The 142,461-nt window shown below is 45.5% G+C and overlaps 5 protein-coding genes across 6 annotated transcripts; 2 read left to right on the top strand and 3 right to left on the bottom strand.

Annotated features, from left to right (window-relative positions):
• Positions 1 to 9,359: 9,359 nt before the first annotated feature.
• Positions 9,360 to 18,621, top strand: EPHB6 (EPH receptor B6). Of its 2 annotated transcripts, XM_063099673.1 has the most exons (18): positions 9,360 to 9,490; positions 11,011 to 11,108; positions 11,414 to 11,614; positions 11,907 to 11,971; positions 12,212 to 12,989; positions 13,677 to 13,832; positions 14,148 to 14,498; positions 14,649 to 14,773; positions 14,954 to 15,116; positions 15,376 to 15,490; positions 15,676 to 15,728; positions 15,890 to 16,009; positions 16,162 to 16,409; positions 16,657 to 16,830; positions 17,355 to 17,504; positions 17,732 to 17,925; positions 18,048 to 18,203; positions 18,341 to 18,621. In XM_063099673.1, exons 3-18 carry the CDS (start codon positions 11,515 to 11,517, stop codon positions 18,447 to 18,449), a joined length of 3,057 nt encoding a protein of 1,018 aa, XP_062955743.1. In that variant the 5' UTR covers positions 9,360 to 9,490; positions 11,011 to 11,108; positions 11,414 to 11,514; the 3' UTR covers positions 18,450 to 18,621. The 2 variants fall into 2 exon arrangements, with proteins under 2 accessions (XP_062955743.1, XP_062955744.1); XM_063099674.1 differs by lacking the exon at positions 11,011 to 11,108.
• Positions 18,622 to 19,287: 666 nt separating this feature from the next.
• TRPV6 (transient receptor potential cation channel subfamily V member 6) lies at positions 19,288 to 35,382 on the bottom strand. The gene is made up of 16 exons (XM_063100995.1): positions 35,293 to 35,382; positions 33,812 to 34,059; positions 25,740 to 25,837; positions 25,488 to 25,610; positions 24,990 to 25,127; positions 24,586 to 24,684; positions 24,282 to 24,457; positions 23,619 to 23,765; positions 23,327 to 23,539; positions 22,753 to 22,839; positions 22,576 to 22,652; positions 22,167 to 22,332; positions 21,791 to 21,857; positions 21,137 to 21,405; positions 19,950 to 20,056; positions 19,288 to 19,567 (listed from the first exon to the last, which is right to left on the bottom strand). Exons 1-16 carry the CDS (start codon positions 35,380 to 35,382, stop codon positions 19,288 to 19,290), a joined length of 2,385 nt encoding a protein of 794 aa, XP_062957065.1.
• Positions 35,383 to 53,027: 17,645 nt separating this feature from the next.
• Positions 53,028 to 83,586, bottom strand: TRPV5 (transient receptor potential cation channel subfamily V member 5). Its single transcript, XM_063100776.1, has 15 exons — positions 83,459 to 83,586; positions 81,158 to 81,255; positions 80,860 to 80,982; positions 80,241 to 80,378; positions 79,845 to 79,943; positions 79,543 to 79,718; positions 79,001 to 79,147; positions 71,120 to 71,332; positions 61,694 to 61,780; positions 61,523 to 61,599; positions 61,095 to 61,260; positions 60,845 to 60,911; positions 58,714 to 58,982; positions 54,023 to 54,129; positions 53,028 to 53,322 (listed from the first exon to the last, which is right to left on the bottom strand). Exons 1-15 carry the CDS (start codon positions 83,584 to 83,586, stop codon positions 53,028 to 53,030), a joined length of 2,190 nt encoding a protein of 729 aa, XP_062956846.1.
• Positions 83,587 to 87,945: 4,359 nt separating this feature from the next.
• On the top strand, positions 87,946 to 88,844 carry LLCFC1 (LLLL and CFNLAS motif containing 1). The gene is made up of 2 exons (XM_063098631.1): positions 87,946 to 88,078; positions 88,666 to 88,844. Exons 1-2 carry the CDS (start codon positions 87,946 to 87,948, stop codon positions 88,842 to 88,844), a joined length of 312 nt encoding a protein of 103 aa, XP_062954701.1.
• Positions 88,845 to 89,584: 740 nt separating this feature from the next.
• Positions 89,585 to 109,215, bottom strand: KEL (Kell metallo-endopeptidase (Kell blood group)). The gene is given in 21 exon segments (XM_063100994.1): positions 89,585 to 89,746; positions 90,448 to 90,543; positions 90,907 to 91,076; positions 91,301 to 91,368; positions 91,510 to 91,620; positions 91,779 to 91,879; positions 92,313 to 92,390; positions 92,602 to 92,700; positions 93,826 to 93,936; positions 99,760 to 99,889; positions 101,075 to 101,223; positions 101,466 to 101,654; positions 101,747 to 101,809; positions 104,855 to 105,001; positions 105,333 to 105,457; positions 107,104 to 107,280; positions 107,550 to 107,691; positions 107,965 to 107,999; positions 108,002 to 108,069; positions 108,292 to 108,418; positions 109,194 to 109,215. Coding segments are annotated over 21 exon segments (2,370 nt in total).
• Between the last annotated feature and the right edge of the window lie 33,246 nt (positions 109,216 to 142,461).

Raw genomic sequence — 142,461 nt, 5'->3', positions numbered from 1 at the left:
AGATAATTGTGATCATTTTATCTCAGTTGTGGCAGAGGCTTTTGGTTGCTTATCCAATATATATATTTTTTATTTTATCTTCCTTTCTTTCTAACAGAGCTTAAATTTTATTTGGTGCAGCATGTATTTCCCAGTTTCTTGCAGGTAGGGGTGGTCATGTGAGACAGTCCTGGCGAATAATACATAAGAATTCACTGGGTAGAACTTCCAGGAGGTTCTTTAAACAGCGCTAACTCAGCTGGATGTATCTCTTTAATACTGTTTCCTTCTTTTTCTGTCCTGAAATTCACAGACATTATAACTGAAGCTCTGGCTAACATGTTGAGAACCTGAGCATAAGGTCTCACCCTAAAGATGGAGTTTTGTTGACCTAGGGCCTTCAGAGCACTCCTGGGTTATCTAATTTGCTTAAACCACTGTTGTACAACATTTCTGTTACATGCAGCTAAAGTCAATCCCTAACTGAGAGAAGAATCATTCTCTTTCTAGAATGCATTAATGTCTCTGAATACGTTTTTATTACTGCTTGGTTAAAGTAAGATCAAAGTGTAAGACTATGATGGGTAAACTTTGAAGATCACCAGCCAGGGGATCAATCACCATTGGTCTACAGATCAGTTGAAAGCTAGGTTTGTTTTTCAAACAAACCAGTACCATAGGAGTACCCTAGAACCCTCTAGAAGCTTCTGAACAGAAAATAAATAAATAAATACATACATACATACATAATACATAAATAAATAAACAAATACATAAATAAATAAATAAAAGGTTTAGTTGTATAAGTGGCCATTTGACACTTTTATTGACAAATGTTTGGAGAGACCAGACCAGATTCCAGCTTTGGGGAAATAGGACTGAACCTAGAGGTCAAGAGGGCTCAGGACAGTCTGTGAAGGGTCTGGGCCCCTGTGAGGTGTAACTAATGTCCTGAGATAATAGATCTGGGGGCTCAGGGATTGGCTTTATTGCTCTTTACTACAATTTTTATCACTGAAATAACTTGTAAAGCTCTTTGTTTATAACGACATCAGGTTGCATTAGTCATTCTAAGGAGAAACAAGGAAGAAGAAAATTGCACATCCTTGGAGAGTGACCATTTTAAAGAGAGAAAAGCCCAAGAAGGAGGCAAAAACTCAGGGAAAAAAAAAAAAAAAAAAAAGGAGGCAGAACCAATCAAGGAGTCATTTCATCCCAGCTGGAGTTTTCTACTCAGGAGATTTTTTTGGCTCCAAATTTACATCATAGATTATTGTGTGCTGGAAATAATGAATTCTGTGAGCCAAAAACCTTATTAGGTCCTGCCCTTCAGCACAGAACAAGTTTAAGTATTATTATTTTTTTAATTCACTCATTCTAAAACACTTCTAAGCACCTAATGTATGCCAGGCATTAAAGTAAACAAATTACAGCAAAGATTTTTGTTCATCTTTAAAAAGGAGTTCATAACTTTGCTTTTAATAGCTGCAGATTACAACATAATTTAACTATGCATTCTGTGCGTTCCACTTACCATTAAAACTTGATTTGATAACACGTAAGAGATTATGATAGAAGGCCAATTGCAGTCACAAATTTAAACCTCTTCGCATCCTGAGTAGAATGCAGCTTTGAAAACTGGATGCCATTCAAATTTTATTAACAAGAGAAAAATTACTAATTACATAAGCCTTGAATACAATAATACATTAAACTTACAAATAAAAAAGAAGAACAGAAGTGTGGTTATTAGAGGTGGGAAAGGGGGAGGGGGAAGAGGGTTGGCGAGAAACTAGTTAAGGGTCACAAAAACTGATTACATTTGGTAAACACCAATACACTAATTATCCTGATTTGATCGCCACATATTGCACACACGTATTGATATTCGATTCTGTACTCTGCAAATATACATAACCAATAAAAAAATAAAATTAACAAAAATAAATAAATAAATAAATAAATAACGCTTAATTTTATATTATAGACATCTGATATGTGTCAAACAATAGAAAGGAATACAGATATTTTTATTACAATGTCAATACATGGTACATTGCAAATTACTATTGGAATTTCTGGTTTTTATGAAATAACAATTACATTTTGGTTTTGTTGATACTTTTAACATAATTTAGTTACATGCTTTTTTTTTTTTTTCCAATTTAGGTTTCCAACATACCCATAGATTTCTAGCAATCAGGCATGTTGTTAATATACCTAATACCACATGCAATGTAAATTCAGTTTTCTTCACAGAAGTCTTTGAAGGCCTTGGAAGTAACTCATTAGGAAATGAAGGCAGCCCTCTACCACTGAGTTTCAGAGAAAAGGGAATAAATAAGATGTAGTTAGACCCACCGGTGCAAGTGTAGTTATTAATGAGGTCCAAATGCAGAATCATAAAACATCATTAAGCTTATTAATTGACTTCGGATATTTCGTGAACAACCCCCTGGCCCAATGGGGACTAGTTCAGTAGCTCTTATCTTTCTATCACTCATTCGGGCAATTTATTAAAGCCTGTTTGTCTCTCCCAGGTGCCTCCTAATGAGTTTCATTGTTTTGTTTATGGTGCTTGTTGGCTCATAGATCTCTTTCACAATTTTCATTGGTTTCTGAATGCTCCTTGAGTACCAGTTTTGATCAGCCCATTTACAGCTAGTACTTTAATAACCACGTATTTGAATAAATGAAAGGAGGAGGAAAATAAGATGGGACAGGGTGATGGGGGAGAAAAAAGGGCCAGCGGGATTTGCACCAGGTGCCTGTGTTCCCTGAAAGAACCAGCAGGTGGAAGCAACACTTCGCGGGAAAGCCCCAGCCCAGCTCTGCAGGGCTTGAAACAATAGACCCCCAATCCAGTCCTTGGTCTGAGACGAGGTTGCGGTGGACGAAAACACTTTTCCTCTGGGCCCCCTCTTGCTTCCTCAACCCTGCCTCCAGACCCCAGCTGAGATCCCTTCTACCGCTTCTCATCACTGTGGGGAGGTGCTGACTGGACAGCGGGCCCGGGAGGGGGCACCCAGAGGTGCTGTGACTTGCCCCAGCAACGTCACAGAGCCAGGCACCCACATCAGGACTTCCCCTTTCCAACCCCAGCCTTCCCTGCCCCTTGGGGCGGGTGGAGGGAGGGCGGTTCGAGTCACAAACGCAAGGCTGAGCAGGATCCAGACACGAAAAGGGAGAAGAGTGTAAGGCTGGGACAGGGATGCCACCCGTCTCCCGCTGCCCCCCCCCACCCCTCGCCCTCTCCTCCCAGGTGGCTCGGTCTGTCTTTCCCTCCACCCCTTTCTTTTTCTTTTTTCCAGCTCACGCCCACCCGAGTTCAAACCTGAGTAGGGGCCCCCTGTGTTAGTTCCTGGAGGTAAAGCCGAGAAGCGGGGCAGGCGCGAGGGTGTCGTGCTCGGGCTTCTGCCCTGACCGCTGCCGCGCGCCACTCGGCGGGGGTCCGGGCCCGAGGGGCTCCGAGTGACCTCCCAGCCGCTTGCCCTTCCCGCCAGCCCCCGTCGCGGCCGCCCCTCCCCGGCGCACAGGCGGGGCCCGGGCGCGCCCCGCGTCTCCCCCGCGCTTCGGGGGCCGAACAGCGGGCGCCGCACACTCGCCGCCGAGGCCGGGAGGGCGGGCTCGGCTCCCCGGAACCGGGGAGAGGGAGGGGGCAGCAGGGGCCGAGCGGGGCGGGCCGGGCTGGGAGGGGACGCGGAGGGGGCGGGCCGGGCTGCGCTCGCTCCAGCCGCGGCTCCAGAGCAGCGGGCGGCGGGACCCGCGACCGAGCCCGGCGACGGCGATCGCGACGCTGGCCCCGCACGATCCCCCGGCGCCCCGCCTCCGGAGCAGCCCCTGCCGCCAGATCCCCGGTCCGCCCCGAATCCCAGAGACTCGCCGCGCCCAGCGGAGTCGGGCCGCGAGGGAGCGGGGTCCCCGGACCCGAGAGGACGCAGGCGGCGCCGGGCGAGCTCGGGGAGCCGCGGAGCTCCACCGCCGGGCCTCGGGGGGCGCAGACCTGCGGAGCCTGCGGCCGGCGGGAAGGTGAGCCCGGGGACAGCAGGCAGCGTTGGGGGGTCGGGGGACAGGGTGCCTAGGGACAGAGGAATTAAGGTTTGCAAAAGTAGAGGGGCCCTCCAGGCAGGGCCTCTGCAGATCCGAGGGGGTCTCCTGGGGGAGTACTGAGTTTCCCTCCCCAAGGCAAAAGCAGGGTTCTTGAGGGGTGAGCAACTGGCCAACTTGGCTCCCCTACTTCCCCCTCTGGCCAGCCATCTTTGACACCCACTACCGTTGCTGTTAGGATCCCCTCACTGTGTTCTTCTGGCTCTGGCCTGGGGGTCCTCATCTAGAGAGGTGGTCCCCGCAGAGGCCAGGCTCTCAGCTTTCTGAGGAGGATTGCCCATTCCTGACTCCAGTGGCATCTCTCCAATCCCCTTGGAGCTGGGAGGAGCCAGGAGGCTGAGCCTACATCAGGCCCCCAGCTCCCCACAGCATACCCTGCCCCCTGCCCCCTGCCCCCATCACCACCACGTTTAAGCCTTGGAGGTGGAGGGAAGGCTTGGTTCCTGCTCCCCAGCCACAACCCCCAAGTCGCAACCAAATTCTCCTGCTTGCTGCTGCTTCAGCTCCACCCCCTCTCTACATTTAGGTGCTTGGCCCTGGCTGCCCCACATCCCCACCCACCGGTCTTGGCCGTCTGTCACCCGCTCTCCTCCCATCCCTGGGGGAGCTGGCGCTGGCCCAGCATAGCTGATGTTGTAATGTCCCTGGCAGTGCCCATGGAGAGGAGCGGCTGGGCCTGTTCCCAATCAGTTAACCCAGGCCCTTCACCTGCCAGGGGAATTTGACTCAGGTTCTAGAAGGGGAGGCGATGGTTATGAGCTGAAAGACAAGTGGGAAGGAACTGTGGGGCTGTCTGAAGTCCAGGGAAAATGCCTAAGCAATGGGGCGTTGGGGGACTGAGGCTTGCCAAGTGCTGCTCAGTGGGGCCATTTGGCTTTCTCAGGCTAATGGACCTTTTTTCTCGAAGGAAGATAGGGGTTAGGGTCCCTGTGAACCCACCTAGTGGCCTAGGGAGGAGGTCCACTCAACGTGCAAGAAGATGCCTGGCAATGACCACTGAGTTACCAGAACGCTGGGGAGAAACAGACCAGGATGGGCTGAGCATAGGAAAGGCAGGCTCCTGGGACAGCTGCTGTCCCAGCTCATCACCATCTCCTGCACCTGGGTGCTAGGACCTGTGTTCCCTCTCCACGGCCCCATGCACTACACCCCACTCTAGGTGGAAGGGGGATGGCAGGGTCAGGAGGGCTTGGGAAGCCTCAGGTTTCCCTTTCTCTGCTCGCTTGCTTGGCTCCCTCTCCCTGCCCTGGTGTTTCTGCAGAAGCACCTCCTGGGGCAGAGAGCAGCTGGCAACCAGACTAGGGGTGGAGCCGGGGCCCAGGTGGGGGAGAAGGGTTCACAGGACCACTCTGGAACTGATCTGCATGCTGACACACACAGGCACCTGTCAGCATGCACCGCCGCTGCTCCAGCCCACCTCACCTCATACACATGCCCTTAAACACTCTGCCACATAGACGCGTCCTCAGGCATCCCCGGGTATGGGTACTGCTCCTGGCACTCAGGGGCTTTCTTCCACAACCTTTCACTTACTCATCTCTCATACACATTTGCCAGCTGCCTCAACACTCTCCTTATGCTCTTTTCCAGAGCCACACATGTCCCCGGTCAGTGCACAGTCAGAGTGGCTTATTCTAAGTGGCTGTCTGGCTAGACCCAGATACTGACTGCATCTTAAAAACCTCTCCCAGCTCCACAGCCTGGGAGTGGGAGGCACATTTGTCTGAGTCAGTGTTCTCTGGGGGACATTCTCAGAGGCTGGGGGCCTTATGGGACACAGGTCTGTCCTCTGCTAGGTAATCCACAAATTGGCTTCTCCAGCCAGGGCAGCAGGGGACAGAAGAGCTAGAGGACAACCACCTCCTCACTGTCTGCTCTGGATGTCACTGTAAAGCCTGCTGGGATCCTTTTCGAGGCAGGAGGCCAGAGCACGAAGAGAGAGCTACCAAGAAGATATCCAAGGTGGAGATTAAAGGGTAGAGGCTGCAGCATTAAGCTGAGCAAGGATTATACTGGAATTTCCTGGGTGTTTAACAGCTGCAGAACAGGACGGAGGACAGGGCCTATGGTGTAACCCCTCCCACAGTGACCTTGTGGCTAACAGGTGTGAGGACCAGCCCAGCAACCACATCAGACATAAAACCATTGGCCCCTTTGCCTTTGGGACCTTCCCTCTCTCCCTGGACTCTGTGGCCTGTTTTGCCTGTCTGGGCTCACTTTGCAACGATGCCTCTTATTATGTGTTCCAAGTGTACAGTCCCCACTGTTCCCCTGTTTCTCTTCGTAGTCCTAGTCCTTTGCTTGACATAGTGGAAAGGAAGCATGATGTTATCATCATGGGGACATTAGTGGAACATTTTGAACTTCCTGGGAGAGAAGCTTAAAGAACATCAAGGGATAAAAGTTATTTTGCTTTTATTGTTGACATTATTTTGCTCATTCGTTCTAGCTTCTACTGTCTTTCCATCTTTGTTTTTGTAGATGAAAATTTCTACGTAATTTGAAAACTAGAGAGAAAGTGGGGGGGATAAAATGTAAACATATGTTATATTTGTCCACGTTTTAAAATATTTTCCTTTTTTGTTTAGTTTTTAATTATGAGATTTTGTTTTAATTGTAAAAATAAGCTATGATTATTGGAACAAGAAAAACAACTAAAATACTCATAAGACAAAGTTAATCTCCCCACCTACAATCCTCCATTTCTACCTCCTACAGTAGCCAATTTTAATGGCCCAATATATCTTCTGCAGTACCTTCCTCCAAGCTTATTTGGCTTACATTATTTAATTTTTTAAAATTCATTTTGTGGACTGAGGTGCATACACTATATTAAGTAAGCTTGGTTTATTCATAAAAGTATTGTATTTGGCATTTAATTTGAGCACAGTTAATTTTTAAAAATTCTTACAGATTCTCTAAATCAATCTGCCTTTAAATCTTTCATGTTTATAGACAGATGACAGAATTCTTTCTAAGCTAAGAATCTACAAATCTTTAATTTTTGCCAGTTTCTGAAAACAAAATACAACCTCTATGCCTAAGAAACTGTCTTATTTTCATAAACCAAAGAAATGTAGCAGGCTTGCGGATCTAGTGTCTGCATGGTATCAAAAAGATATTAAGTGATATATCCAGAAAAGGAGCTGAGGAATGAATATGAATTTATAGATGCAATCTTTGTCACATGAAACTTTGTCTAATCAGTCTCATTTTCTGAGCTATCATTTTATGTTCACATTTCTGCTGCTTCTGGTGTTTTGTATTTTTAAAGCCTCATCCGCATCTGAAAGTTGAATGTTTTTCTGATTGAGATAAGCCTTCTGCGCTTTCATGTGTTAGGGGATTTCTAAACTCTGATCGGTTCCTTTCATGAGCTGGAAAAGACAGAGGAATCTCAAGCAGTCTGCGGGGAAGAGGAGCAAGGGGCCTGGCCTCGTGGACACCTCTTCCTGTCTGTGTGGCAGTGGGGATGTGCTTTCAGGTTGCTCTCCAGGACCAAATGCAGACGATGTTCTATGTCCACGACCATTGAAGGCACCTTTGAAAATCGAGTTCTAAATCCTGCTTCATTGGTATTCCACACACTGGAATAGTCACATTCTTGTCATTTATATCTCTGCCTTCGAAACTTGCTTCAAAAGAATCTGCAGCAGATGAATTACTTGACAGCAATTTATTTTATATCTTAATAAAGTTTCCTCTTTCCTTATTTTATTCTTGCATTACAGATACAGTTGGATTCTTTTATATATTAAAAAATGTGGTTTGTTTGATAAGCAAGGACTGACCTAACTTCCTAGCTTGACTCAGCACCAATTTTTTTTCAGAGGGAATTTGTTTATAACCTTCAGTCTCTGGATCTGAATTTAAAAGAGGTCCTCATCAAACATTAAAAGTACACTTCTGGGTAATTTAAGATCCTCAACCATTTCTTTTTAGTGAATATCTTTTGTTCTTAGTAAAATTTCAAGAAATTACTGAAGTGGCAATACACACAGTGTCTGCATTTTATCATCTTCTTTCTGATGGTTCTTGATGACAGAAGTAGAGTGGCTTTAACAAGCAAGTTTCATAATTGCTTTTGCTCTTTTCTGGATCTTCTGGAAAGAGGCCAGCTTCATGTTGTCATTAAGATGTATGCTAAGGCTATACAAACGTGCCTTACTGCAGCCACAAGCAACTGGCTACTTGTATTATGGGTCATCAAAGCAAATACCTTGCCATTCTTCCTCTTCTAGAATGTTCTCTATTGTACAGCTGACATTATCTGCAGTGCATCTTTTCTGTCTTGTTTGGCAGTCTTTCAAAAAAAATTCATTGAGATGTTTCCGAAATATCTATCATTCCTTCTCCATGATTATTTGTCTAGTTGTAAGTTTAGGAGGACACAGTGCTTATTGTTTCTTCTTTGTACAGATTACAGAATCCATCCATGTTCTGACTGAAAGAGACTATTTTAAAGCATATCTTCTGGGCAAATGGTAGGATAGTCTTTATTGTTAAAGAACTTGCTGCTGGCATTTTCTATTCTCGATAGCAGCTTTCCTAAAGACTCTAGGGTACTGGGTAGAATCTGGTTTGCTTTGGTGTGTCAAGCTTGTCTCCAATTTAAGCCATTGAAAGTTTGGGGGATGCGCCTACAGCATGAATTACTTCGGGATATTAATTCAACAGTTGTTGCTGATGGTGCCAGTGTTACAGAAGTTAAGAGCTACATATGCTTTTTACTTCATGATCTCCATGTTCTCTGAAGCATTTATTTAGTCTGTGAATGATCCTAGTAGCATTGGGGACAGTATTTGCAAAGGAACAATTTACCATGTGGATAAACTTGCTTGCCTCCATAGTCTATAAATTGAACTCTCTGTTTCACAAATAGGATGATAGAGGTATGAAAGGTAAAGTTTCAGGGGCTAGTGGCAGATGCCCACAACACCTCACATATGTATGTAGAAATTGTGTCTCTCCGTGATAACACTGAAGGCTTCATCTTACAGCACAGCCAGCATTATCAGAAAAAAATTATGTTAGTAGGAATCAAATTATGATTTTTATATCTATCTAAGTTAAATATAGGCTTGTAGTTTGATTTCAGTTTTATTGTGAAATGGGCAGTTTTCAATACCACTATGGCTCATAAGGCCACATATATGCAGGAGAAAATGGGTCACAACTTCCCATCCAACTGGCTTTTTTCACTCTCAGTCCTGTCTCTTGAGCAATCTGGGCAACATGTCTCTTGTTTTGCTTCTCAACAGAAATAAAGGGATTATTCTGCTCTTATCCACATGACCCACTGACTTGTGAGACTCAATCACGAGGAGAGATAGACCACCACCAATCCCTAGATCAACAAGCAAAGGAGGCGCAGAGACTGTTTGTCTTTCTCGTCACCCTGGAGGTAGCCATTTGTCCTGTTCGGATGCTCGGGAGCATAGTGGGGTGCCTTCTAAAGGCTAGGGAAGGTTTATTAGAAGAGGTAGCTTGTTACATAGTTGCAAGAAATAATTTTGAGAGCATGAACTCTATTTTGATTTATTTTACTGAGCAGTTATTATTTGCAGTTTTCAAATGAAATTTTAATTAATGATTTAGTTGAAAAGGTAATACATATGCAAGATTTTTAAAATGCAAAAACTAGAGGGAATATAGTGAAAGCACATCTCCCTTGCACCGCCCCTTCCCCTAGTTCTCTTCCTTTGCTTTTCTTTTGTGTATTCTTCCATAATATCCTTCCATACATATGTATATGCATGTCCTTCTTAAGTTAACAAATGGGAACTTTCTTTACGTTGTTCTGTACTGTACTACATTCATTTGGAAATTATTTTCATATCAGTCCATTAACAGTAGCCCATATTCCTTTTTAAGGATGTGCCATAATTTTTTAAACATTTTCCTATTGATAGACAGTTCGTTTACAGTCTTTTCCCTTATCAACAATTCACAATGAATATTTTTGTTCAGACATCTGTGCAAACTGATACAAGTTAACAGTACCTAAAGGACAAATCCTCAGAAATGAAGCTGCTGAATAGATATTGCCCAATTGTCCTCCCGAGAGACAGTGGTCCAGTTTGAACTCCTAAGCACAGAGTATGTAAGAGAACCTATTTCCCATACCCTCTCCAGCACAATCTCAGAGGTAAAAATGGTGTCTTAGTCAATTGGGGCTTCTATAACAGAGTGCCATAGACTGGGCTGTTTATAAACAATAGAAATTTATTTCTCACAGTTCTAGAGGCTGAAGTCCAAGATCGGGGTGCCAGCATGGTGGGTTCTGCTGAGGGCCCTGTTCCGGGCTTCAGGCTGCCTTTTTCCTTTATCTTCACAAGGCATGACAGACAGAGGGATAGAAAGCCCTTTGAGGTGTCCTTTATAAGGGCACTAATCCCATTCCTGAGGGCTCCCGGCTCATGACCTAATTACCTCCCAAAGGTCCCACCTCCTAATACCATCACCTTGGGGTTAGGATTTTAACATACAAAAGGGAGGGATGGGCGCAAATATTCATTCTATAACAAATGGCACGTCACCGTGGTTTTAATATGGCTTCCTTTAAATGTGAGCAAGCAAGCAACTTTTCATATGTTTCAGTCTTACTTTTATTTTTGTGTAAGCTATACCAGAAAATGAACCCCTTGGGGGTAGAGAACCTTTGCTCACAGAGTGTATGCCAGACCTGCATGGCTCTGTCCCTTCCCTCCACTGCTGTTTATCACACAGAATCTTTATGCCTGTGTTCTTTCTGCATCTGTTCTCTTACCTTCCCCCCGTCCTACCCCACAGCCATCCTTCTTTCTGTGTCCCTCCCACTTCAGTGACTCTCTGAAACGTCTGCAGTATCCAGGTCTGACGGGGGCGGGGTGGGGGTGGTGGTGGGGGTGATGGAACAGCTTCTTACCCACCTGCCTTTAATAGGAAGAGTCTTCCAACTTCCAGCACAGGGTGGCTCTTGGAGGAAGGGAGGAGAGTAAAGGAAGAGAAAGAACTGCTACAATTCCTTCTGGAAGAAAAGAGTAAGATTGGCTCATAACTCTCCTATGCTCCACCTTGAAGAGGGTGGGCCATGCTAACACATGGAGATAGGGTCGCACGGGGAGGAGGGAGGGGCGTCCCAGCACGTGGCCCTCCAAGACAGTCCAGTTTGCACAGATTTACGGTAGACAGTAAGCAACCTGCCGGCTCCCAGTCCCACGGTGGGTGCTGGGGTAGTTGGAGAGCTGTGAGAGGAGACACAGGGACAGGTTTTAGAGTCTGGGCTGTATGTGAAGAAATGCAGCTTCCTCCCACCTGCCTCTTCTGGTCCTATGTGTCTCCCTAGAAAGCAAGCTTGGCTGCAGACTCCCAGTCTTGCAAAAGCCACAGCCCCATCTGGGAGCAGGATGGTGGCTGGGGCCATGGTGGGAGCCCTGAAGATGCCCCATGGCTACTGAGGGAGCTGCCTGGTCAGGGAGCAGAGTGGCGGGCATGGTGTGCAGCCTGTGGGTCCTGCTCCTGGTGTCCTCAGTTCTGGCTTTGGAAGGTAAGAGGGAGAGGAAACAGGAGAACGCTTGCCTGCCAGTAAAGACCCAGAGCAGGTGGGAAATGGGAAAGATTCAGAAAAGGGTGAGGACATCAAAAGAGGAGAAAAAATGAGAGGGTAACCAGGGCCTATATCAGGTTTTTCAGAGAAAAGATCCTTACAGCTGTGCTCCTGCTGGCAAAGTAAATGGACCAGGGAGGGAAATTATTTTGTTCCCAGAAGGAATGGAGTGGGGGGGTAGCAGTGCTGGCTGGAAGTGTGGCCACGGTGTGCCCTTGTTCTCTCTGGGCAGAGGTATTGCTGGACACCACAGGAGAGACCTCTGAGATCGGCTGGCTCACCTACCCACCAGGTGGGGTGAGTGCCACGCTAATTCTGAACCCATTTTCCCTGCCCTTCCCTCCCTGTGGAATTCAGAAAGGAAACCCTGGGTAAAGATGGGTAGGACAAGACTTCCTCCCTCCAGAGGAACAGGGTGTCCTCTCCCTGCTTTGTTTGTCATTGATTGTAAGTCTCAATGGAAGAGCCGTCCCCCCCTCCCTGGACCCTCTCCCCCAAACCCCGAGCAGCTGATGCTTATCTTGGCCTTCCCCACAGTGGGACGAGGTGAGCGTTCTGGATGACCAGCGGCGCCTGACCCGGACCTTCGAAGCGTGTCACGTGGCAGGGGCCCCCCCAGGCACTGGACAGGACAATTGGCTGCAGACACACTTTGTGGAGCGGCGCGGGACCCAGAGGGTGCACATCCGACTCCACTTCTCTGTGCGGGCCTGCTCCAGCCTGGGCGTGAGCGGGGGCACCTGCCGGGAGACCTTCACCCTTTACTACCGCCAGGCCGAGGAGCCCGACGACCCCGACAGCGTTCCGGCATGGCACCTCAAACGCTGGACCAAGGTGGACACAATTGCAGCAGACGAGAGCTTCCCCGTCTCCTCGTCCTCCTCCTCCTCCTCCTCCTCAGCGTGGGCTGTGGGACCCCACGGGGCTGGGCAGCGGGCCGGGCTGCAGCTGAACATCAAGGAGCGGAGCTTCGGCCCCCTCACCCAGCGTGGCTTCTATGTGGCCTTCCAGGACACAGGGGCCTGCCTGGCCCTCGTGGCGGTCAAGCTCTTCTCCTACACCTGCCCGACTGTGCTCCGGGCCTTCGCCTCCTTTCCTGAGACACAGGCCAGTGGGGCTGGGGGGGCCTCCCTAGTGGCAGCTGTAGGCACCTGTGTGGCTCATGCAGAGCCGGAAGAGGATGGAGTAGGGGGCCAGGCAGGGGGCAGCCCCCCCAGGTTGCACTGCAATGGGGAGGGCAGGTGGATGGTAGCCGTCGGGGGCTGCCGCTGCCAGCCTGGACACCAGCCCACGCGTGGAGACAAGGCCTGCCAAGGTGAGAGCCCTTCCCCTTGCCCTGGCCCAAGACCTCCCACCTGCCCCCAGCCTGTGGGCTCCTCTCCTGAATAGCCCAAACTTCATTTTGTCCTTGAAAGGTCAGGAATAAGCCTTCGTTGGAAAGGACCCTTGTTTTTCTCAATTTTATTTCCCAAAGCACACAAACCTGCTCTCATCCACTCATCTGAAACTTCTGGAACCTCCTGGAGTCTTCCTCAGCAATTGCTGATAATCCTAGGACTCCAGGTGTAAGAGCTGATGAGACCAAAAGGAGTCAGACTCCTGGGTTTCTTTGGGATGGTTACCATCTAGTTGGGAGAGGTCACCGCAAGGCTGGTGACCAGGATGCAGGTGGAAGAGGCAGTGGACACCTGCTAAGGAGAGTGATTCTGCAGCAGGAGGCCTCCGCAGAGGGAGCTTATGCAACCAAGCCAGAAACACCTAGCTCTGGTGCTCTGCCTGCCTGTAGCCCCCAGCACACCTCACTTTTTCCATCAACGGAGATGATTCTGTCCCAGCAAATGGCAGAAGAAATCTCTGCCTGAGGGAAGAGTGGGTAGAGGTTAGGTCTCAGGAGGAAAGGAGAATCAGCTCTGGGGAATGGAAGGCTGCCAGGACACCTGTGTAGGTATGCTGGTAGGTCAGGCAGGGTCTCTGATGCCCCACTCTCCTCTCTGCCCCTCAGCCTGTCCCAGGGGCTTCTACAAGGCCTCAGCTGGCAATGCCCCCTGCTCACCGTGCCCTGCCCGCAGCCACGCGCCCAACCCTGCAGCCCCCGTGTGTCCCTGCCTCCAGGGCTTCTACCGGGCCAGTTCTGACCTGCCAGAGGCCCCCTGCACAGGTGAGTGCCCCCCGCTCCCTACCTAGCAATGAAAAAGAGATGGGAGTGGGGCCAGAAGTGGGGGAACCTGCAGGCAGCAGTGGGGGGGTCCTTTGCATTTGGAGTGATTTCTCTTTCTTTCTCTTGTTTCCTTGGTTTCCTCCCCACCCTGCCCTGCACCCTCCTCTCCCTGTCCCCATCCTCACCTGGCCCTCTTCTGCCTCTCTCCTCCCACCTGCCTTCTCTGCTGTCATCTCCCCTCTGCACCCTTCCTGCCTCCTTCCTACAACTCCCACCTTCTTGGCCCTTTTTCTTCCACACCCTCCGGGCCCCCAGGCCCTCCATCGGCTCCCCAGGAGCTTTGGTTCGAGGTGCAAGGCTCGGCGCTCATGCTGCACTGGCGGCTGCCTCAGGAGCTGGGGGGGCGAGGGGATCTGCTCTTCAACGTTGTGTGCAAGGAGTGTGGAGGCCACCAGGAGCCCAGCAGCGGGAGTGCTTGTCGCCGCTGCAGGGATGAGGTGCACTTCGACCCCCGCCAGAGGGGCCTGACTGAGAGCCGAGTGTTAGTGGGGGGGCTCCGAGCACACATACCCTACATCTTGGAGGTGCAGGCTGTCAACGGGGTGTCTGAGCTCAGCCCCGACCCTCCCCAGGCTGCAGCCATCAATGTCAGCACCAGCTACGAAGGTGAGCCCATCTCCCTGCCTCAAGGAGCCTTGCCTCAGCACTTGAGAAGCCCCTTCCCCATTCCTGTTCTCCAGCCCGCCCCCAACCGGGGATGCTCCTGCTCCCAGGAACTCTTACCCCCCCCTCACACCCCCTCCCCCCACACCCCAGTCCCCTCTGCAGTCCCTGTGGTGCACCAGGTGAGCCGAGCATCCAACAGCATCACGGTGTCTTGGCCGCAGCCCGAACAGACCAATGGAAACATCCTGGACTATCAGCTCCGCTACTATGACCAGGTGGGCAGGAGGACTGGGGCACTGCGGCAGAGCTGGTGGGTGCCTGCAGTCCCCACAGTGGGGCAAAGAGGCCCCACGGGGACTGAGTCTGAGTCCCGTCCAATGGCGAGGGTGGGTAGGGGCCTTGGGGCATGAGGGGCAATGGGGGCTGGGCAAGGAGTGAGTGGCTATCACCCCCAGGCAGAAGACGAATCTCACTCCTTCACCCTGACCAGCGAGACCAACACTGCCACTGTGACGCAGCTGAGCCCTGGCCACATCTATGGTTTCCAGGTGCGGGCGCGGACTGCAGTGGGCCATGGCCCCTATGGGGGCAAGGTCTACTTCCAGACGCTGCCTCAAGGTGAGGGGAGGCCTGGATAGGCAGGGGGAGATCTCAGGGGCTAGTGAGGAGTTTGAGCACTGTCCAGGCTTCAAACGCTGCCCCAGCATGCTCCAGACCAGGGGCTGTGTGGAGAGGAAGACGGAGGAGAGTGTTTGCGGCTGAGCAGCGGACCTCAGCGGCTTTTGGGGTGTTGGGGTGTGGGGGCGCCTGAGGGCTTGAGGGGTGTGCAAATGCATATGGGGGGCCTGGCCACCCTGACCTGGCTCTGGTCCCTCAGGCGAGCTGTCCTCCCAGCTTCCAGAGAGACTGTCCTTGGTAATCGGCTCCATCCTGGGGGTCTTGGCCTTCCTTCTGCTGGCGGCCATCACTGTGCTGGCTGTCGTTTTCCAGCGGTGAGAACCCCTTCCTGCTGCGCCTGCTGCACCCCGCCCCAGCAAAATTCACTCGACAGCCCCACCCAGAGTCCTGGCAGAGTAGGGAAGGAATGGCCTGGCGGGCGTCCCCTCCCTCGACAGATCCCTAGTGGGGTGGGGGCAGCAAAGGGTACGTCATTCCAGGTCTCTGGTTTGTCCTTCAGGAAGCGGCGTGGGACAGGCTACACGGAGCAACTGCAGCAGTACAGCAGCCCAGGTAGGGAGTGGGGAGGCGCTGGGCGCAGGGCAGGCGAGGCTGGGCTTCTCCAAGGTCGAGGGAGCTCCTTGGCACCACCTTGGAAGTGAGAGGGTGTGTCCAGGGTGTGTGGGCAGCCCCACCTGGCACCACACCCCATCCTGTTCCTCATACCCTTACAGGGCTGGGGGTGAAGTATTACATCGACCCCTCCACGTATGAGGACCCCTGCCAGGCCATCCGAGAACTTGCCCGGGAGGTCGATCCTGCATATATCAAGATCGAAGAGGTCATTGGGGCAGGTACTGCAGGTGCAAGGAGGGGCTGGGTGGACTGGGGCTCCCTTGTGAGCCTCCCCTGCCCAGGATCCCTTCCAAATATGGCAGGATACCCACCAGGAGCCCTCCATCGGTTCTCCCTTGACCCCACCCCCAGCCTGCACCTGTTCTCCCAGGCTCCTTTGGAGAAGTGCGCCGGGGCCGATTGCAGCCCCGAGGACGGCGGGAGCAGACTGTGGCCATCCAGGCCCTGTGGGCTGGGGGCACTGAGAGCCTGCAGATGACCTTCCTGGGCCGGGCTGCAGTGCTGGGCCAGTTCCAGCACCCCAACATCCTTAGGCTGGAGGGCGTGGTCACCAAGAGCCGGCCACTCATGGTGCTGACGGAGTTCATGGAGCTCGGTCCCCTGGACAGCTTCCTCAGGGTCAGTCCAGCTGGGGTGGAGGAGGAGGGTCCTGGGGCCCAGGAAAGCTTGGGCTTCTCAGCTCTTCCCAGAGACAGAGCCCTATACCTTTGTTCCCTTCCGCCCCACCCCCACAGTCTCCATCCTTTCCTAAGCCTCTTTCTGATTCACAAATCTCAGCCCTCCCCGCCCCTGCCACACCAATGTCCACTGTGCAGTGTGTGAAGGTTCCTCACCCTGCCGCTGACCTCTGTCCCTTGCCCCTCAGCAGCGGGAGGGCCAGTTCAGCAGCCTGCAGCTGGTGGCCATGCAGCGGGGAGTGGCCGCTGCCATGCAGTACCTGGCCAGCTTTGCCTTTGTGCACCGTGCGCTCTCTGCCCACAGCGTGCTGGTGAATAGCCACCTGGTGTGCAAGGTGGCCCGTCTTGGCCACAGTCCTCAGGTGAGAGCACAGCCTTGAAACTCAGCATCCTTCAGCAGTTGCTGGAGGATGAGCTGGAACCTGGGGTGGGCACCTCAGGTGGGATATCATAGTGTCTGCAGTGATGGAGGCTCCCCTTTGTGATGGGGAGATAGAAGCCTGGATGAGGGGGAATTGAGGGCTTTCAGGGACCAAGACAAAGGAAGGGGACTGGGGAGGGCAGCAGACCAGCAGAAGTCTAGAACCACCTCCTGCCCTCCCCCTAATGTGGAGGCTACACAGACTCCGGTGTCAGCACAGCTGGGTACAAATCCTGAACACCCCACTCTCCAGCTTTGTGACCTAGGACAAGTTCATATTCCCTATGCCTCACCTTCTGCATCTGTAAAATGGAGATAATATCATCCACCCTACAGTGTTGTTATGAGGATTAAGTGAGATGCTTGATGTGAATCCCTTCACTCTGTGTCTGAGCACAGAGTTGCACAGTCAGTGTGACTATCACTGGGATTAGGGCTATTGTTGCTCTTGGCTCCACCCCTCAGGGCCCAAGTTCTTTGCTTCGCTGGTCAGCCCCAGAGGTCATTGCACACGGAAAGCATACAACATCCAGTGATGTCTGGAGCTTTGGGATAGTCATGTGGGAAGTGATGAGTTATGGAGAACGGCCCTACTGGGACATGAGCGAGCAGGAGGTGAGCACTTGACCTGGGTGTCGCTGATCCCCACCTCTGGCTCCCCCAGGCTCACACATTCTAATTCACAGTCTCACATCTCATGGCTCTAGTATTCCATACCTTCGAGTTCTTTCCCCACTCCAATCTCATGCTCTGCCCGATTCCAGCCCACCTTCTTACCTAACAATATACCCCCCTCTACTAGCAGTTGCTTCCCATCATCATATTCTTTCTCTGACCCTCAGGTACTGAATGCAATACAGCAGGAGTTCCGGCTGCCCCCACCTCCAGGCTGTCCTCCTGGACTACATCTGCTTATGCTGGACACTTGGCAGAAGGACCGTACCCAGCGGCCTCACTTTGACCAGCTGGTGGCTGCATTTGACAAGATGATCCGCAAGCCAGACACCCTACAGGCTGGGGGGAGCCCTGGGGACAGGTCTGGAGCTTGGGGCTGGAGCCCGGGGAATCCAGGGAGGGTAGATGCAAACCAAAAAGGAAACTGAGAAGAGGGGGCTAAGATGAAGAGGAGACCTTGACCTGCTTGTCCCTCCCCCTTAGACCTTCCCAGGCCCTTCTGAACCCTGTAGCCCTGGACTTCCCTTGTCTGGACTCACCCCAGGCCTGGCTTTCGGCCATTGGACTGGAGTGCTACCAGGACAACTTCTCCAAGTTTGGCCTCTGCACCTTCAGTGATGTGGCTCAGCTCAGCCTGGAGTAAGCAGGGAGAGGTGGGATGGGGGACGGATGCTCTGGGCCTCAAGCCAAGGGTCGTGTCGGGGATCTTGGAGAAGCTTTGATTTGATCTTGGAGAAGCTTTGTGGCCCACATTTGATCCACTCCCTCCCCACCAGAGACCTGCCTGCCCTGGGTATCACCCTGGCTGGCCACCAGAAGAAACTGCTCCACAACGTCCAGCTCCTTCAGCAGCACCTGAGGCAGCCGGGCTCAGTGGAGGTCTGAGGCCCGGGCAGGAAGCTGTGAACTGATGATGCCCGTGGCTCATCCCTGGATGCAGGTCCGAGGAGGGACCTGTGAGGTGTGGACCGGGCTGCATCTCGGCTTCTGGGAGAGGCATCCACCACACTAAGCCCAACCATCTGGACACTGCAATCCCCAGTCCTCCACCCCTCCACTAGCCTTCCCGCATTAAAGGGAAAGAAGGGAACTGGCAAGTTCGGGTGTGGTGAGGCTTCAGTCTGCAAGGAAGAGCTAGGGAGGCCTCTGAGGAGGAGCAGAGGGGTCGGAGCGGGCAGGTGGTACTGCCAGACGCAGAAGGGGAGCGGGGCAGGGAGCAGGAAACAACTTTATTGGGAGGTTCAAGGTGGCGAGAACCAACCCATCCTTACCCCACCCTAGAGCAGTGCCTGTCTCCCTCCTTCACACACCTGTCTGTAAGCCCAGCGCCTCCCCCTACACCTGCCTGGAGCATCCCGGTAAGGGCTCTCCTTTTCCTGTTATGACACTGGGGTGCAGACTGTGCACCTGAGAAGGCAAGGCTGCCCTTAAAGTGCTCAGACGTGCAGTGGGACTTCCACGAGGGGGTGAGGGATTGCAGCAGCCAGGCTGCCCATGCGAGCCTTAGCCCTGTGCTTGGGGTGGGGCATGCCCCACAGCATCAGTTTCCATGTGCTCTGGAGCTGGAGGTGGAGTGGCCACCTGAAGCAGTGATTCCCAGCGTGCACTCCTGGACCTGGGAGGTTAGACTTCTAGGTTTCTGTTGTTTTTGTTTTGTCTTGTTTTGTTTTTGATGCTCCCAGGAAAGTGAGAGCAACTTGTATGCCCAAGCGAGCGTAAGCGCTCAGATCTGATATTCCCAGCCCTCCCCATCTTCCAGACCCCTGTTGATCAGCCCTCGCAGGTCTCTCCTTAGGGTCCCTTGCCGAAGCCTTTCCCAGTTGGTGCTACTACGGGAGGTACTTCGAGAAACCGAGGGTGTAGGAAGGGACTGGTGGACGCCAAAGGGGCAGCCCAGCTCCAGTTTTTCCAATGAGTCTTTGTCTAAGTCAGATCCCGGGTTGTGGAAGGCTTGTGCATAGCGCTGGATCCGCTGCCGGTTGAGATCTTGCCTGTCTTCCACCCTGTGGGGGCAGGAGGACTTGAGAGATGGCCAGAAATTGAAGAGGGGATCCAAGACCAATACTTGACTCCTATTCTTTCTCTATCCCCCATCCCCACCATTAGTGGTCTTTCCCTTCTCTGCAACTGGTGTGGGCATAGGGCATCCCAGCCCCATGGTAGCCAGGCCTCAGGAAGCAGCAGGCTCTGGTCCACCAGCTCTGTAGGTGCTTTGAAGGTGCAAGCTAATGGGTCCTCTTCCCCAGCAGCTCAGTCAGTGGGCATGGAGACTAGGGAGTGCACAGGCTTCCATAGGGCCTCTGGGTGCAGGAGGTTGTCTGAGCAAAGGGACACCCCTACAAATGAGGTTGCTCATGGGATGCCCAGCCCCGCATCATCACTCACCGCAGGAACCAGCGGTCCCCCAGGCCATACTCGCGCCCGCAAATCCCGGAGCGAGGCCACATGCAGCGGGGCAGCTTCCGCTCCAGCATCACCGTGGTGGCCACGACCTGTGTGTGGGGACAGAAGGGGAAGTCAGAGAAGAGGCTGGGTGCTGACTGAAAAATGAGAAATGCTGACTGAGGAGATGGGTGGAAGGAGCGGACACCAGGCGGAGGGAGGACAGTGTTGCAACAGTGGGGGAGCTCGGGAACTCATGGTGTCCCAGAGGTGACAAACAGCCCCTGTCTGAGATAGTGGTGTGAGCTTTGCTGACCCTCTCCTGCAGGAGAGAGTTGATGGACTTGGGCCACACAATTCTCTGCCCAATGTGGTGACATCCATGGGGAAGCCGGGTGGGATGCTGGGACTGAGAGACCTTGTTCCAAGAAGAGGGATGGGAGCAAAGGCATATAAAGGGGTCTTAAGGGCTTCATGACATTTTGGCCCTACACACATAAAGTCCACTTATAAACATTCTAGTTGGAAACTTAATATCAGTATATTTTCATGGAGAAAATATTTTCCTGAGCAAATCCCATCCAACCAAGCTTAGCTTTTTACTGTTTTCTACACAGCACAATTCAATGCTTTCCCATTTAGGGAATTTCCATTTTTATTTTGCTGACAATTTTTTTGTTGAGATAAATTATTTTCCAAGTATATTTTTTTAATGAGGGTCTGATTCATCTAATGGCCTTTTATCCCCATCGTGGTGATCTGACTGAAGATAGCTTATGTTACTACAGGAAGTTTCTGTGGCATTATTTTTAACGCATCTAATTTGTCTGGGTCAAATTTTTCAGACTTAAATATTGTCAAGAAAATTTGATACTCCAGTTTTTGTCTGGGAACAAATCTTACTGGATGCAATTTTAGCCACTGTTAGTTTTATTCTTGATTTATTTCTTGTCAACGATTCTAGAAAAAAAACAGGTTTTAATTATTGAGAAAACTGAGAGGCATTATTTTCAGGTCTTCTTGTATTGCTAATCCAATTCTTTGGTACACTTTGCATTATTTTTCTTACTGTTCAATAACTGTCCAAACATATGTAGGGTCAAAATATTCTGCTTCTCTCTGGGTGTGGCCAGTCCCTTGACAGGAAGGAGGTGACATGCACTAACCCTCCCAGCCACCAGGGGGCTCACCTGGGCCCTCCAGAGCTCATCCCGCTCATGGGCCACCCGCCAGTGCGTGTCACCCATCATGGCAATGAGGAGGTTGAGCATGAGCAGCCCTGCGATGATGGCGAAGGCAGCGTAGGTGATGCTGTACATGAAGGGCAGATTCACGTTGTAGTTGGCAGGGGCATCGATGATCATGAGGAACAGCTCAAAGGTACTAAACAGTGCCATGGGGTAATCATAGAAGTGGCCCAGCTCCTCAGGGTCCTCTGTCTGGAAGATGATATAGAAGGCTGCTCCAACCAAGGGGGGAGAGTTACCATGGCAACCGTACCGATGACGATGACTCCCCACAGCAGGCTCTTGGCTGCCAATTTCAGTCCTGTCCCCTTCATCTCCAGTAACACCATCCCAGACCCCCAGTGCTCCACACTTTGGCTTCTTTTGTTCCCTTATTTTCTACAAGGCTCATCCTCCTGACCTCAAGAGCCATCTCTCCCCAACACTCCCGATTTTCTCTCACCTCTGGGTTATGTCCTATCCTCAGACATTGTATGGCCTTCTGTCACCTCTGCCTTCCCTCCCTCCCTTCTCCAAGTTTAGTCAGAGGCATTCTGTGCTCTCTAGTTTCCTCCAGCCTCTCCCCTCTACGATCCCCATCCTGGACAGATGATTTACCTGAGGCAAAGCCCAGGATGACCACAGCCATCAGCCAGCAGAATCTCATCAGGTCACCAAAAATCATCTAAAGGGAGGAGAAGGCAGAGAGAACATCTCCACACATCCCCCAGGCAATCGCCCCATCCACCCTCTAACCCCGACAAGTCTGACAGCTCCACCCTCCAGGACAGGGATGGGCAAACTATGGCCTTTAGGCCGAATCTGTCTGGCTTGATTTGCTAATATTTTTAAAGGACTGTTAAAAAGGAGATTAGGCAACAAGATGATATGTGGTTGCAAAGCCTGAAATATTTACCATTTGGCCCTTTACAGAAATGTCTGCTGACCCCTGCTTTGGGACCTTTCTTTAGGAGGCTTGTGGGGAGGCACCAACCTTCTGGATCATGATGGTGAAGGGGCCCAGCATCTGGAATCCTCGGGCAAAGTACATGACGTTGCACCAGCCCAGCACCAGGGCAAAGGACATGGGCACCACCTCCCCGTTGGTGTTGGTGAGCCGCATCACCATGGTCACCAACACCATGAAGGCATAGGTGATGCTAGGGAGAGAAGCCAGGGGGAGTAAGAGGAAGGCTGGGATCATCCTGGGGACCCAACAACAGGAGTGTCGCTGGGACAGTACACACAATCTCAGACTCAGCCTTCACAATTTCAGTACATAGGATCACACACACATCGCTAGATAGGGACTTCTGCAGTTGAGGTTCTCTGGAAGTCAGGAATACAGGGAATAGAAGTGGAGCCCTACTGAGGGAAAGGGTTGGGGGTGAGGAAGGACTCACATGATGACGTGGAATGGCCCACCAAGGATGGTGTGTCCAAAGAAGCGAGCAACCCCCACCCTGAAGATGTCTGGAATCTGGAGAGAAATCAGGAAGACACAAAGGCACGTGAAGACCAGAACTCGGGCTGGATCCCTGGGGCAGACAACCTCACCCTGGATCCCATCCACACCTCACCTCTACCAGCAGGATGATCACAGCCCCAATGACAGTCACCACCTCCCCCACCAGCCGGATGTCATCCTTGGGGGTCACGTAGGCTTCCTGAGGGGGGATGGGGGTGGTCAAAGCACTCAGGGCATCTCTGCATCTGCTCTGCCTGTCTGGTGCCTAGGGCCACCAGCCGGCCAGATTCCTTTTAACCTGTTAGGTTCAGCTATTCTCAAACTCCACGCTTCGAGTAAGAGCGCGTAAGTTGAGTACTCCTTATACAAAATGCCTGAGACCAGTAGTGTTTCAGATTCCAGATTTTTTCAGATTTTGGAGTATTTACAGATACTTAACCAATGGAGCATCCCTGACTTGAAAATCTGAAATCTGAAATCCTCCAGTGTGCATTTCCTTTGAGGTTCATGTTGGTGCTTGAAAACTTTTGGATTTTGGAGCATTTTGGAATTCAGAGTTTTGGACTAAGGATGCTCAACCTGTATGTGAGGGGAGAAATGAGGGTGTGAGGACAGGAGGATGGTACCAGTCTGAGAAAGAACAGAGACCTGAGTCCTGCCCTGATCTGTTCCTCCTGGGGTATCACCTGAAGTAGCTTCTGCTGTAAGAGGCTGTTGTCCCGGGGGTTGGTGCGGTTAGTGGTCCTGGGCTTCAGGGGGCGGTGGACACAGCACATGGTGAAGCAGACGATGTAGAGCAGGTATATGGCACCCAGCACACAGAAGTACGGCTGCCCATACCTTTTCCACTTGAGGCTCACCAGCTCTTTCACTGGCGTCTGGTCCAGGATCTGACGAGCCTGCAGCAGAAAGCAAGCTGAGCAGGCAGCTCAGGGACCCTGCCACCCCTCCCCACCGCACCCTGACCCAGACCCGTACCTCCCGCTTCTTGGTGGTGACGATAAGCTCCAGCAGGGATTGCTCATCCCCTGAGGAGTCAATCTCCGTGAGGTCGTAGAGCGTGGAGGTCAGTGGACCGTATGTCCACTGGATGTGCTTCCGCTTCTGCATCAGGTGCTGGAACATCTGAGAGAGTGTGGAGAGGAGTTAGGAACAGCAAGCACAGGGGACAGTCACCGAGTGTGCTTGGGAGGCATGTCAAGGAGGAAAGCCCCACTGGAGAGGCTGGTTGCACTTCACGGAATGACCACAGTCTTTGGAGGCCAGAAGAACCCACATTCATGCCGACCTTCTAGTTTCCTCTCCCTCCCCCATGACTCCATGTATGGCTTGGGGAGGGGAGATGAGAAGCAGGAGGGCTGATGCGCTGGGACCTGCAAGGGCAGATAATCCCAGCATGTGATCTAGACTCTGTAAGTCCTGAACACCTTGGGAGAGAGAAGTAGGCAAGAAAGGGAAGAGGGGACAAGAGAGATAGGGGCTGAGAGAGAAATCCCAATCTGAACTAAGAATGGGACCTAACTGTCAGGGCTGTATGCTCACATGTATTTTCTCCCAGGGTATGTTCACACCTATTTTATCCCAGTGGGTAGGATGAGGGTCATTAGAAAGATGCACTGGGGTGGGGGGAGTTGCCCTCACCACAGTGTTGCCCTCCACTCCAGCCAGCTTGAAGGGGGTGAGGCCCTGGTGATTGGGCATGAGGTCCAGGGACTGCAGGTGGCCCCCACGTCCATCGTAAGACAGCAGCAAATTGTACATCTGGCAGGCGAAGGTTTTGTTGGGCTGGAGGGTGAGGATGTGCAGCACTGTGTTTCCTGGGGGAGGACATGGGGTGTCAGGTGGGCATAGGCCCAAAGTCCCTGGTGTTCCCATTCCCACCCTGGAGTCAGCCTGAGGGCTGTCCCAGCTCCTCCCTCACCCCCCTGCACATCCCAGCTCTTACCCAGGGAGTCCCGAGCCCGGATGTCTGCTCCATACTCAATGAGCAGCCGCACGATCTCCTTGTTGCCCACACAGGCAGCAAAGGACAAAGGGTGCTCCCCTGGGGACACAGATGGGTATGTGGCAGGAGAGTGCAGGATCATAATATGGGATGGGCAGTTTCCCCAAACAGATGCCTCCTTCTCCCCCACGTCTCACAGCTCGGGGGTTGGGGAGGCTTGTCTAGCAGAGCCAGTGGAAGGGACAGTGCAGAGGAGGGTCATGGGGAGATTGGGTCTCTGGCCTAATTAAGCCCTCTAAGGGCGGCCCCTCCCAGCTTCAGGCAGGCCCTCCTTGGCCCACTCTCCCCTTGCCCTTGCCCACCTCTCCACCTGTCCTTCCTCCCAGCCTGGCCCTGGATCTCACCATAGTAGATGAGGTTGTGGGGACTGCGGCGGAAGGCAGTGCCTGTGGCTCTAGCAGAGACGCTGGCCCCGTGGGCTAGCAGGGCTCGCACCAGGTTCACATTCTGGTTCACGACAGCAATGTGCAAGGCAGTCTGACCTGGCTCGGAGACAGCCATCAGTCAGGGGTCTGTCCCCAGGATCTTGCAGGGGGTACCTCCCATGTGCACGCAAGGTCTTCTTCCCCAGGGTAGTCTGGGACAGAGGGCAGGGAGTCCTGGGGTGTTCAGGGTTCCCAGGGGTTCTCTTCCCCTTCTCTGGGCCCCTGGCATTTCAAGGTCAGGTTGTTCAAATGATGTGCAATTGGGGTTCACAAGGAAGAAGGGAGACAGAGAAGAGAATAAAGAGTAGGGAGGCTCAGAATTCCTCTTTGGTCTCCCCAAATTATCCACCACAGATACTGACTTGAACTATCCCACAGGGCACCCCTACTCTCCACCCTGGCCCCTGGGCCTCTCACCATCATAAAGCTCAGATGTCATGGGTTCAAAGACCAGCTCCGGGGCTACCTCCATCAGCACCAGGGCGGCCTCCAGGTTGTCGTATAGGGCTGCCACATGCAGTGCCGTCTCCCCCAGTGCTCCTGGCATTCATGGAGAGAACAGTCATATGGCCTCTGTGGGGCAGGGGAATCAGGACAATACTCAGGGGCCCACAGCACAAGGCCTTGGGCTCTCCCAGGAAGCCTCATGTGTGGGGCCCTGCTCCTCACCTCTCTGATGCACTTCACAGGCCTCATACTTGAGCAGCTTGTTCAGAGCATGGACGTCATTCTCTTTGGCAGCCAGAAGGAGAGGAGACTCCCAGATCCTACAGGGAAATGACATGAGAAAGGCGGATACAGTGACCACGCCCACATGAGGAACGAGGGGCAAGGGCCTTGCTCCCTCCCATGTGGACATGTGCCTCGGCAGCAGTAAAGCTCCAGGTCCTCGATCCAGGCAGATGGGGCACTGGAGTGCAAGGTCAACCGCTGTCTTTTCTCTTGACGGTCAGTTAACACAAAGCAACTTTTTGCCATTTGGCTTGTGTGGGAGACTGTCAGTGACTCATTCCCTTCCCCCCAGGTGCTGGGGCTAGAATGTTCGGAGTGTGAATGTCTTATCTGTGCATTTCAAGGTAAGGAGGGAGGGATTTTACTCAAGCACGCATTCACCTCCTGACCAGTTTACCTTGGAAGTGGAACTGTTTTAGCCTCACCAGGTGCCCAGAGATTGCCCTCCCGGATAAGCTTTGTTTTGCAGGCATGAGGGGTACAAGGAGTTCCTCTCTCATGTTTGCGGAAGAAGGCAATATGCAGAGGGTTTTCTCCTGTTGCCTGAAGCTCTGCATACTTGACCTTCTCAACAAAACCCTTTGATCCTGCTGCTTTTCTCCCTACAATAGCATCTTCAGGACTCAATCCCAAAGTAACAGTGGCCCCTAAGAAAAAAAGCCTGGCTCTAGGATTCCCTTTCTCCTGGGTGCTCATTTATTCAATCACTCATGTTCTCTCTCTCTCTCTCTCTCTCTCTCTCTCTCTCTCTCTCTCTCTCTTTCGTATCCCATGTTAATCTCTGAAGCCTTCCTTCTTAAAGTGGACCTCTGCATCATCAGCATCACATGAGTGCTTATGAGACAGGTAGCTCTTGGGCCCACCCTTTGCCCTAGTAACTCAGAATCTACAGTCTAAGAAGATCCCCAGCCGACTCCCATGCACATTGAAGTTCGAGAAGAATTGCTGCCCCACTAGTTGTTTGAGCGCGGCCCCTGCATGTGAAACACCTGTGGTGATAATACATCAGCGGCAAGCTCAGGAATGTCCATTTTCTAACAGTGCACATTACAGTTTGGAAAGCAATGGTCTCCATTATTCTCAGACCAGCTATCTATAGGACCTCAGGCACTACTTTATTTTCTCTATTAGTACATATGAAGAGGTAAAATATGACCAACAATGACAGATGCAGAGAAACTAGAGAGTCCAGTTTGGAAGATTCATTGAATTTCATGTGGATCTGAATGTTCTCATTCTGCCCTCTGACCCTTCTCTGGTTTACCCAATTTTGGTTTCATGGACTTTTTTTCTGGTCCCTAAGTCAGATTATAGTCTCTCCTTGACTTATCATGGCTTCTCACTTGTTTTAGGCAAAATCATCTTCTCTGACTCCCCAGATCATCTCTCAAGTCTTATTTCTGAAAATAACTAAAATTCTATTTTAAAATCAGAACTTACCCCAGCTAATACACATGAATCCCTTTTATTCAATTTTCTTTCTGCTTGGGGCCATTTGGTCTTTCTATGGGAGGGAATAAAATAACCCCATTTATCCATAGATGGCCACTTACGTGACATACAAAAAGACATAGGCAGGAGCTCACGTCCTCAAGTGCTAGCAGTGGTAAGAAATCTGCTCCAAGAGCTGGGTGTGGGAGGGCGATCAGGAAAGGAGAAATGAGCTCACACAGCTCTTCTACCCAAAGCCCCTGGTCTCCCCACTTGGCACGTGGCAGCCTCCAGGTCCTGTCAGTCAACATTGAAAGTTCTCTCTATATCAGTTTCTACTAACCCTCATTCATTCATGTCCTCATCTCCAGCCTAAGGTTAGCAAACTATTCTCCTAATTAGTTTCCCTGCACCTTATCTACCCCCAATCCATCCTTCTCAGTACTGCCAAGATGATCTTTCTAAATGGCAAATGCAAGTACAGCTTGCAAAAGTTGATTGGTCCTGAAATGCATGATGATAGGGATCAGGGAGGCCCTTTACGCTCCTTGTGCAACCACTTTTCCACCCTCTGTCCTTTCCGCTCATTCCTCATACCCAACATTTTGGTCTCACCACGTGCCTCAGCACTTCATTTTTTTTTTTTTTTTTTTTTTTTTTTGTCATTTTTGTGACCGTCCGCACCGCGCTCAGCCAGTGAGCGCACCGGCCATCCTTATATAGGATCCAAACCCGCGACGGGAGCACTGCTGCGCTCTCAGTGCCGCACTCTCCAGAGTGGGCCACGGGGTCGGCCCCGTGCCTCAGCAGTTCAGAGCACACCATTTTCCTGATGCCTGCAGTCTAGGAGGGCTCCTTCCTCCGAGAACCCAGCAACCCCACCCATCGATTGTTGGTTGTCTATTATGTCCTCCCTGTGCCTGGGAATATGCCTAGCATGGAGCAGATGCTCACTAACACTATGTGCAGAATAAATGATCCTGTAGCAATGGCAAAAGGTGGTTTGGCTTTCCTGCCCCTCCTAGTGTCGCCATCAGCTACCCTCTAAGCCAACCCTAAGCAAACATATCATCCCAGTGGAAAATAGTATGCTTGGTATGCAAACACAGCTGCAAAACAAGTTTTCTACACTCCTTTTACCAACACCATCCAACAATTCATCTAAACCCCTCTTCCATGGATATTTTAGAGCCAGCACTAAAACGGGGGAAAAAATAAAGAACGTTTTCCCCAGCACCACACACACACACACACCCTCCCCCAGGAGGTTTTCCACTCTCTCCTTTGGCCTTACTTTTATTTCAGCATCTTTTAGTGTGTGTTGTGATGAGTGGTTGTCTCTCCCTTTTACACTCGGGGTCCAAGGGCAGAGATCAGCCACTTACTCATCTTTGTATCTCTTCCCTGCTCCCTGCCCTCCTCCAATTCACTCCTGGTTTTGTGCCCCATTTTGACCAAATGTGTGAAAGGTTAACTGCAGAGCTAGAAATGGATCCCAGGGGGTGCCTCACCCAGGTCCAGAGCTCTGCTTCCTGCTCCCTAAGATATGAGTGGGGGTGTTGTCAGCAGCAGGCCCAGAGACTTCCCTTTTGGTCTGTATGCATTTCTGAAGTCTCTAAGTGTCACCCACAAAACTCCATTCCCTTTCTGTTCCTTTTCTTGCCTCTGTGGTTGCCTTAGTGGGCTTGGGGAGGACAAGGAACTACTGTCAGACCTAGGGGTGCCATACATACCAAATAAAAATACAGGATGCTTAATTAAATCGAATTTTAGACACACAACCATTTTATTTATTTATTTATTTATTTATTTATTTATTTATTTATTTATTTATTTTAGTATAAGTATTTCCCATATGATATTTGGGACATACTTATAACAACTTATTCATTGTTTATCTGAAATTCAAATCAAACTGGGTATCCTGTATTTTATCTGTCAGCCTAGTCAGACAACACCCTGGGTGAAGAACCAGCTTATGGCCTAATCTAGGAAGGTTTGTAGAGAACTGGCCTCCTCTGGTTGCAAACTCCAGGATCCAGCAAAAAGGGTGGCCAGGGTGTGGGTGGGTTTCAAGAGCATCAGGCAGAGTCATTACTTGCAGTGACGTCATAGGACCACAGGGGACAGCAGAAAAAGCCCTAGTTCACAATCTTAGCGGTAAGGCAGACCCCAAGACACCTGAGTATAGAGTATCATCAGGTCCCCTAAAGAAGGTATACGGAGCAGACCTACACAGAGATGTTTGTGCTTGGTGCACAACTAGTTTCTTAAGTGGAAGCCCATTAGAGGAGTTTAGATCACAATTGGGAGGGAAGGGGTGCTACCGGGATCTAGTGCTCAGAGGGCAGGGACACTGCTAAAGATCCTGCATAGGACAGTCTCCCACAACCAAGAATTATCCTGCCCAAAACATCAATAGTGCCAAGAGGGAGAAACCTTCATTCAGAGGAACAATTATTCATAATCCACTTTAGAAAAAGAATCCTTTACACTAAAAAGAATTAGAAATTCCCTATACATAAAAAATGTTTTCTGACAGATTCTTAAATACTCAACTAAGGGAGAAACAAAAAGGTGAGGTCTTTTAAGCTCTGACTGATTAAGTAGCAAAAAGAACTCATAGTGCAAATCTGAAATTATAACAATACAAAAGGTATTTCCAGGCTCTAGAATGTTTTATTTTACTGGGCAATTAATTATAAAACTGAACAAGTCTAGTTCAGTCTTAGGGTGGAAACCTAACTATGGGGTTCCTGGCACAAAACCTAGCACATTTTTTTGTTGCATAAATGAATCAATGATCTCCCCCTCAGGGCCACCAAACAAAACTCTCTGACTTCCCCATCCCTGTACCGTCCACCCCAGCCCGTCCTCTGCTCCCCTGTTCTTGTGGATATGCATGTCTCTGTGTGCTATGTACATGAGCCAAGTTTTGTTTTCATTTGCTGAGAAGCAAGGCAGGATCAGGAGTCTTGAGGAAAGCTCAAACAGAATTTTAGAGCTAGCAAATCCCCAGAGATGGAGTCTGATCTGTTCATGCAACAGATGAAGAAAGAGGCCAGAGATCTGAAGTGACTTGTCCAAGCAAGTCAGAGACAGAGCTGGGACACATGTCCCATTTACCATTTCTCTGTGTTAATCAGGATTGGAAGAGGGGTTAGAGAAGACACAGGGAACATGCATGCATTCCACTGGTGCCTCCACAAGCACGCTCCAGGGTTAGCCTGCCCTCTGGGTGGGGTTGGCAGTACACAGTATGGCTGCTCAGAGCACGTGCTCCAGGTGGACACAATTCTGTTAGGAGGAAGTTCACAGCCCCTCTAACTCCTGCCTTCGTTGAGAGTTGCCTTTTTACTGTTTGTTTGTTATCACAATAATCCCATTTGTTAAATTTCCTTCTCAGTTTTCAAAGCAGCATCTCACTTATCACTTTTGCTCTTTACAACCCTCTAACACTGAATAATTCTCCCATTTTTCAGAAAAGGAAACTGAGGCAGCATGGCTAAATTACTGCCTGAAGATCACACAGAGTTAAAGGTAGAAAGCTTGGCCAAGAACCTAGCTCTAGGCTCTTACCACTAAATTATGTGGTTTTTCTAGTTTTATGACTCCTCCTGATTTTTACTGGGGTCAGGGGGCAGGCAGAGAGCAGTGACCACAGATGAAGGAAAAAGCAGTCATGTGTAGGGAGGAGGCATACATTGAGCACTTGTGGGCCACCTCCTTCCAGCTTGGGCTCCTGGCACTGGGACGAGGAAGGCAAAGCCCTGGGGAAAGTGGCTATTTCAGAGACTTGGAATCGGGCTGCCTGTCTAAATGCTGCAACTCCTATCATGGAAATAGTTGCATGTGCATACAAGTAGGTATGTGTGTGTGAATCTACCAAGGCAGGAGTGTGTAATGCACTGCAGAGTCCCAGGGCTTACTTTTCCCAGACACTTTAATCCACACATACTCATACTTGTAAACTATCTAACTAACCATAGGAAAACCCCCCAGTGGGCACTGCCTTCTTTCCAAACTGCTCCTGGGGGAGATGAAGTACAGCATGGGGGGCTCAGGGGGAGTCAGGTTAGGTGGCCTCTGTGAAGCTGCCTGGCACACCCCACACCAGCTGAAAACAGATACCGTGGCTTCCTCCTCTATGTTTCCGTAACACTCATTTACACCTTTCTTGTGACGTTCACCAGGGTCACCTCCAACCCAAATATATGCATATTGGTACATTTTGCCCATCAGAACGGGAGCTCCTTGAGAGCAGGAAATGTGTCATATTCATTTTCTGCAAACTTAGGAGATTGCCTTAAGCTCAATAAATATTTAAATATTTAAATATTTAGGAAATGAGAACTCAAGCCCAAGGGGAAGATGATCTGGAGGAAACAGGAGAAAGTTGAGTTCAGCTTGATCACCACAATGTGGATATAAGCAGAGGTGGGTGCATGACTAAGACCCAAGAAAAGTCTACCAAAGAGAGAGGAACATTGGGTTCCTGACATCCTGGAGAAACCTTAAAGAGTTCCCTTCTCCCTGGACCATCCTCTAACCCACAGAATCCCACAGGACCCCACGCCAAAGTTCCCCCTCAGGGTCCTCCTTGGCACAAGTTATGACTTCAACACTTACTTGCCCTGGGCTCTGGGCTGGCCCCATTCTTATGGGATAACAGGACCTACCTCCCAAGGGCTATCATCGAGATCATATACAACAAAGCAGGTGGTGGTAACCATTACAGTGCCGGGTTCCCAGTACCTTGTTTGCTCCTTTCTCCCATCAGCTCACCCCTCACCCATCCATATTATTCTTATTTACATAGTCATCCCATGTTTATCTAGTTGCCCCCATGTCTTCCCTTTGCCTGGATGACTGCACAGACTGGGAAACTCTCCTTCCTGGAAATTCAGGGTCCTTCCAGAATGTACCCACCCAAAGGGGGGTCGATACTCCAGGCACCTGGTGCCCAGGAAGAAGAAGGCTGAGAAACTATGGAAGCAGACAGAAAAATTAGAAATGGAGGGGGGTCCCTCTAAATGGTGGCATTGGGCTTTCCTAGTTCAAGGCCGCAGACAAGGCCCACCAGATGGCCTCAAGAAGACGTGGGGGCAGACAAGCAGAAACAGCCTATTCTCAGCTAGGCCACAGGCTCCAGCCCAGGTCCTTCCCTCTGTCCTCCTTCACGTGGGCACCCTCCATCACCCCTTCCAAGCCCCCAGATTATCTGTGCTCTGTGCCTGGCTCCCCCAACCCAGGGTCCCAAGAGAGGGAAGAGGATGAGCGGCACCAGTGACAGCTGTCCTCTAACAACAGTGCTATTCTGTTGCCCCAAGATGTCATCAGCCAAACATTCACACGGCCCCCTCTCTCCCAGGCCTGGGGGGAGAGGTGGGTGGCTGGTGTGAGAGGCAGGAAGACACAACTCAAAGGAGGAGCACATCCCCAGCCCAGAACCCTGGAGCCAAAGAAGAGAGAGCACAAGGGCTCCAGGCAGACTCCGGTCAGCCCCCTGCCTTTGGAGATGGAGAGAAACCCTAAGACAAAAACTTCAGGCTTTCCTCTACCAAGAGATAGTATCTGCCTCCTTAGGGGCCCAGGGAAAGTCCCCAAAGGCAGGGCTTTCTCCTTGTGTGCCACCAGCTGGATGGGAAAATCCATTAGAGACCTTGAAGAGGAGACGACAAGCAGGGATGGCCCCAAGGATCCCTCGACTTCTCCTGCTGTTCTTAACTAGCTCCAAACCACCATGGTGGAGGGGAAGTCAAATGAGTGTAGGGAAGTTTTCAGGGGCTGGAAGCAACAAGCGAGATTTCCTCAGGACTCAAACTTTAAAGCTGTCATGTTCTCCCACCTGAATGCGAGAGTGAGCGAGCCCCGGTTGCTAACACATCTGGTATTTCGGAGGGTTACCCGTGCCCCCCGACCACCACCACTAGAGAGAAATAAACTCCAGGACTGGGTCCAAGCTTTGTTGGTCTTCATGCAGCACCACTTCTGCTCCCCACCCCTCGCCACCCTAACTGCCTGGCATATAGTGAGGCTTTGGGCAATGTCCGATGAGAGAAATGCACAGGAAAGGGAACTACTCTCATACTCTGTCCTATTTTGTGGTTACTAGTGTCCGCAGTTCCCTCTCTGCTTCATTCGTTTAATCATTCATTCATTCCCACAAGAACACATACACGTCATGTGTGTCTGCCAGGGAGACTATTCCAGAGGAAGGGAGTAGAGCTATAGAAAGCATCGTCCTGGCCAGTCAGTACCTCCTGGCTGGAGGGGTTACGATGCCATTATCCTTGCAAGGCTCAGTGAGGTGCCCGGACTTCAGGAAAGTACTCACAAGAGGCTTGCAGAATTGAATTGGATCTTAAAGATAGTGAGCACCTGTGTCCATCTCAGCCCACTCCTCTCCCACCTGGCACCCTGGGGCGCTTGCCCCACAGACCATGACTCTTGAGACCCAATGCTCCCTAGGAGACAGTCCACAGCTGGGAGCACCACAAGGACTGGAAACTAGAGGGTGGCAAGAGATAGAGGTGCCAGCTGAGGTGTGGGGTGGGAGTAGACTGGGTGAGACTTACCTTTGCTGCTGCAGCAAGTTCTGCTCATCTCGGCTCTGAGCCCATGACTCCTGTCTCTGGAACCATCTGCAGAATTTGCTCCATAGGCAGAGAATTAGCCCCTTCTTCTTGGTCAGTGATAACCCCATGGGGTATAGAGCCGGCTCCTTGGGGGGCTGAGGCCGGGGCCAGACCCCGACTGAACTCAGCCTTGGGGCTGCATCAGCCCCCCCAAGGGCCGGCCTGCCCTCTCCCTGTAGAGGTCCCGTCTTCTACGTCCCCTCTGAGTCTTCCCTTGGCTGCCCCGCCCCAGCCAGTCTGGAAAGGGCTCAAGTTTGTACACTTGGCAGAGCTGGGACTCTGCAGGGCTTGTCCGCCTGGAGCTCCTGTTGGGAGTGAGCAGGAGACTTACAGACACTCCCTCCCTCCTCCTAAATTACCTGTGATTTAAAGAGACAGGCCTCAGACCTGCCTACCTTGGGGGCCTGAGTCAATTCCAACTCTCTCTCCACCCAGGTCTCTCTCCCCACCCCGAGCCAGTCATGCCAGAGGAGGCCTTCAAACAGATTGGCAAGGCCTCCCCAGGACTTTGGGTCATCGGTGAGGTGACCTTTCTGGGAAGGCCTGGACAGGTCAGGCTAGACTGAGGGACTCCAGGCAGTATGGGAGGAGGGGGAGGAGCCAGGGCAGGCCCTGCCCAGGACTGCGAGTCCCCTGGAGTGAACGCCCATTTTCTCACAGTGTTGTTTCTGTCTGCCTCCTTCCCCTCTGCTCTCTGTGCCTCCCCCTACTTAGGTCCTGGACTCTTCCAGTTTCATCTCTCACCTGGCCCAGGATAAGTAGAGAAGATTCTTAGTTCTCCCAAACTCTCCTCTCAGTCCCCTCACCAGCTTTTTCTGTAAAGGGACAGATAGTAAATGTAAATATTTTAGGCTTTGCAAGTCTCTGATGCACTTTTTTGTTTGTTTGTTTGTTTGTTTGTTTGTTTTATTTTAACTTCTCAATATACATTGTAGTTGATTTTTGTGACCCTTTACCTGTTCCTTTCTCCACTCCCTCTCTCCGCTCCCCCCCACTACATCATATTTGTTCACTTGTGAAAAGATGTAAAATCCATTCTTCGCTCACCTCCAGGGCACAGAGTCTAGCTGTAGGCAAACCTCTCTCCTGGAGCTCTAGAAGCCCTCTGCACAACACTTGTGTATGCAGGTTGTCAAATAAAACGCAGTGCACCCAGTTAAATTAGAATTTCAGAGAATTTTTAAAATATAAATATGCCCCAAATTTTGCAAGTGTTTTATCCCGCAACCTTCCAGTGCAGGTAGCATTTATTCACGGCTAGCACACGTTGAGCCCTTTAACTGAGTGTTCTCACATGAACTCACGGCAAACCTGTGAGGCAGGTATGACCTGCGTTTCACTGATGGGAAAAACCAAAGCTCAAAGTGGTAATGTAAATCCCCCAATGTCACAGAAGTGGCAGAGGCAAGATTCAAACCCACTCCTGACTCCAAAGTCCCCCTTCTTTCTGCTCTACCACACTCGCTCTTGTCAGCTGGCAAGCAGCTCTGGAGAGGTGGGATGCCTGGCATGGTCACTCAGGAGAACGGACGGATGGCACACAGCACAGCCCATTGTCAGCCTATGCACAACTCAACAGGAGCTAGCTGGAGGCCACTGTAAAGATGATTCAGTTCACTTCCCCATTTGCAAGAAATTGAGGCTCTGGCTTATCCAAAGTCCCACTCCAAGCCAGGAACCCAATGGCCTGGGGTGTTTAGAGTCACAGATGTGTATGTGTCACTCCCTAGCTTCAGAATCTGATTTTTTCCTACCTCTGATTCAGAGAGGAGGAAAATGCAGTGAGGGGAATGTATGTGTGTGTGTGGTATATGTGGTATGTGTGCATATGTGCGTGTATGTGCTGTGTGGTATGTGATGAGTGTGGTGTATATGTGTTGTGTGGTGTGTGTATGGGATATATGTATGGTGTGTTTGGTGTGTATGTGTGGTGTGTATGTGTTGTGTGTACATGATGTGTCTATGGTGTGTGTGGTGTGCATATTGTACGTGGTGTGTACGGTGTGTGTGTGGTATGTGTAGTATGTGTATGTTGTATATGACATGTCTGGTGTGTGTATGTGGTGTCTGTAATGGGATTATGGTGTGTGGATGTGTACGTGTCGTGTATGTCTGTGTATGGTATGTGATGTGTGTTGTACGTGTGCTGGGTGTATGTTTATATGGTGTGTATGGTGTGTTTGTGTGTTGTATGTTTATGGTGTGGGTGTGTATGTGGTGTGCGTGCTTGTGTATATGTGTGTTTATTATATGGTGTGCATGGTGTGTGCAGTGTGGTGTGTATGTGTTGTGTATATATGATGTGTCTATGGTGTGTGTATGATACGTGGTATGTGTGTTATGTGTGTTGTATGTCTGTGTGTGGTATATGTAGTATGTGTATATTGTGTATGGTGCATATGGTGTGTATATATGGTGTCTGTAATGTGATGTGTGATGTGTGGGTATGTGTGTGTTTTGTATGTCTGTATGGTATGTATTGTGTTGTATGTTTATGGTGTGTGTGTATATGTGGGGTGTGTGTCTTTGGTATGTGTGTATGTATGGTGTATGTGGACCATGATGTGTGTCTACAGAGTCTGTGTATGGTATTTGCATTGTGTTTTGTGTATGGTGTATATTACGTGGTGTGTGTCACATGTGTTATGTGTGTGTCGTGTGTGTAGGGAGCTGGGGATGCCCAGGTGCGGTGCGGGGTGTCTCTGTTGGGCCGAGGCCAGGCCACACAGCCTTAAGTAAACAGTGCAGATCAATTAGCTGCTTCTCCACCCTCCCAGGGTCCAGTGGTTTCGGGCTGGGTGGGGGGAAGATGCTAGAATCCAAACCTTGAACGCAAGACCTTTGTGCCCATTAAGCTAGTGTTTTTCTGCCTGCTGACCCACCCCATCTTCTCTGTCCTATTCAGCTCCAGACAAAGACACCACTTTGGTCCCCAGTGGTGGAGGGGATAAGGCAATGACATCCCTGTGGTGTGTGAGGGGGCTCCAGGAGGACAGTAGGATGAAGTCGTTTTCCAACTGTCCCTTGCTGGGCTTTCTCCACCTGGTGCTGCCTTTGCATGGTCAGCAACAGATGGGACCTGTGAATGGACTCCAAGTGGGGGTGGAGGGAGAGCTAGTTTGCTGGATGCAAGCTTCTGACAGCAACAACACATACTTGGTTAGTGCTGGAGGGTAGGCCCTGGGGGGTGGGTGGCACACCCACAGAAGCTAGGAACAGCTCTCCTTCACTCGCCAACCTCTCTCACGTGTTAAAGCTACATTCTCTGTATCTTTCTGGATGGCTGGCTCTCAGGGGACAGGAAGGATGACCTAGACCTGCACTTCTCTTAAGAAGATGGCCCTGTCCCCACTCCAGCGCCTGGGCCAGTTCTTGCTGGGGAAGTACCTCCTGACCCCGGAGGAATCAGTTCTGCAAGCCAGAATCAAGAAGAGTCCACTGAGAGGAGGCTGTTGGTGTTGAGGGTGAGGGGAGATCTGCAGGGATCAGGACTCATAGGGGCGGGAGGGCCTGAGGGCCAATCTGGATGGGTCTAGAACAGGCTGAGATACCCAGGAGGGAGTTGTTCTAACCAGTTCTTCCTGCTCCAGGCTGAGCCTCAAACTCTCAGCATGAGTTAGGTCCTAGGATTCAACTGAGTGGCCCTGGGGCCAGCGGGTCCACCAGTATCTGCCATCCTCTGAAGCCCCCTCCCCATCAGGGCTGGAGGTGGCCAGGAGATGGTATGGGTATGATACTTGTGTCAGTCTGTGTGGCCCTGGCACATAGCCCTGGTTTGGAACACAGGAGCTGTTTGACGCATTCCAGGCAAATAATTCTCTGAGGGGGTTGTCCTAGGCATTGAAAGCTCTTTGGCAGCACGGAGCCTCCACTTACTAGGTGACAGTAGCATCTCCTTACCCTCAGTTGTGACAATCAAAAAGGTCTTTAGACATTACCCAATATCCCCTGAGTATCACTATCACCTTCCATTGAGAACCACTGGTTTAGGGAAAAACGTGTATATATACACACATGTATTTATTTTATGTATTTATTACACATGTGTGTATGTATATATATTTCCTGTCTTTGTCTCTCTTTTGCTTGTTCTATGTCTGTTTCTCTCAGTGTTTCCTCTTACTGCATCTGTCACTGTGCAATTGTATCTCTGCTCCTTTGCTCTTAGCCTCTGTGCTAGCGTGTGCGAGACTGTGTGTGTGTGAGAGATGTGTGCATGCATGTGTGGTATGAGTGTGGTATTTGGCGTGTGTGTGGTGTGTGTGTGGTGCATGTGTGTGTGTAGTGTGTATACTGTGTGCTTGTACATGTATGAGTTGTGTGTTGTGTGTGTTGTGGTATGTAAGGTGTGTTCATATGCAGGTATGGTATGTGTGGGATATGGAGTGTGTGTGCATGTGTATATTTTGTGTGTGTTGTGTGTGGTGATGTTTGTATTGTGTTTGTGTGTGTGATGTGTTGTGTTTGTGTTGGTGATGGTGTTGTGTGTGTTGTGTAGTGGTGTGTGATGTGTTTGTGTGTGTGGTGTGTATGTGATATGGGTTGGTGGTGTAGTGTACATTTGAATGTTGTGTGTGTATGGTGTGTGTGGTGTTGTGGGGGTGTGTATGTGTGTGGTGTGCTCGTATGTGTTTTATGGTGTGTTTATGTGGTGTGTGTGTGGTGTGGTGTGTTCACATGTGTGTTATGGTGTGTGGGGTGTGTGTGTGTGTGGTGTGTTTGTATGTCTGTCGTGGTGTGTATGTGTGTAGTGTGTTTATATGCGTGTTGTGGTGTGTGGTGTGTGTTGGTGTTTTGTGGTGTGTTTGTATGTGTGTTGTGGTGTGTGTGTATGGTGTTTTGTATGTGTGTTGTGATGTGTGTGGTGTGTTTGTGTGTGTGTTGTGGTGGGTTGTGGTGTATTTCTGTGGTGTGTTTGTATGTGTGTTGTGGTGGATGTGTGTGGTGTGTTTGTATGTGTGTTGTGTTGTGTGGGTTGTGTGTTTGTATGTGTTGTGGTGTGTGTGTGGTGTGTTTGTATGTGTGTTGTGTGGTGTGTTTGTATGTGTGTTGTGGGGTGTGTGGGGGGTGTTTGTATGTGTGTTGTGGTGTGTGTGTTGTGTGTTTGTATGTGTGTTGTGGTGTGTGTGTGGTGTGTTTGTATGTGTGTTGTCGAGTGTGTGTGGTGTGTTTGTATGTGTGTTGTGGTGTGTGTGTGGTGTGTTTGGTGTGTGTGTTGTGTGTTTGTATGTGTGTTGTGTGTGTGTTGTGTATTTGTATGTGTGTTGTGTTGTGTGTGTTGTGTGTTTGTATGTGTGTTGTGTGTGTGTGGTGTGTTTGTATGTGTGTTGTCGAGTGTGTGTGGTGTGTTTGTATGTGTGTTGTGGTGTGTGTGTGTGATGTGTTTGTATGCGTGTTGTGTTGTGTGTTTGTATGTGTGTTGTGTTGTATGTGTTGTGTGTTTGTATGTGTGTTGCGTGTGTGTGGTGTGTTTGTATGTGTGCTGTGTTGTGTGTGTTGTGTGTTTGTATGTGTGTTGTGTTGTGTGTGTTGTGTGTTTGTATGTGTGTTGAGTGTGTTGTGTGTTTGTATGTGTGTTGTGTTGTGTGTGTTGTGTGTTTGTATGTGTGTTGTGTGTGTGTGGTGTGTTTGTATGTGTGCTGTGGTATGTGTGTATTTTGTGTTTGTATGTGTGTTGTGGTGTGTGTGTATGGTGTTTTGTATGTGTGTTGTGGTGTGTGTGTGTGTGATGTGTTTGTATGTGTGTTGTGGTGTGTGTGTATTTTGTGTTTGTATGTGCGTTGTGGTGTGTGTGTGTGGTGTGTTTGTGTGTTGTGGTGTGTGTGTATTTTGTGTTTGTATGTGCGTTGTGGTGTGTGTGTATGGTGTTTTGTATGTGTGTTGTGGTGTGTGTGTGTGTGATGTGTTTGTATGTGTGTTGTGGTGTGTGTGTATTTTGTGTTTGTATGTGTGTGTGGTGTGTGTGTGTGGTGTGTTTGTGTGTTGTGGTGTGTGTGTATTTTGTGTTTGTATGTGCGTTGTGGTGTGTGTGTATGGTGTTTTGTATGTGTGTTGTGGTGTGTGTGTGTGTGATGTGTTTGTATGTGTGTTGTGGTGTGTGTGTATTTTGTGTTTGTATGTGCGTTGTGGTGTGTGTGTATGGTGTTTTGTATGTGTGTTGTGTTGTGGTGTGTGTGTGTGTGATGTGTTTGTATGTGTGTTGTGGTGTGTGTGTATTTTGTGTTTGTATGTGCGTTGTGGTGTGTGTGTATGGTGTTTTGTATGTGTGTGTGGTGTGTTTGTATGTGTGTTGTGGTGTGTGTGTATTTTGTGTTTGTATGTGCGTTGTGGTGTGTGTGTATGGTGTTTTGTATGTGTGTGTGTGTGATGTGTTTGTATGTGTGTGTGGTGTGTGTGTGTGTGGTGTGTTTGTATGTGTGTGGTGTGTGTGTGTGTGTGTGGTGTTTTGTATGTGTGTTGTGGTGTGTGTGTGTGTGTGATGTGTTTGTATGTGTGTGGTGTGTGTGTGTGTGTGTGGTGTGTGTGTGTGGTGTGTTTGTATGTGTGTTGTGGTGTGTATTTTGTGTTTGTATGCATGTTGTGGTGTGTGTGTGTATGGTGTTTTGTATGTGTGTTGTGGTGTGTGTGTGTGATGTGTTTGTATGTGTGTGGGGTGTGTGTGTGTGGTGTGTGTGTGTGCGTGTGGTGTGCGTGCAATATGTAGGATTTGTGTTGTGTGGTGTGCATGCGTATGCTCTGTGGTGTGTTGTGTGGTATATGTGTGCTGTTGTGTGGTGTGCATGTGGTGTTTGTGTGTGCACAGGTGCACGTGCACCTGTGTCTAACTCTGAGCGGTCTCTCTGAGCACCCCCACATTTCTTTCCTCTCTCTGACTGCTCCCTCTGTTTCTGCTCCGGTCTGCTTGCCTCTACCCCACACCCCTCAGAGGCTGTCCCTTCAGCTCTGCCGTCATCAGCAGGCCTGGCAAGGCAGGCCGAGGAGCCGCGAGGATGGAGCCAGTGGGGCAGCGAGGTCAAAGCCACTGTACACTCAGCTTGGAGTTTGTTCCAGTCACTAGGTTCACGAGCCCCAGTGCCAGCTCATAAAGTCCACAAAGGAACCGATGAAAGGGAGGTCAGCAGGTGAGCGTGCGTGCACTTCAGGAGCACCGCCCAAGGGCTGGGGAGGACAGTGTGCTGCTAAGATGTGTAACTGGGAGCCCGGTGAGCCGTGCTCTAGTGCTGGCTCTGTCACTGCCTGGACAGCACTTTACGCTGAAACCCTGCAAGGTCCTTTGCAACTCAAATATCCTGTGATTCTGAAGAAATACAAGTCCCATGTTGTTGGCTCCATGTGTATATAAAGTCACTTCAGCCCACACAGGTCAGGAGGGCTAATTTGTTGCAAATACGCCATGCACTTTTCCCCAAAATGTGAGTTTAGTCCCTAAGACCCTTTTCTCAGCCCAATTGCTGGTGGACTCATCCATTTGTCCCAAGCTTTCATTTTCTAAACTTCTCAGTCCTCAGCCCCACTAAGGCCTCACTCTGTGGTGTAAATTGTACACAGAGCTTCAGATTCTAGACCCTTCCTTGAAAAGGTCTGGGAAGAGCCAAGAGGAAGATGGTTGAAGGACTGTATTAGTGGTGGAAATGGCTCATGGGGGGTAGAGGCCATGAGAAACAGCACTGTGCAGTTAGTTCCACCTTCTCAGATATGCCTGTGCATGATATTTGACATAAATTTCTGCATGGAGTATTTTATGTCAAAATGAATCAATCTGTGATAGCAATGTTTTAGAATAATTGTGTGTGTGCACACGCATGTATCTGTTTTCTGGCTTCCTCCCAGTAGTCTGTAGATTTCAAAATCCACAGGCACTACCCCACCGCAGAATGTGTCCACAGGGCATTTATGGACATATGTGTGCAAGCATCCTCCCCTCCTCTTGTCCGTTCCCCCAACTGTCTGCCAGTCCTCAAGCCTCTCCCCTCCACCCGCCTCTGCAGTGGAAGACCGTTTGGCCCAACCTTGAGAAATCTCATGCAGTCTGTGTGGCCCCTCCTTCACCCTCTCACCTAGTCTGACTATCTTGTTTCCTACAACCCCCTTGCAGATATCAGGGGAGGGGCTAAGTGCTGGTCTGGGAAGAATGGGTGCTGACCATCATGGTTTGTGGGAGCACCCAAAGCTTTAGAGAAGCCCGTGAGTCCCACGGGCCCCATGGTGCTCTGACCTGACCCACCCAGCCCCAAGCTGGAGTCATGGCCTACAACCCCAACATGGGCCTCTCTGGAGATAAGACCCATGAAGAAGGGTGTCAAAGTCCACAGCCTTCCACTAAGCTGAGCCTCTGGGACTGCTGGCCCTGTTTCCCTCAAGCCTCTTTTTTTCTGCTCCCTTCCAAACACTGAGGTCTTCTCCCTTCCAAAGCTGGATGCCAGTCCTCTCCACCCACGGTCCCTGGCCCCATCTCTTCTCTTGCAGGCACCAAAGTCAACCAGGAAGAGAGGATTCTGAAGTGCGCACGGCCCCCAAGGAGCTTTACACGTACACCAAATGTGCTGGGAGGGAGGCTGGCTTTCTGGGAGAGGACAGAGAGAGAGAGCAGTCCATTTGTAATCAGGACAGCTGCACTCTAAACCCAATTCTCGCCGAAATTGCTTGGTTGACGTTGGCCAAGTCATTTACTTTTTAGGTTCTTGATCTGCAAAAATAAAAACTCCATGTCTTAAGTTCCCCTCTTTCTTTCTCCACCTTCTGCTCCCCTAGTAAGCTCCCTCCAGCTTCCAGGCACAGGCAGAATGGAGCTCGAAGCATCATCATATCAGAAAGGACTCTCATCTCTTTCAGGTTAGGTCTAGCTGTCTTTGTCTTTGAATCATACTGGCAGACACCCCACCAGGCAGAGAGGAGAAAAGAGAAAGCAGGCAGGCAGAACACGGAGACACCAGGAGAATCCTGTGGTCTGAGTAGCTCTGGGTGGGCAGAGGGTAAAGTTCCCCAACCATGGTGATTCCCGCAGCTCTGGAGAGCCACAGGTAGAGGAGGGGACAAGGTTTATGGTCTTCCTGACAAGGCAGGAGTGGGCTGGCTCTCCGCTCCAGGGCAGTGTCTCCAGATTCCCTGCCCCACACTACCAGCTGTTTCTACTTGGCAAGAACCATGTTGCTTCTCAGCCAGAGGGTGTGGGAAGGGGGTGTGGGGCCCTGAGCTTAGAATAAGCAGCATTCGTTGGGGCTGGAGACAGGACCTAGGCATTATCCCAAATCTCATCACGGCTGTTAAAAATCCAAACCAAAAGCAAAGCCCTTTTCCAAAAGCATGAATTCAGTTGGGTAACCACAGCCTGTTGGAGCAGCAGTCCGCAGTGGCAGCATCTTATTGCCAGTCTTCCCTCAGTTTGTCCTCACCTGCACTTCATACTCTTTTTCTCTCCCCACCCCGACAAACTCAGTGAAAGGGCAGCAAGTGATAAGAACTCTTTCAAATTTTATTTATCTAACACAAGCACTCACCCAGACACCCCACCACCTCAGTCATAAAAACCAAGCAGAAAGCCAGACTTGTTTAAGAGTAGGAGGAATTGTTTACAGTGTACAGACACGTGCAGGCCATGGGAGGGAACACACTGGGAGCAAGTGTACTTCTTTCTGCAGGTCTGGGGCTGAGGAGTGGGGGGCAGAGAGACCAAGGAGAAGGGACAGAAGGAATGGAACTGAGCAGAGAAGGAGGAAATGCATTGGGTGTGGAGTCGGGGACACGCCTGAGGACCTGCAGGCTGGGAGGCAGACCCAGAGGCGCCGGTGAGACAGGGGGAAATCCCCCCTTCCCACAGCTGAGGCTGTGGCCTCCCCCCTTGATGGAGAAGCAGCAGGGAGAAGGTGACCCCTCCCCCCCCCCAAGATTGGGAGGCAGCGCCAAGCTGGGGCACAAGGGGCTGGGAAGATTCTGTGGCTGGTACCTGAGCAGGGTGCGATGGGATGCTGAGAGGAGGGTGGCAGGAGCCAAGAAGCCAGGTGGTGGTGTCCCATCTGGGTACAAGGAGAAACTGAAGCCAAACAGTGTGTTCTCCATATGGCTGTTGGGTAATGCTGGACCTAGGCACCAAAAGCCTGAGGTCCCTAGTCAACCACTACAATAACAGGAACTAGGAGATTAAACAAACAAACAAACAAATAAACAAAAACTTAGCTATTCTGCAAATCCCTCACCTCCCTTGGCCCCACCACACAGGATTCCCAGGATGTGGGAGGAACATAGCGTCCTCCCACGTGTAGGGCCCTGTGCACGTGGGAATGTGGATGTTGAAGGTGCCCCTGGATTTGTTTGAGCATGCATGCACTGGGACATGGATGGGGGTGTGCGGGGATGGGTGGGGGGGCATCTGCTGGAGTATACAATAATCTGATAGAGATCTGTTCACTCAGTCATCACAGAGCTATGTGCTGTACCCTGGGGGCAGTTTCTAACTTCAAATGCCGACTTTGGAGTGTCTGAGGAACTCCTGAGTCTCCAATCTTCTGAGAAGTCCAGGAACCAGTTTGTGGTCAGGGCTCGGCCTAAAATCCTTGCACAGAGACCAAAGTGCAGAAAGAAACCACCAGAGAACTATCCAAGTCACCATAAAATGTGCTGGTGTGTGATTCTGTGGCTAAGGTTTGGTTGTACGCCCATCATCAAAGGTGCAAATTTATTGTCAGGCATATATGCAAGTGCTCATGAGCTCAGACACTCAGATGCGTCTCTGAGTTCCATTCTCTGTGTCTGACCTTGTTACAGACTTTGTGGAGAAGATAGTGCCCCACACAACTAGATCTGGATTTTTCCATCTGTCCATATGGATGAAGGAACCATTGAGTAGACAGATCTCTCCAGGATCCCAGAAGTCCTGGGTTATTGTTCTCTCTGTGCTGGTGAGATCTGTGACCTCAATCAGACAATCTCTCTGAGAATTGACTTCCTTGTCTGTAAAATGGGAACACTAATCCTGCTCTATTTACTTTATAGGGTTGTTGTTAGGATTAAAGAAGATAATGGACATAAAAAAGACTTTATACAGTATAAAGTGTCATATGAATGCAAGTCATTTGTGTTATCATCTTGGCTTGAGTAGGAGTTTTTGAAATTGAACACATCTAGGAAGCAGCTTTCCAGTAGTGAAGTTAGAGCTGTCTGGTCTCAGAGGCTGTCAATCTTGTGGTCAAAACACAGGCCTTGGGGCAAGATAAATTTGGGTTCAGAGTCTGACTCTGCTAATTACTAGTTGAATGATCTTGAGCAAATTAGTTCACCTCTTTGTACCTCAGTTTCCTTGTCTACAAAATGGTCACAGAAACAGTCACTTGACCTTAGGCAAGTAACTCACCCTCTCTGGGCCTTAGTTGCCTGTCTGTGAAGTGAGGTAAGAACAGCTAACGTGCAGCTCGTAAGGACGAGATGAGGTGGTGTGCGAGGTACCTGCTACGGTGAACGTGCAGCAATAGCTTCTGCTCCGATTCCCTTTTTCTTCTATTCTTTTCTGTCTTGGAGACTTTTCAAGGACCAGCTTACCCTCCCATGAGCAAATCCTCCTTCCCTCCCTCTCCATGGGACTGGGGCAGATCCAACCTCTGACTGTTACCACCTGCACAGTTTCTATGTCGTCCATCCCATAGACCTCATCCCCATCCCTCCTGAAGAGACTGTTTAAACCTAACTCCGTTGTTCACTGTTGGCTTGAGTAGAGAAAATAGGGTCTAAGGCATTTCTCCTACACCAGGATTTCTCACCACGTCGATCCTACCCCAGTTCAGGAAGATGCCCCAGATGACGTGGTTTGTAAGTTCCCAGCTCACCCCCTGAAGCCTAATTCAAACATCATATTCTTTCTTTTCTTCCTTCTGCACTCAACCTGTCCAGCCAGGGCTGGTGCCTGCCTCCTCTGCACTCCCAGCTCTCTCCCCTCCTGCCCTGGCTGTAAAGAATCACATTACATCAGCATCCTCCCTTTCCCTGCCTGCTGCCCTCACTTGGAAAGGCTAAATCACTTCACTGCCTTCTTTTTCCCCATTGGAGTACCTGGCATAGAGTGTAGGTTGAACCACGTTGTGTGAAGAATGAGCTATGCCAAGGAATCGTAAGCTATTCAGTAAGTGTATTTCCTTTCCTAGGCCCCAAGGACAAAGGTAGTACAGTGTATAAGAGAGGGGCCAGAGGTGACAGGAACAAGGGAAGGTGGCAGGCAAGTGTGTATGTGGGTGCCCAGTGGGGGTGGGGTTGTTTGTCAATCCCCAGCCCACACACAGAGAAACGCTCTTGGAAGATTAATTGGCCTGGGGAAGGTGGGCAGGGAGCAGCAGCCAGGATGGAGGGAGGGTGCAGGGTGTGCGACAAAGGCACCTGTGTCCTCCCACCCTCCTGTGCCCGGCTCCCCATCCTGGCTGGCCTGGGACCCAGGGGGAGGGAGTGATCTCTAAACTGAGACCTAAAGGGTCTGGGACAGAGGTGCCAAGGGGCCTGGGAATTGCCTCCTCCTTGTCCACACCAGGTTCATCTGTGGAGGGAGAGAGTGGGGAAGAGCAGGACTTTTGCCTGGTAAAGAAAGAACCAACCATGTGTTCCAACTCTCCCTTTGGACGTGCTCTCTGGACATGGTTTATGTGCGGAGGGGAGAGGGAAAGTGAGGGAACACGGAAAGGGGGCTGGGGTCTGAGAGTCCCTGGGAGAAGGAACCAGCCATCCATTGGTGGGTTACGCTCTCTGACTCAGGAGCATGAAGAGGCTCTAAGGACTGTGCCCAGGTCACCCGCACTGCCTGGATAGAGCTGAGGAGAAGCAGAGGGAGCGAGAACACAAGGGAGGAGAACGGGCGGCAAGCCCAGATGCTGCAACCACTCCATACATCAGTAACATTTTAGTACCCATGTGCTTTCACATGCTTTCCTATTGTCACAACCATGTCAGGTAGACAAGTCAGGAATTACCCACATCACCTCCTGATGCACAAGTTTTCTCAGCTAATCCCATAACAGAGCTGGGGATCGAGACTGGGTTTTCACCTGTGTGTGTCATCCCTGAAAGGCCGCAGCTCTCGTGGGGGCTGTGCTCATGGGGGTGAGACAGGGAGCAGTGGCAGAGAGAGCTGGCCTCAGGTTAGCCCAGACCTAAGATGCTCACTGGCCTGAGGCCACAGTGGTGGCTGGGGTAGGGTGGTGTGATGATGTGTCCTGGGGTACGTTGTACCAGCCTCCTGAGTTGAGTCCATTTTGTGATCAGAGAGGAGTAAGGGAAGCTGCTCAAGCAGAAGGAAGGAGAAGAGAGAAAGCTTTGTTGGTAAGAGCAGCTCTTTCAGAATCGCCTAGCAGAGCCCCTCTCCAGGACACCTGCTGCTGCACAGGGAAGTGTGGACATTCACATGGAGTTCCTCCCAGCTGCAGCCTGGCCTTGCACAAACCCCTGCTCCCTCAGGCCCAATTGGTCATAATTGCTGCCTCCTCTATCCCAAGATAACAAAGAGTCACCAGCAAAATGAGGAAGGTGTGTCCAGGCCTTGCCAGGTGGCTTCTGCCTGGCTGCCATGCTGGGGCAGAGAGAGGGATTCATGCTTCTCCAACCTCTCCCTGTGGGTGTGACGCCACTCAGTGTTACCTGCTCAGAGTATTTCATTCCATGCGCAGTTCTTACCTTTTCCTCATTAACCCTGAAGGAACAAGTGAGCCTGACTCAGAGAAGCAAACGGTCCCTGATTCCACGTCAAGGCGTTTCCCCAGTCTCCGCTGAATGATCCCAGGTGGGCCGAGGGGCCTTCCTCCTCTGGCCCCATCTCTCTGCCCTGCCTTTACCATGCCTGTCTTGCCCTAGAGACCTGCCAGGGTGGCCTTTCCTTCACTCAGTCCCTCCTTCCCTCTTTTCTCCCTCAAGCCTGTTCTTACATTTCTTCAGGGACAATTTAGGGGGAGGGACGCTGACCTCTGGCCGCCCTTCCCAAGGCTGCAAGCCAAGCCACTCCTCAGGGAAATGCGGTGGTTCTTACCCAAACCCTCAACTTTATCAATAAAATACTTTGCAATTATCCAGGAGGGGACATATTTTTAAAGTCCAGTGACTCCTGAAAGAAGAAAATTTCCCCATCACTTTCTGTCTCTGGCCTGTGAGTCATGCGGGAGCAAGAAATTCCTGGGCTCTACATTCTGGAGTCAACAGGGAGGCTGAGAATGACAACCACTGAGGACCGCCTGAGGAATTCCTCAAGCAGGAACAGCAGTATTTCTTTCCCTCTGTTCCCTGTTCTGTCTCTGGAGCCCCATAAAGAAGCCTGGCAGCTGCCTGTTGCCTGGCAGGGAAAGAACACCTGCCATCTAGTTGAACCCTTCAGCACAGGGGTCACTTATCACACCTGCCCTTCGGTACAGTGATGTCTGTGCATGTTTCCTCCTCCCTTCTCACTTGGCCTCCTGAGGGCAGATGTGAAATCTTGCAGATCACCTTAGTGCCTCTTACAGAAGGTACCACACACCAGCAGCTCGGGAAGCTCTGTCCCAGAGCTTTGCCACTGCAGTTCTTCCTTTGTCCTCTCCCTCCTCATAGCCCCTACTTTCTCTTCTTCCTCCTCCTCCTCCTTTGTCTGTCTGTCTGTCTCTCTCTCTTGCTTCTCTCTCACACATCCAAAACTATATCCAAGCCCCCAAAATGTCCCAGTAATCACATTGGCATTGGTTGTTATTCTTTCCAAAGTGTTACCACTCATACATTCATCCTTAATTATCACAACTTCACTCAAAGGTAGGCATTTTTACCACCTGTGAGAGGTGGAAAAAAAGCTGGAGTATGCATGGCCAGTGGGAGAACTTAAAAAGAAAACAAAAACAGGTCAAGCATTCATAGATATTACAATACATTGTACCAGCAATTATGCCTGGTGCCGGGATTACAATGATGAATAAGGTGAACACCATCTTTGCCCTTGTGGGACTTACAGTCTACTAAGGAAGATATGTATTTAAATAAATAAGGGAAAGCAAGTGCAGGGTATGTGATAAAAAGGAAAATATAGGTGGTCTGGAGACACAGCACAGGTGGTCTAACGTAGCTTAGGAGTCAGGGACCAACCTCTCCCCAGCACGTACACACACACACACACACACATGCACACAAGCACCCCAAGTGTATGGTCTTTAAGCTGAGACCAATAAGATGCATAAAGAGGTACAAAGATGAAAGGGAGAATGGGTGTGGAGAGGTAGAAAGTTTCAGAAATTGTGAAAGCCAAAAGAAAGGTGAATGCTTTACTATCCAGGAAAGAGAAATAACTCATCCTGGTGAAATAGAGTGCAGAAGGAGAGAAATGCGAGGAATGGCTCAGGGGATGGCTTCCAAAGATCATAGCCTGAGGCAGGAGTTGCATCTTACAAAGGTCATTTTGTCTGTAATGCAGACTACAGATTGGACAAGAACAAGACACATGCAAAGAGAGCAGTTAGGAGCCTACATCCATAGTACAGGGAATGATGGTGGCCCATTTTAGAAGAATGGCAACTGGTTTGCAGAGGCAGAAACAGTGGAAGATTTTTTAAAATGTATATTGGAATGGAACAGTCTTTAAAAAGGATTAAGCGACAAAAGCAAGAACTTTTTCTGATATACTGTACTATTATATGTGTTTTAAGAGGAATATATACATACATATGCTTGGATATGCCTAAGCAATTTTAGAAGGATAAATAACAAACTTTTATTAATCAAAGTCCCTGAGGAAAACAACTGAGGGGCTGGGACAAAGATAAGGCTTACTTTCTTGTACATCTTGTGTGCTTTCTGAATTATATGCCATGTGATGTATTATCTAATCAAAACCAGTTTTTTTTTTTTCAAAGGAGGTGTTTTAAGGAATAGAATATCCACAAGACTCACTGAGACCTGCTGGGTGTTAGAGTTGATTCAGAAGTGCTGGGGATGACACCTGGGAACAACTTTGCTATTGTGCTGCCACTTACTTGTTCAGAAGCACTGGTGGAAGAGCAGGTTTGGTGAGGAAGAAAAGATGTTCAGTTTGGGACATGCTGAGTTTGAGGTCTGTGAAATATCCAGGTGGAGCGGTCCAATAGATAGGCATCCAAGCTGTTCATGCCTGGAGCTCAGGAGGAAGATCTACTCTGAAGATAGGGAGTTGGGAATTATGAGCTTATGTATGGTAATCTATGGAACTAGGTGAAACTGCCCGGGTGGGGTGGAAAACAGAAAGCCCTGTGTACCAAAAATATTTCAAGGATTGGTAGAAGAGAAACAGCCAGAGTGGTAGGAATGTGTGACACGAGACCTGTTGGGAAGTGGTGAATGGTCGACTGTCATCTGGATGCTACAGAGAGTTCAAGCAAAACTAAGACTGCCCAGTGGGTTTGACTACAGGTAAATAACCTTGACAAGAGTGGTGTCCATAGCCTGGAGAAGACAAAGTCAAATTGTTAGAGGAATCAGTGAAAGGTCTATAAACAATAGGGCTTATGCTTAAGACCTTTGGCCCTGAGCAGAGGGTAAAACCATAAATAGAGCAGCAGCTGAAAGGAGCAGCAAGGTTGAGGACAGGCATTTGCATTTTCTTTGAAAATAGGAAAGAATAGAACATGCTTATTTGCCGACAGAACTAGTAGAGGAGAGGTTGAATATATCCAAGTGAGAACAGTCAGAGGAGGATGGACTGGAATGTCTAATGAGACAAACAGACAAATGGATCTGGAACACAGGTGGGGGGTCTGCTTCACACAGGATGGAAGTGCTTGCACTGCAGAAGAGAATGAAGAGGAATTCTGGTGACTGTGCACTTTTGAACACCATGCCACCAGTGTGTACCAGTGCTTGTGAGTGTGTATGCACGTTAGTGTGACCCCACACTGTTTGACATGCATCTCTGCATTTGTGTGAGTATTGGAATGAACCTGTTTGTGGTTTCACAAATCCCACTTGCCTCTTTGGTATTCCAGATCACAGTCCTCCTAAAAGGTGTCTTGGCTTTTTGGTGGGGGTAATGATAGGACTGGGGTGAGAAGTAAAGGGCTGGGGACAAGAGGGAGGATGCTGTGGATTCATTGAATTGTGTCCCCCAAAGTTCATATATTGGAAGTTTAATTCCCACTGTAACTGTTGAGGGTGGGAAATCCTAGTATGGTAGTTGAAAGGTGGAGTCTTGAAGGGCCATGCCATAGTGAATGGATTAATAATGGTAGTCAGGGGTGTGGTTCTGAGGGCTTTAAAAGAAGAGCCCATGAGAAGTTCTCTCTTTTTGCTCTGCTATTTTCTACCATGGGAGATCCCTGGGTCCCTGTTGTCACTACCAAGGCCTTCACCAAATGAGTTCCTTGGACTCTGGATATCCCAGCCTCTGAAAGTGTAAGCAATAAATTTTTTTTCTTTTCTTTTTTTAAAATAAATTATCCAGTTCCAAGTATTTTGTTATAAGCAACAGAAACAGACTAATACAGAGGATGTACTCATATATGAGGCCCTATAAGGAGTGCTCTAGACACCTGGTTTCCAAATTTCCCTCCTGGAGAGGTATGGCCAGTTCTCTATGGTTATGATCCCTTCACAACTCAGCATGGGGACAGAGGAAGATGGGAGTGCAGGATGGCTGTGTCAGAGGCCCATCAACAGCCTGTTGACTCTAGGAGCAAGAATGGTTAGCTGCTAATGAGCCACGTGAGGGATAGAACAGGGAGGGTCCTAAAGAAGAAATGATTGGGCCATTCCAACATAGAAAAGTATCATTGACCATGCATACTTAAAAACACACCAGGAGGCAAACAAGATGCAAACACTTCAAACTCTGAGTCTCAAAAAATAAGGATAAGACAACTCAACAACAACAACAACAACAAAAACAACCTAATTCAAAAATTGGCAAAGAACTTGACAGACATTTCTCCAAAGAAGATACACAAATGTCCAATAAATAAGTACATAAAAAGATGCTCAATATCATTAGTCCTCAGAGAAAGGAAAATCAAATCAAAACTACAATGACATAACACCTCACACTCTTTAGGAGGGAATGTAAAATGGTGAAACTGCTGTGGAAAACAGTACGGCAGCTGTTCAAAAAATTACATGCAGAATTGCCATATGACCCAGCCATTCTATTTCTATGTATATACTCAAAAGAACTGAAAGCAGAGACTTGAACAGATATTATCATAGCGACATTATTCACAATAGCCAAACAGTGAAAAAAATTCAAATGTCCATCAGTGGATGAACAGATAAACAAAATATATATGAAATATCATTAGGTATTAAAAAGGTATAAAATTCTGGGAAACATGGAAATTCTACAACACCTAAATGAACTTTGAGAACATTATGCTACGTGAAATAAGCCAGACACGTTAACACTAGCATTTTATGATTCCACTTATATGAGGTACCTAGAGTAGTCAAATTTATAGACAGAAAGTAGAATTTTGGTTATCAGGTCTGGGAGGAGGAAATACTGAGGAGTTATTACTTAACGGGTATAAGAGTATCTGTTTGGGATAATGAAAAGTTTTGTGGATGAATAATGGTGACAGTTGTACAACAATGTGAATGTACTTAATGCCACTGAATTGTTTATCTAAAAATGATTAAAATGGTAAATTTCATGTTACATGTATTTTGCCATAATAAAAAAAAAATTAAAGAAAGCACAGATAAGGAAACTTTCTTCTTGCAGTTTTATAGTTCAGGATTGGTTGCTAGACGAGGAGACAGTCTTACAGGAGGGTAGGAAAATAGGAAGGGCCACAACCTTTGTGCCATACCTGAATCTTCTCACATTAAGACCTGTGGAACCAGGCAGACCTCACAGCTTACTACTCTCTAGTGCCTGCATGAGGCAGAAGGCAGGTAGGTGGTCCGGACATTAATCTAGCATCCCTACCTAATGTCTAGTTGCAAAGTCCAATTTTGCTCAAAACGATACCTTCTTTTCCCAAGATGTGTAACTTCCAAGAACCCTGAAGACATATGGGACCATAAATGTCCATTGCTTATCTCCAGAAATGCTGATGTGAAGGGCGAAGCACAGCCCTTTAAGAATTATTCTGTCCACACCCTCCCATGCTTAACAGGCGTGAAAGTTAAATACTTGCAGAGGTAGGTGTCTCCCTCTTTGCTCCCACCCCAGGCCCACCTAGAGTCAGGTCAAGAGTAACAGGGATCCTAATCATATATGGTAGACCTCCTCTCCATCCCCCTCACCAAGGTCCAGTCCAAGATTGAAGTGTCCCAGGGTGTTTCGACGAAGGATCTCCCAGCCCCGGTGACTGCTGCTGCTTCTGGATGTAGTCCGGGACAGGGAAGGAGTTGGGAGAGTCAGGGAGGCCCTGGCTAGAGTCTCAGTCTCAGCCACAGAGCGCTGCTTCTCAGAAAGATGCTCTTGTCCGTCCTTGTCCGAGCACTTGAAAGCTTCCACATAGCGAAGCATTCGTAAGGAATTCTGATCATGGTGGTTCTCGACCCTGGTGAGGGGAAAGGAGAAGGACTCAGTTGAGATGGGGAGACATGGGCCATGGGGAGAAGCAGAGGTGAACCTGTAGAAAACAGGAGCAAGAGGAAGGGGAAGGAAGGGACCAGAGTTGAAGCAAGAGGAGCAGCTAAAAACAGGTGAAGGGAAGGGGACTGGAGCGGAGGCTAAACTGGGCCAGAGATGAGAGGTGGAGCAGTCAGGGTTTGGAGAGTAGCAGGGCGTGCGTGTGGTGCTAATACGTGGGAACGTGAAAGAAAAACGGAGTCAGTTAAGAGATACGTGTGTCACAAGGATGAGGAGATGCCACTCAGGAAATAACTGAGGAGAGAGGAAAGCCAGGTTAGGAGAGGCGGGCAGAGCATGGAAGAGGAAGTGGACTCTGGGCCGAGTGCACTGGAAATGGAGGTCAGGCAGGAAGAAGACGGACACAGCGGGGAGAACCCACGCTCACATCTGAGCACTAACGCATGTGTACAGCCTTCCACACATGGCTGCCCTCAGGTGCACACAGCGGCCCCACAGTCAGCGCACTGGTTAACCCCCGTCCACCCCACCCTTTGGGGCCAGCTCGCTCCCCAGGCTAATGCAATCCGGTCTTCATGCCCATGGCCTCGTGCGCATGGGCAGCCCACTTCCGCGCATGAGCAGTCCACTTCCGCGCATGGGCAGTCCACTCCTGCGCCGTCACTCACCGCAGGAACCAGCGGTCCCCCAGGCCATACTTGCGCCCGCAGATCCCGGAGCGAGGCCACAGGCAGCGGGGCAGCTTCCGCTCCAGCATCACCGTGGTGGCCACGACCTGAAAGGAGGCGAGAGGGAGAAGGAGAACTCAGAGAGAGCCGGGAGGTTCAGAGAGATACTGAGGCCACCGGCAAAGGAAACCGAAGTGCCCTGTAGACGAAGACAGGAGACCAGAGGCCAGACAGCGATTTATCCACCCCCTTGCCTGCGCCACGGACCATGCTACCTGCTTTACTCATCAGAAAAGGAAAGAGAATGTTTTTTTGTGTTTTCAGTTAAAAAGTGACCCCTACATTGCTATTGAGAACCATGAAAAACAAGTCACTCCAAACTAATCTCATTTCCTTTTTCATAGGGAAGTCATAGACCAATTATCTTAATTTAAATAAAATGATCACATAGAATCTCTATGATTTCAGGGATAAAACGCTGCTACTACTGTTCAGGGAATTTGTAGCCAATTAAATATCTATATCTTGAGAAGAAAAAGCTGATTCATGGCTTCAACCCCTACAGTAGGGAAATTTCTAGTAGCACATTATGTATTCTGTCCTTTGCCCAGTCCTCATTAGCTCCTTAGATGAAACGTCAAAGACAAGCTTATCAAATATTCCCATGACGCAAAACTGGGAGGGATCTGTAATACATGTGTGACAGAAGTGATATGAAATAATCTCACCACACTGGATTGCTGGTCTAAAACCAATAACATGAAATTTAAGAAAGCCAAATGTCAGGTCTTGCATTTCCATTTAAGGAGCTTAGCTAAGTGAATCATCGAACAAAGATGCAGGGGTTCTGGTTGAGAGCTTCTACGGGCCAGCTGTATGTTTGCTAAAGACCCGGCTCGATTTTAGGTGCTATCAGCAGTATAATGCCCAAAGTAAGGAAAGCCATGAGCTCCCTTTGTGCTGCACTGCTTCGCTCATACCAAGGTCCATCCTGGTTGCCAAAGGACTGTGATCTGTTAGAACAAGAACAGAAAGGTGCAATCAGGATGGGCTGGGGCCAGGAAGCCTGACTTACTGCAGGAGCTAGCAACCCTTAAAACAGCCCATTTTCCAGCTTGGGCTCTTCCACCTCCTTTCATTTTTTTTTTTTTTTTTTTAATTTTTATTGAATCATAATTGGTTATACATATTTTGGGGCTTCAACGTTGGCATATGTTGACCAAATCAATTGACCAAATCAATATTACTAACATATATATTGTTACGAATCATACTTATTCTTTATGTCCCTTGTCCAATCTCTTCTCATCCACCTTTCCCTCCCCCTTCCCGCCTCTAATTGCCCTAGATTTCTTCTCTCCTTCTGAAAGAGTGGTGGTTACTCTGTTGATTTGTTGCCTAGATGATCTGATAAATGCTGAGAGGTGTGTTCAGGTCCCCCAATATTATAATAGAGCAGATGCTTCTTCTGTCACTCTGGAATGATCTTTGTGGAGAGAGACATCCTCTTCTTTTCTTTGGTCTCTGCTGGTGACTCTCCTTGTGTCAATGCACTCCAGTGACTAGCCGGACCATCTGCATGCTGGTTGTGGTGTCTAGCCTCTTTTGCAGCAGCTGTGGTTATTCTGGTGGCTGTGGTGGGCCACCCACATGGAGGTGATGTTTTTGGCATACTCTTTAACTAGTTGATGGTGGCACTGGCAGTGTGCCTGGTTGTGGGCAGAGGGTCCGGTCCCCAGATCCATGCCTCCAGACCCCAGGCGGGCCCCATGGCAGTGGTGGTGTGCCTGGTTGTTCCCCCTTTCTGGCTTGGTGGCCCAGGGGACTTCCAGTCCTTCTAGGTGTTATAGGTGTTCTTTGGTGAAATGAGACCTTTACTAGTTAATATCAAACTTTGTCTCTGGTTGTGGGTACTCTGTTTTTCCTTTCAGTTATGTGTTGGATTATTTGCTGTTCCCATTATTTAAACTCTGTGCTGGAACTAATTTGTTGTCCTTTGCTTACTTCTAAAGTAGGGGAACATCCTATGGGGGCCGGTACTTGAGCTCTGTTATTGAGCTAAATTTCTGCTTTGCTGTTGATTCTCTGGGGAAGGCTTTTTGTGCAGCTCAGGTTTTAATGGTTGACTTTAGAGGACTTCTGGGTTTAGTGAAATCCAATGTACCTGGGTTGCGTAGAAACGCTGGTCTGGGCCTGACTCTTTTCGTCAAACTGCTCCCAGTGCAATTCTGTATTCTTGACCAATCTCCTCTAAGTGGTCCTACACGGATTGGGGGGCAGATCAGCTGTCCTTGTCATCTCCCAGTGTTCTCCCAGTGGGCCCATCTCCCCCACTGCCCATGCTGCAAACACTTCCCATGGGACAGGCTGTATGCTGGTCCCTTGCAATGACTCACCAGCCTCTTAATGGCTCCTTATTTTCAGTTGTTGTGGCTCCTTGCTTCTATGTGGGTCTATGGGAATCCTTTTAGTGGTCTTGCAGGCCTGGGGGCCATCAAGGTCCTATTCTCCCCTGCTGCCTCCATGCAACTTAATCCAGACGGCACAGCTGTGGCTTTTGCTGGCTCCTGCTCCATGCGCTCAGCAGCTCCAGCCCGGAAGTGGCCATGGCTCAAATAGGTTGGAGAGGTTTTTACTTTCTCTTATCGTGGCTTCTCTGGCCTTCATGCAGATCTCTCCTCCTCTTCCCCTGAGCTCTAATGGCCCCACCTTGGCTGTCATTGCTTTTTAATAGATGTAAGTTAGTTGATTTGTGAGAGAGAGTGACACTGGGGACCATCTATTCCATCATCTTGACTGGAAGTCTCCCACCTCCTTTCTTACTACTCCATATGTCTCTCAGTTTCTTAGTTGCACCAAGTCCCTCTTAGTTCAGGACCACAATCATTCTGTTCTCTTTCCCTGGATAGCTCTTCTTCTTGTCCTTGAAAAGGACGCTTATTTCTCTTGGGCCTTAAACATCCTTCTTCTGGTAACAGCACCCATCTTTCATGTAGGGAATTGCTCCTTCCCCATTCTCAGTCCATTGGTTAGAGTAGACTGGGCTGCACAAAGTCCTGGTTAATTAGTCTTTTCTTCCCCAAACCTCACCTCCACCACTACCACCAACACTACCACTGCCTAGTCCTTGGCCTTCCCTATAATTCAAAGATGCCCCTGTGATCCAAATTTGTTCCAGTGAGATGAGACTAGACTGATTGAATGTGCTGGGGGAAAGACGCTCTTTTTCAAAACCTACAGTATTGCACAGCCTCAGGGGACTCACTGAATACAATGCAAATGGGGCCCTTGGATTTGTGCACTGCAGTCCACCTGCTCATTCCTTTGGGAGTTTGGAGATTCTAGACGCTATCTCACCAACATGAGGGGAGAGGATGCCTTAGAAAAGATTCAGGGCAAAAGGGAGTAGAAGAGAAGCTGCTGTAATGTGTGAAAGGGAAATCTGTCATAGGATTGTCTGGCTAGAATGCAGACTACCACCTCACACATTACAGCAACATCCCAAAAGGTAGTTTAATTCTCTCAACTTTCCACTTATAAGGGCTAACACATACTCCTGCCCCTGCTTAAAAAAAAAAAAAAAATGTCTGTTTGAGTTTAGTTTTTTGTTCCTGGAGCCAAGAGTCTTAAGTGACCTGCATCCTTTCCCCTCATTCCTCTTAATTGGCTAATTCTTACCCATCTTCAGTGTCTCATCTTAAATGTCACTCTCCCAGCAAAGCATTTCTTAACTTTCCAGTAAGTCTTTCATTGCATCCTCTATTTAGCATCTTGTACTTCTCTATGGCACTTTTACTACTGTAATTTTACATCGTTCCATGAAGCCACTTGCTTAATGTGTGTCTTTACAACAAAACTGTCACCTCCATCAGGGCACAGATTGTATCTGTTGTGTTTATGCTTACATTCCCAGATCCTAGACATCTCCCAACTCATAGCAGCCCCTAAATAATTATTTCTAAAAGAATGGAAAGTCTGAAGGCATAAATGATGTCTATATTCAAATATTTGAGTGGCACTCGTGGAAGAATGAGTTCTGTGACATGTAACAGGAAAAGACTGGAGATGAAGAATGGAATTACAGAAAGGTAGGTTTAAGCTCAAATGAAACATGAATGATTCTAATAACAAAAACTTACAAAATATGAAAAAAAAAAACCTCCCCTCCTTCTAACCTCTGCCCAAATCTGTGAGATACTAAGGACATTAAAAAATAAACTGAATGGTCCTCTGACAAATAAATGATTATTATGTTGGGTAGGAAGTCAGTCAGAGGACCACTAAGGCTACTCCCGACTCTTAACACTTTATTAGCCTATGATGATACCAATAAAAGATTATAGAGAAAAAGATTTATAGAAGCAAACAGAAGATAAGGTCTAAATTAAAAACTAGAATATACAGGAACAAGACAGCCTCCAGTTCTTAGTGAGCACAAGGATGACTCCTGGATCTACTTTTCACCTTTGATCAACAGCCCCACCTCTTGCCTCTCTCCTTCATTTTATCCTCTTCTTTCCCCTCCATCTATTCACATGTGTCTCGGGTTTACATGAACCTCTGTGTTGAGATGATGACCCCACTGAGTTGTCCTGTGAGTCTTCTAAGAGTTGCTCACCATGACTTATCCCGCACTCTGATTTTTCTCTCCACCCCCTGGCCTGCAGCAAGGCTAACACTAATAAACTCACCTGGGCTCTCCAGAGCTCATCCCGCTCCTGGGCCACCCTCCAGTGTGTGTCTCCCATCATGGCGATGAACAGGTTGAGCATCAGCAACGTGGCGATGATGGCAAAGGCAAAATAGATGATGCCGAACATGAAGGGCAAGTTCACCTCATAGTTGGCAGGTCCATCGATGACGGTGAGGAACAGCTCAAAGGTGCTGAACAGTGCCATGGGGTAGTCATAGAAATGCCCCAGATTGCTTGGGTCCTCTGTCTGGAAAATGATATAGAACGCTGCTCCGCCCCGGAAGAGGACATGGAGATGGGGAAATGAATTTATCACAGTAAGCATGGGCCTGATCAGCATTCACTGTGCCTCTGCTATATACACCTCCATACACTTAACACATGTGCACAATCACACATCAGTAAATGTAGTGAACTGGCTAACCCTAAGAGGTGCCATGGCTCAGTTCATCACTCTGGGTAATGGTAATACTCAGCCATTTAGAAAAAAAAAAAAAATTGTGTGTGAGTGTGTAATAAGTCACCTAACTGGTTTTTACATTTTGAAAACCCAAATATTTAAAAAGTAAGTTGTTACAAGAATGAATGGAATCTCCAACAATTTTAAAGAACAGAGCCCATGAAAAGGCTATTAGAAGGGCACCTTTTTTTTTTTTTATCTTGATGGCCTCTCGATAACCAACCATCACACTGAAATTTCCTGGGAAAAATTCATGGAAAAGTTACCCCTGCTCAGTGTGTAGGCTTCTAGATGGTAGCGGGCAACCTTATGACAGGATTAGACCCTTTAAAAGACTCTTCTCTGTATGGGAAACTGAAACATAAACAAAGTGATCCCAAAAGTAAGAATAGGGTCTATGACAAAGCATCACTTCCTATTTAAGAAAAAAACAAGTGCAATGGCCAACAAGTGACAGCTTAGGAGATTCTGGGTATAGGACATCTGCAGAAAACTGCTCCATTATCATCACCCTATTTTGTAATCAGAATACATGTGGATGCAGATGGGATGTGGTGTGGAGAAAGGCTGCACGAAGGCTCAGGGGAGTGGGACACTCCAAAAGGCAGATGGCCACAATTTTACCCTTTCCTATTTCAGATCTTGGTGGGAGAAAGACAGAGACACACACACAGAGAGAGAGAGAGAGAGAGAGAGTGTGTGTGTGTGTGTTTGTGTGTGTGTGTGTGTGTGTGTGTGTGTGTGTGTGTGTGTGTGTGTGTGTGTGTTAAGCAGGAGAGAAGGACAGTAATAGAGTCCTCTGCACTGAGTCATGGTCTTTCAGCGTTGGGGATCTTCACAGCACATCTAGTACATCGCTTTGTCTAGTGACGGTCAGTGGCAGAGGTTGAGGACTGAATCAGAGTTGCTGGTCTTTTGCTCTTCAGAGCTGGGCCTTCCTCTTTTGCCTCTTCCTAAGGCTCTCTGATGCTCGCTCCCTTTCCCTCTCCCCGCCTCTGGCTCTTTCTCTGCCTGCTTGTTCTTGCTGTGTCTTCCTTTCTTTTGCTCCCTGGCACCGTCCCACTGTGCCTGGATGGAGTTCCTGTGTGTCTCAGTTCTCCCAGTCTCTCTTCACAACTTTTTTTCTTTTTCCTGTCTCTTCAAACAACTATCCTTCAAACTCTGTTTCTTCTTCAAATCGTCTGTTTCTTCTTCAAACTCTCCAAACTCTTTTTCTGTACCTCCTTTTTCCCAATTCTTTCCTTTTCTCTCAACTTTAAATGACCACATATACACAAAGAGCGTGCTAAGTGTTATTGAATGTTTTGTTTCTTCTTCTGAGCTATAAACATAGCTATAAACATAGACTCAGTGCAATGTTTGACTCTGAGTCAATTTGCCTACGTAGTTTTCTGAGATAGTCTTTCCTTTTTCATATCCTTGTCTCTCCAAAGGCCTTTCTCTTTCTCTCCTTTAAAGATCTTGCAGGGTGGTTGGTGAATGTCTTTGGCCCGGAACACGAGTCCAACCTGAGTAGCCCTAATCCTATGGATATGGCTGTACTTTTAGACTCACTTTTCAACAGAAAAAAAAAAGTGGAGTGCAAATGAGAACTGAGAGCAAGGGTGAGAGTGAACTTTCTGGCGAGCTGGTTGTGAACATCTAGTGGAGCAGAGACTAGTGCTTTTACCTGATGCAAATCCCAGAATGACCACAGCCATCAGCCAGCAGAAACGCATTAGGTCTCCAAAAATCATCTACAGGAAACAGAGAAAGGGAGGAAGGGTGGGATGCTTCTTTCTCCACTGTCTCTGAGCAGCTATCACTGACAGCTCAGGAGGTCCCCAAAGTTCCACCAGCTCCACTCTGAGCAGCAGTTCCATCCCTCTGTTTGGGAGGTCCTGTGGCTGAGCCAGAGCAGGCTTTGAGAAAGCACTGACCTTCTGGATCATGATGGTAAAGGGGCCCAGCATCTGGAATCCTCTGGCAAAGTACATGACGCTGCACCAGCCCAACACCAGGGCAAAGGACATGGGCACCACCTCCCCGTTGGTGTTGGTGAGCCGCATCACCATGATCACCAGCACCATGAAGGCATAGGTGATGCTGGGGAGAGCAAGGAGAGGGGAGTGAGAGGAGGGTTGGGAGTATTCTAGGTCCCCTACAGTATGGTGGTGACTTGGGTGGTACCCACACTCTCAGGCTTAGTCTTTACACCTAAAACACATACCCAGTCATGCACACGAGCCCATTGGAGAGAAATCCCTGGAGTGAGGATCAACTGAGGTCTAGGTCTCAGAGAGTGAACTGCAGACCTGGAATAATTCTTTTGAAGGAAGGTAGGGGGCTGAAAGTAGGGGACACTCACATGATGGCATGGAATGGCCCCCCAAGGATCGTCTGTCCAAAATAGCGAGAAGCACCGACCCTGAAGATGACTGAAATCTGGGGAGAGGTGGGTAAAACAGCAGAATGTAGACTGCAGTTCAGTCTGGGGCCATAGGTGATGACCGCAGCCTGGATCCTGCCTGCATCTCACCTCTAGAAGCAGGATGACCACAGCCCCAATGACAGTCACCAGCTCCCCGGCCAGCCGGATGTTATCATCGTGAGTCACGTAGGCCTCCTATGGGGGGAAATTCAGGATAAAAAGTGCTTTCTGATGGGTGGAGAGTCAAATTCTTTCGAGCAAGTAAAAGGCTGCTTGAACGTAAGTGTTAAAACTATTCGTACAATTTTGTGTGGGAATTATCTCTTCAAGAACATGGTTTTCCAGAAAGAGGGTTTGTAGTCTCTATTATATTCTCAGGTGGACTCATAATTTCAAAAAAGTTGAGGACCATTAATGTAGAATTCAATCGTACATCTGTGTAATGTTGCAGGACTTTCACTGTAAGGTAACACGCACCGAAGAAAGGTGGTATTTATTTCACCTTGACCTGAAGACTATATCTGCTGCATCTTTTTGCCCTAAAGCTGCCAAGATCTATCGAAGATGAAGAAAAGCTCCCTTTATCACCACCATCACCATCCCCTATTGTATTTGCCATATGGCTGTCTCTGTGACCAAGACGTGAGTCCATGTATCCTTATGATATCCTGATGATTTGGGCTTCCATCTAGCAAAGTCACCTTTTCTATATATGTCGTGAGCAGCTGAGAACACATTTCATAGCATCAACTAAGAAGGCTAAACCAACAGGAAGAGATATCAGAGGTTTGGGATGGTTTCAGCTATGTGGAAAGTTCAGCTTTTCCAATCTCATTGTGGCTTCCAGTGGGTAGAATACATCATAAACATATCACAGAATTTAAGTCTAGTATGGGCCCAGAACCTACTAGTTCTAGCGAGACCTTGAACTAATCATCAAAGATCTCTGAACTTGAGGTGTCTCATCTGCAGAATGGAGACTATAATGCTTACCTCCCAGGGTTATTGTAAAGGTCACGTTAGATCATTTATTTGTATGGATTTTATAAACCATAAAGCACTATATGTATATTCATTGTGATTTTATTATGATTTGGCAATATAGAAAAGGGAAGAAAAGGGGCTAGAGATGTTCTATGAATTTTGATTCTGAGGAAGGGTCCCTGCCTACTCTGAGCAGTAGGTGTAGCAGGTATAGTCTTAGGTCAAGGTGAAGTGAAGACCACTTTACTTCAGCGCACGTTACTTCACAGCGAAAGTTCTGACACATTACACAGACGTATGATTGAATTCTACATGACTGATCCTCAACTTTTTTGAAGTTATGAGCCCATCTGAGAATATAATATAGACTATGGACCCTCTTTCTGGAAAACCGTGTTCGTGAAGAGACAATTCCAATATAAAATTATACAAATAGTTTTAACACATTCAAGCAGCCTTTAGGGTTTTGGAAACCAGTTCTCCAGGGTCACATCTCCAAGTAGCAAACCCAAGAAAGGAGTTTAGAGTCCCTGGGTCCAGTGAGAAAGTTGATGTTTTGAGCTTGGGAGAATGTGACCCTTCATTAGGCATAAGGAATGCCAATCATCTGTGCTGTGCTAATAAGCTGGGACCTCTAAGCATCCCCCTGCGGGCTGCTTCAGCAGCACACTCAGTGGCTGAGAGAGAGGCAGAGCTTTTGAAATAGGAAGAGATGCTGTGCGGCAGGAGGTGATCTATGGTGTAATGAAGGCACCCAGCAGGAGCCCCATGGCTGCTAGTGAGAGCCAGCTCAGAAGAAGCCCATGATGTAGCCTTTACAGAAGAGTGGGGCCAGACTTACCAACGAATGGTGGAAATGTTTCAGGTGAATCATGTGGGCCCAAGAGAGGTCAGGAAAGAAGATGGTGTCTGTGTGACTGGAGATCCTGTGGGCTAACAACCTGTGACTAGACATCAGTCACCAGTTCTTTGGTTGAAACAATTCTATACTCTGTAAACTTGTCTGATGTTTATCTCTCTTGAGAAACTGGTACATTTTATTTTATCATAAAATGGGAAATTTTCCTCTTTTGTTGCTTCCAAGGAATTTCAGAGTTCTTTTTTTATCTTCAGTTCTAGCAACTATCTTTGAATTCTGTCTCCCCTCTCCTGAAATTCCATTCATGAACCGTGTTCTTTTTTTTTAATCTTAGTATTCCCATAGCATCTGTCTTTTATTGTAAAATATGCCAATTCCATCTTAGAGTCAAATAGTAAATAGGAGGATAAATAATAAATACATCATGTTAGAAACAAAATAAAATTAAATATAGAAATAAGATAACTGCATCTATGCCTTATATGTGTCTGTACAAAATTTTTGAATTATTTTTAAAACTTTGTATCTTGGTTGAGTATGTCGGGAAAAATGCCACCAACCTTTTCTTGGCTCAGCTAAGAAGAAAAGGAACTGCCCACAAGTTGTGCAGAACTGTGCAAGTCAGTACCCCTAGTGGCCACAGTGGGGGGAGTGACACCAGTATTCTCTCAGGAGGTGAAATCATGAAATCCCAACTAAAGGAGAATGTTGGGGACAGCTTTGCTCATCAAACTCTCCAGTTGAAGCTTGTCCTCACCAGCTCCTCTTTGCTTATTCAAGAGTTACTTTTACAACTAGGTGTTTCCCTGCACCAATTCACCAGGGAGTAACTGAACACTTCTCTTTTCTTTTGATTTTAAGGGGAAGTGTTTCACATTGATATATTCTTGGTTTAGAATAGATACTCTTTGCCAAGTTAGGAAACATTCTAGTGTTAAAAATGAAGGGAGCATTAAATTGAAGTGATAATTATGATTTCCCTTTAATTAATCACCCTTGGACCCCTAGAATTAAACCCTAAACCCAAACTGGTGATACATTTTCTTTTTAATTTATAGAATTTTATTCTTTGGGGATAGTATTCAAGATTTTCTATCTATACAGTCATCCTCAGTGTCCACAGGGGATTGGCTCCAGAACCCCAGTGGATACCAAAATCTGCCAGTGCTCAGGTTTCTTATCTAGTCCCCAATACCTTCAGGATAAAAATGCAGGAGAGATGGCAGGAGAAGCTGTTCTGTAAATATTTATCATGGTAGAAATTCACTAGATAACATCTCAACTTGGTTAACAAATAGAGATGATGCTTATTATTCTAGCAGTGTGGAGGTGACAATAGGAATAAAGAGCTAAAAAAAGTGAAAGCTGGTTGTCTCCAGGGAATGAGACAAGGGTGGGTAGGAGAGGCAGTCCAAAACACTATTGCTCTTCATCAGAACTGTCATTGGATTTTTAAAACATGTGCATATATTCCTCTAAGTAGAAAACTCATTCTGAAATTAATAATAATAATAATAATAATAATAATAATAATAATAATAATAACAGATTACCAAACATGATGTATAAGACCTTCATTGCTCTGGCCCCTGCCTTGTCCTCATACTCTGTGTGAGCTCCAGCCACACTGAACTGGGGATCCGGGTTGTTAAGTAAGGCCATCACACAGGCTCTGCCCTTTCCTTAGAATGCCTTCCTCCACCACGTTTGCCTATTCACCCTTATTTATGCCGTGTGACTCAGGTCAGGCCAACATTCCTCCTGGGTCTCCTTCCCTCCTCCTACACTAGGTTGGAGATCTCTCCTGTGGGCACGTGGTACTGCTGTGTTCGTAACCCTCACCTGGTGCCTGGAAGTGTCTGGTACCCCGTGTCTCCCCAGTAGTCTCAGAGCTCCTCATGGGGAAGGATGTTTCCTACTTTTTATCCACAATGTACAACATGGTAGGTGCTCAGTGAATAAGAAAGACAAGAAAGAAAAGGGGAAAGGAGGGGATACAGCAGGTGCAGGCTGAGCATTACTTGAGAGCTGCAGGAGAGAAAGATGGAATGGCAAATCTATCTGGAGGCAAAAGGGGGAAAGGATGACAACTAATTAGACTTTTCTGGGATTTCAGATTCCTAGCTTGGAGTCACATTGGAAGGCCTGGCTAGTAATGCACTGAGGAAATACTCCACCCCAACCCTTTAAAAATAAATATCTTCTAGCAATGAGTGGAATTTTTCACATCATCACATGGCTTGGATTTTCAAGAGCTGTCAACAACCAAATCCCCTGCAGAGGTTGGTCATTCATACTTCATTGAGAATTGACCTAATGAGATTGCACTCACTTATCAGCTGGCTGAGCTCATTGCCTTGAAGGAAGTGCCCAGAGGGGGTGGGCACTACTAATGCCAGAGCAAGGGGCACTCCTGGGTTGTAAGAGCCTGTGTGCACCATGCTGGTGGGCAGCATGGGCAACCTCGACAGGAAGTGGGAGAGCACCAGAACCCATTATCAGCCCCAGCCTACAGCCTCTTTTTTCTCCCTAAGATCCCAGATGTGCAAAGAAGTGAAGCTTCCAGAAAGAGCCCTGCTGGCTCTTAATGAAGAGTTACTCTGATTCTCTAAACTGGCCCTGGTTCCTTACCAGGGCTTCCCAACAGAATCAACTGGAAAGTCTGTCACAACACACATGCCCAGGCCAACCCTGGGTCAGTTTGGATCAGGAACCTGGCATTTTTTAAAAAAAGCTCTGTAGGTGTTTCTGATATGTAGCTCTAGTTGAGAACTGCTGAACCATAAAGACAGGCAGATCTCCTGGTTCCCATGTAAAGGTACCTTACAAGGTTTATTTCATGTCCTAGTCTCTGCATTTTCTCAGGAGGACTGACTTGGGAAATCTCCATTAACATCAGAGGAGTCCTTACCCATTTCTACAGAAGTATGATGTACTCTATACACCAATAGGTTAAGCACATAGAAAAGAATGGTGTCTATTATCAAAACTAGAGAACATACAGTAGCTCAGTAGCTGAAGGTGGGAGCATTCCATATCTGATACCCTACCCCAGCACTCTAGTGACCCCTTATCTTGACAGAGAAAGATAGGTGTCACCAGGTAAAGAGAAGAGTTACTCTGATTAACACTGATTAAGTGTGGCAGGCCCTGGCTAGCTCAAAGCCTGGAGACAGGAGCTTCTCATACAAAGGCTTCCCTAAGAAAGAAGGCTGAGACCCAGCACATCACTCTGGAGGGAGAAATGGCCTTTGCTTGGTATGTAAAGTTGAAGGTTCTGAGGCGAAGAAGACCTGAGCCCCAATCCCAGCATTGCCCTTACTAGGTGAATGTCTTTGCCAAAGCACTTGACCTCTCTTGACCTCTTTAAAAAGGGTATAATGATTTTATTTACCTATTAGGATATTTACAAGAATTAAATGATATTCTTTGAACATTCAAAATGTGGTCCACAGAACCACATTGGCCTCTCCCGGCAGCTTGTTAGAAATTTAGTCTAGGGTCTCATCCCAGCCTTACTGTCATAATTTACATTTTAACAAGATCTCAGAGGTGCTGATAAATGTGGATAAAGTGCACTTAGTAGCACTCAGTTGACATTATCATTACCTGCTGGGCTCCCTGCTTCTCCTCAGCTCTTTCCCTGTCCTTGACTTGCTGTGTTTGTTCCACAGTGAGCTGGTTAGGATCCTTGAACAAAGTTGTGTAGAGATGAAGATGAGTTGGGTTTCAAATGACTGTGGTGCTTTACATTGTTCAGAACTTATAAGGAATAGTGATGTGTAGACAACTTGATCCCACTGACTATGACAGGTAGAAGATGACTTAAAACAGATGGAAACCTACGTGTATGTCCTGAACCTGTCCTCTCCCTCACTCTCTGCATCCAACCCATCACACAGTAGTGATGATTTCACCTTCACTAAGTCCCCTGATGCCAACCTGTTCCCGCCATCTCTCCCTCACATCTTTAGGCCAATCCACCACTCTCTCCTTCTTGTTAAACTGCATGAGCTTCCTGACTCATCTCCCTACATCTTCCCTAGGCCCCTCAAATCTGTTTTCCGCCCTGCAAGCAGAGTCATTTTTTTAACAAAAATCTGGTCAAATCTTTCTCCTGTTTAAAGTCTTTCTGAGCTTCCCATTACCTTGGGGATAAAGAGGAAAATCCTCAGTATGAACTGAAAGGCTCTATATGATTTGGAAAAGATCTGCCTGGACAAACTCATGTGGAGGCACTTAACCCAGCTCCCTGTGCTCCAGCAAATCTTTCAGTTCCTAGACCTTGGCCAAATTCTTGCTACCTCAGGGCCTTTGTATATGCATACACCTAGAGCTCTCTTTGCACCTTGAACTCACCCAGATCTCAGCACAGTTACCTTTTTCAGAAGCCTTCTCTAGCCTTCCAGATGGACCAGGCCTCTGTTATAAGTTCTCTTACCAACCCATCCTTTTTCTTACCATCAGAAAAAATAATGCTAATGATAACAATTACAGGTTGTGATGAAATAGCTATTTATATTATTATTTGATTATTATAAACCAGTCTGTAAACTCCAAAAAGCCAGAAATTATGTGTGTCATGCTCGGAGCATGGTTATTGAATTTCTAACCCCTAGAACAGTGTTTAGGCTCTTAATAATTATTTGTTTAATGAATGAATTAGTGAAATGTTTCTGGGAAAGATAAGGGCAAAGTAGAGCTTGAGGGAGTCTTTTTAAGACAAAATGATGTGATGATGGGAGGTAAGCACTCTCCTGCTCAACAGTGCCCCAGGAATCTAAATGACCAGAGCAGTGGGCCTGGGACAGGAATGGCAGAATGGAACAGATATCAAAGATGGAAGCCAGTAGTTCTCATCTCTGGCTGAACACTTGAGTCACGCAAAGAGTTTCATAAAAATACCAAGGCCTGGGGCTCAGCCTCAAGCAGTCTGATTTACTAAGTCTGATGTATAGACTAGAAAAGAGTCTTTTACCAGCTTTTCAGGTTTCTCCTGTGCAGTCTTGTTTAAAAACCATGGATCTAGCAGGAAGTAGGATTTGCCTAAGGTCCAGCAGCTATTTAATTTCAGAGTTAGTACCAAAATCCAAGCTTCTTGACTCCCAGACTTTGAATTTTCTACTCACCTGGAAACCTAAGAGAACTAGTACCATAGTGCATGTTGCTCTGCATAAACTAAGTAGAAATTGAATAGAGTAGAAAATTAACTATAATTAATAGAGGTCTTTGGAAACCCTGGAAAAACCATAAGTTTTATGGCTGAATAATGGGGCATCTTAGAGTGATTAAAGGTACTTCACAAATTGGGTAGAGATAAATTGTCGCCACCTTTACATATGTCAGCTTTCATGTGGCTCGTGCTACCTCATATAAATAGAGAAGTTGATTTTCTTTCATTTCAACTGCCCTGAGATGGTGCTGCCAGGCTGTTCTCAGAAAATCTTAGATGTTAAGCTAGAAAGGATCTTGGGGGTCATGGAGCCCAGTGATTTCTGCAGATCCCAAGAGATCCACAGAGGAAGTCCTGCAGTGACTGAGAGCCCTGTGCTTCCAGGCTTATTAATGTAAGTGGATATTAAAATATTCACTCATCCAAGACAAAGCTGCACAGGCTAGCTAATACTGCATTCATCAAGTCAAAACACTACATATATGCACTTTTCTTTTTCTAAGACTTCCGAGAAATAAAAAAGTAGAAACAAAAAGAATTTCCTTTTATTTAACACATTTGATACATCATAAAAAGAGATTCTTTTCAATCATGGTGATAAGTGTGGGAGAATCACAGATATTCCGTAAACTCAGGATCAAGGCTCAAGGGTAACATTAGAGAACAGGGACTTTCACTGGTGTTCCTCACTATCTAAACCCCTCACAGCAGCATCCTTAACCCTCTTACTCCCCATCTCCCTCCAAGGAAAGAGGATTTAAAGTCAGAGTCTTCTATTTAGGCCGAAAAGTCTTTTAAACTAAACAGAAGGCAAAAGGATAAAAATACTAATGCAGAAGAGGGAAGGAATAGGAGAAAAAAGAAAGAATGTGTAGAGGGACTTAACTATAATTCTGCTTCTCCTAGTCCTGAGGCAAAGGGAGGGGGTCTTTTAAATATAATTTAGACTGTTTTGCTCAAAGGAACATATTTGTACATAATTAGTCCTGAATCTATGAAAAAGAGACACATGGGAAGGAGACTTAGTGCTAAACAGATGCTCAGTGTCACCCCACACTCGGGCCAGAACATGATCTACATCCAAAATGCAGAGAATCTCCAAGTAAGTTTGAGACAAAAGAAAATTGGAAAAGAGCACATCTGAGGAAATGGGGCCAGGCGTGTTGGAAAAGTCCAGCCACCCCCAACTCGTTCATGTTTATACATTTCCTCCATTTCTGGTCACTCCACCATCCCACTTGGCCATCTCCTAAACGTTCTCGTCATGGGGTCTCCACACCAGGGATGACCTTCCCACCAGGTGGAAGGAGGCGCATGGAACACAGCCTCCTGTGCCCGCCTCTAGTGTGCTCAGGCAGCAGGCTATGTGACAGACAATGGCTCTGGGAACATGAGCAGACTGTGTATATAATGAGAGACAATTATAGAAATAAGAGAGATGGACTGTCCTTACCTAGCTTGGGGTTCCTTGAGCCTCTTTGTCCTGTTCTTTCTCTGTGCATACCATTGTCTTTGATCTAACCCAAATCAGCATTTTTGCTTCCCAACAATGGGAAGTTTGTGTTCTCTTTCTGACTCAAACTACCCTGTTTCCTAGTTCAGGCTGAGCTACATTATGGCTGGTCTATCCTGCATAGAGCACAATTCTCCAGTCACCCAGCTCTTACTTGCTTTGCAGAATTATTCTACCCATGTCTTTTGCTTTCTGCCTACATGCCTACACCCCCCTTTTGGCTATTTTTAGCTTACCAGGGCAAAAATTATAGTAATCCATGAGGAATCAACCCCACCATGTAGCTATACTTGGTGAAGATATATGTTGGCAAGTGCTCATTAGAGTCTATGCATTCAAACACACAAAGGAGGATTTGCTCCCTTCAATAGCAGATTTTCACATCTACCCCACACCTCTAACAAGCCCTCCTCACCATCCCAGGTCTCTGAAGGACACCAGAGCACGGCAGGCCCACAGCAGTGAAAGGGACCTCAGAGATCATTTGCTTCAACCTGCTACCCAATCCAGGCAACCTTCTGCAGAGTATTTGACGGGGGTCAGACAGCTAACACATCATTCAAATGCTTTCCTATTGACAGTGCACAAAAGAGGATGTAGGCAGAAGGCTGTCTGTGTTGTCCTAACAGACCAGAAATGGACTCAGAAATGGACCTGGAGCAGAGTTTTCCTTTTTTAAAACAACAGAGTTTCCCTTGAGCATTCCACTGCAAAGGGCTGGTCCTCTGTAAATTACAAGGGATTTTACAAATGTGCAGGGTTACGAAGACCAAGCACTGTTTTGAAATTTGTGTGAGAAATCCACAGCTCCTGGACATACGCTGTTTCACTCATTAAGCCTCCCCGATGGCCCCCTCATCTTATGTCTGATCTCTACCAGGTGATGTGGAGCCTGCAACCGCTGAAGCCCAGGGTGTGGTGTCTTTCCTGGGTAGCCCCAATCTGGTCTCCAGCACCATCAGCCCAAGCTACTACTCCTTTTTGTCCCCTTCTGAGAAGAATCACCTGTAGCAGTTTCTGCTGGAGGATGGTGATGTCCCGAGAATCAGTGCGGTTCCCACCACGGAACTTGAGGGGACGGTAGACACAGCACATGGTGAAACATGTCATGTAGAGCACATACAAGACACCCAGCATGCAGAAGTACGGCCGTCCATATCTCTGCCACTTGAAGCTCACCAGCTCCTTCACTGGGGTCTGCTCCAGGATCTGACGAGCCTGCCGTGGAAGGAGAGGGTAGTTTGGGATGACTAACATAGTGAGGAGTGTTGGGTTTCCCACTGAGCCCCAGAAGGGCCTGGGCAGTAGCCATCACTGTCATCATTCATTCAATTAGTCATTTCCTTAACAGACAACTGGTAAATTTCTACCAAATGCTAGGCCTTACGCTAGTGCTACAGAAAAACTATTACAGTAGTAAATACAAGGCACCATAGTACCACCAAGGCTTTAAAGGATGAGTAGCAGTTATCTGAGTGAAGGGAGAGTTTGGAAAGATCACACCTTGATGTAGCAGCAGTCATCTAGTCAGGAAGGTATACGGCGCCATCACCCATTTGCAGATGAGGTGTGGTTGGGGAAATAGGAAAATCTGTGGGAGTGGTGGGCAGAAGTTGTAGCAGGTGAAGTAGATCAGGGCCAGATCATCGTGCATCATGGATGCCAATGTAGGGAGTTTGAATATTTTTCCTGGATGTAATGGAAAGCAATTCAGGAGCTCAAGCAGGCAGTTAGTCAGATTTGCTCTAGAAGTACTACTGGACTGAAGAAAAGCAACAGATGGTGCAGGTCATAGGTCATGGCAATAATCTAAGCCAGATGGGGTAGTGCCTTGACATAAGCAGACAAGGAGACCAGGGATGGATGGAATGAGGCATCTGAGAAATGAGGAAGAGGCAGATTTAAAGCACAGCCAGAGGAATTAACTATTAGCTGAAAGAATATCTTTTCCACTGAAGCTGTAGGGAAGGAGTGAGACAGTGGGCAATTTCCAGACATGCTTGGCAGTTCAGGGAAGGACACTGAAGAAGCCCTAGCTAGAGGGAGCCCCAGCCAGAAAGCCTCTGTTTTTGACATAAGGTAGGAAACTGGGTCTTCTGATGGAACTAAGGGTGAAGGGAATGAGGGATATGGAAAGGAACAAAAAAGAAAATTACTGACCCAAGACAAGTATAAGACCTGCAGGAGAGGAGCACCAGCCCCAGCAGCCCAGCCCACCGAGGTGAGCCCAGCAGACACACGTGGCAGAAGTGATCCCTCCCATCTCCTTGGACCTGGAGGGGAGTGCCAGACCCTGCAGCCTGGCCCACCAAAGTGAGTCCAGCAGAACCATGTGGCAGAGGTGACCCCTCCCCTCTCCTTGGACCTACAGGGGAGTGTCAGCTTCTGTGGCCTGACCCACCAAAGTGAGCCCAGCAGGTCTGCATGGCACAGGGGTCTCATTCTATGACCACAGATTCTGAAACAGGACCCAAGGTGGTTTAATATAACCACCACCACACCTACTGTCAAGCAAAGACAATTCACCACCACGGTAGCAACTAGGGCCACTCTACAGCCAACTTCAGTGTAATAGAAGAAGCAAACCCTCTAACAAATGACCAAACATCAACAAAAAATATTAGAACTACAAATAAACAAGAAAAAATAACACCACTGAAAGAATATAGTAATGCTCTAGTGTCAGACTCCATGGAACAGGGAATCCTTGAAATGTCTGAAAAAGACTTCTGAGCAATGATCTTAAGAAAACTTGAAGAAATAAAGGAAGACTCAATTAGAGAACACAATGAAATAAAAAAAAAATATCTAGACTATGAAGGAAGAAATATACAAAGATATTAATACCTTAAAAAAGAGTGTAGCAGAACTTCTAGAAATGAAAGATTCACTCAGTGAAATAAAAAACACAACTGAGATCTTGAGCAGTAGGGTAGAGCAAGCAGAAGAAAGAATTTCAGATCTTGAAGATGCTCTTTTTGAGATAACTCAGGCAGACAAAAAAAAAAAAGAATAAAGAATTAAAAATAAAGAGTAATATCTAAGAGAGATAGCAGACAACCTCAAGTGCTCTAACATCTGAATTGGGGGTATTCCAGAAGGGGAAGAGAAAGGAAAAGTATTGGAAATCTATTCAAAGAAATAGAAACAGAAAACTTCCTAGGTGAAGGGCGAGATATAGACCTTCAGATCCAGGAAGCTCAAAAGTCCCCAAACAGATACAATCCAAAAAGATCCCCCCAAGACACATTATAGTTAAATTTGCAAAGTTCAAAGACAAAGAGAGAATTCTAAAAGCAGCAACAGAAAGGCATCAGGCCACTTATAGGGGAACCCCCATCAGACTAACAGCAGACTACTCAACCAAAACCCTACATGCCAGAAGGAAGTGGAATGACGTATACATTCAAAATACTAAAAGAAAAAAATTGCCAGCCAAGAATTCTTTACCTAGCAAGGTTCTACTTCAGAAATGAAGGAGAAATAGTGTATTTCCCAGACAAACAAAAGTTGTGGGAGTTCATCACCACATGACCAGCCCTGCAAGAAATTCTCAAGGGAGTCCTTCATCCAGAATCTGAATAATGGTGACCACTATCACAAATACATGAGAAATAGCAAAACCCACTGTTAAAACAAAAATGCCCTCAAGAAACAGAAAGAAGCTAAATCATCCCACCTGAAATTTCCAACTAACATTAAAGAAGAGAATAAAAGGGGAAACAATGACCAAAAGATATTTAAACTATCTAAACAAGAAGCAATTAAATAATAGGAATTAAGCAACACTTGTAAATAACTACCCTAAATGTGAATGGACTAAGCTTTTCATTCAAAAGACACAGACTGACTGATTAGAACAAAAGCTAGACCCAAGTACATGCTGTCTTTGAGAGACCCACCTCACCTGTAGAGACACACACAGACTAAAATTGAAGGGATGGAAAAAGATATACTGTGCAAATGGAAACCAAAAATGAGCAGGAGTAGCTATTCTTATATTGGACAAAATAGACTTTAAACCAAAAAACATAAAAAGAGACAAAGAAGACCACTGTATAATGATAAAAGGATCTATCCAGCTAGAAAACATAACAATCATAAATGCATATGCACCCAATACTGGAGCACCCAGACATATAAAGCAAACACTCTTAGACCTAAAGAAAGAAATAGGTCCTAATACATTAACAATGGGTGATCTGCACACCCCTCTCTCAATTTGGTACAGATCTTCCAGGCAACAATTCAACAAATTTAATCTACAGGATTTAATCTACACCTTAGACCAACTGGACCTGGCAGATATATACAGAACATTTCACCCAACAACTAAAGAATATACTTTCTTCTCGTCAGCTCATGGAACATTCTCCAGGATAGACCACATATTAGATGACAAATCTAGTCTCATCAAATTTTTAAAAAATTGAAATCATTCCAAGTGTCTTTTGAGACCACAATGAACTAAAATTGGAAATTAATAATAAGCAGAACTCTGGAAACTATACAAATACATGGAAACTAAATAATAGGCTACTGAATGACCTATTGGTCCAAGAAGAAATTAAACAGGAAATCAAAAAATTTCTAGAAAACCTATGGGATACTACAAAAGCAATAATAGCAGGCAAATTTATTGCAATAAATGCTTACATGAAAAAAACGGGAAGACTTCAAATAAATAACCTAACACAACACCTCAAAGAACTTGAAAAACAACAACAATCCAAACCTAAAGGTAGTAGATGGAAAGAAATAATGAAGATCAGAGCACAACTAAATGAAATAGAGACCCAAAAACAATAGAAAAGATCAACAAAACAAAAAGTTGTTTTTTTGAGAAGAAAAATAAAATAGACAAACCATTAGCTAAGGTAACCAAAAAAAAAAAAAAAAAAAAAAAAAAAAAGAAGAAGAAGAAGAAGAGAGAAGACCCAAATAACAAAGATCAGAAATGAAAAGGGAGACATTACAACCTGAATCACAGAAACACAAAAAATCATCAGAGACTATTATAAAAATTGTATGACAACAAATGTGAAATTCTGGAAGATAAGGATAAGTTTCTAGACCCGTACAAACTACCAAGACTGAACCAAGAAGAGATAGAAAACCTGAACAGACCAATAACAAGCAAGGAGATTGAAGTGGTAATCAGCAATCTTCCAACAAAGAAAAGTCTGGGTCTGATGGCTTTACAGCTGAATTCTAACAAACTTTTAAAGAGGAGTTAATGCCAATTCTCCTCAAACTATTCCAAACAAGTGAAATAGAAGCTACTCTCCCAAACTCATTCTATAAAGTCAAAATAACTCTGATACCAAAACCAGATAAAGACACAACAAAAAAAGAAAATTACAGGCCAATATCCTTGATGAATGTAGATGCAAAAATCCTCAACAAAATATTTGCAATCAGAGTACAGCAACATATTAAAAAAATTATACACTATGATCGAGTAGGATTCATCCCAGGGATGCAACGATGGTTCAACATATGAAAGTCAATAAATGTGATACATCACATCAACAAACTCAAGGACAAAGACTATATGATTATCTCAATAGATGCAGAGAAAGCATTTGACAAAATTCAACATCCCTTCATGATAAAGACTTTTAACAAATTAGATAGAGAAGGAAAATATCTCAACACAATAAAAACCATTTAGGGCAAGCCTACCACCAGTATCACTCTAAATGGGAAAAAACTGAGGGTCTTTCCCTTAAGAAGAGGAACAAGACAAGGATGCCCACTCTCACCACTTCTAGTTAACATAGTACCAGAGGTACCAGCCAGAGCAATCAGGCAAGAGAAAGAAATAAAGGGAATCCAGATTGGAAAAGATGAAGTCAAACTTTCCCTATTTGCAGATGACATGATACTATATATGGACAAACCTAAGGACTATAAAAAAACTCATAGAGCTGGCTAATAACTTCAGTAACATTTCAGGATACAAAATAAATGCCCAAAATTCAGTTGCATTTATATACTCAAATAATGAACTAACAGAAAGAGAAATAAAGGAAGTAAGTCTATTTACAATTGTCACACAAAAAGTAAAATACCTAGAGAACAATTTAACCAAGGAGGTGAAAGACCTCTACAATGAGAACTACAAATGACTTCTGAAAGAAATTAAAGAAGACACAAAAAGATGAAAAGATATTCAATGCTGTTGGATTGGAAGAATTAACATTGTGAAAATGTCTATATTACCCAAAACAATCTTCAGGTTCAATGCAATCCCCATCAAAATACCAATTTTTCATTACATTCTTCACAGATATGGAAAAAACAATCTTACCTTTTATATGGAACAACAAAAGACCCTGAATAGCCAAAGCAATCCCAAACAAACAAACAAACAAAAATAACACTGGAGGTATAACACTACCTGAGTTCAAATTATACTACAAAGCTATGGTAACCAAAACAGCATGGTACTGGTATAAAAATAGACATTCAGACCAGTTGAGTATAATTGAGAACCCAGAAATCACCCCTCAGGCTTATAGCTATCTGATATTGGACAGAGGCAACCAAAATCTACATTGGGGAAAAGCCTGCCTCATCAACAAGTGGTGCTGGGAAAACTGGATATCCGTATGCAGAAGAATGAAACTAGATATGCATCTCTCATCATACACTAAAATCAATTTAAAATGGATTAGAGACTTAAGTATAAGACCTGAAACTGTAAAATTACTAAGGGAAAATATGAGTAAAACACATCAGCAACTAGGTCTGGGAACAGACTTTATGAACATGAGCCCGAAAGCACAAGCAACAAAAGAAAAAATAAACAAATGGGACTATATCAAACTAAAAACCTTCTGCACAGCAAAGGAAACAATCAACAGAGTGAAATGACAACCTATAGAGTGGGGGAAAATTTTTGCTAACTATGTATCCAACAAGGGATTAATATCTGTAATATACAAGGAATTCAAGCAATTATACAATAAAAGACCAAATAACCCAATTATAAAATGGGAAAAGGAGCTAAATACACATTTTTCAAAGGAAGATATACAAATGGCCAACAGGTACATGAAAAAATGCTTAACATCACTAGTCATCAGGGAAATGAAAATTAAAACTATATTGAGATACCACCTCACCCCAGTTATACTGGCTATAATCAAAAAGATGGTGAATAACAAATGCTGGAGAGGGCATGGAGAGAAGGGGACACTCCTACACTGTTGGTGGGACTGTGAATTAGTACAACCACTACGGAAAACAGCATAGAGGTTTCTCAAACAACTACGGATAGATCTTCCATATGATCCAGCAATCCCACTTCTGGGCATATACCCAGAGGAATGGAAATCATCACATCGAAGCGATACCAGCATTCCCATGTTCATCACAGCTCTGTTTACAATAGCCAAGATATGGAACCAACCTAAATGTCCATCAATGAATGATTGGTAAGGAAACTGTGGTATATATACCCCATGGAATAGTACTTTGCCATAAAAAAGAATGAAATACTCCCATTTGCAACAACATGGATGAACCTAGAGAAACTCATATTGAGTGAAATAAGCAAAGCACAGAGGGATAAATACTGCATGTGCTCACGCATAGGTGGGAGCTAAGAGAGAAAGAAGGAAGGAAAGAAAGACCGCAGTAGTGTGTTGGACTTGCAGAGGGAGAGAGAGCATTCTTTGGGCTACAAATTGGAGTGGAGGGGGAAGGGGAAAAGGGAGGAAGGCTGGGGATAATTGGGTGGGGGACATGGAGTACAAATGCAATTTGTGGTAATGGATATGCTGCCGGTATGAATCTGGCCCTCACATCATGGGAACGAGGGGTGACAATCAGCTTTGTATCTCACAAATATTCATAACCAATTTAAAAATAAAAGTAAAAAGAAAGACCTGCAGGAGAATATTGAGAACTAGGTGAAACAGAAGACTGAGGATTTGCCATGGCAAAATCCACACAGGGGGATTGGGGTTTTAATTTCTTACAAATACTGATCAAGGCTTATGTGTTTCCAGAAATATTCTCCAAGGAAAATCACACAAACCGGCCACTCAACCTTTCTTTTATTTATTAGTGTTAACAATCATCTGTGTTTTATGGCTTTATAAGGGTTCCTAGGAAATTGTCATGTGGCAGATAAACTTTGGAAATTATATCTTGCCACTATCTTGGAGGTTTCTGAAAGCTGGGAGCATTTTTTACTTTCTACTCATCTTCAACAAGTTTTCATTTCCCTTAAATCACTTAATCTAGTACTGCCTGAGTGATCTCTATGTTATTCCCTCTCTGGAAAGCTCTCTTTCCTCATCTTTCTGGTGATTCTCAACTCCTCCTTGAAGACCCATTTCAAGCATTTCTTCTGTAACATCTCTGGCCCATTCAAGCCCAGTTAACCCTACATCAATTTCGCTACCCTTGTGCCAAGTACACAATTTGATTGTGATGCATGTTGCACTCTCTTGCAAATATTGAGGACAGCAGGAAATTGAGAAAGTTGACCCATAAGAACTGTGTTTTATTTATTTCTATATTCTCAGTTCCCTGTATGGTGCCTGAGACACAGCAGGTGCTCAATGTTGCTGAAGGAACAAATGAGTGAGTGAGTGAATGAATGACAGAAAGCAACTTCCATGTGGAGAGGTCATCGTCTGCAACATTAAAATGTGGAAGGTGAGCAGATGGGGCTGGAACTAAGCAGAGAAGAGTGGAGTCAGGAGGGGAGGGGAGACTCAGCTTTCCCACAGCTCCCAGGAGACAGTTCTCCTCGGCACCTATTATAAGGCTGGAGAATGACTGGAGCCCAGGATCTTAGCAAATGGACAGGCTCTGAGTGGACACTGAGTGCCCTCACATGGAGTCCCTGACCCTCCGTAACAGCCATACCTCCCGCTTCTTGGAGGAGACAACAAGCTCTAGAAAGGACAGCTCCTCTCCCCAGGAGTCAATCTCTGTGAGGTCGTAGAGCGTGGAGGTCAGCGGCCCACATGTCCACTGGATGTGCTTCCGCTTCTGCATCAGGTGCTGAAACATCTGAGGGAACATACGGGGGAATCAGAGGGCCAAAGCGTGAGAAGCGGGTCTAGGAGAACCACACCACTGCCGAGGCCAGGTGCCCACTCTTTGAAAGGATAGGCAGCGGGGAATTGGTGAACCTCTGCCTACACAAACCTCCTTTTTTCTTTGTCCCCTTTCCTTCCCACAAACCCCATAAAGCTCTGAAAGAAGAGATGAGGCAAAGGAAATGGAACTTTGGGTTGTCACAGCAGATTTTCTCAGGTGAGATTCTCAAATCCTCCTGAGTCAAAGAGCCCTGGTGCTAAAGACGTTAGTGATGGGATAGAAAAAAAGAGATCACCATCCTCTGGAAGAGTTTGGGAAGAAGAGTCATCAGAAAGACGCACTGGGGTGGGGGGAGTTGCCCTCACCACAGTGTTGCCCTCCACTCCGGCCAGCTTGAAGGGGGTGAGGCCCTGGTGATTGGGCATGAGGTCCAGGGACTGCAGGTGGCCCCCACGTCCATCATAGGACAGCAGCAAATTGTACATCTGGCAGGCGAAGGTTTTGTTGGGCTGGAGGGTGAGAATGTGCAGCACTGTGTTTCCTGGGGGAGGACACGGGGTGTCAGGTGGCCATAGGCCCAAAGTCCCCAGTGTTCCCATCCCCATCCTAGTCAGCCTGAGGGTGGTCCCAGCTCCTCCCTCAGCCCCCTGCACATCCCAGCTCTTACCCAGGGAGTCCTGGGCCCGGATGTCTGCTCCATACTCAATGAGCAGCCGCACGATCTCCTCGTTGCCCACGCAGGCAGCAAAGGACAAAGGGTGCTCCCCTGGGGACACAGTACATGGCAGGAGAGTGCAGGATCACAAGATGGGATGGGCAGTTTCCCCAAACAGATACCTCCTCCTCCCCCATGTCTCACAGCTCGGGGGTTGGGGAGGCTTGTCTAGCAGAGCCAGTGGAAGGGACAGTGCAGAGGGTCATGGGGAGATTGGGTCTCTGGCCTAATTAAGCCCTCTAAGGGCGGCCCCTCCCAGCTTCAGGCAGGCCCTCCTTGGCCCACTCTCCCCTTGCCCTTGCCCACCTCTCCACCTGTCCTTCCTCCCAGCCTGGTCCTGGATCTCACCATAGTAGATGAGGTTGTGGGGACTGCGGCGGAAGGCAGCGCCTGTGGCTCTAGCAGAGACGCTGGCCCCATGGGCTAGCAGGGCTCGCACCAGGTTCACATTCTGGTTCATGATAGCGATGTGCAAAGCAGTCTGACCTGGCCCGGAGACAGTTGTCAGTCAAGGGTCTGTCTCTGTCCCCTTTCTCAGGGACACAACACCCCTCAATACCCCTTGTAGAAGGTCCCTGCCGGGTCCTTACATAGAATTTCGTAGTGTCCTGGGACTGAGGGCAATTAGTCCCTCCAGATGCCTAGCTCATTATTCCTACCCCTCAACAACTGGGGGTGGGGGGCAGAGTGTTGGTGTCAATATAATCACTCTAGTGTTGCTATGAGAGAAAGAAAGAGATGCGTCCTGGGACCACAAGAAGATTGAAAGGAGATGCTAAATGGCTAAAGGAAGCCACGGTGCTAAAAGCCAAGGCCAGGACCTATGCATTCATTCCAGTTCAAGGGAGCCCTTCTTCCTGACCCTCCATCAATCCTCCCCAGCCTGCCGTTCAGACGCTCACTTTAAGAGATGACAGCAGCCCCTCCATACCCATTTCCATGTTGAATTACTGTGCAGCTTCCTTACCTACAAATGGCTCATACAGGGTGGGTTCCTTGACTAGCTGTGGGGCCACCTCCATCAGCACCAGGGCAGCCTCCAGGTTGTCATAGAGGGCCGCCACATGCAGTGCTGTCTCCCCCAGGGCACCTGGAGTAAAGTAAGACAGGTGCGTCAAGCACTTCCCAGAGTTCTTCAAGGAAGGGAGTCTTGATTCCAGAGACACCCTCCAAGGCTCCAGTGTGAGCTGTGAAAACCTTCAGAATCTTGGGGCAGAAGGGCTGGAGGTCTGCCTCCCCCCCATCCCATTAAACTCAGGTCCCACCTCTTTGTCGAAAGTCACAGTCTGGGTCCAGCAGAAGTTCCTTAAGGACACAGAGATTATTTTCCTTGGCTGTCTTTAGCAGTGGAGACTCTCGAATCCTGGGGGAAGATGGACAGGAGTCAGGTAGAGACAGAGTCACAGAGATCCCAAGAGGAGAGAGCATCAGAGACATTCTCCATGTAAGATGGGCATGACTCACACAGAGTATGCAGTGATGAACTGGAAAGAGTTGTCTACTGGACTCAGGCGACTGAGGGTACACTTGGGCAGTCGCTGGGATTCGTATCATGCTGATTTCTCTAATGTGGGCTGGGTGGGAGAGTTAATAGAAGGGCATAGTGACCAAGGGAGGAGGGCCTGAAGTCTGCAATGGGGCCGGGGTGCCTGAAAGAGGTCCTCAGGCCTGGTTGAATTCATCCAAGCTGAGCAAAAGCTTTAGGAATCTGGGGAATTGGAGCAGGTGGAGGAGAGAGCATTTTTATCAGGTTTGAGTTGTCTCCTACCCAGGCCTGCTAAACCTGTTTTCCCTAGCCAAGGGGAGTTTGAGAGACCAGAGGAGGGAATAGAGTGACTGTCAGACCTTATAGATCTGTGGAATTTGTGAGCTACTGAAGTTCTGACTTCTCCTTCAGGCTATATAGATACACATCTCTGCCAGGGGTGAATAGAGGTGAGGGTATAAGGGATCTGGTCCTTCTGTGTTTTACTCTTAGATGCAGGGTTTGAATACCCTGTTTTTATATACAGAGGAGTGGGCATCCTGGGAAAAACCAGGTTGAGATATTCACCCTACAGGACCTCTGTTGGTTAATCTTTGTTTCTGTTCCTGCCTGGATTTGAACTGAACGAGAGATAAAGCTAGAGTCTATCCTGCTAGACATGTGTATGTCTGTCAGGTTGAGGGTCATCAGGGTGAGAAGAAAAGATAGACAGACTGATGGTGACTCCCATGCTGTCCACACCCTCTCTTCCAATAGCTCCAGGAACCAGCGGGAAGTGTTTTATTTAAAGAATAAGCTTTTTATCTAAAGGCAGAGCTCAGGTCTGTCATTTAGGGAAGCCCCCTATCCCATCTCACCCAGGCCTGCAGACCCAGTGGGCCATGTGCCCCTGACCAGCCCAGGGTGGCTGAGGCTGGGATTCCAGAGTTTGGCCCTGTCCTGAGGCCACCGCACACAGCTCTGTCACTCTGACCTTCTGCAGCACTCTCAAAGATTGCCCTAGTCCACCCTAAAGCAGGGGGTGGAGAGGTCAAAGGTCCCACAGCAGGGCCTGGGGTGGGGGTAGGTGAGTAAGCAGATAGCCTTGCCAGTATGAGGGCTCAGGGGCACTTAGGCCAGGTCCATGCAAAATGCCAATGCAGGACCCCTTGTTCAAAATTGTTGAGAACTTCAAGAGGGTGACAGCAGGGCATTAAACCAAGAGATTTTCTGATGTGCAGGGGGCCCTATTCCATGGCTAATATCTGCTCACCCCATCCCTCAGCCAGCTCTCAGTGGAGACAAGTCCCCCAAACACAGGTGCAGAGGCCACCTGCAGGGTGGATCCCTGCCCAGGCTGCTCTTCCTGGGGCTGGACCTCAGGGCTAAGCCATGAAAGGATCTCCCCCTCAGTGTGCCAGCACCGGCTGAACTGAAAGTGCCCCAGGAGCAGGCGTGAGCCTCATTCAATCTCTGTGTCCTCAGGACCGAGCACACACTACACACAGTAGACTCAATGAAAGGTAGATGACCTGAATCCAGGATTCTCCAGTATCACCGGGTTGCCCTCCCCAGCTGGCCAGCTCCACGTGTTACAGAAAATAAAGCTCTTCTCCCCACTTTCCCCAGCAATCAACTTTCATTCATTCATGTGGTAACTTCTAACGCTTTCTTCCACTAGCAAGTCTTCTAAACAAAAGGCTCTCTGAAACCCTTAGATCTCATCCTTTCCTCAGCAGCCCACTCCCAACAACCAGCTCCTGCCTGCGCACCCTACTCCAGACACCCAGCTTCTTCTATTTGTTCCCTTTTGGTTCTCTCATGAGGCAGGCAGGTGAGAGCCTCAGCTGTCATTCTGCCCTTGCCTTCAGATCTGCATTTCAGGTCTCCCTGCGTGGCCCAACGCCACACCCTCCACCACCACTCAGAGGGGCCAGCTGGGGTTTTGTAATGGGGGGTGGGTTGAAAGGGAAGGACATATCCAAGGACATATGAATTTTTGCTGTATTGCGGAAACAGACCCGAGTGAATCAGGATTCTGAGAATCAGTGTGGCAGGGACGCCAGTACCCTTGGGAAGCTGGTACCCTTGGGAAGCCTACCTCTTCTGTTGCAGCATGTAGACTTGGTCTAGGTGCTGGTCCCAGTCTTGTTCTCTGACAAGCCAGTGGGTCAGGAGTTTCTGAAGTTGGATCCAGGGCCATCTTGCCTTGAGTGGACAAGCCCCCATGTCGTCTCCTCGAAGGCACTGACAGGATGTGGGAATGTGGTGAAAGAAACAGGTCTAGGATGGCAGCACCTGAGGAAGAGGCGGGGTCTCCTTGGGGTTGGGGCTCTGAGTGACTTGTGTGTGCAGCATGCAGTGTGTGCGTGTTCAGGGTGTGTGTGTGTGTTTGTGTGTGTGTGCGCGTGCACGCAGCTGGCGGCCCTGCCTGGGGAAAGGTGCTCTCCCTGGAGAGGAAGGAGCTCTTTACGGAGCTGAGCCCGCCCCCAACTCTCCCCGGGGGTAACAGAGCTGCCCCAGAGCAGATAGGGAGGAGGGGAGGGAACTGTTCCTGGCAGTGGGCTGGGGCGGCTGAGACCGGTAGAGGCTGAGGGGTGGAGCAGAGGAACTTGGAGGGGGAGCAAGGGTAGAGTCTAGAAGGTGAGTCCACAAACAAGGTGCAGTGAGTGGGATGCAGGAGAGCAGGAAGTAAAGACCTGCAGCTTGGAAACCAGGCAGGTCCTGGCTGGAATCCTGGCTCTCACCCTTGCAGACAGGTGAGCTTTCTGAGCCTCAGTCTTCTAACCTGTAAAATTGGGGTAACAATTACTCTGTCTCATGGAAGCGTTTGTAAAGCACGTGTCACAAGAGCTCAACAACTGTTGATTCTCCTTTGATACGTGGGCTCAAAAGACCCCAGAGCTGCTTCTCTGAGCCCCCCATTTACCTCAGTCTTGTGATCATCTCTGTCCTCAGCCTCAAAGGAGGGTTTGCAGCCCCCTTTCCAAGCCACCTGTCTCTGTAAGAACTCTTGGTCCCCTGCCAGCGTCTTGGAGCCCCCAGCTGAGACCAGCTCTCACGTACCTGGGGATGCAGGTCAAAGGAGACCCCCAAGGGCCCCCTGGTCCACAGAGATTGAACTGCTAGAACTTAGTGGAGGTAGAGGACAAAGAAATCATGATTCCACTTTTGGGACTCTTTCCAGGAATGAGATAGTGGAAGGAAGAAATAAAGATAAGACATTACATTATGATATGATTGGATCATTGGATCTTTTGTATTTATCTTCCTGATGGTTTGCAAAGAGGCATATCAATGTCATTGAATTGTAGTCACTTAGTAGACTTGTGAGGTGAATGCGAACAGAATAATGGTTCTCCAGATTCTGAACGAGAGGATAGAGAACAGAGAGGGAATGGGATTGCCTAAAACCCCAAGGCTAGTGGCAAAACTGGAACAGGCTTTGAAGCTGGGATCTCAGCTCCAATCTTACTGCTTCTTGGGAAACTTCCGGCTATAAAGATGTGAGAGACTTGGATTGGGGATAAACTGGGGATCCTCCCCTTGGGGGTCTTCAGGAGAAGACCCTATTTGCTGCCCCTATTTGCTGTTAGAAAGAAAGCTGTGCTCCAGAGATTGAGGGATGGACAGAATGACCTTTAGAGAAGGACAAGAATTGAAGGGAAAAAGGAAAGGAAAGGAAGAGGAGGTGCTGAGAAAAGGAGGAACCATGTTCTCACCTGGGGAATGAGGAGGGGTCACCTTGTGCTACATTCTTCAGCCTCCCTGGGGGTTGGGGCAGTGTGGGGTGGTAATGGCTTCTGAAGCCTGCGGACTTGCAGTCTGAGGAGATGGAGGGAGTGATAAGGCTGGGGGGGTTGTAGATGTGCTGATAAGAGGGGGCAGCCAGGAAGGGAGCACTTGCCAGGGACACGCGCAACCCTTGAAGCTAGTCCTGGGGAGCGGGGGGTTGGCTGGGGCTGGCAGAAGAGGAGGCCACCTGGTCACAGCTGCACAGAGCCAGGGCGCAGGGGCGTGGGGACTCACTGCAAGGGCCTTGTCCACGAGCCTGGGGAGCAGCAAATGGCGGTTGGTGTGTGGGCCCCCAAGCCCTGGTCTTCTCCCTCTCCCTTGCCCTTCTCTGCCTGCTTTGTCCTCTCCAATGGGAGGGGCAGGAAAAAGTCACCTGGGGGGAAAGCAAGTTGTGACACCTGTCCCAGCTCCAGACCAAAGATTTGGAGTCTCTCCTGTTCTCTTCTCTTTGAAGTCTATCCTGCATTGCCATTCTATGTTTCCTTTGTCTCCTCTCTTTCTTCTCAGTCCTCCCCCTGCTTTCTGCAGGCTAGGGCATCTCATGACTTCTCCCCTTCAGGCAGCAGCTTCTCCACCTACAGTGCCCCAGAGCCCAGCACATGGCAATGATGCCATCCAGGTGCCCGGGAGGACAACTGAGCTGTTGGGCCCTGGAGCCCCTTTGTGCCAAAGCAGCCCATCTCTTATTTTGATATGACAAGGAGAAAAAGAAAACATAATACCTAGATTTCAACTTTCACGAAATACACTCCCACTCCACATGCCCACAGCCATCTAGGAAAAGGATTCAAATGCTGCACTTTACAACATTGTGTTTATCTTTGGATGATGGAATTATTATTTTTTCTTGTTACTAATAATAAGAAAAAATAAATTATTGGCAATAAGAAGAAAACTTTTAAAAGGGATTCCTGGTTTCCTGCAAGGATTTATCTCTTTCACCCTGGGAGCTAGGCAGGTGGGTGGTGAGGAAGAGAGGTAACTGTGGTAGGTAGAGCCAGGCCCTTTCCACTCCAGGCTGCCACGGAGACACTTACCACCCCCTCCACCCTCCCCATTTGTACCCACAGAGCAGAGCGGGAGATGGCTTCTCTTTTGGCCAGTGAACCAACAGGCTCCTCCTGAAAATAGCCAGGAGGAGATTAGTGATTTTTTTCTATCCAAGCATCATTCTCTGGATCTACAGGTCAACAGGTGCAGGGTAAGAGTGAGCAGGCTCAGCAGGCTACTTGAGTCTTTCCTCCTCTGCCATCAGGTGATGTCCTGTACCACTTTCCAGTCCCCCATCACCTGGTATGGATCACCAGGAAGCAGGTCAGAGGTGGCGTCCACTGTATGTGGGAGGATATCTGCTAGCATGGGTAGCCTCCATGGGAAGGAGTCTCTTTATGCATGACTGTTTTTGCAGTTTCCCTCTTGCAGAAAGGGTACATGTTTCTGCACATGTCCTTGCATCTGCATTTGTGTGTTTCATTCAGGTATGGGATGCATGAGCGAGCAGCAGTAGTGTGAACTGGTTAGGATCGCTCCAGTGTAACTAAACTCTCCTCCCACTTGTCCTAGCAACTATTCTGCATCTCCTGGCCTGTGTCTCTGTTTCTGGTTTTCCAGGGAAGGCCTTCATCCTGTATCCCCCAACCCACAACCTTCCAAAAGGCAAAGGGTAATTAGTCACAGCTTGCTACTGCCCACAGGTCCATGGGCAGGACGGGCATTAGGTACTGAGGCAGGTTTTCTCCAGATCTGTTGATTAGAATCCTTGGCTCCCTGCCATGCTGCCTCTTCTCTGCAGACTCTGACTCCTTCCACAAAGCGAGGAGCATAGAGATGAGCTCTAATGTTTTCTCTGTAAGAGTACAGGAAGATGGAAAATGGGAGAACATGATTTTTCAGCCTGATGGTACAAGAGGGCCAAGTCTAGAAAAGGAGAAAAATTAGGGGAGGATGAGGAGAGAGTAAGAGGATGGTTTCTGCTTGGGTGTCAGGCACCCTGCTCTTTTTCCATCTCAACACACTTTCTGTCTGTCTGTCTCTCTCACAAGTACACACACACACACACACACACCGAGCATGTGCCCTGTCCCACCCTCCCTTGGGCCCCTCCTCATCCTCATTTTCTGACAGACCCACTCTTTGTGTAGAGCAGCAGCTCATGCCAGGACTTGAGGATGCTGGCTTCTGCATCTGGTCAGGGCCTCAGCCTGTGCAAGCCACTCTCTTTAGACAAAGGCTGCGTGGAATAGTGGGAAGAAGTCATATTTAGAATCAAAAGAGTTCATCCGGAGTCCTGCTCTGCCCCTTAGTGTTTTTGTGTGATCTTGAGTGGGAGAGCCACTCTTCTGTGAATCTCAGTCTCCTCATCTATATAATGGGTAAGGGGACACTTTTACTTTGGAGTCTGTTTGCTGCTTGAGTCTGGTGGATCTAATGGTGTAGTGGACGTGAAAGTGTAAGCTCTTAGGTCATTTCTGCTGCTATCTGCAGGATGACCCACTGTGGCCATCCTAGAAGCATCTACTCCCCGCCCCCCCCCCCGGCTGGCTGCTCTCCACTCTGTCACCTGGCAGTGGAACACTCTAGTAAGCTGGAATGAGGGTCAAGCTCATGGCTGTGATGTCACAAAGCACATGAAGTCAGAGGTCCTATGGAAGAGAAGGGGAGAAAATGATGCTAGGAAGGGATAAGGGCTGGGACAGGGACAGGAAGGAAGCAGGAGGTGGGGGGAGCCTGCTGGGCACTGGGTCAGGGAAGGCCTGCAGCAGCGTGGGGGCGGGGGGGCGAGGGGACAGGTCCATGACTTCTCTGGGCTCACAGCTCTGCAGGGCAGCATTCCTGGCAGCCCTCCTGCTGCTGCTGTGGGTGAAGCCTCAGAAAGGGAGCCCAGGCCCTGACGAGGGGAGCCCAGGAGAGAAAACACCCTCTCCAGGTAGGTAGAGAAGAGGGGGACAATGTGTGGAAGCAGGGCTCAGATGTGTTTGAGGTCAGGACCCAGGTGACTGATTAGGCGAAGGTGAGATCTGAAATGAGTTTGGGTTATAGGCAGTAATTCCAGCCCCCTGTTATTATAGTGTGAAATAATAGTTTCGTGGAACAGGGTCTGGAGCAGGGCTCTGATCCAGGGACACACTTGAGCCAGCTGACATTGCAGGCACCTTCTGTGTGTGGGATTATGGGTGCATTTGTCTGAGAAGGAGGGTCTTTGGTTTTCTTTGTACTTGAAGGTGGTACCTCACTCCCCAAACAGTGTAACAGCTTGGAGGAGGCAGCTAGCAATAGAAATAGGGTATGTGTTTGTACTGGGGCTATGGTGAACACAGATCAGAAAAGGCCTCTGGATAAAGAGTCCACAACTTTTCTGATCAAGGCCAAGAAAATGGGCAATTGGGCCAAAAGCCCTAGGCCTCAACTCTTTTCCTATACTCTGACTCTTCCCCTTCCTGGTTTCAGGCCAAGGTCAGGGTGGGGGCAGGTCAGGATCGGGGATGTCAGTCCCTGCCCTTTCCCCTGTTCCAGACCAGAATCAAGAGCAGTTCGAAGAGTACTTTGTGGCCTCATCAGTGGGTGAGATGTGGCAAGTGTTGGACATGGCCCAGCAAGAGGAAGACCAGCCATCCAAGGCAGCAGCTATCAGGGACCACCTTTTACACCTAGCCTTCTGCTTCAACCTGGCCAGCATCATGGTTTTTTTATGAGGGATGTGGAAGATGAGGTGGTGGACTGGATCCTGGATGAAGACCTGAATATCTACCTGCACTTCATGGTTGCTTACTGACCCCGTCCCAGAACAGCTCCAGTACACTGCTCCTAAAGGGGATGTGCATCTCCCTGCACGGAGCTGCAGCAGAGACATTGATCACCTACACTATGGCTTGCTGGCCTCCCCAAGCCCAGAGCTGCATCTCCCAGGGCCAGAGACACCCGACCTATGCCCTTTCTCCCTCACCTCTCCTGGTTTTGTTCAGGACCACAGATTAGGGGGAAGAGGCAGCAACAATAAAACAGCAATAAAATCCTGAAGACAATTGGGGGAAGCTTTCTGAGACTTATCCCAAGCCCTCTTGTCTCTGCCTCGGTGGTCTAGTTGCCTGAACTTTGGTCCACTGAGTGACCTTTAAAACCACCAGCTCACTCATTGGCTCTTTCTCTTTCTTGTGTCCATCAAACATTTCTGGCATTTTTCCCTCTTATCTTTCGTGACTTCTAGGTGTTTTCTCCCTCTTATCGTTTCTGACCCCTAGGCATTTTACCCCTCCCTTTATTTCTGACTTGCAGGCATAGAAGATAGCAGGAAAGAGTCATTAAGAGACAGGCAAAAGCCAGGTGCTAGCTTTTATTTGGGGAGCTGAAAGGGGAAGGAGATATTGTCCCGCATCTCTGGATGGGGCCAGGGAGATGTTGATACATGTGTGCTGCAGGCTTTTCGTGAGCCAGGTTACCAAAGCTGGCAGTGGATGGAGGGGTTCAGGAGGGTGCCATTTGGACAATGGAAGTGTCTGGCAAAGACTGGAGTGTTGCTGAGGGGCCCATGGACTCGAAGTGTGGGAGGACTGTGGGTGTCCTGAGAGTCCTGGGGGCCAGACCCCGTACACATCACCTGGGAAGAGAGGCCAACAAAGGGTAAGGAGAAGGGCAGGTTATCAGAGTCAGTAGGACATGGCAGGCCTGGTGACGAGGGGTGACCAGGGGGAACAGACAGAGGGGGGAGCAGGGAATAGAATGTTTAGAGGCCACACGGAGTATTTGCCATTTGAAAATCGTTTCACTGGGCGATAGGAGTCTGGCTCTGTGTAATCACACCATGTATAACTGACCGAGAGGGGGTCTCATGGAGGAGACCTGTGAGGGGGTCTTTAAGTGTGTTGAGGAATTGGGGACTATGTCTGTTGAGGGAACACAAGGTGCTCAAGGGAGAAGGGGGGTATGTCAAAAAATTGAGCCCCCACCTGGAGGTGAGGTCTCTGAGGGGCAATGTGGCACTCAGCCTGCTGCAGGCTCACATTTAAGGGATCTGCACTGCTAGGGCATGAGAGAAGAAGCAAGTTGGGCTCATCTCATGGAGGGACCTGGAAGGAGAGGTTTTTCTCCTTTTTGAGTGGGGTTGGGGGATTGTATTTGCTAGAAGAACCTGTAGTGATGTGAAGAATGATTCTGAGGGGACAAGTTAGGAAGCACGATGGGGGGGGCGTGTGGCAGAGGGTCGAGGGCGTGTTTTGGGGAGGAGAGGACTTTGAGCACTAGTACTAGGATATTTATCTGATATGAAGCAAGCTGTGGCGGGAGGTGGCAGCTGCCTACCTGGGCGTAGCTTCGGAAGAAGAGCTGCTGGGGGCTGAGGTCCAGGTTGGGCAGAGTGGTGTCCCCATGGCACCCTAATAGTCTCTTTCTGTATGCCTGGATATAGGGGTGGGATGGAGAGTCATCCTCAGGCTCCAGCTCCAGACTAGTGGCTATTTGGAAGTTCAGTGCCCTTCACACTGTACCCAGGACCAGTTCACGGCCCTTCTTCACAAGTTCTGCTCTGACACACTCGTCTGAGCCAGAGGAAAGGGTAGCTGCCAGGAGGCCTATAGGTGTCCTAGAAAATGGGGGTCTACGGGGTAGGGGGATCCTCACGTTGACATCTGTCCAGTGGGGAGGTGAAGGGCAGAAAGCTATGCAACTGTGTTTGCATGAGAGATGATGGGAGGAAAACTTGAGGACAGGGTTTCTAGTCTGCAGGTAAAAACAGATTGAGGCCCTCGGTGAATGAGTTACCTGCAGTGCAATGGCCAGCCCCCCCACGTCTGCAGCATCCTCCAGGAACGTGTGGGAGCCATTGAAGGAGGTTCCTCTGGGTAATGGGAAGGCAGCATAATGGCGCTCCAGGCACAGGCGCGCCCCCTGTAGGGCATGGGTGTCACAGGCCTGGCAGCCCCCGGGCAGTACTGTTGAAAATGGGGCAAGGGAATGGGCCCATGAGGGATCATGAAGGGTTGGGGACATGGAGGTACCACAGACCGATCTAGCTCCCACATCCCAGGAGCACTGCAAAGTTTCAGGGACTGTGCCACCTGGAGCCCACGAATAACCTGCCTTTTCCACACAGCCTTCCTGGGAGGCCTCCCCTCAGGCTCCCATGGGCCCGCCTCCCACTGGCCCTGTTACCCACAGAACTGGTGGAGGCTGTGCAACAGCTTCTGGGCCATGATGCTGCCCGCAGCGCCGAAGTTCACAGCTCTAGGGAGACAAGGGCTTGTCTTACCTCAGAACCCTTCTACATGTCTGACCCCAATTCTCCAGCCACAAGTCCCATCTATCAGAACACTGGTCCTTCCCTCTTGGGAAACTCCCTACCCACCCTCATAGAAGGGCTCATACCTGGGGTAGTCAGGGTGGAAGAAAGGGGGTTGGAGGAGTCCAGCTGGGAAGACCACCACACGGTCAGATATTGAATAGTAAGCGTTGACCCCCCAGGGGGACACCTTCCATCTGTGGAAAGAGCGCATGTAAACACCAGCTCCATCGGTTATTATCCCCCTGACATAGGCAGAACCCCCACTACTGTCACTGATCCCCAGCTTCCTGTCCTACTAATCATGGGTGGGTATCTCCAGGATGGAGTGTCTGTGTCTCCCGTGCTCGCGTACCTGTGATGAGGGGAAGGCTGCAAGAAGCTCCGGACAGTTCTAGCTTGGAGGGATCGGACACAACTCAGGAAAGACTGCAGGAAGCTAGGTCCAAGTTGTATCTGGAGAGGAGGCAAGAGATGACTTGGGTACGCAGAGACAAATGTAGATGTACACTGACATATGCTGCTGGGTCCATTTGAACCCAAACTGGTAAGCCCTGACGCACAGACATCCACAGATCAGTGGAGACCAGCACAACAGTACCACAGTATGCTGGTGCTTCTCACGAATCAGCACATAGATAAAGACAGTCAAGTCACAGAATGCACACATGTGCGTGTGTGTATATACATGGGGACCTGTAAAGTTTCTGTTCTGCCAGCAACCCCTCCCCCCATGGGTATTCCCCCTTAAAGCCCAGCCAGCCCCAGGACAAAAAAGGGGTTGATCAGAATCACCCAGGGAAATGTGTTTGTCCAACAGACTCAGGTGGGTCAGGGAGGTGAGGAGAAGTCAAGGAGCAGGGAGGAGCTGGACAGGGCAGGGACTCACATCGCTGTATTCTTGCCTGGCCAGTTCTGGCTTCAGGGCCCATTCCGGGGCCCCAATCTCCACCTGCAGTTTGGTAACCTGGGAAGAGACACAAGAGGTGGTAGGAACCTACCTGTGCTCCCGAGGCCATCAGAGGGCATTTCTCCTTCTCATCGCCCTTGACCCAGTCTTTCATATTGTCACCAGGCCATCCATGCCCTCGTGTTTTTAGTGCTCTCCTCCAGTCTCTGGATCCAATGCTCTTTTCCACCCTTACCCGTTTCCACCCGGGCCCTTATTCTGGCCTTACCCTGTCCTGGGCTTCTTTCCGGGCCTCTTCACTCATCCAGGGAAGACTCTTGAGGCGGGTGAGGAAGGCATCCTTGATCCCAACAAATAATTCCATGGCCTGTGAGGGAAAGATCCCAGGGACAGGGAAACAGGTTCACAATCGGCCTCAGCCCTGACCCTGCCCACAGCACTGGGCCTTGACCCTAAGCTGCCTGGGCTGGTGGAGCTGTCAGAGGAGGGAGAGGGAGTGGAAGTGACTGTTTCCTAGGTGGCCACACACCTCAAGATCTCTGGAGATTCAAGGGCAGTGCCAAGCACAGGAAGAGAAGATGGGAGCCGGCTGCCCCTGGGGGGTTGACCGGGAGGACAATTCCTTTCCATGGGGAGACCTCAGGTGGATGGGGAAGGAGCCTCTGTGCTTACTCTTGGGCCAGGCAAACGGCTCAGACAGCAGAAGGAGGAAGTGGCTGTCATTCACTTTTCTGCTCTTGGGGGCCCTTGTCCTCACACCTCTTTCTCAAGCATGCATTTTCTCTCTCCAGCCTCCTGCGCTCTTCAGCTTCCTGACAAGTTGGAGTCTTGCCAGCTTCCCACCCAACTGCTTCCCCAGCCATCTACGATCTCATGTACGTCCTCTCTTGGTGGAGGAAATGAACAACAATATTAGGAGCCTGGGCTCTGTCATCAGTCTTCCTGAGTTCAAATTCTGTGTCTTGGTAGCTGTGTGACCTTGGGCAAGTCATCAACCACTCTGTGCCTCAGTTCTATCTTCTATAACATTAAGATGATGATAGGAATTAAAGAAAGTAGTTTATTCAAAGTGACTACAATAGTCCCAGGCATGTGGTAGGCACTTAGAAGTATTCAGTAGTTATTTATTTGCCCTCCTGGAGATTACGTCATCTCGTTCTTGTGTCCCTATTGATATGCTCTTAAAAAATCTTAGATAAAGGAGGCTTAGAGGTCACAGAGTTTGGTTTTCTCATTTTATGGTTGAAGAAACACAAGATCAGGAAAGTTGGGTGACTTGTCCAAGTGAGTACATGTTGTGGATACTTTTGTGTTCCATAGCTGAACTGTGCTTGTCCAAGGGATGGAGCAGGCTTTCGGAGGTCTCTCTCTGTGACTATCTGATTCCCCAACCATGCATACCACCAAGGAGGGCAAAGTTAATAGGACTAGGGCAGGGTGAGTTGGGTGGAACAGGGTGGAAGGACATGGTTTGGGAAGATCCCTCACATACAGCACTTCCGATGCTTGGGCCAAAGGCTTCACGGACAAACAAGGGTGCCAGGGTGGGCTCGAAGAAGGCTCCTGTCTTCTCTACGCACGTCTTCCATCGCGGGTGGGCTGGCTGTGGGTACAAGGCGGGAGTGAGCGGCTCCTGGCCAGGGCTCTCTTCTCATCCATTTTCCCAAGCCAATCTTCTCTAGCATTTCATCCCCAGAGGGCACTCTCTTCACTGCACTTTCTGGGGTGTTTGTCTCCCGTATGGTATAGAGGGCCTATGTCCTCCTCCAGGATTAGCCTTATGAGCCTGGCCAAGCAAATCATCCATGTTTACTGCCTACTGAATTTGAAAGAAATACCTCTAGGAGGCCTTCTTCTGGGGGACTGAAAGGTTCCTGGAAAGGAAAGGACAGAAGCCAAACCTCTTACCTTAGCAGGTCTTTTGCCCACCTCTGTCCCCACCCACCACATGCACGGCTCCGGGATCCCAGAAGTGACTCCTATCCTCCATGGGTCTTTGCTGAAAACAGCGATTGGAGACAGCAATTTCCTCCCTCCACCATCACCCTTATCCGCCCCTCACATGGTTACTGTACATCAGATTGTAGAATCTTATAAAGAAGAACATTATCAGAGTAGTATTGTGCTTTAGATGCCATATTGTTTGCTGGGAGAAGAAGACAAAAGAAAAGACCAAGTGTATGAATTCATAGAGCTAGGCAACTGTCAGCCAAATCAGGGAAGAGAAAATAGAATGAGCAGATGGAGGGGCTTTGACTTCAGAGGTGGAAAAGCCATTAGACAAACACTCAAGAGGACAGACAGTTGCAGTGGAGGGTTTTGTTTTTTGTTTTTCGTTTGTTTCTTTGTTTGTTTTTGTTTTTTTAACAATGAGACCCGGAGAATAAAAAACAAAAGAGAGATGCCAGGGGAGGTTTCAGCAGTGGCTTTGGGTGGCTTTAAAGAGTTGACCAAGGGATAAGCCCAGAGATGATGGAGGGTGGACTGAGAAACACACTGAAGGAGCCAGGGAGAGGACTAAGGCAACTGGCCCCAGGGAGGGCTGACCTGAAACTTATAAAAACCAGATAACATGTTAATTTGGCTTAGGCAGGGTGAAGCTATAAGACTCCATTCCTGTAACTTATTTACTTCCTAAGGATCTGTACACAGGGAAGGTAGGAAGGCTGTCACTGTGCTCTCGGCATGAGCCTCCCGGTCCTAAGATCTGCGAGGAGGTTGTGGGGCGTCCATTCAAGGAAGGACAAAGGCAGCCAGTATGGTAGTCATTGAGAAAGAAACTCCGGGGCCACCTGTCAGGGAGGTGATCGTGGAGGCTGCCTCAGACCTGTCTGCCCACATCTGTGTGTTCTGTTCCCCCACCATGGGGTCTGTTCATCTCTTCTCTTGTGAAAAGAGGGGGCTCGGACTCTTCCTGTGGTGTTTCAGTTGGGTTCTGAAACACAAATGTGAACAGCAAACAGAAATTGAGAGGAAATCTGGGTCTGACAGCAACAACTGGGTCAAGAGGAAGCTCTGCTGCCTGCCTGCAGTGTCCTTCTTCTTGGCTCTAGGACTGCCTTGCTCAGACTGTCGCTACACCCAGGACAGTGGTGAATAGCATCAGTGGGCACCCACTTGAGCTCGGCAGTGTGGACTTGCCTGCCCTTTTCATACTGCCTGGTTCATGAGTCGTTTCCTGGTTCCCGTTGCTGGTGCCTTCCCACTTCTCCAACAGCCTTTGCCATGGGGACCAGGCTACTGGAGAATGCAGACACCATTCAGATACTACTCTAGCTGTTTCTTAATTTGTGGAATAATCGAGTACACTGCAATTGAAAAGAGAACGAGCAAGAGGGAAAAAAACGATGAGAGGAAAGCATCTCCAAAGTATAAAGAATGGAAGAAATACTTCAAACACAAGAAAATGAATCTCAGCAGATTAACTTTAGGGCAAAAAAGAAAAAAAGTTGCATAATCTCAGAATCACAAATAATAATATTTGAGAAATGATACAAATCAGGAAAAATTTCAAGCATCTGGAGGGAAGCAAAAATGTAACCAATCTTCAATAGGGTGAAAGTAGATTTCAGAGATTACAGTGCAGCCAGGAATCTTTAATGTTAATTTCTAAGCAAATTTCTAGAATGAATCATTCAACAAACAGTTTCTGAACACTTGGAAAATAATGTGTCACAACTAAGGGTCAAGGTGGGATCACTGAGGACAAATAATACCAAAATAATAAAACTCTCTCTGGTTAAAAGTGTCACTACACTGGGAAATACGATAGACTAAGAGCCACGAACTCAAATAGGGGGGGTGCAGTAGCATAGCTGAGAGCAGTAGTCTAGCGTCAGAACCACAGGGCATGGTGGGGTGGTGGCAAACTGGAGAGGCCATGCTCAGTCCCAACTGAGCTGCTCCATGTCTCTCCAATCAGTTGTTGCCACTGGAGAAGGCTAGCCCCAGGCAGGCTGGCTTCACACACACACACACACACACACACACACACACACACACACACACACACACACACACACACACACACACACACACACACACACACACACACACAGAGCTGGGAATCTGAATATTAGCATGCCATCTCCTAATTTTTGAATGTTGGTGATTAATTAAAAGTTTGTAAAAGACTCTAAAGGCCAACAAAACTCATCTGTAGACTAAATTCATCCTGAAGGGCTAGCACCATACTACCACTAAACAGAATACTCAGCATTTACTGAGTGTGGGTTATGAACTTAACCCCCTGTGCTTCAGTTACATGAGCTATGAAAATGAGAAAAATGAAGATCAGGTGAAATAATAACTTGAAAGTGCTCTGTATATTCTAAAGTACTACCCCACTCTGTTGGCATTATCTTGATTTCATCAAGGCATCTGGTAAAACCACACATGAAGTCCTAGTGAATTAGATGGAGACATTGATGTTGAACGATAGCACAATTTGAGTGGATTGTTACCTGGCTGAACCATAACTAAACATCAATGATGAATAACTTCAAGTTAATATGACCTCCCCTGACCTTCCCACTGAGAATCATAACTGCTCCTCACCTGCAATTCCTTTCCCTGATTTCCTCCCTCATTTCCTGTTTTGCTTTTTTCATAATACCACCTAACATATTTTACTTAGTTCCTTTGCTGTCTTTCTTCCTCCAGTACAATATAAGTATCTGAAGGCAGGAATATTTGTCTGTTTTGTTCACTGCTGTATACCAACTGCCTATGGAAGCATCTGGCATATAGTAGGTGCTCAATAAATATTTGTTGCATAAATGAATGGATGAATCTATGGCTAGATCCTCAATAAACGAACCCAATGCCCTTCCCCTTTCAGAACCTTAACAGTAGTCTGGCTGAAGATATACTGAATAAAATTTCAAATGACCCACAGTTAGAAAGGAAAGCTAATATAATGGACGGTTGAAACAAAAGTTAAAATTACCTAAATAAATTGGGATGTTGGTCTGAAAATAAATAACTCACATTTGATGAGAACACATGGGAAGTCTTGCTTTTACTTCCCAAATCTCAGCTTCACAAGGTTCATAAGACCTGGCTTAACAGCCATTTTCATTGACGATATGTTTAAAATTAACCAATAAAAGATAGCCAGATAATGAAACCCACCAGTCTTTTTGAATAAGGACACTATAAATTAGAACTCATTGAGTAGAATATGGCCATAAGTCTGTAATTAATGACCATTGGGTAGAATCAAAATTTTGATCAAATCAAGGCCAAAACCTTGGAGGTGTGTTTGACTGCATTCTTCCTCACACCTCACACATCGCTGGGAAATCCCATTGCTTACCTTAAAATACATTATTTTAAAACATAAGAAGATAAATCCCTCTGCACGTCCCCATTTTATGCAGAGAAAAGCAAAAGTCCTGCAGTGACCTGCCGGACCCTGTGTGGTTCTCTCCTTCCCCTCTGATTTTCTCCCTACTATTATACTATTTGCTCTGTCCCAGCTGTCCTAGCTTCCTTGATGATTCTCAAGCACACAGAGCAAGCTCTAGCATCCCTACCTGCCACAGCTTTGCATGTAAGCATGGTCATCTCTTCTCAGCCAGAGTCATCTCATCTCAGCCAGAGGATCCCCCATATTGCACCCAGTTTTAGTCAGCCTGCCTCATGCCCTGCCCCAATGAGATGATACCTCTTTCTTTGCCAGAAAACTCCATCCCCTCTCTAGACATTGCTTGGGTTCTACCTCCTGCACAGAGGTCCCACTGCTTATGTGGTCCCACTCATAAGCCAAACAGATCTGTTTTGGAGCCTGTTTCTTCACTTAGAAGCTGTGCAGTCTTGGGAAAGTTATTTGGCCTTGCTGAGCCTATTTTTGCATCTACAAAATGGGGATTAAAAACCTCCAGTGTTTCTGGGAGAATTACGTAAAATAATCTATGTAAGTTCTGACAGTGACTACTTAATGTATATTAGCTATTATCACTATTATTTGTTATGTACTATATTTTATACTATTGTTCCAGAAAGGTGAAATAGCTTCCCCAAGGTCACACAACTGTTTGTTGGCAGAGCTTGATTTAGCTTTTCAGCCCATGAACAACTATGTACCCTAATGGAAAACACAATGACTTCAGGATTTGTAAGCCGTCTACATTCTTTAAGCATGAGTCTCAGTGCTGGCACTCTTACACCTCCAAGAAGTGCCATTAGGCCACGGTGCTGGGATTTACAGGAAGCTGTTTGTTCCTAGGGATTTTGTAGCAACCCCAACCAAGAGGACCTGGGGCTCTGTTCTGCTTCATCAGAATCAAGAGAAAGGCTGGGCAGAAGCTTGTTCCAAGTGAAGACCCTGAGGAGTGCTTTTTAGCACCATGAGTAAACACGCAGACCCTGGAGCCAGACTGCCAGAGTTCAAATCCTCACTCTACCAACTTACTAGCTATATTACCATTACCAAGTTCCTTAACTTTTGTGCCTTTGTTTCTCCATCTTTAAAACAGGGACAAAACAGTATCAATGGTATCTCATAGAACTGTGAGGATTAAATCAGCTAATTGATTAAAAGGACTTTGAAAAATGTCTAACACCTTATAAGTTCTCAATAAGCAATAACTACATTCCAGTCCCTGTGAATACATTTTTTCACTCCTAATTCCACAGATATTTCAGAGTGCCCAAAGCAAAGAGTTTCTCCAAGGTAGAGAAATAGTCCACAAATCATTAAGAAATAAATCCCACTGATTTTCAAGACTAAACTGAAGCCTTCACTGAGATTGGGATGTATCCAGTGCCCTAAACACTTCTGCTTGCATTTAAATGTATGTGACCTTGAATTTCAAGGTTCTCCTTGAAGGAGCATCCCCCCATCTTATGTAACACAGTACATCTGATTAGCAAAATGGATTTACTACACAGCCTCTCCTCAAATATATCAGGATCTGCACCATGAAGACCATGTATGGCCCAATGGATCCTGCTGGATGTCAGAGATGGACGCTATGAAGCACATTTGAACATGGAACATGGAATCACCAAGATAGGGAAGGCAACTGCTTGTCATATTTGTCCCTCATCCTAGTGAATCCTTAGCTCTAGGTCCAGGTCCTCAAATCATAGAGCTCCGAGTGACTGAGCAAATGATGTAAAGGTCATGACAAAGTAAGAGCAGTACTTACTAATCTCAGAGTTTTATACTCTAAACTCTAAAAGGCCAGAGAGGTGGCCTGGCCAGGAGATGTGCCTGAAGGTCAGGTACAAGCTACCTGGTACCTCGGTTCTCAATTTAAGCTTTGTCTGCTCAACCTGCCTACTTCCATGCAAAGCCAAACATGGACAGGCATCTACTCTCATGCTCCCTCCCTGCCAGGCACATGCCAACAGCTACACCTCAAAAGGACAAATACTCCTCCAGCCTCCAATCTGGGAAACCACATCTCCTTCTTCTCACCATGGGTGGCTGCTCTCTCAGCTCCCGCAGTTTCTGGTTCAGCTCTCTGTATGCCTCCTGGAAGTCACTGTCTAGGGCTGGAGAAAGAGTCCTCACCAGCCCCCAAATCATGTGGCTCTGCAGAAAGTCCCTATGGAGACAAAAGAGACCCAAATATATACCCTAGGCTTCTGGGATGTCTCAAAAAAAGACTTCTCTTGTATATGTCACCTTGATACTCCTGGGGGCAGCTCTTTCTCCTCTGTATTTAATAAGTTTTTGACATGTGAACAAACCAAGAAGAGCTTTTCTTGGTGTGGGCTGGGGTGGTTTTGGGGATTGATAGAAGAAGGAACTAAATAAAGAGGCATCACATCTTGGGCATGAGTGGTGACAATCAGCGTTGTATCTCATGAATATTCATAACCAGTAAAAACTACTATGCAAACATAAATAAATAAATAAATAAATAGTGGCAGACTTCTTGGGTCACAGGGAGAGAAGGGCCTGGACCAGATGAAGGCTGGGCTTGGATTTAACGGAACAGACTCATCTATTTCCACCACCGAGAAACCTTAGCTCATCTTAAGATGCATTTCCTAACCACAATGAAGAGGGGTTCTATGGCTTCTTTCAGCCCCGCCAGCAACTCTCTTCCCAGGTCTGCATTGTACCCTCCTGTAAACCTGCTCATTTCATATGAATGGTGCTTTGCCTCCTCAGAAAGGATTTCTAGATCTTGCTGCCACTGAGTCACTATGAAGAAGGGCCTGGAGTCCACCAAGCCCCTGCACGGGAGCCACTGCCTTCAGGTGGTGGTCCACAGGTATCAGATGGCAGGCAGCCTAGCAGAGAACCACACGTTCGTGTTCCCACCCCTGCTGACTTCCTGATCCCAGCAGATATGGTCTTAGAAATGCGTTCCCACTGAGGCTCCAGAAGCCTCTCACCATAGCTGAGAAATGGCCCCTCCCCAGGTTCCTCCCCGCAGAGCAAGCCCTGCCTTCATCACCTCCGTTTCCTCAGCTGCCTCTGCCTCATCCCTCAGCCCTCAGCTGCTGAAAGCTATAAATGCCCTCCGCTGTCCCCAGTGCCTGGGCCTTCCAGCATCTACTTCAGCTCAGAGGCCCTTTCCAGACTGGTGTTATACCCCATTAGCCCCAGTGTCTTGTCTGACCTCTGTACCCGTCATGCCTGCCCCCACAGGCAGCAGGTCATCTTCCTGGGAGGCCCTTAACAGCCTGCATCCCTCAAGGTCTCCTTTGCTCCTGTGGCCCATGGGTTCTTAGACGCTCTTGTCATTTCCATTCCCTCCCCGTTCCCACCTGGAGCCAACCTGTGCTTCGACAGCTCATCTTCTATCAGTTGTGACATGTTTTTCAAATACTCCAGGTCATGAACCATGAGGGGTTGGGAGGGGCTCAGGGTCATCGGTGTGAATGTCGCTTGCAAGCAGGACAACCAGTCGATGGTAGGGGCCATTTCCTTAAAGGAAGGACACAAAGCTGGGAGGGAGGGAGGGAAAGAGGAGAGAAGGAAGGGGAAAAGGCTTCCTCTTGGGTTTGAGAGAAAGTGAGGAAGGGGATGGTTGGGGAAGGGGATGGAGCCAGGGAAAGTTAGGGATGGAAAGAAACTATGGGCATTAGAAGGAAGAAAACAAGGAGGTAAAGAAAGTTTGGGAGAGAGACCCTTGTGTCCATGGTTCTCTGGTCCCTGGTTCAAGGCACCTGCAGTTGGTCAATAGTGACCATGTGGTAGAGCTTTCCAGGTGCCCGACACTGCTCCACGGGTTTCAGGAACTGGAACAGCCGCGAGGTAATGGCAATGGACATAGAGGCATGTTCTTGCACCTTGTCTGGACTTCCTCCCAGCAAGGTTCCCAGCCGATTCAGATAAGTCAGATATTCTCGAAAGATCTGGGGGAGGGCAACCTAGGTCACAGACGCCAGAGGCCACTACCTTTCTCCTGGCCTCAGAGGGCAGGGCCTTTGTCCACACACCATCTTACCTGGGCAGAGATCTTCTGTTCCTGCTCTTGCTTGAGGAAAACGTCAAACTCTGGCTGGTCTATCTGGACACAAGAGAGACTGAAAAGAAGCGGAGAGCATGGGGGACAGAGAGGGCAGATGTGTGGAGGTAGAGAATGTACTGTGGAGACTGTCTCGGGAGATGGGAAGAAAGAGCAGACAGAGAAGGAGCAAGAGTACAAAGAAAGGGAGAGACTGAGTGTGAGGAGTAAGATGGGAAACTCCAGACATGGTAATGAGAGAGATGGTGGTTATTACAACCAGTTTGGGGATGCTCTGCAAGACAGTAGCACAGTAACCAGCATCCTGAAGGATGTGGTTGCCTGTGCCAAGCCAGGTCTAGCATAAGAGAGGTGAGACATCTATCTCAGGAGCAAATTTTAAGAGGTACCAAAAACTCAGTAATCAATGTAAATATTTTAAGTAATATTTAACAAATCGAAATTAATACAAAAAAAATCCATGATAAATAAAATATCAGAACTTTACTTATCATGAATTTTTCCAAAAAAATAAAAAAACAACTACAATGTATTTTTGATTCATTCTGGAAAAATTGTGTTTTCAAAAAGGTCCACAATAGAGTTTTGTTCTATCTTGGGGGGGTGGGGGGAAGCATGATCTATTTTCAAAAATTTATGATGAACAAAAATTTGATATTTTGTTCATTATAGATTTTTGCATCGATTTTGAGTTTTTGGTTTGGTTTGGTTTGTTTTTTTGGAGGCTGGCCAGTACAAGGATCCAAATCCTTGACCTTGGTGTTATAACACTGTGCTGTAAATAACTGAGCTAATGAGCCAGCGCCTGATTTTGATTTTTTAAGAATGCTTATTAAAATGTAATTTATTTTGATACTGAATTTTAGGGACTCTCTTAAAGTTGCGCCTCAGGTAAGTGCCCCACACGCTTCACCTTATTTCTGGCCCTGGTGTGCCCTTGAATTCTATTCTGAAGATCTTCGTTCTGACACTTTCCTTTTTCTTCTCCAATTTCAATATCCCACTTCTACCTTGCGCTACATTTCCTCTATCTTGAAAAAACTTTCACTTGACCCTTTTGTCACATTTTATGTCCAAAGTTTAAAGAACAAAAAGTATCTATGTCCATTGTTTCAACTTTCTTACCCTCCTCCTAAACCCCTTATCACGTGTCCATATCCGTAACTGTTTTGAAACTATCTCCAAGTTTCCGATAGAAAGTTGAGCTTAGAAATTCCTTATTCCTTGTTCTGTAAGCTTAGAAGTCTCTGGAATCGATGATGACCCCTCCTTCCTGAAGCTTTTCCCTTTTTCCCTTGCGGATGCCCCATGGTGGTCTAACTCCCACCTACCTATCTGTTCTTACCCTTCCCTGGCTCTCCTTCTGTCCCCAAGTCCCTCCCTGGGGTGCTCCTTACCCACGAGTCCATCCAAACGCAAGTGGATGGTAACCACCCTCATGTCATTCACACCAAATCAAAACCATGAGGTCGTTTTATGATTCTTCTGCCTCCTTTATTTATATTCCATCAGGCACCAAGTTCTCTAGGAACACCATGGACCATCACGACTAGGGTGAAGTTGCCTAAATCCTCATGCCTGGTTCTTCCTTTTTATTTCTCCTGCTATTTAAGGGCTTCAAAAACTCTCATTTAGATTGCTCAACACCTCGAGATTGACCTCCAAAATCGCTGACTTGAGTTAAGCTCTGTGCAAAACCATCAATAATATTTGATCAGCCTTAGTAGCTCTTTTATTCTATTATGTCAAAAATAATCACCTCTGCTTGACTTCTTAGGCCAGTGGTAATCAGGCCCAAGCTCATGTTTTCAGCCTTACTTCTACGTCCTATGGTATCCCACCTCTTCCACCAAACCCTCAGCTAAACAACCAGTCTCCTCTCTGACCCCAGGGAGGAATCACGCCATTCCAGATTGTCCTCTTAGATCAGGATTTCCCTACAGCCCTTTTAATGGCCCTCAGCTTTACCTTCACCTGTGTGAATCGGCCGTGCTTCAAAGCTCAGCTCACATTCTCTCCTCTCTGAGACTTTCCTCAACCAGTTCAGTTCTTAACTAATCCCCAAAGGCCACACCAGCTACACTCCCCAGCACACTCTTCAGAACTGAATCTCAGAACACCTCATACTCACTATCACTTCTCCTTGCACATTCATCCTCCTATACTTTTGTGGAATTTTTGAGAGTAGGGGCCAAGTATATAGCATTACATTGCTTACCACAATAGTGACGGCCCTAAAGTTTTTATTTATTTCCTCACTCAACAAACACCTGGTGGGGGCCTCTGGCTGCCTGGCCCTGAGCCAGGTCCTGAGGAAGAAAGGCAGGAAAGGTACAGGTCCTGTTCTGAGGAACCCCACAGAGTGCTGAACGCTGAGAGCATGAGGAGACAAGAGGACAGAGGGCTTCACCTGACTCATAGCTGGGTGTTCGCGAAGACTTCCTAGAAGGCGTAATAATCAAAGCCAACATGTGAAATATACGTAAGACTTTTCCAGGCTGAGTGAGGGAGACTGTTGCAGGCAAAGTGAGCAGCATATACAAAGAGTGGTGGAATATTCTTGGAGCTACAAGTGAGTCAGCATACTTAGGGTAAAAGGGGGCAAAAGGATGCGGCAGGAGATAAGGCTGGGGAAGCGTAGGGGTCAGATCATCAAGAACCTGCAATGCTTTCCTAAGGCTTAGGGACTAGATCCTGATGACCTAGTGAACCACTGGAGCATTTAAACAGAGACAAGTGCATAATTAGCTCTTGGCTCAGAAAGATTCCCTCTGGTGAAAATGAAGAGTAAACAAGAGGAGGAAAATCCTGGAGACAGAGGGACTCGCTAAGAGGCTCTGGAGTGGTCCAGTTTAGTAGTAAGAAAGCCCTGAACTACTCTCTGCTCCCAGGACTGGCCCTGCTGCTCCTTCTGCCACCCCCTCCTAGTATCCCTGACTCTCGTATCAATAATTTTCTCTTAAAATACTGCTGTTCCCTACATTGCACATTTATCCTATCTCTCAAACCTGCAACATTCTAAGAGATGACAGGCTGCAGTTAGAGGCAGAGCCGTATCCAACTGTGTTTTGCCAGTGCGTCCCTCACCTGGATGACTGGTGTGTGTGCAGAGTCAGGATGAGGTCCCAGATAGGCTCTGAAGAATGGGAAGTGGTCATACTGACTCATCAGAAGTCTCAGAGTTCGGTTAAAGTCTAAGGAAGTCCAATGACCAGAGATTCTCCAGCCTCCAAGCTAGGAAGAAGAGAGACAGGGCTGAGCGTCAGGATCTGTGAGGCCTATCCCCCTTTACCTTGATGCTTCCTTCCTACATAGTTGCTACCTCCTGACCTCTGCCCTGAGTCCTTTGATCCTCCAGAGCTCCACAGCTGTCCTTCGTTCTCTACTCTCACCCAAGGTCCTGATTCTCCCACAGGGCATTGCCATTTCCACCTCCATCTCCCTTCCAGAACCTGGGGATCCCTAGGAAAAAGACCCACCCTCTAGGAAAAAAATGGCAGCCCCAAGCATGCATTGATCCTATATGTTATGTATCCAAAAAAGTTGATACCCCAGCTTTTCTCACCTCCTCAATAACTTGTCTGAGGGGACCAGCCCCTGCAGCTTCAATGGCTGGTGTGTCCATGCAAGAGCTGTAGAATTGGAAGGCTTTCTCCTCCCCAGAGCCTAGATGCTGGGAACCTGGGGACTCTAAAAAGGAAGCATGGGAAAATTAAAGGAGAGGAGACTGGTGTAGAGACAAACAGAGAAGATGGAAGACTGGAAGCTCATAGGACAGAAAGAGAAGACGTCTACAGGGGTATGGAAGAAAAGTAAGGAATAGAGCTAAGGAAACTTGAAAGGGTGGGCGGACTGCCTGATTTGGAATGGATCAACTTGATGAAAGGATAAGAGCAGAGAGGAGGAGTGGGAAGAAGACAATGAGGAAAATAAAGGAAATGTGGAAATAACAAACAAGAAGGAAAAGACATGGAAAAGAGTGAGAGAGAAATGAGTGGAATGTAGGTAAAGGAGAAAGGGTAGAAATAAAAGGCAGGAGAGAGATGAATGAAGAAATGAGAAAAAATTCAGGAAACTAGAGAACTTAGAGGGATTGGAGAGGGAAACAAAACTCATAAGGAAAGGTTTAGCAAAGCGAAGAAACCTAGTCCGGACTCTCCTTACCCACTGATCCCAGGAAACAAACAAATAAGCACTTTACAATAATCCACATGCATATCCATGGGAATCCTCCACCCCCTAGTCCCCCGGATATCTCTTTATTCCATTGTGGTCAATAGAATTTATCCTGGGCATATTTTTTCCTTTCATCTTTATGCCTTAACTGGAAGTTCCCTCTACCAAGAGACAGCCTACCTCCCACTCTTTTCCCATCAAAAAAGGAGAGCAGAGGGATGCATTTATTTCTCCCAGATTCCAATGTATGCTGTCAACACATCCTCTAGGTGTCCCTGCGCTGGAAATGCATGCCTGTCTTATATATTCTTATTCCCAAATCCTCACCACCACCCAGCAACTTCCTGGGAACCCCTTGTAACCTCCTACATGGCCTCAGTTCGTCCTCCTGGTTTTCCTCTCATCCCAGCAGTTCTTTTCCCTTCTTCTCAGCCACATCCACAAGAATTTTCCTTTTCTCCATGACCTTTTAACTTGACTCTCCTCTTCTTACAGCACGTCCTCTGCATTCCTTCCCTTACACACCACCAGTGATGAAGCCTCCTGTCACATCTCACCCCCCCTATCCTGCCACCTTCAGTCCACTGTCGTCTTCAGTCATTCATTCCTATTTTCCTACTTGTTCTGGTTCAGCCGATTACCATGGTCCAGTGTCCAAGTGGAGAAGTGACAGACCATGAGAGAGATGGGAGCTGGCAAGTGGTGGGAGGCCCTGGGAGACCAGAGCATCTGAAGGCTAGAGAAGGACAGGGATGGGCAGAAGTTCGAACATGCAGACCTTCAGGAGATGCTGGTGGAGGAAGATACCATCACGGGATAGAAATTGAAAATTTGGGGGAAATAGCAAGGAAGATGAAGCTTGTTAGAAGGGAGAACTTGGAGAGAACAGAGTAATCATGGATAACTGGAAAAGGAAAGAGGATGGGGATTAGAGAAAGAAAAGATGCAGAGAGGGGCCAGAAGAGATGAGCGGGGGCGGGGGGGACCCGAGCGACAGGGGACAGTGATTGAGAAGCAAACCCAGGCAGTTTCCTGAGGAGCCCTTTGAGGATGGTGCAAATCAGTTGTCCCACAACTATGCAGAGTTTGCGGCAGTCACCGCCGTTCTAGGCTCAGAGTCAGCTACTTGCACAGAGCCTCTTGCACCCCACTTTCCTCACCCAGTATCCTCTGAAGTCGGCTCTTGTTTTCCTCTTCAAGAGTCTGAAAAGAATTACTGGTCGCATTGGGATTTCCACAGGCAAAGCTGAAGAAGTCGGTGCAGGGAGCCACACTGGTGTCACCAGAGGCCTGGTAACGAGCCAGGAGATCCGAATGAACCTGTGTCTCACAGGGGCCTGTGGAGAAAGGCCCAGAGCTGGGAAAGAGGGAAGGGGTCGAGGCTTCCCCCAAAGGGCGAGGCAAGAGAACGTCGGTGAGGAGCGAAGGAGAAAAGGAGAGAGAAGCCGCAGCAAGCAGGTGTTCTCGTGGACCCGGTGGGACCGCAGGGAACGGGAGGGTCAGGGTGGGCAGCTAATACATCGGGGGCAGGAGCCTCAAGAGGATGCACTGGTGCCCACCCTTGGGGGACAGTGGCCTAGGTTGGGTGTTCAAGGATCTTGCTTACGAGGGCAACAGCTCTGGAAGATGTAGACCAAAAGCATGTAAGAACCAAAGAGCAGGCCCAAAAGCAGGACAGTCATCAGCGCCCGCCTGGCCATTGCCCAGGGTCCGCTCGATTCGGTGGGCAGCGCCTCTTCTGGAGAGTTCTGTGAGAAGAACCAGGAAGAGAAAAATGCAAAATGGAGGGGTTGGGAGAGAGAATAAATAAGTCAGTGTTAGGGACCCTTGGTACAGAGATAATTCTCCTGGTTCTCCTGGAACCCAGCCCTGTTTGGACCCCTGGGAGATGAGATAATAATGGACATCACCTGTCTTGCATCAGGATCAAGCTGGTCATTAGGCGATGAGTCTTTGTGGGACGTTAGAGCTGGAAGGGATGACATCAACGTATTCCAGCCTCGGTGGAGGAGGTCACTTACCTCCTGGCTCTGGAGCGTCCCCATTCCACCAGTGAGTTCAGTCTTCTGGGCTCTGCCTCACTTCTATCCTCACTCTCGTGAAGTGAGACAAGGAGGAGAGAGAAGCTGATTCAGGAAGAGGGGTGCATCAAAGGGACTTTTATCAGGTTATGCATCACCTCCTCTGCCTGCCCTCCCTCCCACACATATTTCCATGGCAGGACAGGGTTGCCAGGTGAGCTTCAGAATGAGCCTCCCCCCTGGATGTGCCATTTCTTCCCTCCCTCCCTCACCATCTCCCTCTCCTTTCCCCTTCTACTCTGGAAGCCTCGCATCCCCTCCTCTCACACAGGGGACAGGCCATTCCCACACAGCCACCCTCCCCCCAGGCCTCTGACTCCAAAAGGGAACATCTTCCCCAGGGACTTGCCGTCTGTCTGTCCTCCTGGGCTCCCAGATTCTTCCTGGTTCTGCTCTAGGTGCAGAGTCCGAGGACTGGGATGCAGGAAATGGCCTCCTTTCTGCCCCCAACCCAGTTTTTTGGTCCTAGAGAAGGGGCACCGCTGTCACTGTGTCCCCGTCCCCAAACACACACTCTTGGCCTCTGGGCGGAGCCTGCTTATCAGTGGGGAGACACCCAGGCCTCTCCTCCTGTATCTCACTTCTCAGGGGAGAAGGGGAGGAGTTTACAATCCCCATGCAACTGCCCTGGGTCCTCTCTGCTCCTCCTGCTCTGTGGCTCTGCTCAGGAAATTCCTTTATTTCTGGAATATCCTTTCTTCTCTCCTTTCTTCTGTAAAAGAAAAATCTGGGGCACAATAAAATTTTAAAGAATTTGTTTAAGAAGCAATTCATGAATTGGGAAATAATAGAATGAAAGAAGTTTAGGGCTTCGATGACAAAACATCAGAAGCAAGTATTTATTGGGAAGATGCAGAAGCAATATAAGAAGTTATTTGATTGATTTGGTGTTCCATAATTGTAGGTACCTGTTGGAATGTCCCTCGTCACAGAATTCTATGTTAGCTGGCTGTTTACAATTGGCTGGGTAAGTTTTATTTCTGTCTAACATAAGCATTTATCAGAAATGACCCAAGTTAAGTTTTGCTTGCTCAAGAGTAAGGTTGCTTCTAAGGCCTTTGGTTGTGTTTGCTCAGGAATCTTTCAGGCCCAGTCTCCATTTCAATTTTGGTGTAACACTGATGGAAATCTCTTGGATTCTTCAATTCCCAGGTCAAATGCCAACTTACCCAGGAGGTCCCGCAGCCCCATGCCCATTCCCAGTGTTGCCACATGTGCTTAATTGCTTCTCTAGGTGTTTCATAGCCCTGCTGGTGGCAGGTAGAGTCATGCAATAAAAAGATCAACCAACTAGGAGACCCTAATCTGCTAATTATTAGCTCTGTGACAATAAAAAGTCACTTAAGCGCTCAGGCAGGTAAGCAAGTTTCGTCATTGGAAAATGAAGGTAATATTTGCCTGTGCCTACCACACAGGGTCTCATGCCTTCTACAAAGGAATGAGGCTTTGCCAAGTCCCTGTTTCTTTCACTCTGCATTCTACTAATTCTACTACATACGCTGGTGGCTTGCATCTTCATCTCCCTATTGATTGATAACTACTTAGTGGCAGGTACAGTGTTCCTTTTTCCTTCACATCTTCTCAAGATGCTTTATAAATGTTAGTAGGAATGAATTGCATTCCAAGCCAGAAACTCTCTTTCCCATGTCATATTGAGCCCTAACCTGTGATCTCAGTGAAGCGAGCGTATTCTGGAAGGAGGTATCTCACCTCTGTCCCCTGTTTCTCTATCTCAGGCAAAATGTGACTCTTTGGACAGTCACGCTAATGATATCTTGGCCGTATTTCCTGATTCCATCAGCACTGTGCTAGGGCCATGGTGGTTTTGTTGGGATGGGGTGGGCATGAAAGAATGGCTCCCTTGTTGGAGAAGTGGATTAGTTCACTTGTAAGTTAGGGCCATATTACAGAGTATCATGAAAGTCATGAAGAAAAGTCAGAACACTGGAAAATAAGGTATTGGAGAAAATAAGGCTTTTGAGGAAGGGTGGGACCACATCTAAGAAAAGCTGGCATGGTACCAGGGTCTGGGTTGACTGGATAAAAGTCAAGAGGCAGACAGGCAAGTCTGGTGTTGCAGAAATGAGGGCCTGACCCGTGGTGATGGCAGAAGCGAAGGGAGGACACAGAAAGAAAAATTGTATGGAAGAAAATAAACAAATGGTTAAATGAAGGAGGGTATTAAAACGGTCACAGATTAGCCCCAGGTTGCATTTCTGTATCACTATGAGAATAGCCACGCCAGTGATAGAAAAGTGGAATTTGGGTTAAGGGTGGGAGTGGGGGCCAGCTTGAAGGGAAAAGGATGATTGAGGATTTTAGTGGTGTTTGGCCTGAGTGGGTACACACCAATCATGCCTCTTCTACTACCTACCCTTCCTCAGAAAGACCCACTACTTTACCCCTGAACTTCTAGCTTCTGTCCCACATATTTCCTTCCTCACTCCTTTTCTACCAGTCACATTCACGGAGCTGATGTTTTTCCAGAACAACTCAGATTAGATAAAAGCAGGTTAAAGAAAAAGCGTGCTATGTGACGTTAGCCCTGTGGACAGCCACCTCCTCTTGGACTTGGGTTCTGTCCCTCCTGGAGAGAAGATATGGCAACGTGGCCCCCAGGCTCACCCTTCCCCACCTAGCAGCCTCCTGAAGGCACAGTAACTTCTGTTCTGGGAGCTGCCTCAAGAGCATGGCTCCTCTTATCTCCCATGGCTTACTCTGTAGTGAGTCACCACCTCCACAGCCATAGCTGGTCATGGAGAGCAGCCACATTGCTCAGAGCTAAGAACTGAGGAGAGGTACATTAACAACCAGGGGCTTAGGGCACAGGCACCATGTCTGTCTTTGCAGACACTGCCTCCTGGTTGCCTTAATGGTTCTGTCCCATCTATTCTAATTCCACAATCTTTTGTTTGATGCCATAATAAAACCCAAATAACAACAATTGTCATAATAACAAGAACACATGCTTTTTACTGAGCATTTCCTATGTGTCTGGAATGTGCTAAATGTTTTACTTATCTACTTTTTTTCTTTGGTCTCCACAGCAATTCCATGAGGGAAATAAGAACTCTTATTTTTCCCATTTCACAGATGGGAAAGATGAAATTCACAGAAGTAGAGTAAACTTGCCAAGTTGTAGAATCAATAATTATCAGAACTGAGAATTGAACCAAAGCCTTCACTATTGAGCTTCAGTCATTAAGCTTCTGTTTGTGGATGCTTTTTCATAGCCAAAATCCTCTAGACTCTTGTCTAAATTCTTCTTTTTAAACTATCTTTACCTCTTTGGTCTTGTTATGGGATGGCTTTGGGGGATGTTGTTCTTCAAACTTTCAAACATCCACTTTCCCCTTGTGAAGACCACAGCCTTTGTTGTCTGTCCATAATCAGCTACCATCTATAGTGGGGAAAGCATCAACATCAAGAACAGGACATGTGTCTCCATATTGTGGCACTCTCAGGTATGCACATCAGTAGCACTTCTCTTCTAAGATCACTTGATTACAGTGATAACAACTAAGAAGCTACCTCCTAAGACCCGGTTTTGAATGAACCAGAGTAAGCCATGATGTCACATGCAATGTTGAGGACTTTGACGGAAAGATGAGGGAGAAACAGATCAATGGGGGTAGATTTCTGGATGTTCGAATTTCTCTTTCAAAGGAAGCCACCCTTGAGAGTTGGGGATCACCTCTGGGAATGAAAATGTTATATGTTCAGTATTCCACAAAGTGGTATGTGAAACAATTTAAGTGATAGGTAGATGGACCCCTTATAATATTTTAATTTTCACATACATTTTTCCTTTATAGATATATGACTATAACAAGACTAGAATACATAATCCCTGTTTAATTAAATTAGTAAGTCAAATAAAAATTTATTAAACAGATAATAGTGCATTGGTACTAGAATATGGCAAAAACTTGAAGGTAGTGCTCAGAACACCAAAGTGCGAAAGTTCAGGTAGACACATCTCAAAAGGAGGGTCTTTGTTCTTTATTTGTCGTTGGTATTTTCTTCATGCCACCATTACCTTCTTCCCAGTTCAACAGGTGTCCAAGGCAGTACTTTGAACACAGAAGATTCTAATAAGTTGTGTCAATTAGATGTATGTTTCTTCAAGAAAAATTTGCTTAAGATCTTGCTAAATCCACTGTTTTTGTCAACCACTGTCATAATAATGCTTAGTAACAAACTACCCAAAACTTAATGGTTGCAAAAACAAATGTTTATTGTCATGTTCAAAGATCTGCATAATGACTGCTGTTCAGCTAAATCTAGTTTGTTTTCATTTGTAGGTAAAGTTATATTTGGATGGGCATGGATCCAGGACACAGATTCATGCAGGCCTGTCCCATGTATGTTTGTTCTGGGGCCCAGGCTACGGAGCAGAGGAGAAGCAGGTCATGTTTTCCCATAAAGGGTAACCAGAGTGCAAGACACAAGCCAAACCATAAAAGAAATTTTGACTCAGTCTTCATCATGTCTGCTAACATTCCATTAGCCAAACAAGGAGAAATATGCTTTGCTTATAGTGGGAGAGGAAGGGTAGTGAGTATTTGCTAAAGAGTAAATCCAAATCATCACACCCACTTATTGAAAACCTCAATACTCCCTACCTAGGGTGAAGTGTTTGTTCGTGCTGTCCGGCAGCAGAAAAATTGGCACCCTATGTGAGCCAAGCAGAAATCCACACAGAAAAGAAATGGCAAGAGCCCAACTGGTCAGCCTTCTGTGAGAAGAAGGCCCATAAATACTTATATCACATAAATGGTGCTCTTGTTTCACATGCCCTGATGCACTGCAGGGCATCTCGGGCCACCTGGCAGTGAGGCCTTTCCTCATCTATGAACCTTTAAACCAATTTACACATTCACAGAAATGGTCAAAATACCACTTCACCTTTTTTTGCAGAAAAAAATTTCTCAGACTTTCATCCTTTAACCATTGACCTTGACCACTCTATTTCTTTCTGGTTAGCTCTTGACTCTTTGCTCTGTTCCATCTTTTAGGCTTAGCACCTGCCATTCAGAGTGAATGCCTGAGCTTGATTGTACAGATTCCGGCTTGTGTATGCGCTAAGGATTTCAGCTTAGACTCCCACCTTAGATCTTCAGCTCCTGGAAGACTCAGGTAAGGTTCCATAACCCACCTCCATACTCGCAGATCTTTATTCTCAATCCCCAGCCTTGGCTGAATAATACCCAAGTGGCCTGAGTGGGGATTACAAGAGGTGGAGATCTGTTGGGCATCAAGAATACAAAAGCTCAAAGTTAAGGTTGAGCTTAGATACTAACACATCAGCAAGATGTGCTGAATTCAAGAATTATAGATAGAATAAAGCTGGCAGGGGTTGGCAAGGAAATAAGGCTTAGGAAGAAGGTGTTTAATCTTAAAGCATGGAGAAATTTGCATAGCTAGCTGTCAGCTACATCTGGTCTCTGGAGTCCAAAGAATCACACCTTTGCCTGCCCTAATCCCCAGATTCTGAAGTTCGAATATCTGCTGATAGTATTTGTCAGCTCCTGACTGATTGTATTGGCTCACAACAGGAGAAGCTTACTCTGAATTCAAAATAAAGAACTAACAATGAACGTGTCCAAAAATTTACTGTAACAATAAGAATCGCAGTGTTATTTATAATGATTTTCTTTAATGTAAGCCCCTAACTGTCCTGCTGCAGGGAAATGGCTAAACAATAGTAGATCCAAATGTTTCCATACAATACTATATTAAAATATCAATTATAAGTAAAATAAGCCAGTCACAAAAAGACAAATTACTGATAATTCCACTTATATGAGGTACCTAGAGTAGTCGAATTCTTTGAGACAGAAAGTAGGATGGTGGTTGCCAGGGGCCAGAGGGAGGGGGAAATGGGAGGTTGTTGTTTAATGGGTGTAGAGTTTCAGTTTTGCAAGATGAAACGGTTCTGGAAACTAGTTGTAGAACAATGTGAATGTACTTACTAGTAAACTGTACACTTAAATTGGTTAGGATGGTAAATTTTATGTTATGTATATTTCATCACAATTAAAAATTTATAAATTAAAAAGAAATGGAGAGTTGCAGCCATATCTCCAACTGGGAGCTATTCTCTTTACTTCTTTTCTTTCTTTTTCTTTCCCCCCAAATTCAGTTCTTTAACTCCGTTAGCTCTGTTTAAACTCATGAACACACACACACACACACACACACACACAGACACACACACACACAGCCTCATCTAGAAAAGACTATCTCCTGGTTTGTGACATCCTGTCTTCTTTATTTCTAAGTTTTGCCTTTTCCTGGAACTACTCAGAGACTGTTCTGGTTTTCTTTTTCCCTTCCCCTTCCTGCAGCAGGGCAAGTCAGAGGCCTGTGCACATCTCAACTGGCCATGTCTTCCCTATGTCCTCATCTCCTCCAGCCCTGTGTCAGTCTTGGCTCTCTCATTCTTCATCGGATAGCTGCAGTAAATATGTTCAGTGTATTTCACAGAAGTGGTATGGTCTGGTGTAAAGAGCAGGAAATTTAGATTTCGCTGAGCACTGAGCACTGAGTTGATTTGAACATGGGTTCTTCCAGTTACCAGTCATATGATATTGAGATAGCCTCAGCTTCTCTGTACTGCCAATTTCCTCATCTGTAAAACAAAACAATCATGCCTTCTTTGACATGATTATCGTAAGGATTCAATAATGTGAGTTTTCTACATTGCTTTGCATGTTACAGGCAAACAACAAACAATAGCTACCATCACTTGCATATGTGTATTTACATATATTGTTTCAGAGTTTCCAAGAGCAATACAACAGTATCATACTATCTACGCAATAAAGGATAAGAGATTGCAAACCTCATTTTTCTACTCTTGGTTTTCTCTTATCTCAATGGAATATAAGACAAGGCTAAGAGTTCACTCAAAAGTTGAAGACATTGGTATGTGTGGGCTTCTTTAAAGAGAGTTTTTAGATACTGTGGTTTTCCTTTCTCTCTCCATGAACTGTGTGTACCTCTTACTTTGAGCCAAATGAGAAGGTTCAGGAGAACAATTTGGAGAGCTTGATGTATCAAGAAGTCATACATGACTAATGCCTGAAAACTGTAAAGCTGAGAGTGTGGCTGGGTAACTGCACAGCACGAGCACTGCATTGGACGGAGGATGTGTTTCCATGAATGTGCATTTCCTGTGTACTTCCTGAGCTATGTGGGTCACATGGAAGGGAGTCCACCAAGGGCAGAATTGACATGTAGATGCTGGAGGGCTTCCTGCCAGGAGCAAGACTAATCAGCAGGAGGAGGCTGGACATACACTTTTAAATGAAAATGTTAAGGCAAGATTATGAACAGTAAGCAAGGGAAGCATAATACAATTCGGAGAACTTTTAGTCAGCTGTTCCTAGTGAGAATAACTGAAGAACCTGCAAAAGTGTCCCATGAGAGAGAGAAAACTTTGGATATCGGTCTCATGAAGGAGGCTCCCACATTAGATAAAAGTAAGAACTGTTCCATCCCTTACTTCTCTTCATTCCCAAGCTCCAACATGGAAGGAACCAAAACTGTTGTTGCAAGTTGGAAAGGAGGTGGGAAGAGAATGAAAGAAGATGTTGACCATGAGCTGTATTTCCCACTGCAGTCTCCAAGCCTGAGACAAGTGCACACTGGGGAAGGGGAGAAATTTTTAAAAAGACAACGCCCCAGAGTTCTGGTGCTAAATTAGACTGCTCTTTTTATTACCCGTAAATAACTGGAGGACCTCTTACTACATAAAGGACCTAGAAAAGCTTCTGGACTTGCCCAAGATTTCACCCAGAGGTGATGAACAAGCTGATAGAGCAGGTTTTGCAAGAATAGTTTGGAAGAAAGAATAAAGTCCATTCTGCTTGCACTCTGCTGAGTCTAGCTCCATTATTAAACCTGTCACATTAACTACATGACCAAGGACAAGGAATTTCACTTCATTGTTTCATCATGTGAAAACTGAAAGAATTGTACTTATGCATTCTATCAACTGAAACTATCGTATGTGATAAAACACAAGTATGATAAAACATTTAGCACTGCCTGAGCCTATGTAATGTTTAGTAAGTATTTTGTTTGTATAAAGGATTAAGGGCAATAATTTCCCAACTTGAAACAACAGAAAACAAAAGATGGGACAAGTTGTGTGGTCTCCCTCTGCACAGCCCTTAAAGAACACAAGAAATATGATTAGGGAGTTAGAGATCGTACTGGTTATTTATCATTCTATAATTAAAAGCTCCAAAAATTGGTGCCTTAAAAAAACACAACAATTTATTGGCTGGACAGCAAATTATTCTGTGGACTGGCAAATTATTTCCAGCTGGAGTGTCAGCTGTGTTCATTTATGTGTTTGGTTTCACCTGGCAGACCAGCTCAGGGCTTCTAGTCCAGGATGGCCTCACTCTCGTTTGGCGGTGGGCTAGGGCTGTTGGCCAGGGTGCCTCAGATCTCCTCCATGTGGCCCCTCCAGCAGGAAAGCTTGGGTGTGTTCTCATGGCACCTGGATTCCAAGACAGCAAGAATAGAAGCTGCAAGACTCTGGAGACCTAGGCTTGGAAGTCATACAGTACCACTACTGTCATATTCCACTGGTCAATGCAAATCCCAAGTCCAGCTGAGATTAAAGAAGAAAAATAAACTTCACCACTTGAGGAGAGGAATGCAAAAAATGTGTAAAAATGTTTAATATGCCATAGGGAGAAAGACAGCTTTTCTTGTGAGGGAACATATTATGAAGAAATCACTGAACTAGGAGTCACAAAAACTGGTTTTCAATCCTACATTTCTCATAAACTGGCTGGGTGATTTTTACCTAATTTTCCATCTTGGTAAAATCCAGCACCGAAAGCCTATGTTTCTAGGTTTCTGATTCAGTCTCTATTTCTTCTCTTGGGGCCTTAGAAGTCTCTATAGGTTTATGGTTATCAACCCATGGGAACTGATTCTCTCTCTCCGTTAAGATAAACAGATCAGTGAAGAAACAGCCTAAGCCTACTAACCCCACTCCTGAAAGTAGACTGTAATGTCGTAGCTATTTGGAATCTTCTTTAGAAGATATTTGGCCTTTTCCCACTGCCTCTGCATGGTTTTTGTTTGTTGGTTGGTTGGTTGGTTGATTGTTTTGTTTTGTTTTATTTTGTTTTGTTTTTTTTCTACTTTCTCTATTCTGCAGACTGAAAGGCAGATGCTCTCATGGATAATAAGAATGAGATTCATGCTGGTTAGCAGGAAGGAATCCAGTGTCTGGGTGTCTGTGGACTTTGTGGAGAAGAGTGGCTATGCCAACTCTGGACTGCATCTCTAAAGTCTTTTACATGTGAGGAAATTACTGTTTTATTTAAGCTACAGCAGTTTCTTTCCATCACTCAGGGCTGACTCTAGTCCTACTAATAGACAGGCATTACTACCTCTAACAAAGTCAACATTCTGATGACCATTGCAAACTGCACAACTCTAAGCATTGCCAATTATATGGACTAGGATGTGCTTGGTTTCCTACAGTGTCGAGCCACACGGCAGACTTGAACCCAACATCTATCATAATGTAAAAAGAGAAAGTTGATCTGATACTGCTATCTTGTTCCTGTATTGCTTGCTGGTTCTCTCGGAAACCTAGATGTTCTTGCTTAAGCTGTTCAATTTGGCAATATTTTTATGAGTCCTTAACAGTTGGAGTACTCCCAAGAAAACAGAAACCATTCTAGGTATTTCAGAGGAAACAAAACATATGTAGTTGAGTACACAGGTGATAGAAGAATTGAGAAGCCATAACAAACTAAGTATAGAAGAAATGTAACTCAATACAGTAAAGGCCATATATTACAAATTCACAGCTACTATCATACTGAACAGACAAAAGGTGAAGTCTTTTTCTTTAAGTTCTAGAACAACACAAGGAGGTCTCCCACCCTCCCACTCTTATTTAACATAGTTCTGAAAGTTCTAGCCAGAGCATTAATACAACAGAAAGCAAAAAGGGAATCCAGACTGGGAAGAAGGAAGTCAAGCTATCCCTATTTGTAGATGGCATTATATTTATAGAAAACTCTAAAGACTCCACCAAAAATTGCTAGAGCTAATAAATGAATTCAGTAAAATTCCAGGATACAAAATCAACATTAAAAAAATCGATAGTGTTAATAACAAAATATCTGAAAAAGAAATCAAGAATGTAATCCCATTAATAATAGCTTACCAAAAAAAAAAAAAAAAAAAAAAAAGATGAAATACCTAGGAGTAAATTTAGCCAAGGAGGTGAAAAATCTCTACAATGAAAATGACATAACATTGATGAAAGGAATTGAAGAAGACACAAATAAATGAAAAGATGCCCTGTATTCATGTGTTGGAAGAATTAATATCATCACAATGTCCATACTACCCAAAGCAATGTACATATTAACAATTTCAATCAAAATATCAATGGCATTCTTCATAGAAACAGAAAACTTATTCTTAAAATTTGTATGGAACCACAAAAGACTCCATAGAGCCAAAATAATCTTGACCAAAAATAACAAAGCTGGAGGCATCATACTACCTGACTTCAAAATATATTCTAAAACTATAGTAACTGAAAGAGCATGATACTGGCATAAAAACAGACAAATGGACCAATGGAACAGAATAAAGATCCCAGAACCAGAAGACTAGTGGAAAGCCAGGACTTTTAATCAGTGGTAACAAGGGCACCCCTTGACCCCGCAAAAATGTCATTAGAGGCCATGTGGGGAGCAATAATGAGGCATTCCTACCCCTTACAGAAAGTGAGGTATCAGTAGAGGCCAAATGGGGAGGGGGTGGAGGCTGGAAATCCTACCCTTGCCCAACAGTAGTGAAGAGTCCTAAACTGGGATGTCATCAGAGGAACCTGAATTTCTGCCCTTACCTGGCAGTAACAAGTCTGTGCTCCCTCTTTCTTACTTTGCTGAAGAAGTATCAGAAAAATCCAGCTAAAACAAAAGGTTTAAATAAGATCTAGATTCTCATAACAAAGATGTCTAAGTTTCAGTGGAAATTACTCATTATAACAAAAACCTGGGAGATCTGAAAATGAAAGTAAATTAAAAGACAATATAGATATCCATGAATAGATGTCAGAGATATTAGAATTATCTGATAAAAATCAGCCATAATAAAACTGCTTAAATGAGCATCTATGAACTGCTGAAACAAATTTAAAAAGTAGAAAGTCTCAGTAAAGAAATAGAGACATATAAGGAAGAGTCAAATGGAAATTTTAGAACTCAGAAATACAAAAAATAGAATTAATAAATAAATACCACAAATTTAAAAATCAATGGACACAATCAAGAGGAGACAGGAAAAACAAACAAACAAACAAACAAACAAAAAAACCCCCAGTGTACTGAAAGATAGAATAATGAAATTACCCAATCTGAACAACAGAGAGAAAATAGACTGCAAAAAAATTGAACAAAGTCTCAGAGATCTGTGGGATTACAATGAAGGATTTAACATTTTTGTCATCACCAAAGGGCAGGGCAAAAAAAGTACTCAAAGAAATGATAACTGAAATGTTCTCAAATTTGGCAAGAGACATACATCTACAGATTCAAGAAGCTGAGCAAATCCCAAACAGATAAACCCAAAAAGATCCACACCAAGACACATCATATTCAAACTTCTGAAAACTGGACATAAAGAAAAACCTAAAAACAGCAAAAGAAAAATGACATCAATAGGGCAAAAACAATTTTAATGACAGCGGATTTCTCATTAGAAGCCATAGAGGCTAGAAGAAAATGGTATGCATTTTCCAAGTGCTGAAAGAAAAAAATTTCAACCCAGAATCTTATACTGAGAAAAAATATACTTCAGAAATGAAGGAAAAGTCAAGACATTACATCTAAGAGTATTTTTCATCAATAGAGTTATCCTAGAAGAGTGGTTAAAGGAAGTTCTCTACACAGAAAGAAAATGATAAAAGAAGGAACCTTGAAATGTCCAAAAAAGAAAAAACACAGAGAGCAAAAATATGGTAAATACAATAGGCTTTCCTTTTTGTGAGTTTTTGAAATTGTGGTTGACAGTTGAAGCAAAAGATATAACATCTTTTATGTGGTTCTAAATGTATATAGAGAAAATATTTAAGATCATCATATTATAAACATGAAAGGAAATAAAATGACTGTGATTAATTATCTATATATAATATTAAAGCAACCACTAAAAAACTGTTCCCAAAGGTACACTAAAAAAAAAATCTTATAGAAAAATTAAAATACAGCTTGAAAAATTTTCAAGTAACCCATAGAAAGCCATAAAAAATATAAATGAAAGAACAAACATAAAACAAAAAAAATAAAATGTCACACTTTAACTCACCAATAATTCCATTAAATATAAGTGGTCTAGTACACCAGGTAAAAGACAGAGATTTGCAAACTGATTAAAAACATCACCCAACTATATTCTGTCTGCCAGAATTTCACTTCAAATATAATGATGTAGGCACCTTAAAAGTAAATAATTTTTAAAAAGATGTATGATACAAACATTATTCAAAAGAAAGCAGGAGTACTTACATTAACATGAGGTAAAGTAGACCTCAGAGCAAAGAAAATTACCAGAGACAAAGAGGGATATTATGTAACAATTAAAAGGTCAATCAACCAAAAAGATATGAGAATCCTAAAAGTGTATGCACCAAACAACAGTGCTGAAATATGTGAAGCACAAACTGAAAGAACAGTAAGTAGAATTTGACAAATCCACAGTAAGAGTTGGAGACTTTAACACCCCTTCTTAACAAACAATAGAGTATCTAGACAGAAAATCAGCAAGAATATAGAAGAAGTCAACATGGCCTAATCAACATTTGTAGAATACTCCACCCAACAATAGCAGAATAGACATTCTTTCCGAGTGCTCACAAAACATATACCAAGATAGGTGATACCTTATTAGAAAAAATTCAGAAATTTTAAGAGCATTAAACTCAGACAGAATGCATTCTCCAGTCATAATAGGATCAAGCTAGAAATCAAATAATAGAAAGATAAAATCTCAAAACACTTGTAAATTAAACAACATACCTCTAAATAATCTATGGGTCAAAGAGGAAGTCTCAAGAAAAAAACTTTTAAAATACATTGAACTGAATGAAAATGAAAATATGACACATCAAAATTCATGGGACACAGCTAAAGTTGTATTGAAGGGGAAATGTATGGTGCCAAACACACATGGGAAAAGAAAAAAAGTCTCAAATCAATAATCTGAGCTCCCCTCTTAAGAACACAGATAAAGAGGAAAAAAATAAGCCCAAAACAATCAGAAGGAAGAAAATAATTAATATAAGAGCAAAAATCAATACAATTAAAGCCAAAAACAGGAGACAAAAATCAATTTAAAACAAGAATTGGCTCTTTGAAAAGATTATTAAAACTTACAAACCTCCAGCAAGACTGAAAGAGGAAAAAAGAGAGAAAATACAAATTACAAATATCAGTAAAGAAACAAGGGATATCACTATAGTACCTGCAAACATCAAAATTCCATGAGCAACTCTAGCACATAATTTGAAAATTTAGATATAATTGATTGATTGATCAAAATCACAAATTTTCATAACTCATCTAACATGAAATAGTTAATTTATATAGCCCTATAACTTTTTAAGAAAATTTAATTTGTAATTTAAGGACTCCCAAACAAGAAATCTTCAGTCTCTAACAGTCTCAGGAAAAACTACCAAACATTTAAAGAAGAATTAACACCAATACTATACAATGTCTTCCAGAAAATATAAGAGGAAGGAACAGTTATCAAATTATTTTATGAAGCTACTCTCACCCTAATACCAAAACCAGACAAACAAAACCTATAGGCCAATATCCCTCATGAAAATAGATAAAAAATGTTCTTATCAAAATATTATCAAACAAAATTCAGCAATATATAAAAATATTATTCTCCATGACCAAATAGGATTTATTCAACGAATGCAAGACTGGTGTAAAATCTGAAAATCAATCTATGTAGTTTACCACATTAACATGCTAAAGAAGAAAAAATTGCATAATCATATCAATCGATTCAGAAAAGTATTTGACAAAATTTAACACCTATCAGAGTTGTCAGTGATAAGGAAAAATAGGAAAAGAAGGGAAATTTTCTATTTTTCTCAGAAAAATAGAAATAGAGGGGAACTTCCTTAACTTCCTTAAGATGGACAAAGTCCATCTTCAAAAATCCTGTAGTTAACATGATACTTGATGAGAGACTCAATGTTTTCCCTGTAACACTAGGAAAAAGGCAAGGATGGCTGGTCTGGTCTCACTCTCATTCAGTATAGCACTGGAAGTTCTAATCAGTGCGATAATGTAAGAAAAATAAATAAAAGAATACAGATCAGAAAAGTAGAAGCAAAATGGTTTCTATTTACAGATAACATGAATGTCTTATATAGAAAATCCCAAAGAATATACAAACAAAAATCAAATATAAGAACCCAAAGAATATACAAACAAAAATCAAATATAAGAACCAAAAAGTGACTTAATCAAGGTCACAAGATACAGGATAGACATACAAAAATCAGTTATATTTTCATATACTAGCCATGAACACATGGACACTAAAATTTAAAATAACACCATTTACAGTCCCTTAAAAAAATACGTAGCTGAAGCATTAGTCATAGTAGCAAAGACATGGAATCAACCTAAGTGTCCGTCAATGGATGAGTGAATAAAGACAAAGAGATATACATACATAATGGGATACTATTTAGCCATAAAAAGAAGAAAATCCTGTCATTTGCCACAACATGGGTGAATTTGAGTTCATTATTTTAAGTGAAATAAACCAGACACAAAAAGACAAATACTGCATAATCTCAGTTATATGTGGAATCTAGAAAAGTTAATCTCATCGAGGTAGAGAGTAGAATGGTGGTTACCAGGGGCTAGAGTGGTTGTGAGGAGGGTTTGGGGAGATGTTGGATAGAAGGAATAAGTTCAAGAGATCTATCATTCAACACGGTGACTATAGTTACATTGCATCTTGAAAAATGCTAAGAGAGTGAATGTAAAGTGTTCTCACCAGAAAAATGATGAATCTATGAAGTAAAGCATGTTAATTAGCTAGATCTAGTCATTCTACAGTATTACATACACTTTAAAACATCATGTTGTACATGATAAATATGCATAATTTTATCTGTTGATAAACAAAAATAAAAGCAAATACTTAGCAAATCTAACAAAACATGTGTATTAGGGTTCTTCAGAGAAACAGAACCAACAAATGATGCTAGAAAAATTGGACATTCATAAACAAATAAATTAACCTTGACCTAAATCTCACATTTTATACAAAATATAACTCCAAATATATTATGAACTTAAATCTAAGACATAAAAATATAAAACTTATAGGAAAAAAAAAAAAACCATAGGAGAAATCCTTTGATGCCTAAGGCTAGGCAAAAATTTCTTAGACTTAACACCAAAAATACACCCATAAGAGGAAGAGTTGATAAACTGGATTTCATCAAAATTAAAAATCTTTGCTCTGTAATCAACTATTAACTATTTAAGAGGATTAAAATACAGACTACAGACTGGGAGAAAATATTTGCAAACTACATATTTTTTTTTAAAACTGGTATCTAAAATATCTATTTAAAAAAACACTCAAAACTTAACATTAAAAATAATCTAATTAGAAAGTAGGCAATAGAAATGAAAAGACATTTTACCAAAAAGAATATAAATATGGCAAATAAGCACACTGAAGATTGTTCAAAATCATTACCTACTGGAGAAATGCAAATTAAACCTGCAATGAAATATCAGTACATACTCGTCAGAATGGCTAAAATAAATAGTGACCACCAAATGCTAGAGAGTATGGAGAAATTGGATCACTCATGCATTGCTGGTGGGAACATAAAATGGCATAGTTTTATACAGAAATAAAAACTTATATTGGCACAAAACCTGTACACAAATGTTTGTATCATCTTTATTCATAATATACAAATGAGAAATAACTTAGAAGTTCTTCACTGAGTGAGTGGTAAAACAAACTGTGGTAATACATACATACCATGGACTATTACTCAGCAGTGAAATGTAAACTAACTGTTGATATCCACAACAACATAGGTGAATCCCCAGAGAATTATGTTGAGTGAAAAAAGTCAATACCAAAAGGTGACATACTATATAATTCCATTTATATAAAATCATTTAAATACCAAAATTATGGACACAGAGAACAAATTAGTGGTTGTCAGGGGTTAAGGAGGTGTTAGAGGTTGGATGGAAGTAGATTTGTCTATGAAAGGACAACATGAGAGATCCTTGTGGTGATGTAACTGTTCTGTATCCTGATTGTATCAATGTCAATATCCTGGTTGTAAAATTGTACTATAGTTTTGCAAGATGTTACCATTGGAGAAAACTGAGTAAAAGGTATGTGAATCTCTCTGCATTATTTCTTACAACTGCCTGAGAATCCTCAAGTGTCTCAAAAATAAAAATTTAATTAAAAAAAGTTTTTAATTTGCAAGATCAGTACTATAATTGTCCCATGGAATAAATTGGATAATGCAGCAGTCTAATCTTTATTGCAAACAACAGAATCTATTCTAGATAGTTTAGTCAGAGTTAGTCCCTATTCAGTGATATTTGGAAGTTCATGATATCTGGGAAAATCTGTGCAGCAACAATGCCAAGACCACACCGTGTTCCAGCCAAGGTACCCTTACTGCTGCCAACACTGCCCAGACATTGTGGCTCCTACTGTGGTGCTGGGCAACAATCATCAGAGGCCCTGGCACCACACATTTGCCAAGAGTTGATCCGTAGTACACACTTTTCCTGCCATTTTTCACTTTGCAGTCGAAGTCTGGTACAAGTGCATCTGATTAGCAAAGCCTAGGTCATAGCCTGTGCCTGACTGCAGGGGAGTCTGAGAGAGCATGATCTGGCTTCTACCTTGGAGAAGAGGAATTTATAATATGGGAAATTCTCCCAACAAAGAAAAATTTTCAAAAAATACCTGGTCACAAACAGCAAATATTCACTACAGACAGAATGCCATCTTTTGCAACAAAGAGACTATTTGCTTTTTGAAGATCTAAAGAAAAATTTCAAATTCTGGTAGGGAAAAGGAATGTGTTTCTTTGATAACTTACACATTTTTCTCTTCAGTTCGGGTGTTCTCTGTTTCTTGCTTTGATATTGACATATTGTATTTTTATAAAAGTCATACATTTCACTTGTCTTTCCAATCATATTAGCATATAACTGTGCATGACATTTCTTAATTAGTTATAATATTGTTCTCCATTGCTGTACTTCCTCTTTATATCTCATTTTATTTTACTTTGTATTTTCTTTTCTTTTTTATTACAAAATACATGTTTATTATAGCAAACTTGAAAGTCACAAAAGCACACAGAAGAAAAAAATTATTTGAAATCCAGAATCCAATAATAACTGTAATGAACTCCCCAATATCCATTCTACCCATATCCTATTGTAAAACAGACGTGTAGTTTCAGTGGCATTCACTCTACCACCATATCTGGGGTGACCCCTATTTGACCTAAGCCAACCAAAGTGATTTCATTCCCCCTGGCTAATGTGATAAGTTCAGGCAGAGTTATAATATCTAAGCCAGTCAATGCCTGGCACCCTCCTTTCCATAGTGATTGGTTCAGGAGAGGGCACATAACCTATGCTGGCCCAGAATTAAAGAATCCCAAGACTTAAGTATGTTAACAGAAAAGCTCTCTTCTCCACCCCCACCCCCATTCATGCCTGACTAGTGTAAAGGAGAAAGCATTTAGCCCCAGAGCTGCTTGAAACCTATGTGGAAGTAGAGCTTATACTCAGGAGATGGAGTTAAAAATAGAGAGAGAGAAATTGTGTCCTCATCCCATCACTAAAGTCTCTAACACCAGGTTCTCAGAGGTTTAGTCCCAGGTCGTTGCTTTCACTTCCTAATTGAACAAAGTAAGATTTGCCCAGATTTATCATGTGACAATAGGGAAATGTGTATTTTGTCTCTAAATTTGTTTTTGACCTACATGTGTGGCTGTCTTGGTAAGGGGTCTCATGGATAATTCTCTTTTAAGGACCTAGAGTCTCCCAAGCAAATCCTATTTTGAAATGGAATTCTTACTTTGCTTCCCAGATTGTCCTCTAAATTTTCTAAAGCCTGTGGTCCATAAATATAGAACTGGCGGATGTAGCTTGATTTTAGTACGCAGTCCAGGTTTTGGTGCCAATGTTATGTTGAAATATAAGAGTGTTATTGAAATTGTATCATCTATATTTAAAATACTAGTGGGTTACTTGAGCTTGGCATGCCTAACTACTCTTGATAAGGGTCAGGACCACACTCTGTTAACCTAAAAAAAGAGATGACCCTGAGGCTGTCTGTGGATGTCTTAAGCTACAGGACATGCACCCTGTCCAGGCTACCACTGTTGAGCTTTTGAAACCCATTTAGAAGTGCTGTTTCTCCGCTGACTAAATAGGGTACAGCCAGTTTCCTTGAGGGCTCGCAGGCTGTCCTGACGACCCTCCAACTTCTCTCCCAACACTTTCATAAACACTGTGACTGGCGTAGTGGGAAGCCACACAATAACTCTTCAGTTCTTTCTTTGGTTTGAGATCCTCCTCTGTGAGTAGAGGTGGATTAAAGCTAGCATGCTTTGTTTATAGCTAAAGATTACTCATTTAGAGTAATAAAGAATCCATTCTAGTGCCACCACAAAAGTAGAAAGATAGTCCAAGTAAAGTGACTTCAAATCCCATTCTCATATTTGTAGATGGCAGGTATTCCTTCCAGACCTTATCTTCATTTCTAGCAGGCATTCATTAGTGTCAAGGTCTCAGTTCTCAGTTCTTCTCAGTTCTGCGCAAAAGCTAATTTCTAGCATGCATTGCAACCTCTGTGCTTATTGTAACTGCCTCTGACCATGACATTACGGAGCCCCACAGCCTCAGAAAATGTGCTACCTTCTCTGGGTCTCTATTACATCTTCTTGTCTAAGTCCTGTTGGGAGTCACTGATTCTCAGTGAAGAAAGACAGGTGGTGTGGGTGGGACAGGGCAGGGGCACATGCAGTGTCCTGGCACCCAGAAGCAGAGACAGGCAGACAATAAACAAGCACACAAATAAATATTGTAATTTCAGGTGGTGATAACTGCTATAAAGAAAAATAAAGCAGAAAAGGGAGATGGAGGGTGTGGTAATAAGAAGCCATTTTTTTAATGGTCCCCATTTTACTTTATTTTATTTTATTGAAACATAATTGTAATGCATATTTGTGGGGTATAGAGTTGAATATCAATACCTATGTGCAATGTGTGATGGTCAAATCAGGATAATTAGCATATTCATCATTACAAAAGACAAACCATTCTTTGTGTTCATTAACCAATTTCTGACTAACCCCCCTCGCACTCCCCCTTTCACACAGTTCTGATCTTGCCTTTTGAGAGTTCAACTTATTATTATTATTGTTGCTCCTTCCTCCCTTCTTTTCTTTCTTTCTTTCCTTCTCTCTTATTTATTTTTAGCTCACTTATGAGTGAGATGTGGTATTTCTCTTCCTGTGCTTGGCTTATTTCACTTAACATAACTTTCTTCAAGCTCATCCCTGCTGCTGTGAATGGCAGAATTTCATTCTATTTTATGGCTGAGTAGTATTCCATTGTGTATATATACCACATTTTTCTTATCCAGTCATCCATCAATGGACATTTGGGTTGGTGAACTTGAGCAGAAAGGAGCGAAGAGTCAGCCATGTGATGATCAAGGGAAGACTTCAAACTTTCCTTTATGTGTTGGGAAGTCATCGGACAGTTTTTAAAGGCTTGCTGAGGCTCCTGGAGAAGACGGTGTTACATGGAAGCAGGAAGGCTGTTTAGAAGGCCATTAGAGTCATTGCAAGATCCAGGCAAGAAATGATGAAGATATAGATTAAAGCGATAGCAATCGAGGTGTCCAGAAACAGCTGAAGTCAAGATATATACCCCCTCCCGCCCCCACAAGAAGGTATCATCAAGAGTGTTAATTGATGGATTCCATGGGAAATTAGAAGGGGGGATGGCTATCAAGCATAAAGCCTAGATTTGATGCTTGAATAGCTGGATGAATGGTGTTGCCATTTTCTGAAGGAGAGAAAATTGAGGGAAGAACAAATTCTGAGTGGATACTTTGTGGAGAGCTTGGTTTTAGATGTTTAAATTAAGGTGGGCTTATTAGACATTGAACTAGAGATGTTGAATAGGAAATTAAATAAAATGTCTAGAGCTCAAGGGAGTGGTCAAGGCTGGAGATAACAATTTGGAAGTTTGAACTGAAGTAGATTAGCTTTAAAGCCAAGGGACCAGAGGACATCACCCAGGAATGAAGTCAGAACATGGGCCTCTCCAATGTTTGATAGCCAGAAAGAGAAGCCAGAAAAGGAAATTAATTTGAAGAATTAGGATTTTTAGCTCTGTGTGTGTGTGTGTACATTGATGTTTTTTTAAATTGGAAATGTCACATTGGGGTATACATACAGATATCTGTACGCATCAGAATTATTTTATATCTTTTTGATTGTATTTATCAGAGGCTTATCAATGTTCTTCCTCTTGTCAAATAAGCAGCTCTTAATTTTGTGTATGATTGTGCCACTTATTTTCCAGGTTATTAATTTATGCTTTTATATTATTTTCCTGTTTTGCTCTAGACGAATACTTTATTTTTGTTCTAGAATTTTACAGTATAATAATTTTTCATTTATAGATATTTTTAATATTTTCATATTAAAGACCTTTAAATGAGTACATTTTCTTCTAACCACTGTTTTGGCCACATCCCAACACATTTTTCGATGCAGAGCTGTGCTTATTATTACTCTAAAATAGATTTTTATTGCATTCTTAATTTCTTTTATAAGCCAATTCTTACTCATAAAAAATCTTTAATATCCCAAGAAATTAAGCAACTTGTTAACATTTTCGTTATTCATTTTTTCTTTAAATGTGTTATGGTTAAAGCATGTGTTGGGCAGGATTCCTGCTATTAGGAGGTTGTTTTGATATTTTAAAAACACCTTTATGGCTTATTTCGAGTTTTAAAAAGATTTTTGGTGACAGCTATTCACAGATATATTGTCAATTTTTCTCGCCTAATTTCACAATTTGTTAAAATTGCCTGAATAATTGGATTGTCCAAATCTTCAATATTTTCATTATTTAGCTTTATCATCTTGATATTGTTAGTCCCTACCTTTCCCACCCCCAAGGATAATCATTCCTTTCGAGGTAAGCCCGACCAATGACAATTACATCAAGGGTCTTAGTACTACCAGTGCAAGGAGACTATGTTGAGCTCTGTTGCTCCTAACAGGTTATTCGTGGTGGTTGGGTGAGAGGCTCCAGAGTTAGTGCGTTCCTACCATGACCTCTCTATTGACTGATGTTATAGAACTCCTGCCTCCATCCCTGCCTGTAATCTCTCTAGAACTAGATCTCAGCTCTACCTCAACCACTGCTGTTCCTGGGGAACTTGATTCTGCTCTGTGAACCCTGGGCAGCTAGATGAAGACCAGAATCAACCACAAGTATGCATCCCCCATTACTTCCTGGTGCTGATGCTTCCAGCATTTGAGGTCCTCTGCTATTCGGGATCTTCTCAAAACATTGAATTCTGCCAAAAAAAAAAAAAAAAAAATTGAAGTTTGCCATTGAAATCTACATACTTTGGAAAGTCATTATATTTTAAGTCTAATTGTGACTTCTTCTCCTGCCACCCCAGAAATGTTGAGGTTCTAGCATGCATACTACCTGAACTTGCTGGAGTTGTGTACATTCTCATACTGTGCAGCTCAGATCCCTCATCACAAATGCATTATTTTGTCATTCTCTTTGTGATAGTCCAAGTCCTCAAAAAAGCAAGTGTTTAAATTATATTAATCATGCAAGTGTTTATTAGGGGAAATGTCTGTGAAGGAATATGGGGAGGGAGCCAGAGAGGACTGGGAGAGCCATCAAGTCACAATGCAAATTTCAAGTGGAGTGAAGGATAGAGAGAGAGAGAAGGGAGCAGAAGCCTTGCAGACCGGCACATAGCCTAAGGAGGCTTGGGAGAATCACTGGGGAGCCCTCAAGCTGAAGTTGCTGTCAGAGGAATCCCTTGTCTCCAAGAATGGGCTGTCCCTTAGATCCCATGGGAGCAGCCTGTGGGTGGCATAGACTTCCACACTGATGGATTGCAAAGCTCAGCAGCTGGGGTTCTCCTCAATTAGCTCCATGGACTTGAAGGTCTGCAAGGAAAGTTCTGTCCATACTCTCCTCCATTTTAAATAAGTTTTCATTAATATATTTTAATGTTACATTGTTTGAATGTAACTTGGTTGTGTTATTTTTATTGTGCCTTTTTATTATATTTTATAGTCACTATTATGCTTAATAATTTATGCATTAACTTCTACAATTTTGAATATCATTTATACTTTCCTTGTAATTTCATAGTGTCTGAGCTAATCTTGCATTTTTTTTTAAATTTATAAAGTGTCTTTTTATTTTTTCAGTATAGAATGAGACTTTTTTCTAGAGGTGAATTTTATTTTTTGAGAAATAGTAATTTTGTCTAAAATCCACTCTACCAAATTGTTTTTCTTCCTCCTATACTTGTTATTTAACAAATATGCCATTTTATACATAGTATGCATTTACGTGTTTTCCTAAAATGTGCTTGAAGATAGCTTTATTTAATTCAACACGACAAGGTTAACTGATAAAAACACTTTTATTTCTATTTATGTTAAACAGGAAATAGAAACTTTGGGTTGGTTCCTTTCTCTGACATGAAGTTTCGCACTGACTTTGATGTCTAAATGTGCATCTCATTTCTTCTCTTTTTTTGATCTCATGTCAGCATTATACTGATCATGACATCAATTCGTTAGCAGTCAGAGTTCTCAATGATATCTTTTCAACGTCATTTTCCCATATCATAAACTGCTGAAAATAACATTTAAATGTTGTTTAGAGGTGAGATATGTAGTCAGCAAATTTCTCTATGACCTTTGAAACTGAAAAATCTGTCTACTTATTTTTTCTTTCCAAATGAATGATCACTCAATCAGAAAAATGGTCTCTGAGGGAACAGGTTTTCCTTAAGAACTTACTGATATTGTCTTATTTTAAGATTTTGTGATTTAGGTTCTAAAAGTTGCAGTCACTCTAATCTGTAATCTTTTGAATACTATCAGTTCATTTTCAGATTCCTGTATTATCATTACATTGCCATTGAAATGAAGGTGGCAGCAAATAAATGTGTTAGCTTGCTCTCCTGTTTTTTCTATTAGCCAGTATATTTTGGGTTGTGAAGATCAGATTCCCAACCTTCACTAATTTAGTCAAAAAGGAGAATTGTTTTCTCATGTAACTGTAAGCAGGGTGGTGGGCCAGTGGTATAGATGGACTATTTTTCTCCCCGTCTCTCACCACAGCTTCTTTCTAATGTTGACACCATTTTCTTCTGCAACCTGGCTTCCTCCACGTGAGTGGTGACAGTTCTAGGGATATGCCTTTGAGTTCCACCATCAAAGAAGAAATGCTTGTCCTTTTCCTCAAAGTCCAGTTTGAAAAAGTCCTGAGCAAGAGCTGTGATTGGTCTTTCTTAGACCAGATAGATACTCACATCATCAGTTGTGATGGGGTGAGGGGGTGTGTATATAGTTGGCCCAGTCTGGGTCAGGTGCTCGACTTTTGGCCTCTCATTTGTCAGGAGCAGAGATTTAGAAAGAAAATGTCATCTTTAAGCCAAATCTTGCAGAGAGGAAAGAGCATTTCCCAAGGGAAGGGGGGGGGACTGCCCCAAAGAAAGAAAGGAGGAATTCTAGGCAGACAAGACAATCCATATTCATTATAGCAACTTTTACTCATTTAACACCACCTTATTCAGGAATTCCTTTAAACCCAAGACAGATTATTACGCACCAAGTTCTGTCATTTTATATGCTTTATTTTAATACGAGTATAGTTTGGGTTTTATTTCCTGGTCTAGCCCATCAATTAACTTTTATGGATTAATAACAATATTCTTCTTTTTAAACATTTTAAACATAGTTTTTTAAAAATCAAATAATACAGGTATGTATAAAGTAATGTGAAAATTTCTGTCCTTTTGCCCATTTTCCTAAATCCCCAGTCAACTGTTATAACAGTTTGGTACGTATCTTTCTAACCCCTTTTTCAGAAATATCCTCACACACACACACACACACACACACACATACACACACAGAGAAATTTCTTCAAACAATATATATGATACTTTGCATGATGCTTTGCAACTTTCATTTTTATTTATTTCAAAGTAGTCAGTTTTATATATCAGCATATCTAGTATTTCCTCATTCCATTTAATGGTTACACAATATTTTATTGTACAGTTATAACAAAATTTGTTTAATCAGTTCCCTTTTATTGGGTATTTACATTGCATCTAGTTTCATTATTTCAAAACAAAGGATATGTATGTTTCCAACAAGGGTATACATATCCTTGTGTATATATTGCCGCACACTTGCATAAGTGCATAAATCTAGAAGAACAATTCTTAGAAATGGACAGCTGGGTCAAAGAGTGTGCCAATGATATTCTTAATTACTCTATTATGTTTAATCATTATGTTACATCTCCTTTATTCTAACCAGCCCTAGATTAATGACAGCTGCAATTCCTCTCATTTCTTTGCTAACATCTATTATTTATATTTTGATTGTGGTTTTTTTTGAGTCATTTTATTGCAGGGAAGTTAGAAGTTTCTTCTGGATTCATGCATTATGAAATCGTTTTCTTGTGCTAGAATATTCTTTCCTTGGTTTTTGCATATCTACTGCCAGTTTTCAGTACTGATATTTTCATTTATTAAGCCATTGATTTGGTATTTTATTGTGTTTACTAAAGAAAGAAATCTCTGACTGGTTACTCTGGCATCTTTGGTGATATCTTGTATGCTCTAAAACACCACAAATCTGAAATGTATCATTCTATTTTTCAGAGAACCTAAGTTTTAGACTTTTAGTCATCGAAATTTTTTTCTGTTTTGTTTAAATATTAGGCATCAAAACCCGTCTTAACAGATCCTATTTAGCATACTTGAAAGTCTTCTTGGTACCTCAAGACTAACATTAGGACATCAGTCCTAACGTAATGAACAAAGTGTCCTAAGTCGTTGGATCAACTTTCTCGAATTCCCCTGCCAACATGCCTCTTGATTGTGAGCTAATACGTGCTCATTGCTTCCAGGAGGCCAGCCCTTTCTTATCTACTTTCTGTGAGTAAATCATTTTATTAAGCTTTTTATAATTGTCTCCAATAAATAAATAAATCGATTTTTAAAAGTCTATCAGACTTCTTGTGAGTGAAGTGCCTGAACTTTATTTAGTTCATGGACTTTGGGACATCTGTTTGTCAGCCTGCTAGTTTATTTCACTATTTCCTAATTCTTAGCTATGTTCTAGAAAGGCTGTATAGTTCAATATTGGATAAGATATAAATGTATATACACACATATATGAGGGATCTTCAAACAAAAAGTTCATGGAAAGATTTGTATTATCTTTTAATTCTATTTTTCTATGGACTTTTTGAAGACCCCTCCTGTGTATGCATATATGTGTGCAAGTGTATATATGTGTGTGTGTGTGTGTGTGTGTGTGTGTGTGTTTATGTAGGTGTATACATGTATATACCTGAGTGTGTGTGCATATGTAGGTATACACACATATATGCAGCATATCTACAGAATTAGGATACCTAGAAAAGTAGGATCATAGAGTATCCCAAACACAGAGTTTTTAAAAAGTATCAGAATATTAAAACATCTAAGCATAATATATTCACATGATTCAAAATAAAAAAAAGTACTTTGAAATAGTTTTCTTCCCATTTGTCCACCAGCTACCTGATTCTCCTCCCCCAGGGCAACCGATATTATCAATTTCTTATGTGTCCTTATAGAGATATTTTAATTATATGGAAACAAATGCACACAAACACGTTTCCTTTTTATGCAGATGGTAGTATATTAAACATATATCCTACATTTTACAGATCATTATGTAGCCATATATAAGGCATTTCATCTTTTCTTTATTTTTTTAACAGCTCCAGATTTGTTCACCGAATGGATGTACCATTATTTATTTCACTGTTTCCCCACTGATCAATATTTAAGTTATTTTTGATCTGTTGTTTTACAATCAATGATGCATTTAATAATCAAACACATACATTATTTTCCTGTGCCAGCATATCTGAATGACAATTCCTATAAGAGAAATTGCTACACTGCCCCTCAAGCAGGTTATTTTATTTTACACTGCCTATTTTCCCACAGTACATTATAAACCTTTTTGACATTTGCCAATTTAATAAGTGAAAAATGGTCTCTTAATGTAGTTTTAATTTCCGTTATTCTTATGAATGAAGATGACAATATTCTCATACGTTCTTATCTTTTGTCCATTTTTCTGTTGGGTTGTTAAGATTTTTTCTTATTGCTTTATAGGAGCTTGTTACGCATTAGGCAAATCAACCTTTGTGGTATGTGTTACAAATATGTTTCCCAGTTTTTCATCTGTCTGTTTACTTTTTGGGGATGGTATTAGCCATAGCGATTTTTTTTAACGTCCAAATAAAATCAGATTTATCAATGTGTTCTTTTCTGACTTCTGTGTTTTAGGTCGTATTTAGAAAGGTCTTACCCATTCCTATATTACTTTTTTTTTTATTTCTTATGCTAAATTTATGGTTCATTTAAATTTTTGACCCATTTGAAATTTATCATGATGTAATATATGCAGTAAAGGATTTAACTTAATTATTTTCCAGATGGCCACCTAGTTTGTTTCACCATTTATTGAATAATCTGTCTTTCCCAATGATAGTGCATGAGCATTTTAATTATAGCTATCTAATCTGTTTTACAGACATTGCTCTTCCTCATTACACTTCTCTTTCAGAATGGTTTTGGCTATTTTTTGTTTGTTTATTTTTCCATATTAAAATGTAATCTGCTTGTCTAGGTAAAAAACTGTTGGTATTTTTAATTGTGATTGTATAATTTTTATGAATGCACTTAAGAGAGAATTGATATCTTTGTATTGTTGAGTTCACTTTTTCACTTGTTCAAGTCTTTTGTGTCTCTCAGGAGCGTTTTGAAGTTGTCTTTATGTAAATCATTACTTGTTAAGTTTGTTCCTGATAATGTTATATTTCTTTATTGTTACTTTTATAAATGAGGTTCTTTTTCTCCATTACATTTTCTAATTGGCTTAGTTTGTACACGTGAAGGCTTTTGATTCTAAATATAAACTTTGTACCCAGCCACCTTACTGATTTATCTTACTGTTTTTTCATTTGCTTTCTTGAATTTTCCAGATATACAAATTATTCTAAATGAATGTTAATTTTATCTTCTGTCCAATGTCTTACATCTGTATGTTTTTTCTCTTGTCCAATTGCTTTGGCTAAGATGCCAGAAATTTTAATTAATTTACTTAGACTTAGAGGGGAAGTATATAGAATTAAATTAAAGATTTGTCATTTCATGCGACACATAATCTGCCATGATTCACTACAGATTAATCCATCCTCTCACCAGGAGCACAGGCAGCTACTGAACTCTGGGAAGATGACCCAAGAAAGATAAAAAGTCTGGAAAACGGAAGCCTCAAATGAACTCTAAGCAAAGAGGCAGAAATCCCATCCTAGTCAACCACCTTGCCTCTAGAGAGGGCAAAGTCTGTTATTAATGTCTTTGCTGACCTCTTCTGGCAAATCTGAAGTCAGTCAGAAGATGGTGATTTTTCCCTCTCAATTTACATGTGGCTGAGAAGTCCTCGGGGTTTTCTTTTCTTGGGTTTGCAATATCCCAGAAGTTATTTTTAAAGTCCAAACTTTTCTTTAACCTCTCTGCCTCCTTCTTTTCTTCCCCGTTTTATAAAACACGCAAATGTTTATCTCTCCCTTTCCTCCCTCAAACGTTTGTCTGTTTACGCATCCCTGTATCCACAACTATCTTCCCTGATTGACTATTTCTGAGCTTCAAACTCATGCAATCCTTGGAAATAGGGCAACTGGGAAGTCACTGATTGCCTCGGCTGGAGCAGTTTCAGTGGGCGGTGGGGAGGAGAATATATTTTGCTGTGGGTGAAGAAATGAATGAAAGGTGTGGAAGTAATAATAGTGGTTGTATATGTGTATTTCAGGAAATTTGGCAGGGAAGGGAAGATAAGTTTTTTTTGTTTGGTTTGGATTTTCAACCTTTTATTTTTTTTTTATTTTTATTTTTTCCTTAATTTTATTTTGTCAATATACAATGTGGTTGATTATTGTGGCCCATTACCAAAACCACCGCTCCCTCCTCCCTCTCCCCCCTCCCACCCAACAATGTCCTTTCTGTTTGCTTGTCGTATCAACTTCAAGGAATTGTAGTTGTTGTGTCTTCTTCCCCCCCCCCCCAGTTTTTTTTTGTGTGTGTGTATGTGTGTGAATTGATTTCTTTATTTTTAGCTCCCACCAATAAGTGAGAACATGTGGTGTTTCTCTTTCTCTGCCTTACTTGTTTCGCTTAATATAATTCTCTCAAGGTCCATCCATGTTGTTGCAAATGGCAGTATTTCATTCGTTTTTATAGCTGAGTAGTATTCCATTGTGTAGATATACCACATTTTCCATATCCACTCATCCGATGATGGACATTTGGGCTGGTTCCAACTCTTGGCTATTGTAAAGAGTGCTGTGATGAACACTGGGGAACAGGTATACCTTCGACTTGATGATTTCCATTCCTCTGGGTATATTCCCAGCAGTGGGATAGCTGGGTCATATGGCAGATCTATCTGCAAATTGTTTGAGGAACCTCCATACCATTTTCCATAGAGGCTGCACCATTTTGCAGTCCCACCAACAATGTATGAGAGTTCCTTTTTCTCCGCAGCCTCGCCAGCATTTATCGTTCAGAGTCTTTTGGATTTTAGCCATCCTAACTGGGGTTAGATGGTATCTCAGTGTAGTTTTGATTTGCATTTCCCGGATGCTGAGTGATGTTGAGCATTTTTTCATATGTCTGTTGGCCATTTGGGAAGATAAGTTTGGATGGTAACAATGGTTAAGCAAGGATAAGGAAAGGGCATTCATTCATTCATTCATTCATTCATTGTCTAGGGTGTGCAGTGGCCGTGTAAATGCTCCTATCATACCTTGAATGGCAGGAAGTGTAAATCACTGGAAGTCCCAGCTGCTATGCTCCAAAATCATTCACATGTCCTTGTTGGGGCCATGCTTCCTACAGGCTGCTCCCAGCTGGTGACTGTGGTTGTCAGGAGCAGCTCAGATTAAAGAACACAATGCCCTTTGTACAACTTTGTTAGAACTTAACTGTTGTCTTAGACTCCCCCACCTGACCTTCTCACCTTCCCTTTTTCCTTCACATTGCTCACACCCGCATCACAATCTGATGACTCTCCCTGCCTTCCCAACCCCAGGCTTCCTCTGCTTTCTCTCTTAGCATTCTCCTAAGAAATGTTTTAGACTTCCTGTCCCACTTGGAGTTTACTTCTTAGAAGACTCAACCTAATCCAGAGTGGAATAGACTTGAGCAGGCTTGTAGGATAAGAGCAGGGGTGGAAAATAATGCTCTATGTCTCATCTTTCTTGCAGATTCCTTTCTAAACTTTCCAGTCTTATCCTGCTGCCTTACCCCTCCTTTCTCTCTCTTTATTCTCCTGATGAGGCCCTTGACCTTGCCCCAAATCTGAACCTCCTCTCTAGCTTTTAATCTTAGTAAACTAAAGGAATCTTGCCAAAATCAGTGGATGTCAAGGAGGGCAGCTACCATACCCCAGAGTTTTGCTTCCACTGCTGAAACGTGTTCATTTTGTGGTTGCCTCCATAATAACATATTGAAATGGACATTGTCATTGGGTTTCAAAGATCAAAGCTCAAAAAATAGGTGTTTAGTGCTGACAAACTCTAAAGGAGAAGTACCAGACACAGCTCTGCAAGACTTATTAAAAATGGAAAGGCAGTCCATTGACCTTCATTTCACCACTCACCCATGCCATGAAGACAAAGGACTATGTTTACTAGAGAGAGGGAATTCACAGGAGTGGAGTTCTGTGGCTCTTTCTCCCACATACCCTAGACAAGTATAGGCAGTCTCCAAGAGGCAAAGGTCTATTACTTATCCCACTCCCTGGTTGGATGCAAATCCCCACAGACCCACCCTGGCACCATCAGAGGAGCAGCATGGTGAGAGTCCTAGGAAGCAGAGTTGAGGGAGCAGGGAGCACTCTTGCCTCATCAGTGGGGAGGATGATAGCAAGCCTGCAGTCCTATTATTGACATAGCTAAAGGGACTAAATGGATACCAAAAGGTACGAACCATCTTGAAGTTCCCTGGTCCAAGAGGGCCAACTCTTCAGCTGTGGAGATCCTAGAACTGAGAGGCTGTAAGTTGAAAAACCAGTGCAGGTGTTGAAGGGATCTCAAAGCAATGCAAAATGCAGGTGTCCTTGCAGGGGACCTAAAGAATCCACAGAAGCACTCAATGAGAAAGATACCATGTGGACCCCTGCCCCACAAAGAGCATCAGCAGCCAAGGAAAGGACAAAGAGCTCCAGACCAGTAAAAAGACTTCAGCCCCTTTCTCTCTAACCTCCTCCCCCATGTCCTCACACCAGAAGACCCAGGGCAGAGATGGGAGATTAGAGTAGATCGGTAAAGAGAGATGAAAACAGCAAGCCATTCCTGCTCCCCACCTGCAGGTCTCCAAGTTGTCAGCTAGACACAAACAAGGGAGAAAAAAACTATTTAAACTAAATGCAATGTTGAAATTTTAATATAGATTGGAGTGCATGGTTTAACACCTGACAATGGGTCTTCATGAACAATATGAAGCTGTTTTTAAGCAAAATAAGAACAGTTACAGGGTTAGCTCTAAATGTCACACAAGAAAGAGAAAGGAGATCTGATGGAGTGTGTTAGAGAAAATGATTGAAGGAAAAATAAAACCATTTCCTATTTCTATCCCATTAAACTTAGCTTATGTAATAAATTGACTACACACTTTAAAATGTCCTTACATAATGAAGTATGGATTAAAAGGCTTGGCTTAATAAAGCTGATGGAACCCTGTATATTATTTTTAGTTCATGTCTCTCTTCCTTAGAAACAAGGATCTTCCAGTACCTGAGACTTCTCAAATTTTGTGGACATCAAATCGTGTAACCCCACAGATTTCTGTATTTCCTCAGCCCACTCTTACAGAGCTCATACAGGGAACAGACAGATTCCCTCATTTCTTAATCTCAAAAAGTATTCCTTGTGATTTTTTTTTTTTTTCTGATATGGCGAGACCACCATATTCATTCTCTCTGGCCAATTCTTTGTACATTTAGAAACATAAAAAGCATATTGTTATATTTAATCATCACATATAATTTTAAAACTAGTTGGTTACAATAAATTAATGGTTGCTTGGCAACGAAAGAGCTGAGGTTTTGAAAGGAAGTAGTCCATTACTGTTTAAATCAGAACAGCAAGATTTGTTGAAATATTCTGAGTTCTGTTGAATTCTTTATGATGGAACCAAACCCAGAGAGAAACAAAGGAACACTCACATTTTACAGCTCAGTTAATTTTAGGAGAGTAGAGAGGAAGTAAAATGCATCTCATCTCCTAGCTTGGGTTAGAACTGCCCAATTTAAGAACAAGCACTAATTAGCTGAAAGTAAAGCTCAGCTGCGACTTGGCTAAAAATGGGACCTCTTACAAAAATGTAGTTAAAACTGAGAGTGATGGATCTGATTCACATTGCCTGTGAAGACATGTGGGGAAAGAGTTTTAGAACATGTTTAAAACTTCAACATTTTGTTAGAAAAATGACCTTCCACTTGCCCATCATATAAAATCCAGGTTGGCATTTTTGGCTCAGACTCTTTTGATAAGCATCTCCATCCAACACTAACTTGGTTGGCTAAGGGTCAATCTAATAACCAAGAACAAGGTGTGGGAATAAGAGTAACATTTTTAACAAAAGAAAGAGAAAAGGAACAGACTTGGGATAATATGGAGATTTTCAACAGGATTTTGGGAATGCATATATGCTTTGGAGAAAATTTAAGCAGTACTTTTAAAGCCTTCCATCAGTAGTATCTGAAAACTATTCAAATGACTGAATGGTGAATTAACACATTTTATTTTGAAAATCCTCTGTGCTTAGCTTTTGATTGAATTTATAATTCTGCTGAAGCAAGCAAAGTAGTTTTAATTTTGATGTTTAAATTAATTAACCTCTTGTGACTTTCCGCCTGAGTTATAAAAATAAAATTTATTACAATCTTGGAGACTTAATCATTTTGATGTTAACATTGTTTAATCACGAGCGTGGATAACACGCTCTGGAAAGATATACAAGACGCTGACAATAGAGGGCTGCCTCAAGGAAGGAGAGCTGGACGGCTGGGACAGGAGGACGTTGCTTCTCACTTGCTCTTTTGTTTTCACTTGCTCTTTTGTTTTCATTTGCTCTTACACTCTTGTACTCTGTGAACTTTATATCATGTGAATGTATTAACAGGTAGACACAATTTGAAATAAACTCTAGAAATAATTTTTAAATGCATGTGTTTCAAAGAAAATCAACATGATGTAGTGAAAAGAAGAGGATCTGGAGTTAGAGAACTGAGTTTGAATCCCACCTTGGCCTTTGAGTACTTAGGAGAACGTGGGCAAGTTACTTGACATCTCTGAATTTTTCCTTATCCTTATCATGGGAAAGACTACTTAATTTGCATGATTATCATGAAGGTGAGGTAGCTAAACCCCCTGTGACAGGTCCACTCTGTGGCATGCACTCCATAGACTGTGACTATATTACAAGTAGCATTCAATATATTCAGTAAAAGTAGTTTAACATATACAGCCTATAATCCCCACAGAGACTATAAACATGTTTCTGATGTCCCTGTGAAATATGTCCCTGAGAACATGGTTTTCTCAGACATAACAATCTCAGCTTTAATTTTCTAACCATTTTACCAACCCTGGCCCAGAGCTCCTCAGCCCTTCTGGAGGGAATCGATATAGTACTGAATCCCCTTCAGATAATCCTCTTTCTTAAGACTATAGTTCAATACAGCTTTTTAAAATTAGTCAAACTGTGTTTTCCTATTCATGGAAATAAACACTGCTATTCTTCTCAGGAGGTAAGTCTCTCTGTTCGTGGATCTCTTTTAAATAATTTTTGAATATTCAATTTGCTTCAGAAATGTCTCTCTCTTTTTCTTTTTCTTTTTTTAACTTTTCCCCAAAATTTCTAACTCTTTTCCCATTCCCCTGCCCACTCCGGAAATGAGCATATGCTCTGGTTCTCTCTTTTCCCTCTGACATCACCTCTGGGACAAGCTTTGCAGTCTGCTGCCTGAGAGCTCCCAGATATCACCACTGCATTATTTAGAGCTGCCGCTAGGTGGGGGTGGATACACACCTCCAGAAAGGCACATTCCAATGGGACTTGTCAATGTGGGCTGTGCACGTTCTGGTTCTTACTTTGGAGGGTAGGTGGTAACAATAATTGCTCATTAACATTAATTAACTCGGAAAAATGAGGTAAATATAATGACAGCAGAAATTATCTCAAGAAAAAGTCTTTTCGTATTACCTGTGGTCATTGTATTACCCAAGGACAGGGAGACTTTCTCTTGTATGGATTGTAGTTAAACACCCCAGGTTCAGTTCATTCATCTCTCCTTTAACTCATTCATTCTGTAATGTGTTCTTCTGTGTACCTCATATTCACACATCTGCATAAAGTGCACAATGTCGTTTTGCACACTGTAAAAGTCCTTGGGCTGCATACTTTGTGCACGCTGTTGGTCTAGAGATTATACACATCTGAGCTAATATGATGCAAGACATGGCTGGGTTTGGAAGAGGCACCATGCATTGGCTACCAGACTCCTTCAGTTTCAGGACTCCTTTTTAAATGCTAACAAATTCTGAGAATTTCCCACTTGACACTGAAAGTTATAAAAATGGATCCTTTTAATATCCCTTCTCTGAGAAAATTCATACAATACAAAAATCTCAAAGTCAGCAATATTTTTCAATGGGTGGGCATTTCATTTTTCAGAGCATCAAATACACACATCGAAACATACCCCATATCACTCAATCAGCATGTTGGCCATGCCTGGTGTGCACACATATGTTCAAGCACCTTACAAAAACAATGGTTGGGCAACACCAGGGAGATGCTTTGGCATCAACCAGATCAGAGTTGAAATAAGTAAAGTCTGTCACTTTCAAAGTGTTTCTTAGCCTCTGTGGGCCTTGTACTCTTCACGTATCCTTAGCAAGG

This window comes from Cynocephalus volans, chromosome 6 (genome assembly GCF_027409185.1).
Source record: "Cynocephalus volans isolate mCynVol1 chromosome 6, mCynVol1.pri, whole genome shotgun sequence".
NCBI lineage: Eukaryota > Metazoa > Chordata > Mammalia > Dermoptera > Cynocephalidae > Cynocephalus > Cynocephalus volans.
Note: the sequence above shows the minus strand (reverse complement) of the source record. Positions and strands in the feature narration are given on the sequence as shown.

Excerpts from the sequence above, each read along its gene's own strand:
- LLCFC1 (XM_063098631.1), top strand. The coding sequence starts at position 87,946 with ATGACTTCTCTGGGCTCACAGCTCTGCAGGGCAGCATTCCTGGCAGCC. Across the intron at positions 88,079-88,665 it reads AGAGAAAACACCCTCTCCAG|ACCAGAATCAAGAGCAGTTC; the intron begins GTAGGTAGAGAA and ends CCCCTGTTCCAG.
- EPHB6 (XM_063099674.1), top strand. The coding sequence starts at position 11,515 with ATGGCTACTGAGGGAGCTGCCTGGTCAGGGAGCAGAGTGGCGGGCATG. Across the intron at positions 15,117-15,375 it reads CTTCCAGACGCTGCCTCAAG|GCGAGCTGTCCTCCCAGCTT; the intron begins GTGAGGGGAGGC and ends CTGGTCCCTCAG. Across the intron at positions 18,204-18,340 it reads GTGGCTCAGCTCAGCCTGGA|AGACCTGCCTGCCCTGGGTA; the intron begins GTAAGCAGGGAG and ends CCTCCCCACCAG.
- TRPV6 (XM_063100995.1), bottom strand. The coding sequence starts at position 35,382 with ATGCCAGGCATCCCACCTCTCCAGAGCTGCTTGCCAGCTGACAAGAGC. Across the intron at positions 25,611-25,739 it reads CTGTGAAGTGCATCAGAGAG|GAGCACTGGGGGAGACGGCA; the intron begins GTGAGGAGCAGG and ends CATGAATGCCAG. Across the intron at positions 24,458-24,585 it reads CCGGGCTCGGGACTCCCTGG|GAAACACAGTGCTGCACATC; the intron begins GTAAGAGCTGGG and ends GTCCTCCCCCAG.
- TRPV5 (XM_063100776.1), bottom strand. The coding sequence starts at position 83,586 with ATGGGGGCTTGTCCACTCAAGGCAAGATGGCCCTGGATCCAACTTCAG. Across the intron at positions 60,912-61,094 it reads TTACCATCATGATCCAGAAG|ATGATTTTTGGAGACCTAAT; the intron begins GTCAGTGCTTTC and ends TGTTTCCTGTAG. Across the intron at positions 53,323-54,022 it reads GGGGACCGCTGGTTCCTGCG|GGTCGAGAACCACCATGATC; the intron begins GTGAGTGACGGC and ends TCCCCTCACCAG.